The sequence below is a fragment of the Nuphar pumila genome, chromosome 5, assembly GCF_984573655.1.
Source record: "Nuphar pumila chromosome 5, dmNupPumi1.hap1.1, whole genome shotgun sequence".
NCBI lineage: Eukaryota > Viridiplantae > Streptophyta > Magnoliopsida > Nymphaeales > Nymphaeaceae > Nuphar > Nuphar pumila.
The window spans coordinates 124,248,086-124,360,173 of record NC_143253.1 but is presented as its reverse complement, the minus strand read 5'-3'; the positions used below and the strand labels follow the sequence as shown (position 1 = coordinate 124,360,173).

Genomic DNA, 112,088 nt, shown 5'->3' with positions numbered 1-112,088 from the left:
AGTTACGATCGCCGCTAAAGACCCCATACACGGGCACTTAGTGTGTGCGACATCCATCATGGACACTGCACACTCATGTAAGTATTAACCAGGTTTAGGTTCTATGGGGTCACGAAAATAGAATCCTATACTCGGACCCACATATTTTAAAATTTTATTTTAATTAAAAATACATATAAAATACTCGGGTCTGGTCAGATACCCAAAAAAAAAATCATGACCCAAACCTGCCTTCATATTTCTCAGGTAGGGTCGGCAGTTTCCTTGCCCATACCCGAGAAATAGGGTTCAAGTCCGGTCAAGTACCTGGTACAAAGTGCACCCATTGACAGTCCTCCAGCTACCCTCTCTCTCTCTCTCAATATATATATATATAGTGATTAGGACCTTAAAAAATGTGTGATTTTTTTATCATCAAATTTTAGTGCAATATCAACCATTGACATTTTATCTCTTTAAAATAAACACGAGCATAAAGATGTTTAATAAAAAACATGTTTTTATTGTATAAGTAATAGTAAACCCATCCAACTGTTTTAATTTAATATAAGCTAGCCAAAAAGGTGTCTAAATAATCCCCATGTGGCAGCTGCCTAACACTTTTTGAGCCTACTATCATCTTACCGAGATTTGGAAGGTTTTATTTTTTACTTTTTGTAAAATCTGACTATACAAGTGTGGTTTACATGTTTGATTTTATAGGAATCTACTCTTGGGTAGTTTTTTTTTCCAACATGTAGTTAGGTTTTTATAAGATTTAAAAATCAATGGTCTATAATTTTCAAAATTATTCAAGTAAAATCACAACAATCAAACGATGATCTACAATTTTTAATGTCCTTTAGCTTAGGTTAAATCACAAGTGGAATTATAATAGTAACCTTGATCATTAAGATTACAAGCTGTTTACTTTTTCTTTATGAGAATGAACGAGTATTTTCCAATTTTCAAGGGATATTACAAGACACCAAAAAAGAAACACGTTTTGCAAGATGATAGGTGTTGAGCTGAGGTCTCTATTTCATTGTTTTCACGAAAAGTTTGGGTAATAGCTAGAATTTTAAAAAGAGTGAGGCTCATATTTGAAATTAGAAGCAAAGGATTGCCCCATAAATGGAATTATCCTTCTTAAAACCAGGGGTGGACATTGGACTGGGCCAGACCCGCTGATAATGGACCCATAAAGGCTCAATTGGCCTTAACAGCTGCCAAAAGCCCAACCCAACACTATCCAGGTCCGGCTTTCTTTTTGATGTTTGTGACCCACCTATAAATCTGATATCCGATAAACCTGAAATTTGATCTGAAACCCAATAGGCCAGTATAATAACCAGATTGACCCCATGAGAGCCGAGTACCTCTTCCTTAAGCTTTCTTTTTCTATGAAAAAATGAAAAACAAAAAAATTAATAGAGAGAGAGAGAGAGCCGAACTATAAACATCAACATTACAAAAATGGTCAACAAACATTGAACCAAACGGCAACGCAAAACAGACCGAGAGAACAGAAACAAGACTAAGAACAATAAGAAACAAAAATCATGCTAAATCAGCCTGATTCAGAGGGGTCCACGGCGACAAAAAGCGCTAAAGATCGGGGATGGTAATGCGCAAAATAGCGTACACATCCGCCAAAATACAGTTCACTAATTTATTGAAAATTGCTGAAACTTACTAGAAAACAACATTGTTGTGAGTCATCCAAACAACCCACCAGGATGAGAAAAGCCACGTTCTTCAAATAATCCGCCAGTGCTTGCAACTGCAAACTGGCTGAGGGCCTCATAAAAGGTCTACAACGAACGACTCCTGGCACACAGTAACAATAGGCTTATTCCAGGTAACCTTAAAAAGGTTCAGAAAAACCGGGCACTCCCAGAAAAGGTGAAACACAGATTCTTTGGCCGCCTCACACAGAACACATTTACTGAAAAGATGGAAACCGATAGATTTGAGGAAGCTGTCAGTCTACACCCATTCGTGAAAGATTAGCTATGCCAGAAAACACGATCGAGGAGTAGGTCCCTTGTCCTAGATAAGGCGCGCAGGGAACCAATCCACCCCGAAGGCAGGAGAGACAGGTAGCAAGCTCTTGTGCGGAAAGAGCCATTAGGGGCAAGAGTTCGACGAAAGAATTGGGCCTGAGAGACATCGTTGCCCTCATTAGAAAAAGCAATCGACCAAGCTTGGATTCATGAGTGATGCAGTTGCGAAACGGTTGGCCGAATTGTGCGGTGGTCAACAAACAACAATTCAACCGATCCGTATTTAGCAAGAAGAAAGCTTGCACATGAGGACCCGGTTGGTGCGCAAGCTAGCTTTGCTTTACGATGAAAACAATATTTTTCAACCTGAAATCCGGAATCCCCAACCCTGCCCTATTCTGAGGAAGCATTAGAGATTCTCAACTCACCAGGTGGCACTTGTTGTTGGTACTTCACCCAGAACAAAGGAAATTTGCCAACAACCGAGAGAACTTCTTGCTGACCCCTATAGGCATCAGGAACATAGACATAAAGAATTCTGACATAGCATTTAAAACGTGCTTGATGAGAGTAAGTCTACCAATGACGAAAAGGTAAGATGCTTGTCAAGCCGATATTTTAGTCTGAACCTTTTGAAGAGTTGCATTCCAGGCTGCCGATGGGATACGCCAGATCTGTAGTAGCAGACCCAAGTAGGGAAAAAATTTTCTGAAATAGCGCATTCGAAAATTCGCTGACCAATAGCCAGCATAGAAGGAGGGACATTTATCATGGACAAACAACACTTATCATAATTCATAGATAAACTTGACATCGATAGAAAAAAAAGAAGGATAAGCTTGATTCTTAACATTTGTTGGATGGATGTACTGTCGAAAATTATCATGTCATCGGCATAAGTAAGGATATGACTAGGGAACTCCTGGATTATGAGAGAACCAATGAGACCACACTCCACGACCCTCTTAAACAGAACCATAGGGCCTTCAAAAATGACGTTAAAGAGCAAAGAAGACAGAGGGCATCCTTGTCGAAGACCGCAACCAAGTTTGAACTGCTGGCCACAGACCCCGTTGATCTGAATTTGTGACTGGGCATTTGTAACCAGCTCACACACCCAACTAGAGAAACACCGACCAAAACCAAAGTTCGCCAGCATGTAGAAAAGAAAAGGCCAATAAACCGAGTTGTAGGCTTTGTGGAAGTCAAGCTTCAAAGTGAAGAAAGGCCACCCACTGATCTGAGAGAGTGTAGCACTTCTGTGGCTAGAATGAAGGAATATTGCAGTCGTCTACGAGGGATGAAGGTGAACTGTGCATCCAAAAAAAATTAAGGAGCGACTGAACGCATCCTATTCGCCATGACCTTGGTGATAATTTGGTAAATTCTCCCCATAATGGATTTGGGGCAGAATCGTGAGATGTCCGATAAAGCTGCTTCCTTAGGAATAAGAGAAACAATGACCAGGTGATAGTGAATCGGCAAACGACAATGGAACTCAACGAATACACTAAGAATGTCACTCTTAACACAGGGCCAGAAAATGTGAAAGAAATCCACAAGATAACCATAAGAGCCCAGAGCTTTCCAACCTGACGAATCCTGCTCGACAAAATAGATTTTCTCTTCAGTGAAAGAAGCCTGCATAGACGAGGAAAGAGCACGGTCCATAGACCGAATGAAGGCAGGACCCATTGAACCACCGACCGAGTGGCCGCAGGAATACAGGTTAATGAAATAATTGGTAACTATTGGTAGGACTTGTTCGCTCGAGTAGGAGACACCCTCAATTGAAAGAGAGTGAATGGCTTGCCTTCTATGCCTATGAGATGCGAAGGAATGGAAAAACCTGGTGTTTTCGTCACCCGCTTTAAGCCATAGCACACGAGACCGCTGCTTTTAGTGGATCTCATCCTTCAGTCTCCAAGAATGCAATAACAGAGTCAGCTCAACAGATCTTTCATTGAGGCTTTCAATATCGGAGGTAGTCAGGGAGGTCGTAGCCGAGAGAGACTGATGGATAGAAGACAATTCACACTCCCATTCTCCTAGATTCTAGAATTTATTGATGTTACTAGAAATAAGCTAAGATTTGATGTCGCGAGACAAGCGGAGGAGCTTGACCAGGCAACGGGTTGCCGCCCTAACCGCAGAGCAAAGTCTACTCCAAGAATGGAAGACGATCGACTCAAAACCAAACTCCTTTAGCCACCATTGCTCAAATCTAAAGGTTCTGTAGCCGGAGAAGCCATGCCCCCATCGGATAACAACCTGACTATGATCCGAGATAGATTGGGGTAGGAGACAACACGAGATGTCATTGAGAGAGCCCAGCAAAACCGGAGAGACGAGCACGCGATAGCACGAGCGAGATCGCCAATTGGACCAAGAGAAAGCTTTACCGATATGGAGGATGTGATACATGTGGTGCATCTGAATAAAGTTTTGGAAGCCAATCATAGAATCTGAGTAGGAAACAAGAACCAAAACTCCTCTCGACGACTCTGGCGGTGGGGACCGTACACCATGGTGACTACGACCGACACAGGCTTGGCAGGAAGGGGCAGGGCGACGGAGATGAAGAACGCGCCTTCGTCCAGTTGGTAGATGTCTAGAGAAGGCTTTTCGAGGACAAAGACACCTCCCGCATAATAGAGCGCGGGCTTGAAGAAAAAATTCACACCTAGCCAGATTTCAGATACAATCGAGCGTGAGACCTCCACCATCTTTGTCTCACAAAGAGCGATGCGATCCGACTTCTCTTGACGGATCCAGCTCGCAAGGAACATACGCTTTGAGGGGCAATTCAAGCTCCTAATATTTCAACATATAATCTTCATAACTGAATATCAGGAAAACCCCGAGAAGTACGGTTCCGCGTTGAGCGCCTAGGAGTTACTCCATAATGGAAGGAGGGAGAATGCAAGGTCCAACGACGTCCCATGTGAGAGAAACCACCACGCCCCGGAGATGAAAAGCCCCCCAACTGAAGAAGGAGGAGGCGCGTTGACTGTTGGGATATGCAGATCAACAACGATCACAACAACAAATCATCTGCAATAGCATCGAAGGACTCAAGCATAAGGATGTAGATGTTTTGTATCTGTGACTGAGGGAGCAATATATCGAGACACCGAGCTGCTTCGACCACAGACAGACCCATAGAGGAAGAGAGAGGACTTTGCAGAGAAGGCAAAACGGCTATCGAAGGAGAGGGCGAGATGGGAGAGTCCCCTTGTCCATCGAACTCAGACTTCTTGGAGGTTGAGGTATCAACAGAGGAGGAAGGATTCTAGACATTCGCGATGAAAGGTGGGGGACAGACAAGACTGTTGAAAATCAGGCATAGAGGAGATACATTGCTTCGATCTTTGAGAGACGACACCATGACTGAGATGCCATCAACGTGCATGCAGAGGAATCGAGGCAAACACAAGTCTCCGATGAGAGGTTGATGATTGACCAACACAGAAAACAAAAGCATCCGAGAGATGAACCGTCGACTGCGGGAAAAGCACAGGAGCTAAACCACCATCGTGAAGAGGAGACAAAATGATGATGCAGCCTTGTACGGTGGGCTGAGAGAAGACTAAGGCTTCTAGATCACTACGAAAGGGCACTGAGGCCTATCAACCTCGGGCAAGTAGTCCACCATAGATGGCGGCTGCAACAAACAACGCTTATCGAGCATCCATTTAGCCCACCAAACACTGGAGGGGCAAGATCTTGGCAAAGATGGCTCAGAACACCTGCTAGCCTCCCCTTGAGCCGTCCGGATGCCTCAGTAATAAGAGGCAAGGAGGGAGGATGAGAAATGATGCGTGCAACATGAACCACCACTCATCCCAACCACAGACTCCAAAGCGCAAAGGGGCGAACCCCAGGACGGCTATCAACTCTGAATGAAGTGCCAAGATTAGAGATGACAACCTTAAAGGAAGGTGTCGAGGTCCCCTGCAGAGGCTGATGATTGCCGGATGTAGACCCATCGACAGATGAAAGGAGAAACAATAACTTTTGAGAACACACACGAGATGAGCTACCGTCTTGAAAAAGAGGGCAAACAGATGCTAAAACCTCGAGGGACGAGCTTAGAGCAGACTGAGTACCATAGAAAACCTCCATAGGGCTTTTTGACCCAACGACGTCAGGTAAGGGAACCACCAGAGCAGATGGCTGCAGCCGGACTTGATTACCAAAGAGCCAACACGGCCACCAAAGGATTGAATGACGGAATCACGACAGAGCTAAGTCGAAAAGATTGCATGCCATTTCTTTTGCCGCCGAAACCACAGAGTACTTGGACGACACCCAAAACTGCAATCATCGCTAAAAGAAGAATCCGCGAAATCGAGGGTAACACTAGAGGAAGGGAAACCGGCATTGAGGCGCAGGAACCAAGATGAGCACTGGGGGTGAGAGGTCCACCAGGAGGGACGCGACCGAGATGGGCTTGCTGGACATGTTTCCCCATGAACGACATAGGCATAGACTACGATGGGAGAGTCAACACCCAAGTAGAATCGATCTTTATAGCCATGAAAGAAGATGAAGGATCCTGCAGCTGACCGATCTTCACCCAAGGCGAGAACGCGGTTTTGTGTTGGGGGTGCTTAACACGCGAAGAAGCTCGACCGCAGGAATGAGATGAGAGGACAACACTAGAGCGCTTGCAGACCGGGTGTCACCTGGACCGAAAAGACGAGGCGCAAAGGTGGCCGACAAACGACACACCACCAGTCACCCGGCTTAGCTTGAGAAAGATTCGAGCAAGATAAATTCTGGGTAAATGATTGCTGCCAGAGTGACTTAACCTCCTGCCAGCCACGTAAGCCATTTGATCGAAAAGAAATACGGTAGAAAAAAGAAGCACGAAGTAGGGCGCCGATCAAGCAAGCATGAAGAAGCTCAACCTTGATGGCTCACATGAAATGCCTGATGTTACAAGGGAGCAGCGAGACAGAGGCCTGAGAGAGAAAAAAACATACAAAAAGAGAGGCAGAAAGGGAGGGCAACAGAAGTGCCTAGGTGACAGAGAGTGAAAGCTAGCCTCCAGTCACTCAAGGCCTCTTGGATGGAGAAGAGGGCCTGATTGATGAGCAGAGGATGGGTGGGCATAGGCCCCAAAAGAAGAAGGATGAGAGTGGCACGAGCAAGCAAACGAAAAAACCTTAAAGCAAGGCCATAAGGAGAGAGAGAGTCCCGAAAGAAAGAGGGGGCGTAGAGAGAGAGAGAGTCCCCGAAAAAAGAGGGGCATAGAGAGAGAGGCACCCCCTCACCGTTGGATTGTTATCCTTGACGCTTGATGTAATCCTGCTGGAACTTCGGAAAGAGAGATGATGAATAACGAGTTGCAGGTGCTCAGGTCAAGAGCGAACGAACTTCTGTTGAGAGAAGAGTGGAAAGACTACATTGATGCCTACACCCAGTTCCTCAAATCTCTGGGAACAACACCCTTCTGAAGAACTCGACGCAACGTTGAAGAAGCCTCTGTGCTTAGCCTTTGCTAACAGAGCGGAAGCTCTGTTCGAACTCAAGAACTTTGGTGCATCAATACAAGATTGCGACATAGCATTGCAGATCGACATTAACCATTTGAAATCGCTCGTATGCAGGGGGAAGACATTGCTATAACTTGATCAGTACTCAAAAGCCTCTGAATGCTTTCAAAAGGTAGTGGCTCTTCCACCCCACTGCGGTTGCGCCGCCGCCAACTCGATCCAGTGCCTTCTCAATCACAGCAGGAAGCTTGAGGTTCAGTCAAGGACAGGTAACTGTGATTCAACGGAATGGATACTGAATGGATTTCAAGGGCCACTCCCACCCTTGGCAGAAATGAATAGTCTGGTGTGGGTTGTTAACCATGAGAGAGAGAAGATGGCTCAGAGAGAGCAAGAGAATGATGGTAGGACCCGTGAGTTAGGGATATAGGAATAGGCCGAGATAGACGGGACATTCATCAGATCAAAATCTCCCTTTGTTACAATTTCGGGATCTTCATCCAAAAGTCTCATCATGATTTTCTCATTTCCTTTTATCCAATTATTTCATTCTAGCGGACTTTGTCTTTTTTCGAGCCATTCAGGATAAGGTGCTAAACCTGAGAATTATTTTCACAAAATAATTCTTTCCCACCCAGTTCAGGAGATTTTCTCACTAGGGCATTTTTATTTTTGATTTTTGATGTGTTTTTCTTTGCCAATAAGCTCAGCTTTCAATCGGCTTAACAACAAAGAGGGGCATCTGTAAACACCCCAAATTTTTTAAAGTTTCAAAATTTTCTTTTTTGCCCCTAGGACTCACCTTCTGAGTCGATCAGAAGGGCAATTAAGTCAATTTCTAATCATTTATCAGATTCACTTTCTGGTTAAAGTTCTGAAGCCCAATTTTATTTTCTATATTTGACCAAATCTCGAATCCAGATCAGATATCCAAATTTAATTTCGAGCCCAATTCTCCTGTTTTTAATTCAAAATCTAAAAATCCAAAATCAATTCTCTGTATGGTTCAAGTATTACGTCCAGATCCAATCTCCATTTGGATCTACTCTTCTCATTTTTTCATCAGTTCGAGATCCAAACTCAATATTTTACTCAAAAATCTTGGATCTAGATCCGTTTTGAAACTCAAACTTTAAAATTAATTCTGCTATTTTACAAAACTCTCCTTTTGTAAAATCCTCAAAATTTCAAATTCAATATTTTCTTAAATGTTTTAAAAACCTCATATGAATCCCATCTCTTAAGTCCCTTGTATTTTCCTTGCATTTTAGGTTTTTCTTTCAGAAATCACATAAATGGGGCGAAATTTCAGAAAAAGTAAACTTTAGGGTTTTGAAAATCTTCATAACTAGAACCCTCTCTTTAAATTTTTTTAAAAGTTTAAGGGACTGCTTTTGAAAAATATTGTAACGGCCTCCCCCTTTATAACCACCATCGAAGGGGAGGGGAAGGCCATTGATCATTACAACGAGCTCTCTCGATCTCTTTTCTTTCTCTTTCCTTTTTCTCTTCCTCTCTTTTTCTCCTTCTTCCTTTTTTCCTCTCTCTCTCCTTTTCCCTCTGTTTTTTCTCTTCTTGATTGACTGAAGGAGATCAGTCTAGCAGGAGTGCATACAGAGGAATCACCTCTCTTCTTTCAAGCTCTGCCAAGCCACAGTGAGAATCATCCCTTCTCCCTCTTTGTTTTTCTGTGAATTTGCCTCTTTCTTCTTCTTTCTTTTTTATTTTTCCTAGTATTGGCTTTTGTTTCATTTTCCACTATCCATCGGAAGCACCAGATGCAACATCGATCTGCCTATAGTAACATCGATCTGCACACTGCAACAAGTCATTGATTTCATTCTATTAATTGTTATCTTCATGTGGCTTATGCTTCAACACTTTTTATTTTCTCTTTTTTTTTTTGCAATTCATTGTAACATTTTCGTTGTTTATTCACGCATTTGATTTGCTACATCTAACTACAAACCTGCATCATTCTCTCATTCATCGCATTTCCATCATATTCACCATTGCTCCATTTCGTTTTTTAATCATGGCATCGATCATTCCTTCATTACAGTTAGATCTGCATCAACTTGCAAACCTGCTCTACATTCATTTTGATCATCCTGCATTACATTTAGACTTGCATCAATACATATTTGCATATTCATCATCTTCATTTGCATCTTAGATTTTATATTCTACGACATACATGAATCTCTCAATCGAATCTTGATTTCGTGCATCTTCGATAACCCCTGCTTGTCTTGCATTTCATTTTATGGTATTTGTTCATCTCATATTTTCCTCCAGCAGGCTTCTGGTATGCAATTTATTGTATCATTCATTCCTTGCGCTTCTCACAGCATAGCATTTTGACTTCCCGTTTTATCTTTGCATCAGTTGTTGTGTTCTTCATTCTGCATTGCACCATTAAAGTTTGATGCACAACATATTCTGTGCATTACATTCAGCACCCCACCATTTTCATCACCTATTGTAATTTCATCGCCAAGTAATGTTGTGTCTTCACTTTCCTGCATTCTACATATTAGTCCCCTGCATTGTATGACTTGCATCGCATCTGCATATGCATTTCTTCATTGCATCCTATATCCTGTTCAGCATCCCTGTATTCTAAATGTTGTTTGCTGCAATTTGCTTGATTTAAATGCATCCATTGCTGCATCACTTTTATCTTCACATGTACATCATCATCTCTATCGTGTCCCCATTTACATTCACTACATTTATGCTGTAGCATCATCATACTCATCATTTCACCTTCTGTTCTTAGCTGCATCCAACTTGCATTGCATTCACTGCAGTGATTTTGTCATTCCTGCATATATCAACATCTGATTCAGCCTCATATCATCTATCATTTAGTTATTTCTGCAACACCTGTTCTTTCTTTCATTCATTGCATGATATCACCTATGTATCGTCATTTTGTTTATCGCATAGCAGAAGCATCTTCATTAAGTATCATACATTACCCGTTTTTCCTTCTAGCAATCATCCACCCGATTACTAATTTGACGTTTATTAACAAGCAAGTCACCCAACATCTTCAGAGTTATCTAAATCATACTTGTACATCCCTGAAAGAACTATAGGGACAATGAGTGGAAACTTTAAATGCCTGTACTCAGCCAATTTTGCTGTAGGAAAGTCCCATATAATCAATCCCATTGAGCTAGTGACCATGAAATCCAAGAACAACCATCTCAGCCCGAGAAAAGAATTGATACCTGTGAGATTCCCAAATCTTTTTCTAGGGTAAAGAACAATATTGTTATCCAGCATCTTTGTAATAGCCTTTGAGTCAGGCCTCTTAGAATGATGCTTCGGTTCAACATGATTCATACTTCCATTTTTTCTCAAATTTAATGACTTTGCAGGAACCTTCTTATCATTCCCCTTCATGCTTGTCTTATGTTTTTTCCCTTAGATATAAAAGAAATAGTCTGCTTAATGCCAGCAAAACCATATGTTTTAATTGTTGCAAATATGAGGCATATGTTTTCTGTTTTGAGTCAGTATAAGAGTGTCAGATCTGAAATACTAAATTTTAGTGAATTGGATGAGGATATTGTGCACCGTACAAAGCTGGAACTTGTACCAGCAGTTGTTGATGTTGCTCTTCAAATTGTTGTTTGTGTTTCTGTTCAATCTGAATTGCAAAATGCTTTGGTATATATTACCCCTGCAACTTCAGTATATCTCCACTGCTGAAGAAGCTGATATAAGAGAAGCATACAATGTTGGTACTAATATGTAAATCGCCAAGAATATGCTTCCTGTCTGTACAGTTCAAGCCTTGTCGAGTTTGAGTACATGTTACATCAGTCATATGGGGTTCCCTCAATGGTTTTTAATTATGGAATTTCCGTATATACATGCATTTAATATATGGAATTCCCTCAATTGCATTCATTTCATTTCTTGCAATTTACACAATCACATGTATTTTCATGTTTAATATACTATATCCATTTCTCATTTCAGCATATAATATGCATTTTCAGTTTAGTATATCACATGCATTTTTATTTAGCATAGGCATTGCACTTAGGCAAATGCATATGCATTTCTTCATAAGCATAGGCATTGCACTTAGGCAAATGCTGATGCATCTCTCCATAAGCATAGGCATTGCACTTAGGCATATGCATATGCATCTCTTCATAAGCATAGGCATTGCACTTAGGTAAATGCATATGCATCTCTTCATAAGCATAGGCATTACACTTAGGCATATGCATATGCATTTTTTCATAAGCATAGGCATTGCACTTAGGCATATGCATATGCATTTTTTCATAAGCATAGGCATTGCACTTAGGCAAATGCATATGCATCTCATTCATGCATAGACATTACATCTTCACATATGCATATCATATCTCATAGGCATATCAAAATTCATATGCATATCATATCTCATATGCATATCATATTACATATGCATATTATATTACATATGCATTTCACATTTCATATGCATAACATATTACATATGCGTATTCACATTTCATATGCAGATTATATTTCGTATGCATATTACATTTCATATACATATCATATTACATATGCATATTCATATTTCATAGTATTACATTTCATATGCATATTACATTTTAGTTTTAGCATAGCATTTGCCATTTTTTTTGTATTTCGTATCTTTGTTGCTTTGTACTATTTTCTGTTTTGCAGGGAAACGCGGAAGACTTTGGTCTCGCTCTCAGATTATAGAATTTTAATGTTCATTTTAAATTTGAAGATTATAATAATTTTATTTAATGAGAATTTTTATCTTCTATCTAGATTAAAATGGATGGGCATGTAGTTGCATTTTAAATTCTTGTAATTGATTTGATATTTCATTTTTATTTTATTTTTCTCAAAAAGCACTATGGTATAACACGAATGACACGTGCACTATTCTAATAAGAGGTAATTAATCTTAAGTAGATGATTCACATTTTTGGCCATAGTCAGAATGCGAACAATACTTAAGATTTTTATCTTTTATTGAATAAAACTTGACCTACACTTTAGGTCATTTTTGAAAATTATCATACTTTCAAAAATCAATTTCCTTTCTTCATTTGTTAGAATTTAAAATGAAAATTATTTTGAGATATATTTGTGGCCATAGTCATGAATATATTAAAAATTAATTTTGTTTTAAATTCTATAAAACTCAAAATCTTGTTTTAAAATAAAATCTTTTAAATTTCTTTGTTAAATGCATTCATCATAAAATTACATCATTTCATTATTTTCATTTTCAAATTATTTCAATGTCAAAATACTCAAAGTGATTTTTGAAATTCATTTTCAAAATTACTTTTCAAAACAAATTAACATTTATTTCTCAAAAGTCAATTCCCATTTCAAAGTATTTTCAAAGCCAAAATTCAAATTCAAAAATCCAAAGTACTCTTAAATTCCAAATATTTTCAAAACATTTTCAAGATGTTTTTTAAGTTGACTTCAATTATTTTTTGTCTTGAAATTTATTTTCAAAATCCTGAAATTTAAATCCTAACTTTAATTTCAATTCAATTTCAAATTTCAAATTCTAAATTCCAATTTCAAACTTCATTATATCTCCAATTTCTAATTCCAATTTCACCAAGTCTAATTTCAAAATCCCAATTTTAAATTCCAATTTCAGTTCAATTTCAATTGCAAATTCTAACTTTAAATTCAAATTTTAAATTCTAAATTCAATTTCAAATCTCAATTTCAATATCAAATTCAAATCTCAAATTCAACATCAATTCCAATTTCAAATTCAAATTCAACTTTTATTTTCAATTTCCATTTTCAAAATTCAAATTTCAATTTCCATTTTCATAATAAAATTTCATTATCTATTTTCAAAATAATTTTGAATTCAAATAGTTTTCTAAGTGATTTCAAAACATTTTTAGCAAAGTTTCAAAGTATATTCTCAACTCAATTTCGAAATTCATTTGGAATTATGATTTTGGCATATTTTCAAAATTCAAAAGCATACATCATATTTCAAACCATCATTTTAAAGTTCATAGCACAAGCATGATTCAATGTGCTTTTAGGATTTTAGAATAATCTCTTAATCAAATTTAGGCAAATCAAAAGGCATTGATTTGATCCTTGGTTCGATTACCCCTGGTAAAGGCGCCAGGAACGGTCGAACCTCGTACCGACGAGTGAGTCCCTATTTCCCATCTTTTTAAAAAATGGAGGCGAGTTAATTTTCATTTTCAAAAATAAAGAAAATGTTTGAAATGCGAAAGGATCCCGCTCAAGGGAAAATTTTGGAGGGATGACAGGAGGATGTTGGGTTTATTATAATTTGTCTTTTCAAACCAAAAAATGATCAAAGCACTTTAGCCCATCCATAAGTTTCTTATTGCAATTCAATATTGTGCAGATAAAACAAGCTTACCTATAGCTGGTCAGTGCCACCCCACTGATTTTAGGTTAATTGCCCCCTAAAATGGTGCCAGTCAAAAGGATGAGATTTGTTTGGTCAAGTTGAGACTAAAATCAATCTATGTGGCACCAAAGATATTTTCACAGAAGGGCACCCTGCCATTGCTTTTCAGCTGCAAAAGGCTAGATATTGGTAATATGTCACCCTTTGAAATGGTGTCAGTCCCATCAATTTCGGCATCATCATGACCGAAAACTGATAGTGTCTGTGTGTGTGCGTGAGAGAGAGGAAGAGAGAGATTGATTTCAGTTTTTCCTTTAATAGTTTGGTTCAGAAAAAGAAAAAAATGGGTTTTCTGCACTTATATGGATCTCAGGTTATAGAATTATAACGATTTTTTTGTCTGCAGGTTATGTATCGTTGCAGGGAACATTTCCCCTATAGATGTTATCACACATGTTCCAATTTTATGTGAAGAAGCTGATATACCATATTTGTATGTGCCGTCAAAAGAGGTGATATGGATTGTCCTATTTTTTGTTGATTATAGTGACAGGCATGTATTTCTGACATGATATTATGCCTTCTTATGTGGAATTGGCAATTCTTTTATTCAAAGTTTTTGAAGTTGGTTTTCCCTTTCCCAGATGTGCTGGCTCAGCCTGAGCCTAGTTCATGTTGTAAATTTCTCATAAAATTGCAACTCGGTATGTGTACTGTATATTAAGGATGAGTGGGTAATTAGAGACTATTAGTGATTGTATCTCAATCATTAGACATTACTGAGTTGCCCAAATTGGTTGAATTAGTCTTGATATTGCTTATGAATAACTGACTCAGACTCAACAAGAGTAGCCTGGAATTGGGTGCCTAGTTTTAGATATTGGCATGTGGTAATTGTGGTTCATGTTGCTTATGAATCACTTGGGAGACCTGTTGAGTGGCCTGGAATCAGGTCTCTAGTTTGTGGCAGCAGGGGAAAAGAAAAGTGCTCTCTCTCTCTCTCTCAATCCAAACAAATTGGCAGGTTCATATTTGAAAAGGAATAACAAACTTAACTATCACGCTAAGTGTGTTAAATGTACTCTTCTGAATATTTTCTTATATAAATCATTCTGGAAAAGGACTGATATTTGAGAAATGCTGAAACTTACTGTACAAGAAGAACTAGATGGTCTAGCCTTGCCAATCTGGAAAATTTCTTGCCTTTTTGTCTATTGATACTGCATTCAGTTAGGCCACTCTGGCATGGATTTGAACTAACTTCTTCCCTGAATACAACTATGTGATAACTTTATAACTTTTCTCATACAGCTCCAACTGCTGATAATTCCAATCTCTGGGGTTACTGGGATTACACCAGTGCTCCTGCCTAAGCATTGGATAGATATGTAGTTTCCCGCTTTGGGGCCCAAGTCAGGGCCTATTGATGTGTGTGTGGCTGTGAATTTGGATTTCATATATTCATCATCTTGACTCAACTGGGGTATTAGTTTCTAATACACCTAAACCATTATCAATTTTTCATAACTGAGAGCATATTGGTGTTTGTTTGCTTCTACTTTTTAGGATCTTGCCAATGCAGGAGCAACTAGGAGACCCACATGTTGTGTTCTGGTGTCAACCAAGCCAACTAAAGGGGAGTTGAGCAAGGAAGAGCATGAAAAACTTCAGGCAGATTATACGCAAGTTGTGACCGAGGTGAAAGAACTTAGATGCTCTCATCTTTAAGTTCCAACTTCCATCATCCAATCTAGATCAGCATACTGCTTTGCATCTTAGCATGTAGGTTGTAGTGAGTGACATGAGACCTAATTTTGTTGTAATAGTTACTTTTTTGTTTATGGTAGCGGAAATATCATGCTTTTCTGAAGACAGAGGGGGGTACTTTCACTCTTTTTTCTTTTCATCCTCGCACGTGTGTGTGTGTGTGTGTGTGTGTGTGTGAGAGAGAGAGAGAGAGAGATTTGCAACCTTTACCCCACTATACATCATCAATCTATCTCCAATAGGATGAGTGATCTTGAATGAGGATTCATCGGCCGTTCCACATCATAGTTTGGAGGAAATAGAACTAGTATTCTTATCATGAGAATATTTTTCTTTTAATTACACATATAAACCACACTCAGGATCTAGGACCTGGCTGCAGGGGCTGTACGTTGGATAAGGGATATGCATGGCTTGAATCTAGTTTTCAAGAAATAGGTTCAAACAGGGATGCAAACGGTCAATTGTGGGCAGAGTTGGATGGAAAGAGGGTTCCAACTAGCCAATTAGATTAATCATGTATGTATTTGAATTCGGATGTAATAGTGCATACGGAATCAAAATCTAACTATTAATCCATGTCATGCTCTACTGAATCTGACCAAGTGGATATGGATTCAGTTAGACGCCTAACCCAAATTTGGGCCGTTTACATCCCTGAAGACATGGCAAACCAGTCCAAGTTTCACCTTGTTTTTTATTATCAAGAGCCAAAACTAACCCAAAAGTTTGACTTTTTTATTCAAAAATAAAAAACACATTTTTTTGGGAGCTCAACGCCAATTACTTGAAATGCCAAAACCATTTAAAACCAAAGAGAGCTCCCAAACAGTATGTGGATTTGGGAATCTATAAAACCATAAAATCATGCTTTGTCAACATATGGAAACTGTGTTTACGTCTCAATGCAAGGCTACCAAACATAGCCTTAGAGTAATACATACAAGACTTCAACCATGTAAGGCACATTGCTCAACCTATTTGGGATCCTTATTTTTATCAGGAACTCTCAGCCCGAGAGTAGAGTGGAGGGAAGAGCTGTCTGATGGAAAACAAGTTCAGTTGAGAGCACTTTTCTAGTAGAAAATGAAGCTTCCTTTTCGTCCCAGCAAACAAATTAACCACCTTTGGGGCCTTATCTAACTGGATCGAGCTTTAGGAAATGGTTCAGGTGGCTCTTTTTTGCACCCAATATCTTCCAGGGCACAGGCCCAAAGACACCAGAAGTGGTAAGAATGCTAGGAGAGTCTAGAACAAAAATGCAAAAAGACAGGGCACCTAAATGTGAAGCATATGAATTCTCCTTAGAGTCGGAACTCGGCAATGATTCATCTTTACTTGTGCAAGCAGTCGAGCTTTCTGGTCTAAGGTGAACTTCACCCATAAAACAAGAAAGAAAACCATGGTCTTCATCAAATCTTGGCCAAAGTTCAAGAATTTCTGGTTCTGAATGCTTCAAGACCCAATTTCAGTAGATCTGTCTGATATGTTAGGCAAGGATAAAGGGAATTGTGGTCTTTGTTTTGTATTGTGATCTATATAAGATAGGTCCTGAATTTTCAAATGTAAGATTTTGTTCCCTCTCCCGACAGAAAACCTTCATTTGGGGCTAATGAAATGGATGTAAGGTATAGTTTAGCATTTGAGATGTGCACCGGCTATGAGGCTGTAAATATACACAAAATTTGTTGAAAATATATGATGTAACCAAATAATTGCAATAATCTTCACCAAACTTTTCCATGTGGATAGGTAAGCCCTTGACAAACACCATCTAAATCAATAATAGACTCAACATTGTGAAAAACTTGGACGATGAATCCCCACCCCGACCTCTCTCTCTCTCTCTCATTATATATATATATATATATAAAATCTTTCAAAAGAGAACATACTGCGAATGAAGAAGAGCCCTTTATTTAGCAATTCAGAATTATTCAAGATAAAATATACAAAATCCTTCTCATGGATCAAGGAACTCCCTTCATTACCTTCCCATTCTACTGTTTATAGCTTACGCACAAGTCTGATCAGCTTCCTCGTTATAAATTAAATGAATGAATTCCACAGAAAAGGGAAAAAGAAAACAAAATTGGGATCTGCTTAATGTTTAAAAGGAGAGAAAAAAGAATGGGACAGCTAAAGATTCACCGTCTGTGATAGTCTCTGAAAAGCATTGCACTGATGCCACCAACAACAAACAAAATGACTAATGGACCCCCAACAAGACCAACATCAATTCTTCCATGGCTACTGTCTACTCGTCTTTGATGAGTTCGGCGTCCCACATTTTCGTGAAGGAAGCCACTGAGGTTATCTAACTGATGCATGATTTGACGCTGACCACGACTGATCACCGTAATCTGATGTTAACATTAAATCACTCTAAGAACATGTTGGTGAGAAGATAAGGAGAAATGAGAGAATAAAAATACTACCTCTTCCATAAGAGGAGATTCCTTTAAAATTTGAGAAACTGATGTACTATGTAAGCCGCCATTTCCATAGCTGGATGAGTAATGAGAAGTTGGAAGAGACCCATTGCAGGATTCTGTGTGCAAACTGAGGCTCTGTTGGTTGTCTGGGTCTTTTTTGGTGGTTAATTTGGCATTCAGTTCCTCTATTTTTGATGTGAATTCATCCATTCTCTCATTGAGGGTTGATATCTGTTCTGAAAGTTGAGAAATAACTCCCTACAAATGAGATTTTAGACAGTATGCATGAATTAGGATCATATGGCATGTGCAATGTCCACAGACGGAATCCAGCAGGACACCTACAAAAGTTGTTTCAACCTAAACTTACAACTGCAACTCTGCTTGTCAACGGTGACCAAACCCTGTTGAGGCCAGTGGCATATGTGGCTTCTCTTGGACGGAAGCTATGTCACAGGGATACTCAAACTTACCCCCATGTCATGTCCCCTTATATATTATTTTTAATAGGAAATTGCATAAATGGCATGTCCAGTGTCCCTTTAGCCGTCATTGTGACATGGGACCGAAGATGCCTCTCTCTCTCTCTCTCTCTCTCTCTCTCTCTCTCTCTCTCTCTCTCTCTCTGTGTGTGTGTGTGTGTGTGTGTGTGTGTGCGTGTACGCGCGCACGTGCATCTAGCAGCCGGGTCTGATATCAGTTGGACATCCTAGTCTAAAGATAACCTTCTATTTACTTTCAACATGCTACAAATCTACCAAACTGGACATGCAACACCATGCAAACTTTAGTATCCCATAGGAAGAAAATGTTGCAGCAAAGAAAATAAGCACATCCTTTATAATGGAAGGAAACAAAAGTAGATGAAATGAGATACTAATTTCGTAACTTCAGTAATCAAATTCCCTTCTTGCAACAACTAACCTGGTTGGCAAGCACGGGTGCAGGTGAGTCAGGGGCCCTCCCCTCAAACCGTTCGGTGCCAACTGTAAGTCTTGCTAAGTTTGCAAGATTTTTGTCTCTGTGTGTTGAAAAAGAATGGGGCATAATGCTGCTACAATAAACATAAAATAATAAGAAAAGATGCTATTTGTAACATAAATTGCATGACATATTCAAGTTAAAAGGGTCAAATTCTATTTTGCTAATCATACAGATATAACAATGCCAGGCTGAACTAAATCTCAGGCAATTTTGGAATGAGTGCATGTAGAACAAACAAAACAGCTCATGCTCGGAAGTTGGCAAGTGCAATTCAGATAGAGGACCTCTTGAGATTTTTCCTCATAGCCACCCTATCAGCAGAAGCTCTTGATAGTGCTTCTCTTGGACTTAAAATTACATCATCACCAATGCTAAGCTTTGTCTTCAAGTCATCTGGCAAAGCCTGGGTCAAGTTGATTATTTAAGTCGATTATGTATTGCTTAATTGTTGAAAATGATTTAATTAGAGAAAAGCTTTTCATACCATAGCTTCATCCACAAGCTTTTCCAGCTGAATCTGCTCAATATAAGTACGTGGAACATAAGAACCTTCTAAATCCAGTTGCTTTGCAACATCTCTTACAACTGAACGATCTCTTCCTTGAACCTTTCCAAGTTTCCATTTTAGAAGTAAAGTCAGTGGAAGCCTTGATAACTAAGATTGTTTTCCACATTAATAAATGCATTATAAGATCATGAAACAAAGCCTAAAATTAATGATAATAATCTGAACTTGCAACCTGACTCAGGCAGGATCTGCAATGGTAGGATATCGAGTATTAATTGACTTGGAACCAAGTTGCTTGGATCTTAGGACAGCCATCAGAAAAAGTGACCAAATCCTATGGACTTTGTTAATCAGTTGATTACTTGCAAACCAACTTCTTTTGAAAGATAGTCTGAAACCTTCCTAAAACCCTTAATTTTGGGCAAGACACTGGTGTCTGATTCATCAAGATGCTAGCATCACCAGCTCCATATCCATGTGACTATTTTGTGTTTGTGTGTCTGTGCAAGAGCATGTGCACATGTGATAATCAATGTTAACAATAGAACAATTTCAAATCAGAAAACATAAGGACACTGGCAATTTTATCGATCACACACAGTGTATGTCACTTAAAGGGTAGATGCACTAGATGCCTAAAGTACATTCATTTAATTTGTCTGCAAAACAACAATCAGCGGAAATGATATTAATAGGCAAGGCTATTAAATATGATATTTGTCCTAAAAGTTTGTGCTAAGAATATAACTCCAGTAAACAAGCCCTACACGTTTGCAGTGTAATCCAGTTTTAAGTAATTGGAGAATTCAACACTGTGCTCATTCCAACCTTCCAGACACTCACAATCAGATATACAATATTTTTCTGTGCTTCCTAAATGTCGACATATCAATCCATCATATCAGGATCATAGGAAACTTTAATATAACAATGCTGTTGGACATTAAAAACTGTAAGCTTTATTGTTAAATGAGAGGTCAGAGAAAATGTTACCATTAGCTTAGTTTCATGAAACTCTTAAAAAGGCTTGAAATAGATAAGACTACAAAAGTGGAAACCTTCGATGATTATTAAGGCAACCATGAAGGGAAGCACTTGCAACAGATTTAGTTGAAAAGATAGCAACTAAATACAAAACCGTGCAAGGCATCCCTTGCAATGCGTGTGTGTGTGCATGTCTGTGTTACTGTGTATTACTTGGTGTGTGTGTGTGTGTAAAGCTTATGCATGTACCATGTAGAAGGAATAACAGAACAGGAAAAACTAAAACCCAGAAAGATAATGGGATAAAAAGACAAGCTTACAGACATGTAACATACCTGAACATAGTGGCGGTTTAGTTGTTCAAGCCAATCAATTTTTACAGAGACCCGATCATCAGAAAAGACATGGCTGCTTCTTTTCAGAATAGCAGCAATTGTATACCCCAAAGCCATCAGCCCACCAAGAAGGCGCACACTTCCTCCAAAAGTGATTCTGGGAGATATGATGAATGGACTATCAGTCACCCATTCCTGAAATCAAGTGAAAAATATAGCCACAAAAGGAAAAGAACATATTCAGTGGCAACAGTATGATCCAGTAGATTCTCTGAGGAATAACATTAGGCTATGAAGATAAAAGTTAAGACCAAGCAAAATATTGGTTCATTCTTCAAAGCAATGAGAAATTTATCTTGGAATCATCATAGCTTCTCTTTTCCTCTAAAGCATGTTCATGTTTATTATTTTTCACTTTAATTTTACCCAATATAGTAAAATATTGAATGGATGGTGGGTGAAGAAAAGCTACAGCATAAAACATCATGAAGAACATTTTGATTTTGTCAGACGACAATCCTTCAAGCTTATGAAACCATATGGCCATCATTCTGGTTTGCTAACAGGTCCACAACCATTTCAACTGGAGAGAAAATTCTGAGATACATGCAAACTGTACTTGTGGAGTGCAATATAAAAGGTAAACTCACCCTTTACACATCAATATGCATGAAGAGTACACATAAGTAGAAAAGTCTGACATACATGCAAACTGTCTTGTAAAACATAATATAAAAGGTGAATACACCCTTTATACATCAATATGCATCAATACACTTGTAACTAACATATACAAAAATAACATTGGAATACAGAGCATCATATATTGAATGACTTTCCAGCATCATATATTGAATGACTTTCCAAAAGAAAATACAAGCTAATACAGTTCAAAATTCATAAATTGCTGGCATTCAAAACACAGAGCAGAACAGGTTACAGAATAAAAACAAGTCACTTGATGCATTAGTAGAGAGACAACTTTAAGGTACAAAGAACGTGTACATGGATGAAAGATGGTGCTAGCAAAATCACGGTAAACATAATGGTGATTCACTTAAATATACTCGGTCCACTCATGAAATCGATGACTCCTTGCAGTGGATGTGACTTGTGATCATTAGTTAGGTGCATTAAGTTAAATTGTTAAAGAGAGAAATGATAAATTTCAGTTGATAACCAGAAAAAAGGGAATATGAACCGTCATTAGGGTAGAGAGTGTTAATATATATATATATTCATGTAAACCGAAATACCCATCAGGGGTATTTTGGTCTTTTCACTGTAATAGGCGTCAGCCCATTAGGGGCTGACCACCTTTTTATTTTAGCCTTTTTTATTTCCTATTTATTTTTGCACTTTTCCTTTTTTTGGAATTGATGGGACAGCTCCAACTAGCTGTTGGAGCTGCTCCCAACGGTCACAACAGCCCAACAGCTTCTTGGAGCTGCTCCCTTGTGTCTCTTCATATTATAAATAGGCCTTCAAGGCCTTTGTATTCTTCACTCTTTCAAGAGCTTTCCTATGCAATAATGAGTATATTTTGACCCTTGTGAGGGTGGTGTGGCTTATTCAATCAAGTGTTATACTTGATTGAAGTGCGTTCTTGCAAGTCCATAAGTGATGTATTTTGGATTTAATCTATTTCATCACAGAGAGGCTCTAAACTATGCTTCATTAATGGATTCTGGAAGATGCTGCTGCTCCCACTATACCACACAGGAAGGAGAAATGCCCTATTAAAAGGGGGTATTTTAGACTTTTTGCATTTTCTGTTTGTTGTACACTTGAGGGGTCAACCCTTTTTATGTGAGGACCCCCTCACACGATATTGCATTATGAAGGAAACATTATTTCTTCTCTCCATTTGAGCTCTTTGTAAACCCCAGCTCTTTTCCCTCTCTAGTCTTATAAACTTCAACATGGTATCAGAGCTAGAGGGTGCAAGGAAGAGGAGCAGTTGATTCTGGAAGGAGAAGATTGAAGTTGCAGTACAGGGCTGACATCAGCAAGGGAGAAACGACTGGTTTGTTCAGACCATTTTTGGTTAATTTGAATCCACAACTTGTTAGGGATTGATTTTAGAAGATCTACAAATCAAACCCCATTGGATTTGGAGTTGATTTGGATTTGTGGTGATTTTTTCAAGATTTTCTGAGTTTCTTGAAAAGTTCAATCCAGATTTGAGAAAAACAGTGATTCTGCTTCAGTTTTTGGTTTTTGAAGGCTCAATAGAAGGTTGGAGAAACTGATTGGGTCAGCTATTTTGGGGTTTTGGAGGAGATTTGATGTCTATAGCTTGCAGTAAGCTATTTTGGGGATTTTTAATGTGCCCCCTATTTGCTGAGTTTGGGTTGTGTATGTGTTAGTTTAGTAGCATCTCTTGTATGTAGAGAGTGCTTTGTGATTTTCATTTGTATTGTGATTTTCATTTGATTTTTGGTGTGTTTTGTTGGGATTTTGGTGAGCTTATTTCCTTCTATTTTTGGTAACATTGATTGTTTGTGTTATTATGGAGAAAGAAGGGATTCAAATTATCCCAGTTGAGTTGAATGAGACTAATTATGCATATTGGGTTTATTGGGAAAGGTTTGGGAGGTTACATGAATGGTTCAAAGGCAAAACCTAAGGTCCTTGATGAAGGTTTTGATAAGTCTATAGAGGAATGGGTCATGAACAATGCGAGAGTCAAGGCATAGATTTTTGGGTCTGTGGAACTGAGAATTGCCATGAATATTTCAAGATTTCATGAGGCAAAAGAAGTTTGGGTGTACCTTAGACAAGTCTATAGACAAGAGAATTGGGCAAGGCATTATCAACCAGAGTTACCGGAAGCGCCTAGCTAAAAGGGGAAGCGCGCTTCGGAAGCGCGAAACGTCGCGCTTCCGAAGCGTGGGGGGAAGCGTCCCCCTTTTTTGGGAAGCACGCTTCCCTTTAATGGGGGACGCGTTTCCCTTTAATGGGAGACGCGCTTCCCTTTAATGGGAAGCGCGCTTCCCCCACGCTTCCCCATCGCTTCCCCAACGCTTCCCCCACGCTTCCCCCTCGCTTCCCCTGTTTTTTCAATTTTTTTGTATTTTTTATTTTTTATTTTTGTTTTTTTTTTGCTTCCCCCTCGCTTCCGAGACGCTTCCTAGGTCGCTTCCGAGACGCTTCCTAGGTCGCTTCCGAGACGCTTCCCGAATCGCTCCTAAGTGGTCCCACGCTTCCCCGCTTCCTAAAATTTTGAAAGTGCCTCGCTTCCCGCTCCCGCTTCCCGTATCGCTTCCCGCTCCCGCTTCCTCAACTGGCAACCATGTTATCAACTCATTCAAGAGTTGAGAAGTATGCACCAAGGAAATAAATCCATTAAAGAATTTTATTTAGATATGCAGAGAATCTGGGATACTCTTGCACTTATGCAGGGCCAGAAGAAATGTGAGAAATATACAGTGTGTCTTGTACATCATGTCAGACCTGTTTGGGGATTCTTGACCAGCACAAGGAGACTGACAGAGTTATTGAGTTCTTTATGGCTCTTAGACCATAATTTGATGGAACGAGAAGTGCCATTTTGCATTTCTCTCACTTACCATTTGTAACTCAAGTCATTGCACAGTTAATTGCAAATGAGACTAAGATAAAGTCTCTTGGATCATATTCATCTTAGGATAATGTCATGGCTATGTCTAGGCAGATAGGTGGAAGAGGTGGTGGTAGGACTAGAGGACGAGGAGAGTTGAGATTTGGTGGGAGAGGTGAACTTAGTTTTGCTCAGTGTCACTATTGCAAAAGCTTTGGCCATATGAAAAATTATTGTCTCATTTTCAAGAAAAAAAAAGGTGGTGCATATGCAACTTTTTCTAAGAGTGAGGGTGTAATGCCCAAGGATAAGCAGTCAGTTGATCTATTGTCTGCTAGTAGCGAAGTGATAAGTAGTGGGCAGTTTCAGAGGTTAGAGCATGTTCAACATCAGATTCATCAACTGCAGCTTCTTGCTTAGTCAGCCATCAGTCATTCTTCCTCTGTCACCTCTACCTCTTCCTCAGGTACTACTTTCTCAGGTATCTCAGGTTATTCATCTGGTTGGCAAATAGACTCTGGGGCTTTATGTCATATGACACCTCATGAGTTTGTCCTAGCTAATTGTCGACCTGCAGCGGTATCTTTCGCATTGCAAATGGTTTTTCTATATTTGTCTCCAAACTAAGTTCAATTACTTGTGATTCATATCATGGTAGTAAATTCAATCTCTCACAAGTTTATCATGTTCCAACCCTTGCTATGAATGTTATCTTCTTTCCTGTTAGTTGTGTTGTGCAAGATCAGTTGTCAGGGAAGAATATTGAGATTGACATAGAAAAGAAGATTTATACTACCTGGACTGGATTGATATGATGAAGCATAAGGAAGTTGAAACTGGATATGGAGCTTTAGTTGTAGATAAGTATCTTTTGTGACACCAGAGACCGGGGCATATTTTCAGCTCTAGGTTGCAAAATTTAGTGTCCTCGGGAAGTTTGGAAAAATTCAAGTTAGTTGTGTCAAATCATGTTAAAGATTGTGTGAGTTGTAGATTGACTAAGAGTCATGCCTTGTCCTTCAATTCTAGTGATAGAAAATCAAAGAGTTCTTTTGATTGGTACATTCAGGTGTATGGGATCCTTCTCCTGTTGTGTCAAAAGGAGGATCATCCTATTTTATGACTTTCATAGATTATTGTATAAAATTTACATTGATATATTTTATGAAAATAGAAGTGACCATTTTGAAAGCTTTAAGAGCTTTTGTGTGATGATTGAGAATCAATGTGCAGCTAAGATTAAAACTCTTTAAAGTGACTCTAGTGGTGAATATATTAGCTATATGTTTGAAAGGTTCTTGCAAGAGAAATGTGTAGTTCATCAAAAATCATGTTCCGCAAAATGGTGTAGTTGAGAAGAAAAACAGACATATCTTGGAGATAGCAAAGAGATCTCTTCTTTTTTGAGGAGAAGTACCCAAAGTGTTTATCAGATAAATCGTACGCCTTTTGGGGTACTTAAAGGCATATCCTCCATTCAAAATTTGTATGAAAAAGCTTCAAACTATGACATGTTGAAGGTGTTTGGTTGTGTATATTTTGTCTTGTTAGCTGACAAATGCAGAGAGAAGTTATCTCTTAAGGCTATCAAGTGTTGATTTTTTTATTTCACCGATGGTAAAAAAAAGAAGAAAAGCGTGGATATCTCGACATGGTGTTTTTCATGAGAAAATGAGACAGACTTGTCTTTTTTTATTCCCTTTGAAGAAAATAAAGGTGGGAGACAGGGGATGGAGAGTCAAGGGAAGAAAGGAGAGCAAGTCCTGGTTAGAGAAAATAGGTTTGGTCAAACCTATTCAAGGCGACATGAAGATGTGATTGAAATTTCATTTCTAGATCAAGTGGAAGAGCAGGTAAGTAAAGAGGCCAATCCTAATCATATTCATGCATCAGTTGATCCAAGACAACCACAAAACTTAGAGTTGTTATCTTCTTCTTCCACTTCGTTCTAGGTACGTAAAAGTTCTAAACATCTGTCTGTTTTGTATCTTATGAGTCTTTTGTTCCTCATCATCGTGCATTTTTAGCCTTAATTCATTCTTATGTTGAGCCTGAATCCTACAAAGAGGCAACATGATAGGAAGAGCAACAAATAGCCATGGTTGATGAAATGAATGCACTTGAAAGAATGCAGACATGAGAACTAGTAAAGCCTCCTCCAAAGAAAAATATTATTGGTAGCAAATGGGTTGGTAGAGAGGTATAAAGCCAGGTTGGTAACTAAGGCATATAGTCAATGTTTTGGAATTAATTTTGCTGAAACTTTTGCTCATGTAGCTCATATGACCACAATTCGTACACTACTAGCAGTAGTGGCCATACAACGGTGGGATCTTTAGCAATTGTCAAGAATGCATTCTTGAATGAAGATTTGTAAGAAGAAGTGTATATGGAACTACCACAAGGATACTTAGATCAAGAAGGTAGATATTGCAAACTTTGCAAAGCACTATATGTCTTCCTCTGCTCTTGGAAAATGTATATTTCTTCTTTATGTATACGATATGATTCTCATTGGAGATGACATAAAGAAGATTGAAGATACCAAAAAGAAACTTGCCAACATGTTCGAGATGAAAAATTTGGGGCATTTAAAGTATTTTCTCGAGCTTAAGATAGCTTACGCTCCAAGGGGACTGGACTTGTCCCAACATGAGTATGCTACATATTTGACTGTGAAAGCAAGATGAGTTGATGACTCAAAAGAAGTAAATTTCCCCATGGAAGCAAAATTGAAGATAAGAGCTACTGACTTGTATTATACAAGCAATTAGTTGGGAGCCTTATATATTTGACTAAATCCAGACCAGATATAACTCATACAGTTCATGTAGTCAATTAATTTATGAGTGCCTCCAGCTCAGTTCACTTGGCAACTATATTCAGAATCATCAGGTATGTCAGAGATTCTATGCACTATGGTATGTTTTTCTCATCTTCATCAGGCACAAAGTTGAAAGCTTTCTGTGATGTTGATTTTGAAAGTTCCAGTAGAGATAGACTTTCCACTACAGGGTTTTATGTTTTCCTTGGAAGCTCTTTGATTTCGTGAAAGAGCAAGAAGTAGCAGATGGTTGCTTTGTCTACTACAGAAGCATAATACAGAGCTATGGCTCAAGTTGTGGCTGAGATTATTTGGAAATGATGGCTATTAAATGAATTAGGAATTTCATGTGAAAAGAAAAACTCAATTATATTATGACAATGTGTGCTATTCATATTGCCAAGAATCCAGAGTTTCATCAGCGCACCAAGAACATTGAAATAGATTGTCATTATATAAGAAGGGCTTATGAAGATGGGATTATAGCTTTGGAGCATGTCAGCTCAAAGAATCAGATTTTAGATGTGTTTATGAAAAGTTTTGTTTATGAAAAGTCCTTATCCCTTGCACTTTAGTTCTTTCCTTTCCAAACTTAGAATGATTCTTTTACATCCTTCCAAGTTTGAAGAGTATTGAAAGTCTATGTATCTATGTAATATAATGTTTTACATTTTTGTGTAACATCTCTTTATTAGGTCTTATTGTACATACCCTATTAAAAGGGGGTATTTTATACTTTTTGTATTTTTCCTTTGTTGTACACTTAAGGGGTCGACCATTTTTATGTAAGTAAAGACCCCCTCTCGTTACATTACATTGTGAAGGAAACATTGTTTCTTCTCTCCATTTGAGCTCTTTGTAAACCCTGGCTCCTTTTCCTCTCTATTCTCATAAACTTCAACAATTATCATTTCTTAAAAACCTATGGATGTAATTTGTTATTCTCACATTGATGCTTCTTTGAAAAATAAATTTGATAAGAAAGCGTATCTTTGCAAATTTGTTGGATATGTTGATGATTATAAGGGATACAAATGTTATGATGTTGTGAACAAGTGCATGGTACAAATGTTATGATGTTGATAGCAGGTGCATTTGAATTTCAAGGAATGTTGTCTTTAATGAAATGAATTTTGAGCATAAGGGAAACAAATGTGAAGAATCTCGACCTCGGTCACATGAATTTTATCAACCATGGATGAGTGAGAGTTTATTTCCAAGGGAATTCAATGGATCCAGCAAAGAACACACGGAAGAAACTAACTGTGAAGGTGAGATTCAAGACAACATGATACAGGGCAGCAAGACTGAGATATGGGTAGAGCTCATTTGCAAACAACAAGTGTTCATGATTCAGCACCAGATATTGGCAGGTTCAAAGGGTTTGTATCAGAGTTACCAGTCGAGGAAGCGGGAGCGGGAAGCGGGAGCGGGAAGCGGGAAGCGGGAGCGGGAAGCGAGGCACTTTCAAAAATTTAGGAAGCGGGGAAGTGTGGGACCACTTAGAAGAAAATTCCGAACCGTCTCGGAAGCGACCTAGGAAGCGAAGGGGAAGCAAAAAAAATGAAAAAAATGGGGAAGCGTGGGGGAAACACGGTTCCCATAAAAGGGAAGCATGCTTCCCAAAAAGGGGATGCTTCCCCTCACGCTTCGGAAGTGCGACGTTTCGCGCTTCCGAAGCGCGCTTCCCCTTTTACCTAGGCGCTTTTGGTAACTCTGGTTTGTATATAGTCGCAGATATAAAACAACACCTGACACCCTTTTACAACAGCAAAATGCAGCCCCTTGGGATGATCAAATACCTCTAACAATGAGAAAATCCTGCTGAATTCGACATCCTATTGGGAGATGGGTCAATTACGAGAGATTCATAACAAAACATCAAGCATTCCTAATTACAGTCTCAAGGCAAGAAGAGCCCAAAACCTATAGTCAAGCATCCAAGTCCAACCGGTGGATTGAGGCCATGAACAAAGAGATGAAGGCTTTGTACGAATGTCAAACAATGTTGTCTCATTTAGTCTTAGGAAGTTGAGTCCTTTTGTCCTTTTGACCTTGTTCATTTTGATGTTTGGGAACCTTCTCCTATAGTGTCAAAAGGAAGATCTATGTACTTTATGACTTTCATTGATGATTTTACTGGATATACATGGATATATTTTATAAAAAGTCAAAGTGAATAAGAAATTTTGTGTGTATGTTGAGACAATTTGCAACTAAAGTGAAGATACTTCGTTCAGATTCAAGAGGAGAATATGTGAGCCATAATTTGCAAGGTTTCTTGCTTGAAAAGGGAATAGTGAATCAAAGATCATGTCCTTACAATCTAGAACACAATGGGGTAGCAATAAGAAAGAACAAACATGGGATTGAAACCACTAGAGCTTTATTGTTCAATAGTGAAATGCTAAAGAATTTTGGATCGAGGTTGTGGATGCATCAATATATCTGATAAATTAGATGCCATTAGGGGTGGCAATTGGGTCGGGTAGGCGGGTCAGAATACCTCAACACGAACACGACCCGCTCATTAAACGGGTCGGATGTGGCAAACACGAACACAACCCATTTATTAAACGGGTAACCTGACACGACACGGTTAACCCGTTTAATAAATGGGTCGGGTTGACACTACACGATTACACGACACGGCGATTTGGATTGAAATTTGAATATGAACATTTTTAATGAAATTTGAGTCCATTAAAACCCATCAAATTTCAATCCAAATCCGATATTTAAGCTTAATCGAATATGAACATAATATATAACTGACGCTTAATCGGATTGTAAAGTTAGGAGTTAGGGTTAGATAAGTTAATATATATATAAACGGGTTGTGGGTTGACGGGTTCGTGTAAACGGGTTGACCCGCCCGCCTAACCCGTTTATTAAACTGGTCAAACGGGTTGGCGGGTTGGCATACCCCTAACACGAACACGACCCGTTTAATAAATGGGTTAGGCAGGTTGACCCGTTTACGACATGAACCCGTTTAAGCCAAACCCTAACCTGGCTAAGAAGTGGGTTGGCGGGTCAGGTCAGATTTTGCCACCCCTAGATGCCATCACAAGTTATCGAAAAAGTGTCTCCATACAAGAAACCATTTGGAAGAGAGCCTGATTATGATTTGTTAAGAGTGTTTGGGAGTATCTATTTTGTCATTGACCCTTCCCAATTTAGAGACAAAGTGTCCCCTAGAATCGTCAAGTATTGCTTTATTGGTTATCTAGAAGGACAAAAGGGTTATGGATGCTTTGATCCCGTGGGAAAGAAAGTTTGGACCTCCAAACATGTAGAGTTCTTGGATCACATACCGTTTTGTAAGAGTGAATGTCGAAATGAAAATCTTGAGACTACCTTCTCCTTATTTTTCTTTACAAAAAACTCAACAAAAGTAAGGAGTGGATTACATATAATAGAAGACTCGTAGGAGTGCCTACTTAGTCCTTCTTAGGGCAGCATGATCAGGGAATTGAAGGTGAATCCATGTCCATTCCAAGTCCCAACATTCCTCAGACTGATTTAACGATTAAGCCCATGTTCCTGCTACTTTTATTCCTCGGGTGTGTAGGAGTACTCGCCCTTTTGTTCCTCCTACTCGATTTTTTTCTTATGAATCTTGTTCTGCCACTCACCAAGCATTCTGATATGATTCAGTCCTATTATGAGCCCAAATCTTATGATGAAGTTGTGGTGGAACTTGAATAGCATAAGGCTATGTGTAAGGAGCTATGTCACAGGGATTCGGCTAGGAGGGTGCCGCACCTGCGTCGACGCGACTCGACGCGGGTGCGGGTGCCGCACCGGGTGCGGTCAACTCGATCCTGGGTGTGTTGACAGCACCCAGGATCATTAATGTCCATTTTTTAAAAAAAAAATTGCCCAAATGGGCTTCAAAATTTTTTTAAAAAAACTTTATGCTAGTCTGTCAGCTGCTGACATACTAGCATAAAGTAAGTTTTTCACGCACAGCTGCTGACAGCTGCAGCAGCTGTCTGTCAGCTGCTGACAGCTGCAAAGTTTAAAAAAAAAACCCCCGCCTATTCCCCAGCCCCCTTTATATATATATATATATATATATATATATATATATATATATATATATATATATATATATATATATATATATATATATATATATATATATATATTACTTATTACATTTTTGCCCCTGCCGCACCCCCGCACCCGGGTTTTTTGGAAGTGTCGAATCCCCGCACCCGCACCCGCACCCATGTGACATAGGTAAGGAGTTAGAGGCTTTGGAGAGGATGAATATATGGGAGTTAGTAAAGTTGCTTGATGGGAAGAATATAGTCGGGTGTAAATGGGTGTACAAGATTAAGACAAAAGCATATGGATCAATTGAAAGGTATAAGTAGGGGTGTCAATCGGTCAGGTTTACATGGACCCGACCTAGACCAAACCCTATAGGGTCCGAGTATGGTGAGAAATAAGAAGACCCGATTAAGACCTGGGTCCAGACCCAAAGGTTCGATTAATACATGCACCAAGGTATGGATTACGAAATTTGATACCAGACCTAGGCCCAACCTGAGTTCCGATTAAGACCCGCAAATTTTCAATGTAAAAATGATAGAAAATATTATTTTACCAGGTATGGTCCAGGTCTGATTCATGTAGTTCTTATCGAGGCCAGGTATGGTTTCTCTTATAGTAGACCCAATTAGACCCGAGTTCGGACCTGATACCATACCCAAAAATTTGGTCCAAGTCTGGTTTCACCTAGGTCCAAACCAAACCCGACCCGTTGACACCCCTAGGTATAAGGCTCGGTTTGTAGCAAAAGGGTACAATCAGCAGTTCGAGATTGACTTTGCTCGGACTTTTTCTCTTGTTGCCCACATGACTACGATCAGGACATTGGTGGCAGTTAGAAGGTGGGATTTATGACAGAAGAATATAAAGAATGCTTTTCTAGGGATTTGTGACAAATAGATATAAAGAATGCTTTGGGGATTTAGAAGAGGATGTGTACATGGAGTTACCTCAAGGAGTTTATGATAAAGAGGGTAGAGTGTGCAAACTAAAGAGAGCCTTGTATGGTTTGAAGCAGGCTCCAGGAGCTTGGTTTGATAAGTTTAACTTTGTAGTGGTGAAATTGGGCTTTAGACAAAGCTACCACAATCCTGTATTGTTTGTAGCATCATCCACACGTAGACAGTGTATTTTTTTGTTATATGTTGATGATATGATAATTGTGGGGGATGACAAGGATATGATCAAGAATGCAAAGGCTCGACCGATGAAAAACTTTGAGATGAAGGACTTGGGCAAGATGAAGATCTAATTAGTAAAGCTAGATTAGTAGATGATAAGAAACAAGTATATACTCCCATGGAAGCAAATTACAAGTTAAAACATATTAGAATATGGATCGGATATGGATCCAGTAGAGAATCCATATCATCCACAGCTTCTTATACGTGTATGTGTAATATGTATTACTTATACAGGACAGTTTTGTCCATGTCAAAATATTTGTAACCCTATTAATCTTAATGAAGGATTAGTGCAGCTATTAAGAAAAGATAGTGGCTGCCGATTCCCAGCAAAGATCGAGTTCTCCTCTCTCCCCACTCCTCGGTTTTCTCAACAAAGCCTGCCAATCAACTGACAGTTTTATCATGGTATCAGAGCAGCACAACTTATGGGTGTGAAGAGTTGTCAGGGCTTTGCTCTGTCAACGTGAAAAGTCGGCTTCCTCTCATCGTCAACAGGTCACGTTATTTTCCATCTTTTCTGTCTTCTTTATTCTATTTCTTTCCGACGTCATTATCTGTCTCTTGTTACCTTCTTCTTCTACTTCTTCTATTTTCGCCTACTGTGTACTCCTATCGCAGATCTGAAACGTATTCAGATCTGCTGTCGTCCCTTCTGTTTTCTTTTGCCTTCTTTTTCTTCTACTATCTTCACCTACTGTGCATTCCCATTGCAAATCTGAAACATATTCAGATCTGCTGTTTATTTTAACAGATTAGAAATTACGTTCAGATCCGCAGTCGTCCCCTTACCTTCAGATATAATCTTATCGCAGATCTGAAATGCATTCAAATCTGCCGTGTATTTTCAACAGATCTGAAATTATATTCATATCTGCTGCCGTTAAAATCTATAGGGACATCTCTATTCTCCTTATTCATAGAGCCCTAAAATCAGCAACTACATTCCTCCTCCACAAGCCGACTGTCTTAATTCTTCTTATCTCAGCCGACTGTCTTCATTATTCTTATCTCAACCGATTGTCCCCACTCTTCTTATTTCGCATCTTCTTCCTTATTCTGGACCTATACTCGATCTGAAGTCAGTCACGTCTAACCTACTTCACTGATTTGATTTCAGTTTTTTTTAGTCATTGTTCTTGTTCTTAATTCCTCTTAGCTTCAAATATTAATTTCCAAGGTTTGCAAATGGATACTCCAGCCTACTCTGGTCTTTCTTCTAATTTTTTGGGGCAGCTAGTTTCTGAAAAACTAAACACAAACAACTATTTGACCTGGAAAAGGCAGATTACGTCTTTAATTTGCAGTCAAGACCTTTAAGGTCACTTGGATGACTCCACTCCAACACCTCCAGAATTCATCACACAAGAAGCAAAAGATGACGAAGGATTGCCAAACATCATTCGCAGCCCTACATTTGTTGCTTGGATGAAGCGTGATCAGGCTCTCGTCGCGTACATCACTTCCACATTGTCACAAGAAGTATTGGTTTCTATTCCTGATGATTGCACAACAAAGGTATTGTAGGAGACTTTAGCTCAGACCTACTCTCAAATATCAGAGGCTAAGGTGTTATTTCTCAAGCGTGAATTTCAGCTTTTAAGAAAGCGGACAATGACCATTATTGAATTCTTAAATCAAGTCAAAAGCATCACAGATCAATTAGCCATTGTTGGATATCTAGTGTCAGATAAAGAAAAAGTGTAGCAGACACTGAATGCCCTAGGATCAGAGTATCATGTTCTTGTGACTTCTTTATTGTGCTTGCCTACGTTACCTAGTTTTAAAGATTTACGTGTTAAACTGTTCCAGTATGAGATGTCCTTGAAAAGCATTTCTGATGCCCCAGCAGGGCAATCATTTATGCATGATGTTCTTGCTACATGAATGACTACTGATCGTGCACGAGGAGGGCGTGGCAGAGGCAGGGGAGCACAAATCCAGAGTGGACGTGGGTTGCTACCTACACCAAATGTCACTCCCAGCCTGTCAAATAATGTTCCCACATGCTACCAGTGCAACAAACGTGGCCACATCAAAGCCAATCGTTGGTTCAATCCTCAAAACCCTCAAAATCGAATAGAATACAAAACAATAGAAATGTTGCTACATCAGGATCTGCGTGTACCTTTCAGGTCAGTGATGATGCTAAGGACCTTCTCTTGTCTGCTATGGCTAACTTGAACCTGAAACAGAATGATGATGGAATATGTATGTAGACTATGGGGCAACAGCTCATGTCACTGGCAATGCAGGTAAGTTCTCTACTTTGATCCCCTATTTTGGTAAATCTAATATTGTAACTGGAGATGATACTCACCACCCTATTTCAAACGTAAGCAACGTCCTCATCCCTTTGTCTGAATCTTCATCCATTCATTTATCTAATGTTGTTCATGCACCAAATATAAAGAAAAACATTGTCTCTGTTTCTAAGCTTGTTGATTCTACCAATTCATCTGTTGAATTCACTCATACTTCTGTCTTTGTCAAGGATCTTCAAACGAAGAAGATGTTCGCTAAAGGAGAGCGACGTGGAAACATGTATATCTTCAATGAAGATCCAGTCTCCAGTGTTCTGAAGCCCCCCAAGTCTGATCACGCCTCTAGAAGTGTTCTAAGTATATCTCAATGTAATAAGCCAGAACTTTGGCATTCCCGTCTTGGTCATTGTAGTTAAGTCTTTATTGAAAAACTAGTGTCCAATGGATTTCTTCCAGAGTTTATTTCACCTTCGTTGAAGAATAAAATGTGTTCCAGTTGTCAGGTCTGCAAAAGTCATGTACTTCCTTTTCATCAAATAAATAAAAGAGCCTCCATGCCTTTTGAGATAATATGTTCTGATGTTTGGGGCCCAACTTCCAATCCTTCCTCGTCTGAAAGTAAATATTATGTATCCTTTATTGACAGCTTTTCTCGCTTTACCTGAATATTCTTTATGAAACACAAATCAGAAGTTTTTCTTATTTTTCGTCACTTTCATGCCTACGTTAAAACCCAATTCTCTCAAAATATTCAGATTCTCCAATGTGATGGAGATGGTGAGTATTCCTCCAAAGAATTTTTAGATTTTCCCTATGATAATGAGATACATCGTAGAGTTTCTTGCCCGTACACTCCACAGCAAAATGGAATTGTTGAACATAAACACAGACACATTGTGGAAAGTGCAATGAGCATGATGCATGGTTCTGACGTGCCTATTAGTCTTTGGACAGAAGCTTTTCATATTGCCACTCATGTGATAAATCGTCTTCCTATGCCTATTCTTGAAAATCAGTCTCCCTATTATGTTCTCTTTGGTGTACATCCTGATTATGATGAGTTACGAGTTTTTGGATGCACATGTTATGTACATATTGATAAATCCATGAGAACTAAATTTCAGGACGAAGCCTCTATATGCCAATTTGTAGGTTATGCAGATGAACACAAGGGTTACAGGTGCTATGATCCTGCCAATAAAAAGATCAGAATTTTCAAAAATGTTGTTTTTGATGAAAATAGTTTTTTGGGGAATAAAACAGATCACAATCACAAACATATTGACAACACTGATAATTGGTATGATCCATGGCTCAGTGTTGAACTTATTTCACATGCTGCAGAACACACTACTTTGGCTTCAAAAAGCATATATGATGAGACGGTTTCAGATGAGGCATCGAAAACAGAATGTTTGAGATACAAAGGAAATGTCTATACTAGGAGATTCAAAGAGCAAACAGATGTGCTTGCTGGAGAACACGTGGCATTGTCCAATAACAGAGAGACACCAAGAAGATTAGGCAGGATAAGGCATCCTATTGAAAAGTGGGTGAGTTATAATAATTTTTCAATGAATTTTCAAGTTTTTCTATCCAAGATTGAAAAACATGAAGAACCACTTGGTTTTTGTCAAGCTATTCATTCTAACAAATGGATTGAAGCGATGAATAAGGAAATCGAGGCACTTTATGAGTGTCAAACATGGGAGATAGTTGGTCGTCCCCCAGATAAAAATGTTGTTGGCTCAAAATGGGTTTATAAGATTAAATATAAACCGGATGGTAGCATTGAACGATACAAAGCACGTTATGTTGCCAAAGGTTTTACTCAAGAATACGGTCAAGATTATGAGGAGACATTCAGCCCAGTGGTGAAAATGGAAACTATTCGTATTATTCTTGGCCTGACAATTGAACATGGGTGGACCCTTAGTCAGCTTGATGTTAAAAATGCATTCATTCATGGGGATTTAAAAGAAGAGGTCTACATGGAGCAGCCTCAAGGTTATGCAGAGGGAGACCCAAAGGAATATGTATGCAAATTAACCAGAGCATTGTATGGCTTAAAGCAAGCCTCCAGATCATGGTTTGAAAGCTTCTCCTTAGAAATTCAGAACCACGGTTTCATCCGTTCCCAACTAGATCATTCTCAATTCATATACAAGGATGGTAACACTGTGGTTTTCTTACTTATATATGTTGATGATATCGTGATCACTGGTAATGCTCCAGACCAGATTCAATGAATTAAAGTGCTACTAAGCATGCGGTTCAAGATGAAAGACCTTGGGGAACTGAGATATTTTCATGGTGTAGAGGTGGACAGACATGATAGAAAAATGTCATTAACCCAACACAAATACACTCTTGATCTTCTAGCCAAAGCAGGAATGACAGGTTGCAAACCTCTGCCTACACCCAGTGTTGTCAATCAAAAGCTCAGCATTTGTGATGGTGAGTTGTATCCTGATGCAAGCAAGTATCGCAGTTTAGTGGGCATGTAACAGTACCTCACTTTTACTAGACTAGACATCGTATATTCTGTAAATCAAGTATCTCAGTTCATGCATGAACCAAAAACTAGTCACATGGATGTTGTCAAACGTATTCTTCGTTATCTAAAAGGCACGGTGGGTGATGGACTCACATATGTACAGTCTTCATGGGGGACACCAAAACATGATATATGGGCATACACAGATGCAGACTGGGCAGGGGACCTAAATGAAAGGAAATCTGTTTCAGGATACTGTGTTTTTATTGGAAGAAATCTTGTCTTATGGAGTAGCAGAAAACAGAAGGTTGTGGCAAGATCTAGCACAAAGGCAAAGTATAGATCTATGGCAGCTGCCACAGCTGAAGTGACCTGGATTAGGCATCTACTTACAGAAATGGGAGAGAATGTCTCAAGTTCAACTCTTATGTGTGATAATAGAAATGCCATACAAATTGCGCTCAACCCTGTTCATCACAGTCGGACTAAGCATATTGAGATTGACCAACATTTCATCAGACAAAAGATAGCAGACAAAGAGATTGAACCAGTTTATGTGCCTTCAGAAGACCAAGTCGTTGATGCGTTCATAAAAGGTCTCACAAGTAATCGTTTCTGGTATCTGAAGAACAAGTTGCACATGGTTTACTCCCATGCACAACTTGAGGGGGGTATTAGAATATGGATCGGATATGGATCCAATAGAGAATCCATATCATCAACAACTTCTTATATGTGTATGTGTATGTGTAATATATATTACTTATACAGGACAGTTCTGTCCATGTCAAAATATTTGTAACCCTATTAATCTTAATGAAGGATTAGTGCAGCTATCAAGAAAAGATAGTGGTTGCTGATTCCCAGCAAAGATCGAGTTCTCCTCTCTCCTCTCTCCCCACTCCTTCTCGGTTTTCTAAACAAAGCCTGTCAATCAACTGGCAGTTTTATCAAAACAGTCATATGGTGAGCTTTTGGATGACCCTGCAGTGTACAGACAATTGATAGAGAGCTTGATCTACTTGACCATTTTGAGGCCTAACATCACATTTGTAGCATACGTGGTTAGCCAGTTTATGAGTGCTCCTAGATCCTCTCACTTGGCAATAGTATTGAGGATCATTAAATACATCAGACCAATGTTGTAAGTAGGGGTGGCAATCGGGTCGGGTTGGCGGGTCAGCATACCTCAACACAAACCCGACCCGTTTATTAAACGGGTCGGTTGTGGCAAACACGAAGTCGACCCATTTATTAAGCGGGTAACCCGACACGACACGGTTAACCCGTTTAATAAACGAGTTGGCGGGTCGGGTAACCGGGTTGACCCGCCCGCCTAACTTTTCCCCCCAACCAAAACTCTAACTCCTAGGGAGAGCGAAAATGGGGTGGTGTCGGTGGTTCTCCATAAGGAAGGGCGATGCGACGCAGTCCAAGGACGGCAAGGGGAAGGAAAGGTGGAAAACGGAGAAGCCAGCGACGGACGCGGCGGTCGGAGAGCAGGAGGTCTCGGGGATGAATGGCGCCATGGAGGTGCCGAGGCCCGACGTCGTTATTGTCTTCGAGTTCGGCTCCGTCGCCGCCTCCGACGACAAGATCACGCTCGCTGGCTACTGCCCTGTCTCCGACGAGCTCGAGGCGTGACGGTGGGAGATCCTGTCTTCTGCGGGGTCAAACGCTCCGCAGTTTCGGGTGGTCTTCTGAACGATCGGTGTCGCTTCGGGGTGGGTTATTGGTTTTGTACTCTTTTGTATGATGGAGATTTTGGGGGTTTCAAGGGTTTTCCGATAAGGATTTTGGCTGGAGAGGAGGATGTCCCGGGGATGAATGGCGCCATGGAGGTGCCAAGGCCCGACGTCGTTACCGTCTTCGAGTTCGGCTCTGTCGCCGCCTTCGACGACAAGATCACGCTCGCCGGCTACTGCCCCATCTCCGACGAGCTCGAGGCGTGCCGGTGGGAGAACGAGAGAAGGACGATGAGGAGGGGCTACTTCTGACAGGGTTGATGTCGATTGCCGATGGAGAACGCCAACCCGTGACTAAAATATTGCGATAAACCAGTCGGGTTGGCAGGTCGGGTTCGGGTAAACGGGTTGACCCGCCCGCCTAACCCATTTATTAAACGGGTCAGACGGGTTGGCATACCCCTAACACAAACCCGACCCGTTTAATAAACGGGTTAAGTGGGTCGACCCGTTTACGACACGAACCCGTTTAAGCCAAACCCAAACTCGGCTAAGAAGCGGGTTGGCAGGTCGTGTCAGATTTTGCCACCCCTAGTTGTAAGTATCATATTGTATCGTACGATACGTATCGTAACTATGCCTAACTCGATACGAGTGTATATCATATCTATATTGGTTTTATCGTACGATACAATACTGTATCGTATGATACATTATGTTACATATCATAACTATGGCCTAACTCGATACGATACACACTCGTATCACGATACGAGAATGTATTGTACGATACGTGTCTGACGCACTTTAAAAGGGCTGAAACTCGACTTTTTTAATTTTGGGTTTTAAAGACCTCTCTATGGCCGATTCTCTCATTTGTGTAAAGGCCTTTAGAGGAGAACCCACGCACCCTAAGAGTCGTGAGAGCGATTTGGGAGTCGATTTGTGCGCAAGGGAGAGGGCTTTTGCAAATTTCTCATGTAAGAGTTGAATGAAAAGGACATTCAGTGGAGCAACGTGGAAAGAGCACATGAGGTAGATGATGAAGAATCCATGTATATTAGAGACGATACAGATGTCGAAGGAGGAGAAGAAGATGATGATGATGATTGAGGTTATATTTTCAAAAAACTTGGTTATTTAACACTTAAGTGTTCATTAACTTGGTTATTTTGTTTTTGTTCATGTAATATGAAAGTATGAGTCTTGTGGCATGTTTTTAATTGCAAGATAATTAATATTTTTCATTGTTCGTGTGAGATATGCATGCAATATTATCTATATTAGTTGATGTTTGATTATGTCTTATGCAACTCATAGACATAAATGCTTCATATGTGATTTTATGGATGTATTTTGTGCAATTCTCATTGTTTCATGTGTCATGATTTTTTTAGTTTTTTTACTAATTTTTTGTGATTTTTTTGAAATTTTTTAAAAAATATTAAAAATTTACGATTTTTTACCAAAAGAAAAATATCATGCTATGTCCCAAGTCACAACTGAAGTTATGTGGTTGCGATGGTTACTAGACATGGGAGTTGTTGAAAAGCAACACCCTTGTAATGACAATCAAAGCGCTATTCACATAGCTAAGAATCTAGAATTTCATGAGAACTACACATTGAGATAGATTGTCACCTTACTCGGAGAGCTTATTTGGAAGGGATCATTTCTTTGTCATATATTGGGACAGCAAGTCATATTGTGGATTATTTTACCAAAAACTTGCCATTAAAGACATTTCAACCATTCCTTTTCAAACTTGGAATGATTAGGTTTTCATCATCCCAAGTTTGAGGGGGTGTTGTGAGATGTGCTTCATTGTACCATATTACTTGTGTGCTACCCTCCCTTATGTACATATGTTGATTATTGAGGGGCACTTTTGTATTTTGATCCATAGAGCCATAATCAACTATTATTGTCCTCTAGTGAATCCAAGACGGGATGTCTTTATGTTGTATCTTGTATTCATTTTAGGGCTAATAAAACTTCTAGCTTTTCCCTTTTCTCTTTTCTTCAATGGCTGTTGAATGTAAATAGTATCAACAACTATGAAATCAAGTACTCATGAACTAACATGACCAAGGTAAGCAATGATAGGATAAAAATCCAAGTGAATCATTCCTATGAGTGGCTACTGTAGCTAGCAATGTCATGAGATCCCTCCAGGAATGCAAAAAAAACAATCCGCTAAGGGCCAAACACGTACACCACTAAGGCACTCACAAAGGAACAAAGTTCACACAATCACAAGCCATAAAGGGCACAAGAGAGTAACAAACATATTATCTTATTAATGATAAAATGCTCAAGTGAAGCATACCAAAGAGGGGAATGAGATTCCATATATATGCACAATGGGAATGCTAAAAGAGAGAACTCAACTGTTCGATGAGTCTAATGCTAGAATACAAAAGAAAAAATGCCCTTAATGGGCATTACTAAATACACAACAAAAATAAAATAAAGAAAATGAAAAATACAAATAAGACCTAAAAAACACATTCTAAGAAATAAATAAATAAATAAATAATATATAATATATACACATAAAACAAGCAAGACCTCTTCACTAGAGAAAAACATAATCTTAAATACATCAGTGAGTTTTGACTCTTAGCATCAAGCCAAGCAAGAGACAAAAAGAACAATGGCAAACTTGACTCGTGAGAGAACAAAAGAAAGAAGTAAACAGCTCCATCCCCAGATACTACAATAAAGATCCCTAAAAAGTAATGTGGTCGTCTATTCAACCATGTTCATAATTAGTGTGTACTATCACCCACAACCAACCAGTGTTTAAGAGGTACACATCACTTTGCCTCGAGTCATACATTTTGAGTAGGGATGTGAAGGGTTGGATTTGGATGGAAGTTTAGCCATTACTGAATCCAACATAATCACATATGGCTTAATCAGATTTGGGTTCAAACAAGAAAATGTAATACTGAATACAGATCCAGCTAGTTATTTAGGCTAATTGCATATGCCCTTACGTGTTTTTGTATTCGGGTGTTATGAAGATCCAGATTCAGATGACCTTCTTGGTCCAACCACACTCAGATACAGTACAGTAAAAGATGGACCATTTGAGGTGCTGGCTGTGTTAAGATATATAACTATATATGTGTGTATATATATATATATATATTGTTAGAAAATAACATATATATGTATATACTTGAATATATATATATATATATACATACTCTTCGTAATACAAGAGTATGTATATGTATATGTATATATATATGTATATAACTATATATTTAAAGTATGTATGTATATTCTTGTAATACTTTTTTATTTATTTATTTCTGTAATTTTATTTTTTTCTTATTTTTTTATGTCTTTTTGTCAACAGTCATAATTGACTGGAACTGTTGGGCTGTCAAAACAGTCAAACAGTCTTTTTGTCAGGTTCTGTCAGACAATCAAAATGTTGACTGTTTGACTAGAGCTGATGGGCTACTCCCAACGGCTCTAATTAGAGTTGTTGGGAGTAGCCCAAAAGCTATCCCAATAGCTATTCCAATAGCTCTTATCATGTAATCTCTTTATAAATAAGGGCATGCTGCCCATTGTAATGTAATTTAAGGGTAGAGGGTTTTACCTCTCACATATTCAGATTCGAGCGCATTTATGCACTATTCTTATGTTTGTGCCGTGGAGAATTTTGTATGCTATTTTGGTTTACCATATTGGGTGAATGTATGTTTTGTCAAGTTGTTTGCAAACTTGATTGTGTGTAAGACTCTTTACATGGTATCAGAGCTTGGTGTATGATCAACCGTGCATTGGTGAGTTGCTTCGTAAAGTGTGCCTTCTCTCTTTCATGATTGGTGGTACTTTTTTCTATTTGGATTCATCATGGGTGAATTTTTTCCGCACAATACAAGCAACTTCAACTTCATTCCGTCATTCAAACTTGAAGGAAGCAACTATAACATTTGGGCGGGACACTTGGAGACATTCATCAAGGGTCAAGGTTTGTGGGGATTCGTAAGAGGTATTATTCTTGAACCCACTTCCAAAATTACATTAGGTGAAAATGATATTGAGACTAGTCTTGAAGAAATAAACAAAGCTATGGAAGAATACTACAAAAAAATAGATGAATGAAAAATAAAAAACGCCAAAATTCTTTCATGGATGCTTAGTGGAGTTGAGACAAAAATTGTCTCAAACCTTTTGTGTTACAAAAAGGCAAATGAAGCATGAGAATATCTTAGAGGTATGTTTACAGAAAAAAATATGGCTCACAAGTATTATCTCCAAGAAAAAGTTAGAAACATTAAACAAGGAGATAAGAATGTAAGAGATTATTTTATAGAATTATCTTCCATTTGGACCCAACTTGCCCAATTTGAATCCAAATGGGAAGAAAAGTGTATAGAAATGCGAAGAGTTCAAGTTGAAGAAGATAGACTTTTCGCTTTTCTCTATGGTTTGAGACCCGAGTTTGAACAAACAAGGGCCTCATTGCTATCATCTTCGTCACCTCCTCCTATTCATGAGATTCTCACTAAACTTAGTGGAGAAGAGACTAGGCTAAACATGAGTAAAAATGTTAGTGTGCTTGCTACTTCTAGCAATGGTCAAGAAGAGGATTGCGCATTTGCCGCATCAAATCCAGGATACTATATCAAGCCATATAAACGTCCTCATTTTAATAAGAACCGGGGAGAATAAAAAATCATTTGCCATAATTATAATGAGCCCGGTCATATTAGGCCTCAATGTCCTAAATACAAATATAGGCTTCAAGAAAAATGTGTTGCCACTGCACCATCAAAACAAGATGAAGATACTTTGAATCTCAAAGACCTCACGAAATCATTATCTCAACTGATGGAGGCATTGCAACCACTGCTTAAAGGATCTACCTCAAGAGCAGCCATTGCAACCTCTTCTACTCCTGGTATGTACTATTGGCTTCTTGATTCATGAGCTTCTTTTTATATGACCCCACATAGATCTATACTATCCGAATGTCAACCTAATTCAAATGCATCATTTGTTTTCACTACCGATGGTACTGCCATGGAAATAAAGGGTGTTGAAATTTTTAAAAATGATTTGTCAAAACATAACTTTTATATTCCAAAAATAAGACTTATATCAAAACTTCATCTTAATCTACTTTCTGTTTCTCAAATCTCGGATCATGGATGTGATGTCATTTTCTCATTAAGTAAATGTTGGGTGCAGGATCGCCAGTTCGAAAAATTGACTGGGGAAGGTTCTAGGCAAGGAGATCTCTATTATATGGATTTCCTTTGTATTCCAAAGGAATCATTTTGTAACACTGCCCAAACAAAAAACATACGGACTTGGCATCATCCAAATATAAGGAAATTACATTTTGTACCTATTATCAAGAATCTTTGTAAAGATAATTTTGAATACAAAGAATGTTTACTTGGTAAAATAACAGTCTTGCCTTATGGTCAAAGAACTTTTTACTCCTCAATGCCTTTTAAATTAGTTCATTCAGATATATGGGGTCCTGCTCCTGTAGCCTCTAAAAAAGGATTCTCCTACTATGTTGTGTTTATTGATGACTTCACTAGATATTGTTGGATTTACTTTATTAAATTTAAATCAGATGTATTTGCAACCTTCAAAACATTTCATAACATGATTAAAAATCAATTTGAAAGTAAACTCAAAATTCTCAGAACTGACTCTGGAGGAGAATACTTGTCAAATGAGTTTGAACAATTTTTAGAAAATGAAGGAATTTTACATCAAAGATCATGTCCTAGAACCCCACAACAAAACGAAATTTCAGAAAGAAAACACGGACATATTATGAAAACTGCAAGAACTTTTCTTATTGCTAAAAATGTTCCAAAAAATCTTTGGGCTGAAGCTGCATTAACCTTGTTAAAATGTAAAACTGTACATATATGTATATATAATAATATTATATTATTATATATATAAATACATTTTTCATTTCTTTCTTTTCTGTAATTTTTTTCCTTTATTTTTATTTTTTGTCTTTATGTCATCTAGTTCAGTTTGAACTAGAATGACGGTTCCTAGTCAAGTCCTGTCCAGACTTGACTAGCAATACAGCTGTTGGACTGACACATTCCAACAGCTCTAAATAGAGCTGTTGGACTGTGCCCAACAGCTCTATTGAGTCCTCTTTCAGCTGTGTATATAAAGGGGTGCAGCCCCTCTTGTATTTGACTCCAATGCTTCTTAAGCAATTGGTTTTTCATATCAATAAAGAATACATTTTTATTTTTATTTTGTTTTCAGTTATACCCTTTTTAAGGGTTATGCTTTAGTGTCATTCTTGACACTTGCCCTTATTAATCTAAGCTCGTGTTTCGAAGATCCCCATTTCATTTCATGGTATCAGAGCTGCGGAAGTACTAAATCTTGAGGAAAAGCTGCCTCAGCTTCCGTGCCCGTTTGCAAAAGTGTTCGCCACTTGAAGAGAAGTGTTTTATCACTTCATTGGAGAAGATTTCACATCTTGTTGTATTGTTTTTTTTTCTTTCTTTTTCATTTTCCTTCTTGTTTCTCTTCTATCCCTATTCTTTCTCTCCTTGTAATCGATGGATGATAATGATAAAGTCACCATCATGCCTATGAAACTAAGCGATACGAACTATGTAACATGGGCTTCAATCATGAAGCACCATATATGGGGAAAAGGCTTATGGGGGATTGTGGATGGTTCCGATTCGGAACCTAAGCTATCTCTTACTAAAAAGGAGGGAGATAAAGAAGTCCCTCTATCGGAAGAAGAGAAAATCAAGGCTATTGCCTCATACGAGAAGAAATGGAAAGAATGGAGAATATCTCATGCGAAGATAATGTCATGGCTTATCAATAGCGTTGACATTAAAAAATGCTTAAGTCTTGCCAAATTTGATCATGCTGATAAGGCATGGGAATACCTTAAGAATATGTATTCCCTTAAAGATATTGCACACGTGTGCAACCTCCAAGAAAAAGTTTGAATGATGACACAAGGAGACAAAACTATTCGTGAATATTGCAATGGGTTGTTCGAACTTTGGGAAGAACTTTCCCTTTTAGAACCAAAGTGGCATTGTGCCGAAGACATCGAGCTTCGTCAGAAACAACTCGATGCTGAACATTTTTACCAGTTTATCACTGGATTAAGGTCGAAATTTGAAACCACTAAATCGGCCCTACTTCACCGGGGGAAAATTTCTTCTATTGTTGAAACTATTGAAGAGTTAACAATGGAAGAAAATCGTCTCCGGAAAGGTTCTTTAAAAATTGAAGATGATTCCGTTTTAGCCGTGTCTAGACCAGGGAATCATGTTCGATCATATAGGCCTCCTCACTTTAACCAACAAAATGGTGACTATGATAAGAAGAAAGTTATTTGTCATCACTGTCATGAACCGGGACACTACAGGCCACAATGTCCCAAACTCAAGGAGCTGAGAGAAAAAAGAGTTGCAATTGCTGGATCGGAGCCTAAATATCAGGATGCACCAGTTTCCCTGGCCCAACTAATGGAGATTCTTCAGCCTCTCATCAAAGGTGTCTCTTCCTCATCTGAAGCTTCAACCGGCGCAGCAGCCTCATCTTTTTCTGATCTAGGTAAAATTTCTTGGCTTCTTGACTCTGGTGCATCTTTTCATATGACCCCAAATAATCAAAGTCTATCCAAATGTGTTAAAAATAAAACAAGTGTGTCAAAGGTCTTTACTGCTGATAGGACTTCTCTTGAAATAGAAGGAATAGGAAATTTTGAAAAAATTTATAAAACAAAAATTTTTTTTATTCCAGAAATTAGACATGTTCCCAAATTAAATTTAAATCTTTTATCTGTATCTCAAATTTCTGATTATGGGTGTAATATTTCTTTTTTTCTCATGGTTGTTGGGTACAGGATTGTCAGTCAGGCAAGCTGATTGGAGAAGGCCATAGAGAAGGAGGACTCTATTACATGGATTTTTTGGAAATGCCGAAGAAAGTTTTTTGTTATAATATTCAAAAAATAGAGTTGGAATTGTGGCATAAGAGACTTGGTCACCCACATATAGCCAAAATCCAACATTTTCCAAATCTAGGAAAATTTTGTAACTATGAATCATTTGATTGTAAAGATTGTATTCTCGGCAAAATGAAAAGATTACCATTTCAGAACAGAACCTTTTTCTCTTCAAGACCACTTGAATTAATACACTCGGATGTTTGGGGTCCTGCACCAGTAATTTCTAAAGGAGGATTTGTTTACTATGTTATTTTTGTCGATGATTTCTCCCGACATACGTGGATGTACTTTCTCAAACATAAGTCTGAAGTATTTTCATACTTTCAAACTTTTCATAATATGGATAAAAACAAGTTTCAAAATGATATTACTATTTTTCGCACAGATTCAGGGAGAGAGTTTTTATCCACAGATTTTCAAAATTATCTTAAATTGCATGGCATCACACATCAAAGATCTTGTCCTTATACACATCAACAAAATGGACTGGCAGAACGAAAACATCGCCATATTATATAAACCACTAGGACTTTATTAATAGCAAATCAAGTCCCGAAAGATTTTTGGGCAGAAGTTGCCTTAACTGCCACCTATCTCATTAATAGGATGCCATCTTCTTCGTTACAAAATATCACTCCCATTGAAAAACTTATGAACATTTCTCCAGACTACTCTAGACTAAGAATATTTGGGTGCAAATGTTTCATATTTACTGACAAAAATGATAAACATTCCTCTCGTGTGATTCCCTGTGCCTTTTTAGGATATGCTGAAAACCAGAAAGGTTATAGATGTTTTGACTTCAAAAATAATAAACTATATTGTCTAGAAATGTTTCCTTTCTTGAAAAGGAGAGCTTCTTTGATTTTAGAAAATTAAAAGACGTCACTGAGTACTCCTTTTTGCTAGATCTAACATCAACATCTGATGAATATGACCTTGACTGTAACTTTGATGATGATCAAAGAATTATTGATCTTAATGTTGAAAATGAAGAAGTTCATAAAGATACTAGTATTCAATATTCCAGGCGACAAGAGTCTAATCCTCCATGTGCACTTGAGAAATATTCTAACATTCCAACTAGACAATCATCCCGAATCTCGAGGCCTCCAGGAAAGTTTGTATCATACGAGTCTTTCTCACCCACATATAGGGCAGTTATTGCATTAATTCACTCATATGAAGAACCATCCACATATTTTCAAGCAAAAAATAATATCAAATGGATAGAAGCCATGAAAGCTGAATTAGATGCACTTGAAAAGGCTTCTACATGGAATATTCAAGATCTTCCTCCAGGGAAGAAAACTATAGGATGTCGATGGGTTTATAAAATTAAAACCAAGAGTGATGGTACTCTTGAAAGATATAAAGCCCGTTTAGTAGCCAAAGGTTATGCCCAAGAATATGGGATTGATTATGAAGAAACCTTTGCTCTGGTGGCTCGTATGACTATTGTCCGAACCTTAATTGCCTTAGCTTCTATCAAAAAATGGTCTATTATTTAAATGGATGTCAAAAATGTTTTTTTAAATGGAAAGCTAGTTGAAGAAGTATATATGGAACCCCCTCCTGGTCTAAGTATTCCTAAGGGTAAAGTCCTTCGCTTAGAAAAATCTCTTTATAGACTTAAACAAGCACCAAAAGCTTGGTATGATAGGTTTAGTCGTGTTATGATTGATATTGGTTTTCAATTCTGTTTAACTGACACTGCTTTGTTTATTAAGAATTCTGATGCAGGGATCATTGTGCTTCTTCTCTATGTAGATGATATGATTATCACCGGAAGCGATAAACAGGGAGTTGAAACAATCAAAACACTTCTTAAATCTCATTTTGAAATGACTGATTTGGGCTTGTTGAGATATTTTTTAGGCATTGAAGTTGCTTATTCTCCTAGAGGATATTTATTATCTCAGACTAAATTTGTTTTTGATATTGTTTTCAGGTCTGGTATTACTGATGATAAGAAAGTTGACACTCCAGAAGTTGTTAATGTTAAAATGAAGATTGATGATGGAGAACTTCTTGCAGACCCTACTCCTTACAGACAGCTTGTCGGGGCACTTTCCTATCTATCCATTACCAGACCAGATATAGCACATGTTGTTCATACAGCAAGTCAATTTCAACATGCTCCTACTTCTATTCATATGGGAGCAGTCATGCGTATTATCAGATACATCAAGTCCTCTATTTCACGAGGACTTTTCTTATCTTCCTCCTCTTCTCTTGATTTAATTGCATATACTGATGCTGATTGGGGAGGTGATCCCAATAACAGACACTCAACCACTGGCTTTTGTGTCTTTTTAGGGGAATCATTAATCTCGTGGAGGTGTAAAAAGCAGCAGAAGGTATATCTCTCATCCACCGAAGCTGAATACAGAGCCATGGCAACCACGACCATGGAAGTAGTTTGGCTCCGACGACTGCTTGCTGACATGGGAGCTGAAGCAACAAAGGCTTCACAAATGTGTTGTGACAACAAAAGTGCGATCTACATTGCCAGAAACAAAACATTCCACGAACGCACCAAACACATCGAAATTGATTGTCACTACGTCAGAGAGGAATATCTACACGGGATAATTGATCTGCCATATGTCACTTCAGAATATCAGTTAGCAGACTTCTTTACAAAGCCTCTCGTTGCTCCCCGATTTCACTTTCTCTTAGACAAACTTTCGCTCATTGTACCGTAAGTTTGAGGGGGAGTGTTAAAATGTAAAAATGTACATATATGTATATATAATAATATTATATTATTATATATATAAATACATTTTTCATTTCTTTCTTTTCTGTAATTTTTTTCCTTTATTTTTATTTTTTGTCTTTATGTCATCTAGTTCAGTTTAAACTAGAATGACTGTTGCTAGTCAAGTCCTGTCCAGACTTGACTATCAATAGAGCTGTTGGACTGACACAGTCCAAGAGCTGTTGGACTGACACATTCCAACAGCTCTAAATAGAGCTGTTGGACTGTGCCCAACAGCTCTATTGAGTACTCTTTCAGTTGTGTATATAAAGGGGTGCAACCCCTCTTGTATTTGACTTCAATGCTTCTTAAGCAATTGATTTTTCATATCAATAAAGAATACATTTTTATTTTTATTTTGTTTCCAGTTATACCCTTTTTAAGGGTTATGCTTTAGTGTCATTCTTGACACTTGCCCTTGTTAATCTAAGCTCGTGTTTCGAAGATCCCCATTTCATTTCAAACCTTAGTATATCTTATAAATAGGATGCCTTCCAAAACTTTATCTAATGAAATTCCTTTTGAAAAATTATTCAAATATCAACCTGACTATCAAAGGCTGAGAATCTTTGGTTGTAAATGTTATGTTTTGAATGATAAAGGAGATAAACTATCTTCTAAAGCTATCCCCTGTGCGTTCATTAGTTATTCAGAAACACAAAAATGATTTAAATGTTATAATACCAAAAATGATAAACTTCTCATTTCAAGGAATGTTAATTTTGTTTAAAATGAAAGTGGATTTGAAGAAAACATGTCGGAAGACATAAACTCTGATTATTCTTTCTTGTTCAAACTATTGTCTAATGATGAAAATATTTATGTAGAACCTCCTATTGAAAATAGAACAACAGTTGAACCAATAGTATACACTAGAAGAAATCGAAATGCATCCAATGAAAGTGTAAATCAAAGTAATCATGAAGCATCAGAAATTCCTTAAGAACAAACCACTATTCGTACATCTGAACGAACCTCAAGAATCCCAAATAAGTTTGTGTCCTATGATTCATTCTCTCCTAAACATAGAGCATGTCTTATAGCTATCCATTCATATTTTGAACCCGCATGTTACAATGAAACAAAAAATTTACCCGAATGGATAAAAGCTATGCGCATAGAATTAGAAGCTCTTAAAGATGTTAATACTTGAGAAATTCTGGATTTACCCATAGGAAAGAAGACAATAGGTTGCATATGAGTTTTTAAAGTAAAAAACAAATGTGATGGATCTTTGGAAAGGCATAAAGCCAGGCTAATTGCCAAATGATATTATCAAGAATACGGAGTAGATTATGAAGAAACTTTTGCTCATGTTGCCAGAATGACCACTGTTCGAATGCTTGTAGCTATTTCAGTTATTAAAAATTGGAATATATTTCAAATGAATGTTAAAAATGCATTTTTAAATAGGAATCTCAATGAGGAAGTATATATAGATATTTCACCTGGATTAATAATTTCTTCAGGTAAAGTGCTTAAATTAAAAAAGGCATTGTATGGCCTCAAACAAGCACCTAAAGCTTGGTTTGATACTTTTAATAATGTTATTACAAGGTATGGTTTTAAACCATGCTATAATGATACAGCTTTGTTTATCAAGAACTCTTTTGCAGGTATTATAATTTTACTTTTATATGTTGATGATATGTTGATTACAGGTAGTGACAAAGAGGGAATCAAGAAAGTAAAACAGTTTTTGAAAAAATCTTTGAAATGACAGATCTTGGATTTCTAACATACCTTCTTGGTATAAAAGTTTCATACTCTAACAGAGGATACATATTGTCACAAACAAAGTTTGCTTCAGATATTATTGACAGGTCAGGACTTTCAGATGATAAAGTTGTTGATACTCCAGAGATTGTCGGAATGAAAATGTGAGCCGATGATGGAGTTCCTTTGGACAATCTAACTCCCTTCAGACAGTTAGTGGGATCTCTTATGTATTTAAGTATTACAAGACCAGACATAGCGCATGTTGTACATTATAACCAGTCAATTTCAACATGTTCTAACATCAGCTCATATGAGTGCAGTCATAAGAATTATTAAATACATCAGAGGCATTATAAATAAGGGAGTTTTTCTATCCTCATCTTCCTCATTAGACCTTATTACATATTCTGATGTTGATTGAGGAGGGGATCCAAATAACAGACGCTCAACAACTGGTTTTTGTGTATTTCTAGGTGAATCCTTGATTTCATGGAGGTGTAAGAAACAACAAAATGTGTCATTATCATCTACAGAAGATGAATATAGAGCAATGACAACTACTACTATGGAAGTCGTGTGGCTCAAACAACTGACTTCAGATACGGGGATTCACCTTCAGAATCCTCCAAGATTGTGTTGTGACAATAAGAGTTCGATATACATTGCTCGAAATCATATGTTTCATGAAAGAACTAAGCATATAGAGATGGATTGTCATTTTGTTCGTGAAGAATATTTGAAGAAGACTATTGATCTTCCCTATGTGACATCAGAATATCAACTTGCTGACTTCTTTACCAAAGCAATGTGCTCACCAAGATTCAACTTTTTACTTGACAAACTTTCAGTGATTTCACCATAAGTTTGAGGGAGACTGTTAGAAAATAACATATATATGTATATACTTGAATATATATATATATATATACATACTCTTCGTAATACAAGAGTATGTATATGTATTTAACTATATATTTAAAGTATGTACATATATTCTTGTAATACTTTTTTATTTATTTATTTTTGTAATTTTATTTATTTCTTATTTTTTTATGTTTTTTTGTCTTTTTGTCAACAGTCATAATTGACTAGAGCTGTTGGGCTGTCAAAACAGTCAAACAGTCTTTTTGTCAGGTTCTGTCAAACAGTCAAAATGTTGACTGTTTGACTAGAGCTGTTGGGCCACTCCCAACAGCTCTAATTAGAGCTGTTGGGAGTAGCCCAACAGCTATTCCAATAGCTCTTCTCATGTAATCTCTCTATAAATAAGGGCATGCTGCCCATTGTAATGTAATTTAAGGGTAGAGGGTTTTACCCCTCACATATTCAGATTCGAGTGCATTTATGCACTATTCTTATGTTTGTGCGGTGGAGCATTTTGTATGCTATTTTGGTTTACCATATTGGGTGAATGTATGTTTTGTCAAGTTGTTTGCAAACTTGATTGTGTGTAAGACTCTTTACATATATATATACATATTCTGTTATTTATGTAAACTGAAATATCCATCAGGGATATTTCAGTTTTTTCACATTGTAATAGGTGTCAGCTTAGTAGGGGCTGACTTTGCATTTTTTTTATTTTCTTTTTCTTTATTTTTGTTTTTTTATAATATTTGTAATATGGCTGTTGGGACAGCCCAACTAGTTGTTGGGCTGCTCCCAATGGTCATAAATATAACCATTGGGGGCTAGCCCAACGACTAGTTGGGCTGCCCCCATTTCTTCTTCTTCTTTCATGTATTATAAATAGGGGCTAGTCCCCTTTGTATGATTAATGCGCTTCTAAGCATTCTAACTCCTTTGTAAGTTTATTATGAATACAATGTTATTAACTTATTATTTTTATTGTTGTTCTTGCTCTTGTGCCTTAGTGCATTGTATTGCTCATATTGGCTGTTTGTATTGCCTATGTTGGCTCTTTGTATTGCCCCGTTAGTGGACTTGTGCATGTACACTTTGTGTTTATATTCTTGTAAGCCCTTAGAGACTATTGTTTTGTATTTCCACATACTTCATTACAAGTTGTTGGTAACTTGGCAGCCCATTTGGAATGAGATAAATAACCATACTCTCAAGGAGCTTCAGATGGATCTAGCTCACATGCATATATGCATAAACTAATCATGGATAATGTGTCTATGCATGTCAAGGCAAGGTGGGAGGGGACAAACTTGCCGTGGCTAAAAAAAGAAAAAACTGGCGGGATATTTATTTAGCTTCATTGCTTGTTGATATTGGAGGATATCTCGACTTCCAACTTCCACTATATGTGACCGTTATTAATAAAAATATGGTTTTTCTTGTTTCTTTCTTTGCTTCCAAGAGACACTCAATTGAATCTATATCCAATTATCGATCAGAAGTGATTTTCTTTACCAAATCCAACCAAATAGATTCCAACTTGGTCAGACATCTAATCATAACCTGAGCCTGACATCACTAATTTGAAGGCATTTTAGGACAAAACATTTCTTTGGCTGAAGCAGATTAAGTCGTTGGATGCAATCATCATGGTCAATTTAGTATCAGACATGGTTTTTAATTTTCTCTTCCAGATTATTATTTGGCCTGAAATGGACTACAGTAATTGTCATTCTCCAAAGGAGAAACTTTAGATGCAAAGTGCTCAACCCAAGCAAGTGGTGTAATAAGTGGAACATGAAGTAGAATCTTACAGTTCCAATATATAAAAATTTCAAATTGATGGCATTTGGTATTGCTTATCAAAACTTTGGTACGACAGTTATCAAACTTTCAAAAATACATGCACATGTACATCCATTAAAACACAAAAAACTACGCACATCTACACGTGCGCACAGGGAAAATCAGATAAACACAATCACCATGAATTTTTCAAAATGCAGAGCAGCCTTGAATAAAACTACTCCAGAAATGAAAACTTGGTACCAGGACAGACTCATGCAGTATTATCTGTAATTGTAAGGTCAGTATTGCTCTTGTTTATTAAAACAAGGATGGGCTAAAAAAATATAGAAATGAGTTGTGGATGTAGACATGATCTGGCATATAAATCAAATTAAAGCATCACTGCCTGTGGGTCGACCTGCATAGTGAGTGCATAAGTATGCTATAACCCAGTGATCTAAAGCAAAAATAGAGTTCACCACAAGAACAGACCTCAAACATGAGATTGTATTTTCCATCCCTATTCCGCATCCTCAAGTATGACTGGCAAGCTTCTGGATCTTCACCTGGAGGAAGAAGATATATGTCATAGGTCTCCTCCATGGTTTCTGTATGTTGATGTAGCATGATAGCCTTGATTTCCTCCACAGTCAAAGCTTTTAGTGACTACAATAACACAAAGCGGTATCATTTAGACTTCCATGTACTAGTAAAATCTCACCTGATAATGAAACTTCTAAGATTCAGCAGAAGGTGAAGTTAACTAATAAAGTCTAAGAGAAAATATTTGACCTTTAGTATATAGGTAGGGTTCTGGAATCCTGTGAAAGGGTTGAACTTATTGACTATTTTTATATGTGCCGTTTGCAGATCTGGCTCAATAAAAGCTTTATACATTGGATACACCTAGGATACATAATGAGAAAAAATCAAGACCTGGAAACCCCAGGACTAGTCACTAACTAATTTCAAATACTATGTAATTCATAGGAAGCATAAGCACAAGGACAATAAACATGGGAAGGGTGAAGAAAACCGTTTCAGATATCTGGTGGATTATCTCTTCTGGCTCTTGGCCAGCACGTTCTATGTCTCGCAGAACCCTCTTTACAAGATCAAAGTGCACACCACCAGTAATTGATACTCGAAGGTCAAGGAAAGGGCAGACTTTTTCACTTAAAGCATAGATGCCTTCAATAATCACAACTCGGGACGTGGGAACTTCAATGGTCCTAACAGATATATCCCAACATTAAAAACACCAATTACAATCAATTAATTTGTACCGTTGTAATTTTTCTCTATGACATAAAATGCACAGAAAGTAAGAGTGGGTTCTAACCTGTACCCTGTTCGACAGCTCAGTTGATAATCATAAATCGGTACCTGAACAGACTTGCCTTCTTTCAAGCCATGAATATTATTAAGCAAAGTATCATAATCTGTCAACCGTGGATCTGTTCCAATATTGCAGATACAAAATGACCAAAAAACCTTAGCCAGAAGAAACAATGCAAGACAACTTTGTCTAACATAAAAGGAAAAGGAGAATATCAGGTTGAATAATATGTTAAATGAGAAAAGGACAGGAAAGAGATAAACCAAAAAAGAAAAACGAAAGCAGGCTTGTTTCAATCAAGAGCATCTAAAGGTTCCAGTAACAAAGGTCAGAGTACTGGGATAAATAAAAATATCTATGTACATATTCAGATTTGTCATGTTAGCACTGGTAATGCTCAAGAGCAGCAAGCAACCCCAGCAAAAAAAAATGCAAAGTTGTTGCTTCATCTACAGCCATGACATTCAGGTGATAACTCTGGTCACCTAGTCTAACAAAATGGCTTTGAAATTTGTTAGTCTTAGGATAGATTAGAGGTTAGGCCAACCCTGGTGGGGTGCTGTGCTGCATTTAATATATACTCGCAAAAAGACCATACCTGACATTGCCAGATGGCCCAAATGCCTGTAGCCTGGCCCTTTTGGCCAGGCTTGGACCTGGTTCTTGTAATGAAATGAGGAATCACAAGGGATATCCCTAAACACGCAATAACAAGCCACTAATGGGCAAGATACATAAAGTCACAAGGTGTCTATGCACAATAGCACAAGAAGCACAAAAGAACATAACAAAAATAATATAGTTTATCGAGAAAAAACTCTAAAGAACCATAGATACAAGAGAGGACAAGGTCCCTTATTTATACACAAAGGGGAGCTCAATAGAGCTGTTGGGAGCTCCCCAACGGTCACAAATGTGACCGTTGGGGAGAGTCCCAACAGTCCTAAAAGGTGGACAGTTTAGTCCATGGTCAAAAGTCAAAAAAGTGAAAAATATAAAAAGTAAAAAAATAAAAAGGAGAAAAGTCCCTACTGGACTGTGCTAAGTACATATGATAAAAAAGACAAAAATACCCCTGAGGGTTATGTTAATATATATATATATGTATATGTATATATATATATATAATACCATACAGGAATGCCTAAATGCATACATTTTAACAGTTTTTACTATATACTTAGACAAATAAAAAGGAATTCAAATACATCTAGACTTATATCCAATTGCCATGAATGTGAATGTAGATTAAATGCTTGTAGGAAAAGGCACATAATGAGAGTAAGCATCTATTAATTAATTCATTTATATTTCTCAATTCCATGCTATTCGCTTCTAGTTTCCTTTTACATATTTTTCTGAACGATATTATAACCACCAGGTCTGATTTGCTCACTAGTCAATGAGGCCCTATGGACTTATCAAATCCAACAATGCTAGGGCAAAAAGGACTTTTGGTCACTTCTGCTCCAATTTAAGCTTCAGAGCTTCAGATAAAGTAAATAGAAATTTTAGCAGATCTAGTGTTCAAAGGTGGCCTTATCCATAGGAACATGTACAGATCAATTTTCTATTTGTACCGACCTAATCATCATTGTGTGATGCACAAAGGGAAAGAAACCCATGTTTTTCCCTATGAATGTTCATGCTTGGTTGGTTACTTTCATCTACATAGTGCAGGATTGATTAGGTAAAAGTTTCCTGAACATTTATATCCAAATCTATAAGCATGTGATAGGAACAGTTAGGTGACCATATCCAGTGAATGGAATTTGTGAGTATTCCCCAAAGCCCAATAAGAGATTATAGCCTTTACATTAAAATTTTCAGTTATTGAGATCGCAGGACAAGGCACCTTTGATATATTAAATCAAAAGAATGGAGGAGACCTTGAAAAATAAAAACAAATAGCAAATATGTGTTTAATAACAGGACCCTTAAAAGGATGAATGAACTGTCACAAAATATATGCTAATTATACTGAGCAATATAATATTGAATCATCGCCTGAATGATAATATGTTATATTAAATGTATTCAAAATTTTCAAGATCATTTGTCTTCTCATCTTCTTAATTCAGCATTCATATATATGTCACTGTCTAAGATGAACTGATCTAAATCCTTTAGCATATTTTTTGTTTATGTAAAATTTTACATATTAAACCTTGCCTTGTCATAAAGTTTTGGCATACAAACATAAAGAATGTGCCCATTAAAGGACAAGCTATTTAAAAAACCATTTAGGCTACCAATCAATAGCATCAGATCAGAACAAGTTGCCATTACAAGTTTTTTTAAATCTTTGACCACAAATAAAGAATACATCACTTAATCAAGCCGGAAGCAAGTTTAAACCAAATGTGAATGCAAATACAAGAGATTTATGCTGAAGGTAGAGATTACCATCAAAGTTTCCATCAATAATACGACTTGCATCGTTGTAATTATCCATTGATATAACAACAATGCTGGGCATAAAATTGAGCATTTTTTCAGTGAAAGCAGTTTTCCCAGACCCCGATGATCCAGCAACTCCTACTAGTATGATACCGTCATTCTTTTGAGCCAATAACTGGCATGCACGGATCACTATGAAGAAGCCTTTCTCAAATGACAGTTGATCTGGTATGGGAGCTATTTCACAACGATCGTTATCTTTCCTCTTTACTAACTGCACCTGATCTCTTAACAGACCTGACCTTCGCTGAGGTTCGTCTTCTGCCATTGGCAAAGGCTCAATATAAGCTGACAGTGTTTACCTTTTATTTATGAAGTGAAGATACCTGAAATTAGACAAATTTTGAACTGAATAAAGAGAAATGTTTAAGTTAACAAAAACACAAGTGAGATAACAATCATGTCAGGTAAATGTCAGAAGAAAATGAAATCCAGCACATTATTTTTTAACAGATTAAATAAGAACAATAATAACAAAAACAAAATAACCAAAAAAACAGAAACAACAATAATAATGGAGAGTAACTGTTGTCTCTTTTGTTGGAAAGCAAGAAAGTCTTTCTTGTTCTCCATTTTTCTCTTTTCTTTCTTCACTCCAACTTAAGCATGCATGAAGGAGGGGGGGGGGGGGGGGGGGGAGGGGAGGGGAACCTGTTCTGCCATTGTGTGTCTCTAAGGAGTCAAGCCATTCCATTCTCTAACTCCTCTGCCAAGGATGGATCATAATCTAGTAAGATTGAGAATGTTGTCCAGAATTAAACACCTTGGACTTTTTAAGAAAATAAAAGATCTCCAATGAAACTCATGTCAGTTGTACTTCACACATAACAGCCATGATTCTTTCCCAATATCACATATGGAATATATAATGCAAAAGGCGGTTATCCAATTCAAACTCTACCTTGCATAAAATGTGTTTGCAGATGCAATGGACCTTTTCATGATCATTATACATAAAAGCGGTCTAAACATGAGCAGCAGAAGTCATTGCCCATGATGATGTGCCTGTCAAATAATGTAACATAATTTAATATGTAATCTCATAGTTTTAGTTTACTTTTATAGTTTAGTCAGGATTAGGTTAGTTTATTTAACTAAGTTAGGTTTCTTTTACTTTTTTAACTTTTTAAGTTTCTTTTTGGACATATTAGGCTTTATGCTTTTTTGACCAAAGTCAAAAGAATAAAGCAAGAGAGAGTCGTTGGACCCCCTACGGCTCTATTTATAGCCGTTGGGAGCCCAACGACTCCCTCATTCCCTCTCCCTTGTATTATAAATATGGGGTGTTACCCCATTGTAACTTATGCTTTTTGTAAAGCCCCTCTTGGGAGCCGATATATTAAAGCTTGATATTTTTTATATTCTTGTGCATTTGTATCCGTGCCTTTGTGCACTTGTGAGAGTTCTCCCTTGTGCCTTTGTGCACTTTGTACTTCTAGCAATGTGTTTATACACAATCTTTTTTTGTAGAGACTTTCACATGGTATCAGAGCAAGGTTGCTTGGGGAAAGAAAATCTTACGGTTCTTCACAATATCAAGTGCCTCGAAAAGTGTGCCTTCAACTTTCTTGTGATTGGCGCAAAGACTTCTCTTCATCCAATATTTTAGAAGATTACTACAAGTAAGATTTAAAATCTCATTGCAGTACGTATTTTTTTCTCTCATCTTATCTCTCTAATGAGTAAAAACATGAGTGAAAAATGAAGAACTTCAAGATTTTGTCGTGGATCTTCTCCTCCGTTGAGACCAGAATCAATGCCAATATTATAAAGTTTAAAAAGGCTTCTTAAGCGTGGGAGTATCTTGAGAAGATGTACACTTCTAGAGACTTGTCCCATAAGTATTACCTCCAAAAGAGGGCGCTAAGCCTTCTTCAAGGGGAGATGACTATAAGAGAATATTTTGTCAAACTCTCTTCCATTTGGGATGAGTTTGTTATGCTCGAACCTAAGTGGAGTGGAAAAGCCATAAAGCTTCGTTATAAACAACTAGAAGAAGATCGATTTTTCAACTTTTTGAATGGGCTAAGGCTCGAGTTTGAGCAAATTAGATTGTCTCTCCTATCCTCCTTCACCTCTCCCTCTCTTGAAGACGTCATTACCAAATTAAGTGAAGAGGAAACTCGTATGTGGATTAGCAAGCAAAATCCAAGTATTCTTGCAATGCCCACAAATCAAGATGAGTGTGATAGAGCAAATGTCGTTTCTAGGCCCGAAAACAACTTGAGGACATATAAACCTCATCATTTTAAAGTCCAAAATCAAGGTGGTCAAGGCGGAATGAGAGACTATAGCAAAATTGTGTGTTACTTTTGCAAAGAGCCGAGTCATATCAAACTGGTTTGTCTTAAATGGAAGAAATTACTAGCAATGACCACCACATCTCAACCACAAAAAGAGGAATCTACAAATGGAGCTATATCTCTAAATCAAATTGTGGAAGCTCTTCAACCCCTTCTTAAGGAAGCTATTTCCGGTGGCGCCATGTCTACTTCTCCTCCAGGTAAAACTTCTTGGCTTTTAGATTCCGGTGCTTCGTTTAATATGTTTCCAAACATTTTCTCTCTTTCTGAATATTTTGAAAGTTCGTCTCCATCTTTTGTTTTAACCACGGATGGCATTTCTCTTGAAATTAAGGGAATTGGAAATTTTAAAACCCAAAACTTCTTTATTCCTAAAATTAGTTTTATACCAAAATTGAATTTGAACTTACTTTCCGTCTCTCAACTCTCGGACCTTGGGTATGACATTTAATTCCCATCTAATAAATGTTTAATACAGGATCACCGGTCCGAGAGGTTGATTGGGGAAGGCTCTAGAAAGAGAGACTTATACTACGTGGACTCTCTTCAAATTCCTAAAAACCCCTTTTGTAATGTGGCCCAACATAAAGACATAAATGTTTGGCACAAAAGACTTGGTCATCCCAATATTACCAAGTTGTCCTATTTGGACTTTGCTAAAAATCTTTGTAAAAGTATTTTCTCTTGTAATGATTGCATTCTTGGAAAAATGAGAAGTATGCCTTTTGAACAAAGATCTATGTTTACTACTAAACCTTTTGAAATTGTTTATTCGGATGTTTGGGGACCGGCACCCATTATATCCAAGGGAGGTTTTTCCTATTGTGTGATTTTTGTGGATGACTTTTCACAATTTTGTTGGATATATTTTCTCAAACATAAGCATGAAGTCTTTATATGTTTTAAATCATATCATATGTTGATCAAAAATTAATTTAATAGTAATTTAAAGATATTTAGGACCGATTCCGAAGGTGAATATCTATCTAATGAATTTAAGAAATACCTTGAAGACTATGGTACTGTCCATCAAAGGTCGTGTCCTAAGATCCCACAACAAAATGGTTTGGCCGAAAGGAAGCATAGGCATATCATTGAAACCACTAGAACCCTTCTTATTTTCCAAAGTATTCCAAAAAAAATTTGGGCCGAGGCCGCTCTTGCTTCCGTTTATCTTATTAATCATCTTCCATCCAAAAATTTAGATAAAATCTCTTCTTTTGAAACTCTATATGAAAAAGAACCCGATTATAATAGATTGAGAGTTTTTTGTTATAAGTGCTTTGTCCTTACAGATAAAAATGATAAACTCTCACCAAAAGCATACCGTGTGCTTTTCTTGGTTATTCTGAAACCCAAAAAGGGTTTCGATGTTATGATACTAAAAATGATAAGTTATATGTCTCAAGGAATGTAACATTTTTGAAAAATGATAGTGGTTTTGAAAAGAATGAATCGCATTTAGAAAATGCTGACTATTCCTTTCTTTTTTATCTTTTATCTAAAGATGATGATATCTCTAGCGATGATGAATCAACATGTAACAGTGACAATGAAGTGGTTGAAATCAACAATAACTCTAACCCTACTACCTCTCAAGAAGAACACATAACTAGAGACCCTATCACCTATACTCATAGAGATAGACGCACCTTTAAAAGTGCTATTGAGCAATATAATGAACCTAGTGAATCTATTTTCACACATGATTCAAACCCTAGAAGAACCGAGAGAACTAGAAGAACTCCCTCTAGATTTGTATCCTTTGATTTTTTTTCTCCTAAATATCGAGCTTGCTTAAGTACCATTCACTCATATTTTGAACCGAAAAAATTTGAAGATATCAAACGGTGTATTGAATGGAGAGAAGTCATGTTGAGTGAACTCAAAGTGCTTAGGAAAGCCAACACTTGGAAATTTCAAACGCTTCCCAGTGGAAAGAAAACTATAAGATGCTGATGGGTGTTCAAAGTCAAAACCAAGAGCGATGGATCTCTTGAGAGGTATAAAGCTCGTCTAGTAGCTAAAGGGTATAGTCAAGAATACGAGATTGACTATGAAGAGACATTTGCTCCAGTAGCTCGTATGGTTACTGTCAGATGTCTCATCAACATTGCTTTTATTAGAAAATAGAATATTTACCAAATGGATGTCAAAAATGCATTTTTAAATGGTGATCTTAATGAAGTCTACATGGATGCTCCACCTAGTATGAAAACTCCTAAAACTAAAAATTTTCAGCTTTATAAAGCTTTTTATGGCTTGAAACAAGCTCCCAAAGCTTGGCACGATAGGTTTAACAATGTAATGACTGAAAATGGTTTCTCTTCATGCTATACTGACACTGCATTGCTTGTTAAAAAATCTGATGCAGCGATTGTTATATTACTATTATATGTTGATAATATGTTAATAAGAGGTGATGATACAAAAGGAATCAAGAGTATTAAATCTATCTTGACTTCAAAATTTGAAACGTCAGACTTGAATTTCTGATATATTTTTTGGGAATTGAGGTTGCCTATTCTCACAGAGGCTACTTTCAGTCTCAAACTAAACTTGCTTGTGAGATCCTTGATAAATCAGGAATCACATATGACAAGGTCTGTGAAACTCCTGAAATAGTGGGTTCGAAGATGAAGATTGACGATGGGATTCTTCTAAAAGATCCCACACCTTATAGGCAATTAGTTGGATCCCTAACGTATCTCAGCATTACTAGGCTTGATATTTCTCATGCAGTACATGTTGTTAGTCAATTTCAACATGCACCTACTATAGTTCATATGAGCGCCATTCTTCGTATCATCAGATACATGAAGGGTACAATAAACAAGGGAGTATTTTTATCTTCCACTTCTGAATTAAGTTTAATTTTTTATACTGACTCTGATTGGGGAGGTGACCCGAATAACCGTCACTCCACCACTGGTTTTTGCATTTTTTAGGGGAATCTTTAATTCTCTTGGAGATGCAAGAAACAACAGAAGGTCTCACTCTTATCCACAAAAGCCGAATATAGAGTCATGACATCTACTACCATAGAGATTGTTTGGATTCACAGCTTGCTGGAAGATATGAATATTCAAGTTCAAGGGCCCACAAAACTATGTTGTGATAATAAAAGTGCAATTTACATTGCCAAAAATCACACATTTCATGAGTGTACTAAGCACATTGAGATGGATTGCCACTATGTTCGTGAAGAATACTTAAGAAAAACCATAAACCTTCCATATGTTACATCAGAATACCAACTGACAGACTTCTTCACCAAAGCGTTGTGTTCTCCAAGATTTAACTTCCTTCTTGGCAAACTTTCGGTTATGTCACTCTAAGTTTGAGGGGGTGTTAAATAATGTAACATAATTTAATATGTAATCTCATAGTTTTAGTTTATTTTTATAGTTTAGTTAGTTGAATTATATCTCGTTTTATTGTACACATATTTATATATATATATATATATATAAAGAGAGATACCTATACATATATGTATATGTATCTATCGTTATATATATATATATATTATTTTTCCATCATATAAACCCCCCAGGGGTATTTCTATCTTTTCCTCTTTTTATGCATATCCACATTAGTGTATATGTTTGTAACTTTCTTTTTTCTTTTTCTTTCTTTTCCTTTTCTTTTTCTTTTCCTTTTTCTTTCTTTCTTTCTTTTCTTTGTTGACTAAGTCAACTTGGAGGGGGGTCCAAACTAGACGTTGGACCCCTCCAACGGTTAGATTTCTAACCGTTGGAGGGGCTCCAACGTCTAGTGGGAGCCCCTCCAAGGTTCTCTCTTCTTATAAATAGGGTTGAACCCCCTTCTTAAATATTATTCAATGCTTGGAGCATTGTTCTCCATTGTTCAATAAAATTCTTTATATTTTTGCATTTGTGTTCTTGTGCCTTTGTGCACATTTCCCTTTGCAGTGGTTGTGCTTTCTATACACATTATCCCTTTTGAGATATTTTCACATGGTATCAGAACAAGGTTAAAGCTTGAAGATCGTGTTATTCATTTGCAAGTGCCTCAAAAAGTGTGCCTTTGGTGTCTTGGTGAAAGACGTGGGGGCTTCTCTTCCTTCAATATTTTGGAAGTTTTTTATGTCAAGATTTGAAGATCCTTAGTGATACATATTTTTTTCTCCACTCTTCTCTCTCTAATGGGTGAAAAAGAATCTCATTTTTCACTTGGTTTTAAAAATGGCTCCAACTACCATGTTTGGGTCGGGAATATGGAGGCTCACATTAAGGGGAAAGGTCTTTGGGGATACGTCAAAGGAACCATTCTCAAACCCGAACCTAAGATCACCATTATTGAGAGGGGTGAAATCAAAGTTCTTGATGGTGAAGAGAGAGAAAAAGCCTTTGAAGAATACAACAAAAAGCATGAAGAATGGGAGATGAAGAACTACAAAATTTTTTCATAGTTCTTTTCTTCCGTTGAAACGAAAATAAATGCCAATATTTTGAAGTTCAAAAAAGCCTTTTAAGTATGGGAGTATCTTGAAAGAATGTATACTTCAAGAGACTTGTCCCATAAATACTATCTCCAAAAGAAGGCTTTAACTCTTCAACAAGGAGAAATGTCCGTTAGAGAATATTTTGCTGAGCTATCCACTATTTGGGATGAACTTGCTCTCCAAGAACCTAAATGGAGTAGAGAGGCTATTGAATTGAGGGCCAAACAATTAGAAGAGGATCATTTCTTCAACTTTTTAAATGGGCTTAGACCCAAGTTTGAACAAACTAGATCCTCCCTCTTGTCTTCTTTCTCTTCTCCTCTGTTGGAAGATGTACTTACCAAACTAAGTGGAGAAGAAACTAGATTGAGGATGAATAAAACCAATCTAAGTGTGTTGGTCGTTCCCTCTAAGGATGAGGATGAGGGTGCTTATGCCGTCTCAAGATCGGGCAATAATGTTAAAACTTATAAACCCCCTCATTTCAACAAAAATCAAGGAGGAAGAGAAAATGGTGGGCATTATGGAAGAAGAGATCATAGTAAAATCATATGTCACTTTTGCAAAGAACCGGGACACATTAAACCAGTATGCCCTAAATGAAAAAAGATAGTGGCTATGTCTACAACTTTCCAACCAACCAAGGAGGAAGGACCATCAACTTCCAACAATGCTACTTTGTCTCTAAATCAAATCATGGAAGCTCTTTAACCTCTCCTCAAGGGATCCGTTTCCGGAGCCGCCATGACCACCTTCTCTCCTCCCGGTAAGACTCTTTGGCTCTTAGACTCGGGTGCATCCTTTCATATGACTCCAAATGTTTTTGGACTTTCTAAATACTCAAAAAAATTGTCACCTTCTTTTGTCTCTACCGCGGATGGGGCTTCTCTTGAAATAAAAGGAATTGGTGATTTTGAAAGACAAGGTTTTTTTATTCCTAAAGTTAGATTTAGCCCAAAACTAAATTTAAATTTGTTTTTCATCTCTCAACTATCGGATCATGGGTGTGATATCAAATTCTCATCAAATAAATGTTGGATACATGATCGTCGGTCCGAGAAGTTGATTGGGGAAGGCTCTAGGAAGGGAGATCATCTTATGAAATTTCTTTAAATTTCAAAACCCTCTTTTTGTAATGTTGCCCCACATAAAGATATAAATGTTTGGCACAAACGCTTTGGACATCCAAATATTGTCAAGCTTTCTTATTTACATTTTGCTAAAACTTTATGTAAAGACAACTTCAATTGTGATGATTTAATTCTTGGTAAAATGAGAAGCTTACCTTTTGGACAAAGAATTATGTTTTCAACTAAGCCTTTTGAAATTGTGCATTCGGATGTTTGGGGACCGACACCCGTAGTGTCTAAGGGAGGGTTTTTGTATTATGTTATTTATATTGATGATTTTTCAAGATATAGTTGGATATACTTCCTCAAACATAAACATGACATTTTCTCTACTTTTAAGGTCTTTCATATACAACAACAACTACACCTTCATCCCAAAACAATTGAGGTCAGCGATTTGAACCAAAAAAGAAAATCATTCTGGGTCTTCCACATGAATCCTTCTCCTCCAATCATTTCTATCTAATGGCATGTCCTCGGTGAGGTTCAAAGCATTCATATCCTTTCCTATCACCTCCATCCATGTCTTCCTAGGCCTACCCCAACCTCTTTTAACTAATATATTTTCCCATTTCTCCATCCTTCTAACTGGTGCATCATTAGGCCTTCGCCGAATATGTCCAAACCACCCTAAACGATTCTCTCTCATCTTATTTTCAATGGGTACAAAGCCTACCTTCTTACGTATCTCCTCATTCTGAATCTTATCTTTTATTGTATTTCAACACATCCATCTCAGCATACGCATCTCAGCTACACTCATTTTTTGAATATGATGTCTCTTGGCAACCCAACATTCCGTACCATATAGTAAAGCGGGCCTAATAGTCGTCCTATAAAACTTTCCCTTCAACCACAATGGCATTCTACGATCGCACAACACTCCAGTTGCACTTTTCCATTTCATCCACCCAACCTTTATCCTATGATTTACATCTCCATCAATTTCTCCATACTTTTGAATGATAGATCCCAAATATTTGAAACAATCATCCACCGGTATTTCTTGCTCACCAAGCTTCACTACACTCCCATCACTACTTTGTTGCTTACTAAACCGACATTCCATGTATTCTGTCTTACTCTTACTCAACTTAAAACCTCTTGCTTCCAATGTCTGTCTCCATAATTCTAACTTAGCATTAACCCCAGCTCTAGACTCATCAATCAAAACAATATCATCAGCAAACAACATACACCACGGCACATTTTCTTGAATTGATCTCGTAAGCTCGTCCATCAATATAGCAAATAGGAAAGGGCTTAATGCAGATCCTTGATGTAACCCAACCGTTATAAGAAAATTGGTTGTCACCCCTCCACAAGTGCGAACATTGGTTACTACTCCTTCATACATATCTTTAATTATACTAATGTACTTGAGAGAAACACCTTTCTTCATCATTGTCCACCAGAGAACGTCCCTAGGCACTCTATCGTATACCTTTTCCAAATCAATAAAAACCATATGCAAATCTTTGTTCCTCTCTCTATTTCTCTCAATAAGTTGTCTAAGAAGATGTATAGCTTCCATAGTTGATCTTCCAGGCATAAAACCAAATTGATTCTCCGATATCATGACAACCTTCCTCAACCAAGACTCGATCACCCTCTCCCAAAGTTTCATAGTATGACTCATGAGTTTTATACCACGATAGTTTGTGCAATCTTGTATATCACCCTTATTCTTATATAGAGGCACCAAAGTACTCTTTCTCCACTCATTAGGTATCTTATTTGTCCGTCAAATCTTGTTAAAAAGATTTGTCAACCATTTTAAACCTTTCTCTCACAAGCATTTCCAAGCCTTGATAGGTATACCATTTGGGCCAACTGCCCTTCTTAATTTCATTTTCTTCAAAGCCTCTGCAATTTCTTTCTGTTGAATCTTGCGCATGAAGTCACGATTCATCTCATGAAAAGGAATGGAGAAGTCTCCAAGATCCTGAGCATGACTTTCATTAAATAGCTTATCAAAATAATATTTCCATCTCTCCTTAATCACCTCATCTTTGACTAAAACTCGTTGTGTTTCATCTTTGATACATCTAACCATACCCAGATCCCTTGATTTCCTATCTCTCATCTTTGCAAGCCTATAAATATCCTTCTCGCCCTCTTTGGTATCCAACTTGTCATAAACCTCCTTATATACCTTATCCCTCGCGTTCTGAACTACTTTTTTAGCTTCCTTCTTTGCTATCATATACTTCTTCAAATTCTCATTATCATGACTCTTACTTAGATTTCTATAATACTCTCTTTTAACCTTAATAGCTAATTTGACATCCTCGTTCCACCACGATGTATCCTTACCTAGCGATGCACCGCCTTTAGACTCACCCAATACCTCCTTAGCCACCTTTCTCATGCCACCCGCTATTTTATTCCACATTGATTCTGAATCCTCCTCGAGACACCAATCAGCTTCTTTAACTACCTGCTCTACAAACATTCCTTTTAAGGTCTTTCATATGATGATATAAAATCAATTCAATAGTAAATTACAAATTCTTAGAACCGATTCCAAGAGAGAATATCTCTCAAATGATTTCAAAAGTTATATTGAAAATAATGGGATTGTTCATCAAAGGTCTTGCCCCAAAACACCTCAACAAAATGGGTTAGCCAAACAAAAACATAGGCATATAATAGAAACTACAAGGACTTTGCTCATTTCTCAAAAAATTCCAAAAAGATTTTGGGCCGAAGCGGCTCTTGCATCGGTTTACCTCATAAACCAACTTTCATCCAAAAATTTGAATCAAATATCTCCATATGAAACCTTGTATAAAAAAGAACCCGATTACAATAGGTTAAGAATTTTTTGTTGTAAATGTTTTGTCCTCACCGACAAAAATGATAAACTATCTCCTAAAGCTATTCCTTGTGCGTTTTTAGGATTTTCGAAAATACAAAAAGGTTTTAGGTGTTATGATATTAAAAATGTTAAACTATATGTCTCAAGAAACGTAACCTTTTTAGAAAACATGAGTGGTTTTGAAGAACACAAAACTCATGAAGATAATGCTTATTACTCTTTCTTGTTTGAACTATTATATAGAAATGATGACCTTTTTAGCGATGATGAATCAAATGAGAATGAGGATATAAGTGAAAGTATTCCTCAACCCATCCAACATGAAGAAGAAATGATTGTTAAACCAATTACCTAAAAACATAGAGATAAAAGTACTTTTAAAAGTGCGATGGAGAAATATAGTGACCCTAGTGAACTTGCCAACCACTCTCAAAGAACTGAAAGATTTAGGAAAAATCCTTCTAGATTTATATCCTACGAGTCTTTTTCTCCAAAACATAGGGTATGTCTTAGTGCCATTCACTCATATCAAGAACCTAGAAATTTTGAAGAAGCTAAGGAAATGATAGAGTGGAGGGATGCCATGGACAATGAACTTAGAGCCCTCGTCAAAGCCAAAACTTGGGTCTTCTAATATCTTCCAAAAAAAAGAAAACAATAGGATGTAGATGGGTTTTAAAAGTCAAAACCAAGAGTGATGGCACTCTTGAAAGATATAAAGCCCGCCTTATCGCAAAAGGATAAAGTCAAGAATACGGTATTGATTACGAATAAACCTTTGCCCCTGTTGCACGAATGGTTACTGTAAGATGTTTGATCACCATTGCATCTATTAAAAAATGAAACATTTACCAAATGGATGTTAAAAATGCTTTTTTAAATGGGGACGGCATGGTCGTGCCAAAGGAAAAAGTTCTTCGCTTGCAAAAAGCGCTTTATGGTTTAAAACAAGCTCCTAAGGCTTGGTATGATCGATTTAATGAAGTAATGGTTTAAGATGGTTTTACATCATGCTATACTGACACTGCTCTGTTTGTTAAAAAGTTTGATGCAGGTATTGTGATTTTACTGTTGTATGTTGATGATATGTTGATAACAGGTAGTGTCATAAAGAGCATCAAAAGTATTAAAAACACTTTAAAAGAAAGGTTTGAAATGTCAGACTTGGGATATCTGACATACTTTCTTGGTATCGAGGTAGCCTACTCTCATAGAGGCTATTTTTTGTCTCAAACTAAACTTGCATGTGAGATTCTTGACAGATCAGGTATTACTGATGAAAAAAACTGTGAGACCCCTGAATTGTGGGATAAAAAATGAAGATCGATGATGGGATACTTTTGGAGGATCCCACTCCCTACCGGCAACTTGTGGGGTACCTAATGTACCTTAGCATCATAAGGACAGACATCTCACACGCCGTGCACACTGCAAGCCAATTCCAGCATGCTCTTGCATCCGTCCATATGAGCGTCGTTCTACGCATTGTCAGATACATAAAGGAAACTTTAAATAAGGGAGTTTTTTTTTCTCATCTTCTGAGTTAAATTTAATTGTCTATACTCACTTTGATTATGGAGGTGATCCAAATAATCATCACTCCACTACAGGTTTGTATATATTTTTAGGTGAATCTCTGATCTCATGGAGATGCAAGAAACAACAGAAGGTGTCTCTATCATCCACAGAAGCAGAATATCGAGCCATGGCCTCAACAACCATGGAAATTGTGTGGATTCATCAACTGCTACAAGACATGGGGATTCAAGTCCAAGGACCCACAAAGTTATGTTGTGATAGTAAGAGCGCAATCTACATTGCTAAAAATCACACATTTCATGAACGCACAAAGCATATTGAGATGGACTGCCACTATGTTAGAGAAGCATATTTGCAAAAAGTTATAGATCTTCCTTACGTTACCTCAGAATATCAGTTGACAGACTTCTTCACCAAAGCGCTTTGCTCACCAATATTCAACTTTCTTCTCGACAAACTCTCGGTCATTGCGCCCTAAATTTGAGGGAGGGTGTTAAATTGTATCTTGTTTTATTGTACACATATATTTTTATATATATAAAGAAAGATACATATACATATATCATACATATATGTATATGTATCTATCATTATATATATATATATTATTTTTCCATCATGTAAACCCCCCAGGGGTATTTCTGTCTTTTCCTCTTTTTACACATATCCACATTAGTGTATATGTTTGTAACTTTCTTTTTTTCTTTTTTCTTTTTCCTTTTTCTTTCTTTTCTTTTTCTTTTTCTTTCTTTCTTTCTTTTCTTTGTTGACTAAGTCAACTTGGAGGGGGTCCAAACTAGACGTTGGAGGGGCTCCAACGTCTAGTGGGAGCCCCTCCAAGGTTCTCTCTTATTATAAATAGGGGTGAACCCCCTTCTTAAATGTTATTCAATGCTTGGAGCATTGTTCTCCATTGTTCATTAAAATTCTTTATATTTTTGCATTTGTGTTCTCTTTTTGTACCTTGAGTACATCTTGTTCTAAGTGTTCTTGTGCCTTTGTGCACATTTCCCTTTGTGGTGGTTGTGCTTTCTATGCACATTATCCCTTTTGGGATATTTTCACAAGGATTAGGTTAGTTTATTTAACTAAGTTAGGTTTCTTTTACTTTTTTACTTTTTAAGTTTCTTTTTGGACATATTAGGCTTTATGCTTTTTTGACCAAAGTCAAAAAGCATAAAGCAAGAGAGAGTCGTTGGACCCCCAACGACTCTATTTAGAGCCGTTGGGAGCCTAACGACTCCCTCATTCCCCCTCTCCCTTGTATTATAAATATGGGGTGTTACCCCCTTGTAACTTATGCTTTTTGTAAAGCCCCTCTTGGGACCCAATATATTGAAGCTTGATATTTGTTATGTTCTTGTGCATTTGTATTCGTGCACTTGTGAGAGTTCTCCCTTGTGCCTTTGTGCACTTCGTACTTCTAGCATTGTGTTTATACACAAAATCTCTTTTTGTAGAGATTTTCACAGTGCCCAAGGCATAACTATTTTCCACAAAAACAAACACATACACCCACACAACTCTTTGCACCTAAACTAACCTTAATGCTGTTCATCAATCGTAATGAAAAAATAACAAATGTGCAGCTTGCCCATATATTTTACAGTCCAAGATATCTTTGTTACCTCAAAGAATAGTGCACATGTGAATATACATCTTATGCAAGACTAATGTGAAAGCGGTGTGCTTGCTAGAAACCTGAAGGTGTTATGTGTGGAAGGCATCAAATGCTAGATTACAGATTACATTAATGAATACAAAAAGCAAATTGTTTGGAGGCATTCAGGAAGAGAGAGAGAGAGAGAGTTCTCCAAAAAATCTTGAAATAACAGTAGTGGGTATTTTGGGAAAAGTGACATTTCTAAACATAAAATAGTTCAAGATTTAGGATATCTTCAGATCTTTTTATTAACAAAGTAAGGTGTAGTTGTTTAATTGTGGAAATGTTGGCGTCTATATGCAAGGGATAAGGAGAAGTTGATATAAATTCTCTAGAAAAATCTCAAAACAATAGAACTGTTAAAGATTTTGAGAAATATGAAATTTCTAAATCTCCAAAAAGTTCAAGACTTAAGGTATCTTGAGTTTCCCTTTCATTGACAAAGTAAGCCATGTGTGTTTAATTGTGGAAATTATTGCCCCTAGATGGAAAGGATAGGTTCATACATCAATATTGGCAATTCTCAATAGACTTTCAAGTACTCATTTTTTCTTGAGAAATTTTGGGAATATCTCAGAAATAGTGAAATAAGGAAACTTGAACAGAAAAGAGAGATAAATGAAAAGTAGCAGTATTTTTTTATATTTGATATAATAAGTGAAAAGAAATTTTAAGGCATAAAAAACATAAATAAATAGGAAGTCATTTAAATGGGAAACACGGATTCACTGAAAATCGCTAATATATTTATTTTACAAAATTATGATGCAACACCTTTAATACCACTTTATGAAAATCTCATGAAACTAGAATGGGATATATATATACATGGGATAAATCTTCTGCACTGCCAAACCTATGCTTGCTCAAAAATGCGGTATACCCACGTTTCCACTTTTGTTAGCTTTCAATCCCAAATGCCATTAAGGTGCTTAGATGTTGGGCTAGTTTAAAACCAAAATTACTTTTTAATTAAAAAAAAGAAGGCACAGCCACTGCTTCTATGAGCACGTTTATAGGAACCTAGCTTCAGTGGAGGGTGCCCAGTCTCATTAAAACAAACCCTTGCTGTCACAAAATGTCATTCTCATAAGATTAGTTATTTCAAGATCCCACGTAGAAATCAGATAAAAAAATAAGCATTCAGTGGATCTGGAAGAGTATATATTGAAAGTGAACGAACATCTAACAATGGATAAAAGAAGAAACTTATGCAGTTGTTTTCTATGGCAACAACCATCCAATGAGTTCATGGAGAACTCCTCCACAGCCAATGCTCAAAACAACTGCGTAAAGTCCTCAACCTAGAAGATTCACGCACTCGGAAAATATCACATTCACAGCCTCCAATTCAGTCTTTTCCCTTAAAACCTCACAATCAACGGCGAGGGAAACACCAAACGACATCAAAAAACTGTTCCTTCCCCAAAACTCCAAAGTCCAATGCCGCGAATGCTTCCAAAGCCAAAATTGAAGAGCCCACCCATGAGTAAGATCCACAACCCAAGCTTCCAATCCGTCCAATTTCATCGATTCTCTTCACCATTCACACAATTCAGCGTCAAACAACAACACAGCCAATCAAACAACCAAACCAACATCAAAACACGATCCAAACAACTCATTTTGAAGCTTACCCGCATCACCAATCTCCACACCTCCCAACTGATAACCCAAACAAAACCAACGCATCAAAAGAAAGAACAAGCCATGATTCCAAGCGCAACGAACAAACCAACCAAAGACATACTCATCTTCAAAAGAACCAAAGAAAGAAAAATAGCGAAGGAATGTTTAATCAAATTCCAAGGTACAACAAAAAGAGAACAATAAAAACAGAGGGTCGAAGAGCAAAACCTTCCTTCTTTGTTGGTGGAGAAAGCGGCAACGAAGGGCTCGATTCCCTGGAGTTGGTAAACATAAGGGGTCATCAAGAAACCCTAGAAAGAGGCAGAGGGATGAACGGGGAACTCAAGAAGAAGAAGAAGAAATGGACAGGGATCTCTCCCAAAGCAACAGATTGCAATATTCGTTAGAGCGCGAGCGTTATGGCGCGTAAGGTGATCACTCAATAAAGACACGCCCCATGTTATATTGTTTCGCATCCTGTGGGAGATTTACGAAAAAGCACCCAAGTTATCAGCTGTTTATTAAAAGCAGATAACGGATTTATAATTTAGCAGCCTCTGCTTTATAAGTTATTATTTCAAAGCGACATTTGGTTAAGGATGGCAGAGGACACGGGGAGAACGGGCTCCGCCCCGCCTCGTCCCTTTTGGACCGGGGATGGAAGACATGAAATGGAATGGAGGTCAAAACCTATGCGGAGATGACTTAATCTTGCCCCCACCCTGCCTCGCCCCTCTCCTCTCTTGATTTTTTTTTAAGAAAATTACTATTATATATATATATATATATATATATATATATATATATATATATATATATATATATATATATATATAACTCTAACATAAAATCCTTTATCGAATCTCTTTTCTTTTCTTTCTCTAACGAGCCATGCGAGCTTCCATTTGTCTCGTCTCCTTCCTCTAATGGCTTGAAGACGGCAATCGTGAAAGAATTGAAGAAACGGGGCTGGATCCACCTTGCCCCGTTTGGATTTGGGGATGAAGGAGATGAATCAGAGAATAAATAAACTCGGGATGAAGGTTAAAATCAAAAACTCGTGTGGGAATGAAGGCGGGGATGAAGGGCAAATTTTTGGGATGAGGAAGGGGTGGAGACCTTGTCCCTCACCCCGGCGCCAGCCCCGATCTACTGTCATCCCTAATGCTTAGTCCTAAAATCAGCCGAGTAACCTTTCATTAGTAAATAATAATAATAACAATAATAACCGAAAAGTTTACTCTTGATTGCTTAAAAATATAACGTATGATGAGATAATATGAGTCTTTTGATAAAACACAAAAGGTTGATAAAACACAAAAGGGTCATTTTATGCATGAGGCCAGTATTGCATGCAATCAGATAAAGTATTCGATTAAATGTAATAGTTCAAATATTGGGTTTTATTATCATTATATACATATTTATTTATTTATATACAAGGAAAGAGGACTTTCCAACCAAAGAAATGTTCAAAATCTACAACCAATTGTTCTCCTCCAATCCTTGACCATCCCATATATTTGTTCTTTATAATTTATTAGTAAGAAATATGTTTTACACAAAGACTTTATGATTTATGTGCTTGTTTTCCGACGAAAAATCAACGATTCAAGTGCATTTAAAACTTTACAATACAAAGTATTGTGGGTTGTTGATTTTTATTGCATTCAAAAAAATCTACACATTGAAAATTCATAATTCAAAACATGCCACTCACTAAATGTGATAAAAATACAATATGTAAAATCTGATGAATGAAAAACTTGATTGTTAGATAAGGAACTTAGTGGATCACCGGTTGTCCATTTTGAACCTTCTTTTGATTCGACAGTGCCCCTACTACTGGCATATATTAACTAAAAATATGTGAACTAAAGTATGAATGGAGATTTCCATGGTTTTTTTGTTTTTAGATTTAATCACATGAATGTGATCTAGATGCTTAGTTTTTTAGAAAGAGACTCTTGGGTCATCCAATTACAAAATACATAAAAAGGATAATTTAAAGCTTGAAAATCAACAACTCATGAGTTTTATAAATATTTAAGCATAAAAAATGCATTTTTCATCTAAAATACATCATTCAACAATAGATTACTATGCAGAGTTGGATTTTCAAAAAAAAAAAAAAAACTAATTCGCACTCTGATTCATATATATATAAAGAGAGAGTAGGTTGTAGCTGCCTATTACTTTTCTGGCCTACCATCTGCCTACTAGACTTTTGAAGTTTTTTTTTATGGTTTTCTTAATTCTGATTGTGTAGATGTATTATATGTATTTGATTCTATAGTAATCAACTCTTGGATTGTTAGGTTTTTATAAGGTTTAAAAATTAACGGTTTAAGATTTACATAATATTGAAGATCTAAGATTTACATAAATCAACAGTTTAAAAATCAACATTATCCTCCAAATATGGACATGTTCTTTGAAAAGCCCAAGAACAAAAGCATGATCATAACCACTTGTTAAGTAGGATTGTCCAACCCAGAACTTCTAGATAGCAAAGGAAAGTGAAAAACACATTGTACTTTTGGCTTTTGCTCCATAATTGAAAAAGAGTTAGCCCTAACAATTTATGCTTATCCAATCTGTGCAAGCAACGTGCAAAAGAAAATTAGGAACATAAGCAAACCCTTCAGGAATTAGGACTCATCTCTTTCACCGGAAAAAAATGATATCTCGCACGAAAGTCACTGCTTTTCCGTGGGACGTAAAACAAATAGGATATCGGGAAAAACGCACGGTCTGCTTGAAAGTGCAACAAGCCCCACGTTTTCCCAAAGGTCTCAGTCAATAATTCATACGAAATGACTTCCTCACTTGAGGGTGTGGAAGCTCTTGCAGGAAAGGAAACACAAAGTTCCTTTTAGAACTGTGTGCTATTCTTTAACAAAAGATCATTTCTTTTCCTCATCATGCGTAATGATTTGGCCTTAGTTTTTTTTTTAACTATATATAAGCCATTAGAGGTAGAATTTCGTCTAAGAGCTTTTAGTGGTTGCAAATTCATTAAATGTTTGCAGAATTCTTGAAAAGGTTTGTGAAAATTGTGTAGTTTTGCATGAGGTGACGTAACTTTTTTTTTTGGATTTGCCAATTTTCATACGAGCATTGTGTAAAAGTAAAACTCGGGTTTCACAAAAAACTAGGTTTTTTTTGTGGTCTCTAACCAATGATAAATTATGATCATTTTTCTAGGGTCAAGAATCAGCGGTGAGAAGATCGATAACACTTTATCAATGAAAAATCATCGACAATGAGTTTTTTCGGTAAGCACATCTTATGGTAAAGGTGGGATATGAAGCCAAAAGTTTGCAAGTTGTTCAGTTGATCATTTGAAAACTTGTTTTCATCATAAACAACAATGATGTAAAATCGATGAGAGAGGGTCTCCACTTGAACGAACTATTATAGCTTCCATCAACACAAAATCGATTTATCGCACAGTCAGCGTTGATCACATGGCATGAGTGGTATAAGAAAAATAAAGACAACAAAACAGAGTGTAGAATCAATGGTGATATACTATGCTTTCTTCTCATCAAAGATGAAGGTATCTCAACATATACTCTATTTTTTCTTCATCAAAGAAGTACTAAAAAACAATATTCTTGTTAAATAATAGAATGAATGTAATGTACCAGTGACTTTATTTTGTAAAAGAATAAAATCAATGCAATGTATTACCATTTATTCATTTTGCGAAAGAATATTATGAATGTAATGTATGAATGACTTTATTTTGTGAAAGAATGAAATGAATGCAATGTATGAGCGAGTTCATTTTGTGAAATAATGGAATGAATGTAATGTATGAGCATCTTCATTTTGTGAAAAAATGAAATGAAGGTAATGTATGAGCATCTTCATTTTGTAAAAGAATTAAATGAATGCAATGTATGTACAATTTCATTTTGTGAAAAAATGAAATGGAATTTCATTTTATGAAACCTTCTTCTTATGTGCAAGCTTTCACAAAAGATGACAATTTTATTTTTAATGAGATTTAGCAAGATCGAGAGAGCATTGAAATATAACAAGCGAAAATCAATGTGTTCAATGAGTGCTAAGGGTAAAAGAGTCCTAAAAAGTTATGAAGCTATTAAATTTATGAGGTTTTTAGAAAACACATTAAATTTATCATACAAAACAATCATTTTTTGATATTTAAAACATATATACTAAAACTTAAAGAACCTATATGTAGACCTTATTTTACTAGTTTGAACAAGCTCTTTAATAGCCGAGCCACAAGTCATTTTCCAATTCTGTTTGCGCAACCCATATTGACCAGGCCCAGTTCATCAATGGGTTTGGCTTCGCCCATCCAAATGGATGAGCTGAGATATGGCTCAAAAACCAAGTTTGGGGTTTGCCTATACACGCTAGGCCATCACAGGCCAAGTAGGTTTTGGAAATGAGATGAGCCACTTGTGGGCGCTCAGCTCATGTTTGGCTCATAAAGAGCTCGTTAAAACTCATGAAATATGCTCGACAAGCTTGAACATGAACAACCAATGTTCATAGATTGGCTCACATAGGCTTATATATTTATTAATAATATTTATTTTACATATATTCTATGTTATAAGTTGAAGGTGATTGAAGTGTTTAGCGCAAGCATAAGTTTAGAGTTTAAATTTTATTGCTTGCAAATTTGAAACAAATATTTATTTTGTAAATGAGTTAGTTTGAGCTTGACTTAGTAGGTTTAGGGTTCAAGTTCTATTGTTTTTAATTATTTTTAAATATATATTTTTTGTAAATGAACATGCTTGTACTGGCTTGTTTAGCGCAGGCTTTTCATGAGCTCAAGCTTGAATCGATGCAAGAAACAAGCCAAGCTTGAACACCCTCCATTCGGTTTACCAGCCCTACCTGCAAGCTGTCCGCTGCAAATGAAATGGACACGGGCTGAATCGTGCAAGAATCAAATCCAAACTCAAAACACAAGCAGTAAATCGGATTCTGAAATGCAAGCAGTCGAATCAAATCCAATGAGGTTGGATTGAACTTAGATCCGAAACATATGTAGCATTACTGGCCACTGTGGCCCACAGGCAGCTCGGCCTGGTGCCCAATCTTAATACTTGAGTCAAGTTAAGGTGGGATATTGCACCAGAGGTTCATGCTTGACCATATTGCATTGGTTCACTAATGCCTCCAAGCCTAAGCTCACTATGGTCATGACTGCCCTCTTATCCACACCTATTGGGAAAATTGAAAAACATAAAAGAGGAGAGGGTGGGCCTTATTCCAAATCTAGATCCGACTTGGTCTCACAGAAAAATCTTAGATTCAATTATAAAATATACTGGAAATGAATACAAATATATTGATCTTCATGTGAAAAGGTAAAAAAATGAGGTAAACCTTGTATATTAACGTTAGTAGCATTGAAGTGGTGCAAATTACCAAAACACCATAAAAAATGTGGCATTTTTAAAATATATATTTTATTTTAGAGGTAAATTAAGTTTTTTTATTTATGTTGTATTTCATAATGATAAAGTAGTTAATACTATAGGCAAACAAAAATTTGCAAACATAGTGAAGCTCTTTTCCAGGATATTGTTAATCAAATAATATATTTTATAGTAAAGTCATGATATGTTCTTTTTGAATCACATAGAATCATGATATTTTCAACATATTGCCATCATATTATATTTTCACTGTGATGATAATTATTGTTATGTAGTTTACTTCTGGTATTTGGGTTGGATATCCAATTGAATATGGTAACCGGCTTGCATCTTGTAATGGACTTTAAATGTAAATTCTGAAAAAAAAGACACAAGACCATTCAGGTCCAACAAATATGAAATTTTAAGTGAGCTACTTAATTGTGTACTAGGATCCATATAAAGGGTGTAGACCTACGCCTGAGGTAGGGTTGCAAACGGATCGGATATGGTCAGATATCTGATCCGAGTCCATCATGTTTTTCTGGATATGGATCTTTTAAGTAATATCCAAATGTACACTCAGATCCATTCGGATCTCTTCAATCTGTTTACTTTTGGATTTGGGTCAGATTTGGATCGTCATTTTAAGTCGGAACTACTGATTCAAAATCCAACTTGAATACATTTTTTTTACATGTAAATAATAGTTTTTGTTCTATTTTTTATGGAGTCAATATTACAACATGTATTTTGGATTCGGATTCAACCTTACCTCCTCAGATCTGATTTGAATATACTGTAAATTTTTTAATCAGATCCGGGTCTGGCAAGATCCGGTCCGTTTTCATCCATAGCCTGAGGAGTCATAGACTCATAGGTGTCATGAGCCACCCGGGACATGGACTGAGCCAAACATGACCCGACCCATATTGCTAGATGTGGACAGTATATATTTGAATCTAGGTTGTTTGCTACACAAATAGTCAGGTCGATTCAGATCAAGATCACAATCTAATAACTATATATTACTGGTCCGGAAATGAATTAGATCTAAGCCGACCCACATATGAAAATCAAACATTTTACTACGTGTTTTCATCATATCCAGTTCCACAGAACCTTACATCCTTTCCGAATCAAGAACAGGATCCAGTGCTCATCCAAATCGGATCCATTTTCGGGTCAAGCATGACCGATCCATATCCGAACCGTTTTTCATGACCACGTTCCCACCAAATTTCAAATCTTGGACCCAATCATAATTCTCCACGTATTATTCCGCGCCTATTTCAACCTCCCCATCCCCTGAGAAACAGAAAAAACAATGCGAGAACGAGAGAGAAAGGCAAGAAAGAAGAAGAAAATCTCAGAAGCTGCATCAATGACGAACTCCTCTTCCTTATCCTCTCTGTTCCTCCTCTTCCTCATCCTCTCCCTCCTCCTATGCGCTTCCTCCCTCTCCGATCTCCGCCTCTCTCCCCTCCTCGAATCCCTCACCGTCTCGGGCTACTCCTCGATGTCCCTCACCCTCCAGCTCGCCCCCGAAACCCTAATCCCAAATTCCTCCGCCACCATCTTTTCCCCCTCCGACTCCGCATTCTTCTTCTCCGGCCAACCCTCCCTCGACCTCCTCCGCTACCACGTCTCCCCTCAGAAGCTCTCCCCGGCGGAGCTCTTCGCTCTCCCCTACGGCTCCCTCATCCCCACCCTCCTTCCCAACCGTTTCCTCGTCGTCACCGAGAATTCCACCATCAACGGCTTCCCAATCGCCTCCTCCTCGCTGATCTACAGCAGCTCGGACTTCTTCATTTACGGCATCGAGCGATTCTTCAACCCGTCATTCCCGACATGCCCGCCGTTGCCGTCCCACCGCCATAGCGTCTTCCGGCGTCCTGTGGAGGTCCTGGCCTCACGGGGGTTTTCGATCTTCGCCTCTCTTTTGGATCTGCAGATCCTAGGGTTCCGCGATCGAGAGTTGGGGTTAGGGCTTACGGTGTTCGCGGCACCGGACGGGGATGTGGCAGGATCTGCGGAGAACCTGACGGAGGTTGCTGGCGTGCTGAGGAGGCACGTCGTGCCGTGCAAGGTGTCGTGGAGGGACATCGAGGGCTTCGGAGGCGTCTTCCCTACGCTCGACGAGCGGTTTCCTGTGAACCTGACGAGGTCCGGCGTCGATCTGGCTGTGAACGGCGTCCCGATCGTCTTTCCCGATATGTACTCCGGCGAGTCAGTCGTCATTCACGGACTCAGGGACGGCTTTCCTACGGGGCTTCCGGCGGCCCAGGATCTCAAATTGGACGGTCCAGATCTGTAGGTTCTTTCTCTTTTTCCTTTGTGTTTCTTGAATCTTTACCTTTACTGTGAATTTGGACGGTCCAGATCTGTAGATTGTTGTTTTCTGTCGTAAGAACTTACAGAATTTTCCGCTTCTAATTGAAAATTGAGATTTACCCCAGCCAGCCCGACCCAAAGCTTATTGGGTCGGGTTCATTAGGTCCGGAAATAGTTTGTCCCGAAATGGCATTCTATTGCACATCAAATTTTAGGTGATTAATTAACTAAATAATGATAATTTAGTTAATTCTATAGGCAAACATGAAAAGTGGAGCTCTATAGGATCCATTTTTAGCCTTTTCATATTAAAATTAACTATTTTACGGCTTGTTTCCATCAGACCCCAGTTCCACAGTACCGTACATCCTTTCGGAATCAAGAACAGGATCCGGTACTCGTCCAAATCGGGTCCATTTCCAGGTCAAGCATGGCCGAACCGTTTTCAAGACCGCGTTCCCACCGAAATTCAAATCTTGGCACCCAATTATGATCCTCCACGTAACACCGAGTCTGTGTCTGATCGGTTTTCAAGTCCATGTTCTCACTAAATTTCAAATCTTGGCACCCAATCATAATCATCCACGTATCATCCCTTGAGAACTATATAGAAACAAGCGAGAACGGCAGAGATGAAGGGGCAAGAAAGAAGAAGAAGAAGAAAAACGATCAGATCTCCATTGTTAAGGAGAACTTGGATCCGGATAGAGACACGATGGATCAGACCCCAAACCCAACAAGCTCATGCAGATCATATCCAAGCAAAGCCAGGTGCATGGATGAGCACCCCAATTCAGGAAGGAGGATTATTACAAACAATCTACAGATCACACGCATGATATGGTTTCCACAAATTGTAGGTTCTGATCCTACGTTAGAAAAGGAAACAAATCTTACTGATTGTGAACTCCTTAATACTATAAAGGGAACCTCGCTTCTCAAGAAAATGTAGAGAGAGAGAGAGAAAAAATCTTCGCATCCATCGATGGCGGACTCCTCCTCCTCTCTGTTGCTCCTCTCCCTCCTCTCCCTCCTCCTCTGCGCCTCCTCCCAACCCGCTCCTCCAGTCTGCTCGCCGTTGCCGACTCACCGCCACAGCGTCTTCCGGCGCCCCGTGGAGGTCCTGTCCTCGCGAGGGTTCTCGATCTTCGCCTCTCTGCTGGATCTGCAGCTCGTAGGGTTTATTGGTCAGGATATAGAGGTAGGCTATACGGTGTTCGTGGCGCCCGACGGGGATATGACCGGGAACGTGACGGAGATCGCCGGCGTGCTGAGGAGGCACGTCTTGCCGTGCAAGTTACCGTGGACGTACATCATCGGCACCGAAGGTTTCTACCCGACGCTCGACGAGCGGCTTCAGGTGAACATGACGAGGTCCGGCACCGATTTGCTTGTGAACGGCGTGCCCCTCGTCTTTCCCGATATGTACTTTGGCGACTCGATCGTCGTTCACGGACTCAAGGGCCTTTTACCGGCAGCCTAGGAGACGAAGGATCTCAAATTGTAAGGTCCAGATCCGTAGCTTGTTTCCCTTTTTCCCTTCACGCTTCCCCTTTTGGCCGGATTTGCAGCCTGATGACATTTGGACACATTTTGGTGGAGTTGGATTTGAAATATCTGGATTTCGTCTATCAATTAAATGGACTTGGGTCTTTTGGCATCCCTAGAAATGGATCAGTTTGGTGTCAGCCTCGCATCCAAATTCATATAAAAGTGAGTTGGTAGACATGGATGCTTACAATTGTAGATCACATACATCTGGGTCTACCTGTATCCGCTTCCATGTCCTATTGGGTGTATCCATAGTTGATGCAAGGGTAGTATGGTGAAAATTTAATTTTCTTTATAAATACTTTTAACAAAGTTTTGTCGTAGCCGCATTTGATAGGACACATAGACCAACGGGGGCTCCGCTTGTCTGGTAAGAGCAGCTATTGCACGTCACCTTCTGTTGGGACGTTGCAGGTTCAAAACCCAACGGTTGTATAACTGGTAGGGCTCTGCCTAACCCCAGCTTGCCCTTCGAAAAAAAAAAAGATATAGGTATCATTATAAGAAAACATAGTAAACTACGCAATATTTACCCCTCCTACTGCGCACACACAAGACACAGAGGCTCTATTTTAGCACCAAAGTTGCCATTGTTCACATTGTTCATAGCTAATACTGAAAAGAGAAAAATAAAGTATTGGTCATCACAACTAGGGGCCAGCAATAACAATATACCCATGGCCTTCTTTAGCCTTATACTCATGAGAGAACCGCTATTAACCTCTAAGCCTCACTCAATAAACCACAGCACCACTCAGTCAACTAGTAAAAGTAACGTAGACGCTGTGTCTAGGCTTATGAACCAACACCGTCTCTCAAGGGTTAACAACCCTGCAATTCTTCCTCACTTCGCCTGTGGCATAGCTCACTGGATCTGTGATGTTACCCATCTTCACCATTGAATCAGAGAAATGCTTGAAGAATAATAGCAGGTCTAATGAGTACACGATGACCAGTGGCTTCGTCTCTGCGGACAAGAGGCTTGAGTACATCTGTTGGTCTGAGTTCAAGAGCCCCTCCCCCCTCAGTAGGATCTGGTAGAATGAATTATCAAAGAAAGTGGGAGTGAGATAATCCATGGGAGAGGTGTTGTCGTCGCCCCCAACCTCAGGACACACTGATTTCAGATTGTAGAGGTAAGCATGGCCTAGTGGATTCAGCCCAACTGTGTCTATGAAGTCACCATAGATCCTTTCCCTGAAGCTGGCACATCTAGCCAATCCAATTGTATGGCCACCTGATATTGTTTCAGATTATCAGCTTGACACCAAATACCAGAATCACACACACACACACACACATATATATATATATATATATATATATATAATGGGTCTGTGCTAAATGAGTTTTTTTCAGGTTTTTTTTATTTTATTTTTAAATTTTGACCGTACATATGTGATCTATGAAATTGATTTTATAGGGATCAGCTCTTGAAGTGTTCGATTCCGACACATGGGTGAGTTTTTATAATGTTCGAAAAATCAACCGTCCAAGAAATGTGTAAATTTTAGAGGCTCCAAATATCATTTTTTTTATGCCTGACACATTTATGGAATCGGAACTGAAAAAAAAAGTAATGAAATAGCAGAAAACCCCATTTAACATGTTTCATTTAACACTGACCAATTTCTCTCTCTCTCTCTCTCTCTCTATATATATATATATATATATATATATAATGGGTAGGTGCTAAATGATACATGTTAAATGAGTTTTTCAGGTTTTTGTTTGTTTTATTTCTAAAGTCTGACCGTACATATGTGATCTATGTACTTTATTTTATAAGGATCAGCTCTTGAAGTGTCCGATTTCAACACATTGGTGGGTTTTCATAAGGTTCAAAAAATCAAAGGTTCAAAATCTTTGTAAATTTTTGAGGCTCCAAATATCATTTTTTTCATCGCAAACACATGATCCTGTGGATTCCTGGTAAATCGACCATGCCCAACACATTTATGCGGTCGAAACTGCAAAACAACACATATAAAGAGCAGAAAAATCCATTTAACACGTATCATTTAGCACCAACTCATTACTCTTTCTCTCTCGCTTTCTCTTTATATATATATATATATATATATATATATATATATATATATATATATAGAGAGAGAGAGAGAGAGAGAGAGAGAGAGAGAGAGAGAGCATATTGAACTCTTGGCAGCTCCTCAGAGCATCCGGGCCTGTTGGGCCTTTACGGGTTATCGGTCTGGCCTAGCTCGGCTCGATGTCAATCAAGTTCATGAACTTGGTGGTTAAGGTTATGCTCATACTTAATTATATTTGTCTAATAGCATTTGAGAGCATAAGGGTGCATACGAATACCTCAGATAACAGATCCATGTATTAAATCTGGCATGGGGCCATCCCTATCAATGGGTCGGGTATCCAAAGCCGCCCAAATATTTAGTTGCTGCATCATGCACGGGTTCAGGTTTTTTCTGGGTTAAAAAGATGAAATCTCAAACCCAGATACGTATAATTTAGATAGATTGTATTCACGGAAAAACATATTAAATACTGGCGTCAAGCTGGATTGGATCGGGTATATATTCAAAATCATAGTATCTATTCAAAACCATAACCAAAGCCAGACCTGCATATTACACATGTTGGGTTCGGGTCGATCTGCATAATAAGTGGTTCAGCATTTTTTGTGCCCATAACCAGGTATTCGTGTTGCGGTGTAGGGTCGGGTACCCGATACAAACCTGACACATTTACATTCCTAATGGGGCCCATGCAAGATCCAAGGTGAACAGATGCTGAATTGATCCACGCCAAAGGCTCTGAGATTCTTCGGCCTAATTGAGGGGAAGCTGGGATGTGAGGGTGCCCTGGAAAGATACATGCCTCTTTAAACCTCAGTTCTCAAATTCAAAATGGGGAATTTCCGTATTTTCATAATTTTCCTTTTTTTGGGGGGGTTTTGGAACTTTCTTTAAAAAAGAAAAAATCTGAAAAGGCTGCTGGTCGCCCGCATGGCCAGTGGGGTGGTTGTGAAGGTGTTGAGTTGAAAACCGCAGATCGAACCCTGCTAGCGTGCAGGGTGGTCGTGATGCCCCACCCTGGGTTTTTCCTTGCTTCGGCAAGGGTTCCGTCATCATAAAAAGACTGTTCAGTTTGATTCTGAATCAGCCGAACCTCTGAATTGTTTTGAAAAATGATCTGGTCCAGAAGCAGAGTCTGATAACATTGACTGGGAGCTTAGGGCCTCATGAAACACAAGCACTCCAATGTGTCAAGTTTGAACCAGTCATTTGATTGGTGCAATCAATACTGAGTTTATTTGAGTATAGGTTGCTTGAATCCACTCGACTCCAGACTCATCTAAATTGATGGTCTTATTTATTGTGGACCAGTGAAAGAAGGCAATTACCAACTAGAGCAATCATGTCTTGCGCAGAGAGACCTTGATAGAGAAACTTGGAGTGTTAACGTTTGCCCCAGCTTGGCCCTCCACTCTGTGCAACCACGCTGCGTGCGCTCGCACACACACACACACAGGCACGCATGCATGCATGTGCTTATGTGAGATTGCAACTTTAGCGGATTGGTTATCACTAAGTTTGGTTAACACGGGATTCCTATGTCTATTTTTATTTACCGTGAACTCTGTAATTAAATGTTTGTGATTGTGAATATATAAAAACGATTGGTTTGTTTTCTCAAAAAGAGATGCATAATATATCAGGTTCCCTCAATCAATTGTTGTTGGCTGTGCTGAGACCATATGGGCAACCCCTTGGGATCATATTTATGTAATCGAGTCTAATTTATTAGAACTCTACACATGCATGAATGTAATGTTGTGTTTGCTTTAGAGATAAAGATCTTACTATAGAACAACACCATCTCTAGCTGCAATTGCAAGTATATCAGCACACGAGATGACTCCGGGGCACTCCGCTTCCACCGCGGCTTTGATTCTATCCATCACCTTACAACCTCTTATAGAATCCTTGTTTGGAATTGCTGTTTTTTCACCTATGAATGTGTCAGTGTCATCTAGTAGCACTGATCCATCACAGCCCTGTAAAGAAACATGAAGGAGAACATATCAAGTTATGTGCACATCTTTGTGTATATACTACCTGAACAAAGTGTTAGTCTAACCTTGTGAAAAATAGATTTCAGAAAAGAGATCTCAAGCCTAGAGGCACGTTCTTAAGATCACTATCTTTAGAACTTCAATCGCCCCACTTCGAGAATTTTGAAGATGCGAAAAAAGGGTTTTGTTACGACTGAGTTCCCAGGATATAACTAGGTTTAAACCTCAAGAGAGTCACTGCTTCGCAAGAACAGAAGACCTCTCCCATACATGAACTTTGCAAGCCAAACCGAGAAGAAAGAAATGAGAAAACTGGAGAGTTAGAAATTCCGATAATTCAAAAGACGGAAAAGGGAGAGATTTATAGACTTGTGAGAAAGGCCAAAACGTAAGTGCAAAGTGCGCCATTAAAACGCCACATTGCGTCTCAAGCGCCCTTGCGCGCAACGGCGCGTTCGTTGCTGCACGATGCGCAACAACGTTCGCAATCCACCTAAAGACTCAAGGCTTACCAAAGTAAAGAATAAATAACAAACTCTCTATTTAAACCTCTTAAAAAAAATCTCTCTTAGATATACGACTAAACTTTTTCAAAACACTTTTTGTAGTAAACAAAATCATCAAGATTTAATATTTTAAAACTTTTCTAACAATCCTCCACTAGTTTTAAAATATATTTGGCTTGCATAGAAACTTATGCATCAGTGAGAGTGTCTGCAAGACTTGAACCCCCACTTTTTGAAAGAAAACCTAAATTAACCAAGGTGCTAAGTGGACTTACCTTGAACTTTGCTCATTATATTGTTAACGGAGTTTTTCAATCATACATAGGTTTTCAAAAGTTCAATTGTGTGGATTTCATGTTGGCACATTTAGAGCTTTGTGCTTCCCTAGATTTATAAGTACTTTAGAGAATTGTCAATTCTCATAAGAAACGACTCACACTTCTACATTCATATAGGTGAATTTGTCTAGGTGTACTGTAATACACACCCTAGCCTTAAGGCCTACAAACTCATTAAGAGCTATTAGCTCAACCCTCACATTAGTTACAGTTCATGAGCACACATCAGTAATGAGCTTACATAAATATGCTTAATATCTGTCATTCACCAATTTGCTTCCCATTGAACCTATGCATGTGAGATCTTCAGCACTCTAGGTTGGGTATCCTTAGGTGATGACTTAATTGACTTAATTTTCATTTTTCTCGATGTTTTACTAATGACATCTCTTGAAAAGCCTTTCGTAAATGGGTCTACCAAATTTTGACATGACTTTACATATTTCAATGATATAATATTATCATCAATCATTTGTCTTATAAAATTATGTCTTAAACTAATATGTCTAAACTTTCCATTGTATTTCATATTACCGATTTTATGTAAGATTGACTATCACAAAACATTGATATATCTCAAATATCCACATCTGTGCTTTTATAATTTTTCTGTCCACGGCAGTTAGCCGCTCTCGCGATCCCGTCGACGAGGGCAACTTTATATTTTGGTTCTATCCTTGGGTGGTGCACACAAACGCGCACCTCTCTCTCTGTTTGTGGGGGAAGTCGAGAAGAAAGGATGGAGGCGAGCGGGAGCCCTGTCTCACATGGATACCGAATGCCTGCAGAGTGGGAGCTTCACTCCCGGTGTTGGATGGGATGGCCGGTTTGTTCTTTCTTTCATTTTTTGATGGTTTGAAGGATGTGTCCTATGTGGGGGTTTGTGGTGGCTGGTGTTTTTCTCTTGCTCTCTCATGGGTTTGATGCAGATGATGTTCTTTGTTGGTTTTTGGGGTTTTTGTGTGACATTCAATTTGGGTTGTTTATTTTGTTATGATGGATCTGTTGGGGAGTGAGGATTTGGGTTTAACCACTGTGAATCTTCATTGATGTGTTTGTATGGTTTTTCTTTTCTGTACCATGATGATGGTTTTTATTGTTTGTCATGGGTTGGATGAGGACTGCAAATTTTGTCATTTTAGACATGCTCTGTGGCCATGCATATAAGATGTAAATCTTGAGCAAATAAAATGATGGTACCTGCTTCGCTCTCCTTTCACCTATTTATTTGGTGATTGTTATTTTGCTCAACGATGGATGAGTTGTGATGCTACATCGCAATGTTCTGAACCAAGTCTTTTGGCCAATAATGAAGAATTTGCTTTTGGTTTCAGTATTCCAGATTGCTTATCTAACGCACTGTTGCTTTCACAACCTGGGGTTGGTTATTTTTTCAAAGTTGTGTTTGAGGAATTTTCTGAAATTTCAATCATTTTGTTTGATTGCCTGAAACATTTGTCAACTTTGGGAAGTCATCACATGCAAGGTTGGAAAACTAGTCACTTTATGACTTCACTCATCTGTGCTTGACTGTTGACTAGGCTGGGTCATGTTAAATTTTTATTTTACATAAAAAGTAATATAAGTATATGGTTATGTACATTTTTTTATTCTTGTATAAAAAGATCAGAATTATGCATGTCAATGTATTTTACAGTCTATAAGGGGAGTAGCGTCGGACGCCCAAATAGTGGATGGAAGGGTCGGAGGAATCCCCACCGCTGATCCCGCGGGCAATCAGTGGTGGATTTTTTTTCAGCTGAAATGGCCTTTGGAGGCGGTCGTGATTGCTGCTAAAGGCCTCACAGTTATTTTGCGACATAACTGTGAGCCCTTTAGCAGGGGTAAAGACCACTGCTAAGGGCCCTTTATATATATATATATATATCAGACCATCTAATCAAAGGAAGGTCCAAAATCTACAACCAGTAATGACAGGATCAGACTCTACATATTGGACTTTTATCATTTATTTATTTAGAAACATGTTTTAAATTATGAATTTTCGATATTTAGATGTGGGTTTTAAAGCGCTAAAATTCAATGGCCCTCAAGGCTTCGTATTGTGCAATTTTAAATGCATTATGAGCTGTCGATTTTTCACATTTTGAAAAACATGTCTAGATGCTGTAAAATCTTCATGTAAAGCATATTTCTTACTAAATAAATTATAAAAAACAAACATATAAGGTCTGGTTGATGAAACACTCAAACATTAGAGGAGGAGAATCGTCTGATCATCATTGGTTCTAGATTTCAGACCTTTGGTTGGACGGTCATATATATATATATATATATATATATATATATATTGTCCAACCTAGTTCAAGCTTGCTTCTCTATCAACGAATGAGGAGCTCCTGGTAAGCTATAGTGGCGTTAGAAACTTAGAACAAAACAATCAATCCACTTGAAGACTGCTTCAGTTGTCCTTTATACCCACGTTTCCCTTATAGTCAATCATAGCAGATGGAACTAATGAAGCCTGTCAAGTGGTCTACACTTGACTCCATAGGGTCTATAGCAAACCATGACCGACTGACTGAACCAAACATCACAGCGGAACCCTAGAGGCATTATCTCTCTCGTTGTTTAGTCCTCTTATATATAAAGGGTTAATATTTGGTGCTGTTGAAGGCACCAAATTATATGGAATTATTGAGCTGAAAATCCTAGGTTTTTGATTTTTTTTGTAAATTAAATCTTATGAATGTAATCTACATTGTTTGTTTTGTGAGGAATGAGTTTTGAATCATACGATTGTGACACATAAGCAGGTGTTTTTAGGGCTTCAAAAGATTAATGGACCATAATGCACTAAAATTTCATGACTCAAAAAACCATATCTTTGGATTGAAATAACATGATCCAAGGTTTGATCCTTAGCAAACAAACCTTCCTTAACACATCTATGTGGTCAGATTGAGTTGATAAAGCTTGAACCTATGATTTCCAGCTCAATAATTCCACATAATTTGGTGCCTTCAATAGCACCAAATATTAACACACACACATAAATATATATGTCTAAATGGGTTCCTCCTAGCTGTCCATATGGTGTGGACAAAGTTGATTTTTGTTGTTTGAAGCCATGTTTAGCAAATCTGACCCTACAGATGTGTTCAACGTGATCCATTTGCTGAGATTTGTCTGGTAGATCAAGTTGTTTTGATGAAAAATAATATGATTTTATGAGTTTAAATTTATAAAAATTCTGAGATTGATTTTTTGAAGCCTTATAAAAACCTGCTCACATGCTGTAATTGGATTATCCAAAAGCCTGTTCTTACTAAACAGATCATGTAGATCACATCTGTAAGGTCAGATTCCAAAAAAAAAGTACTAAAAAATGAAAAAATAAGACTGTCTGCAGACTCTGCACCCTCCTACCATTTGGAGGAAGCAATCACTCATATATATATATATATAGATAGATAGATAGATTGATAGATAGACATACACACACGCGCGCGCGCTATGGTCAACCTACTTGGCTGAGTCAAGGAAGTCTTGGATGGCCCCTGGCAAAACCTGGTCAACCAGTGGTGATGTGTTCTTGTCTGGATTTGGGTCTACTCGCAAGTCATTGGGCAGTGTCCATCATTGGTGGTTCTGTCTTACCAGTTTCTGGCCAAACAGGTGCCTGCTGCCAAGTTCTAATTTTGAACCTTATTTTGAATGGTCTTCATCTTTCTGATCATGCTGTGAATATATATAAACTAGAAAGTGTAGCAAGTCAAAACAATTTCAAGAGGATAAAATGTCAAACTTCAGCAAGGTTTTCCAAGAACAGGTTTTGCATTTATGTGGTGGATTAGGTTGAGGAAATCTGATGAGAATGAGACTGGCATGGCTTAACAACATTACTACTTCAAAATTCAAATCCACGTTATGCAGAGGCAGATAATTAGGTAACTGTACACTGTAGCTGACTTACATGACTAGGAAAAATGAAGTTGATATATGTGAATGTTAATTCTTATCTATTCTTTCATGCAACTATCTTCTGATTCTTTATTGTCATATTTATTTTTATTCCTGCTCTCCTCTTGTATTGTTTGTCTGAATCTGTGCCTCTTCTATAAAGATATTCTGCACACACTGACAGTCTTTCTTATATGAAAAGGGCTGATATCATGTACTGCTGGCTGCGCCTATTTTGTGTCAGAGTTCCTGTGACATCTGCAGTCCAATACTGATTGATGAGTGTCTTACTCATTTATCCCTATATGACTCCTATTTATTTCTCATTTAATCTAATTTTTGGCCCTTCTTTTTTCATTCATGTTTATTGTTCAGGTTATTTAGATTATTGGTTTGTAGCTTTGTCCTCTGAATGGCTCTTGATTGCCTACTTGGCTCTTAACTGCTTGCCATGTCATGTGTTTATAACTTTATAGTTTCCCTTGTGTTGAAATGGTGGTTTGTTCTTGTCAGCGGATGAAATTTAGTTCTAGTTTGCAGGGTAGTTTGCTTGCATTTCATTCATAATTTTTCGCTATGGAGGAAAAATTTAATATTTTCATTCTAGTAAATTGTTTCCATCGTTACAAAGTAATTTTACTATGAGTTATTAGAAACCTACATTCTGAATGCTGTTCATCTTCTGGATTTGGAGAAATCTATTCCAGCAGATGTTTTCTGACACTTGTTCTCCTTGAACTTGTAGGAGCGCCCCGATAACTGGCGTGATGATGCTGTGCATGCTCAGAGAGTATTTGCAAGAGTAGCATCTGCAATTTCAAAGTTTGAGCCTGTAACTGTGTGTGCTATTGGTGAACAGGTTGTTTGATTTGCTGTCACTATGTCCATCTACTGTGGCTTTTTAACTCTTTTTACTTGATTTTTGGCTTGCTGTATAAAGTCCGCTTAAGAACACATCTAACATCTATCTTTTACCTCTCTTCTTCTTCTTGTTCTTGATCCTTACTTTCTTAAGTGGGAAATTGCACGAAGCAAACTACCAAAACACATCAGGGTGGTGGAAATGAGTATGGATGATGCTTGGTTCCGAGATGTTGGACCTACTGTATGCACCATTTCAGTTTCTCTCCCATTTCTTTTGAACGCATGTAGAGATTACATTTTAGCTGCATAAACTGACATTATTTTTTCAAGTTCATTGTATGTGACAAATCGTCAAAATCAGGATGCAAAGACCAAAGGATTGCAGGCATTGACTGGAATTTTAATTGCTGGGGAGGTGTAGTGCCTGTTTTGGACTATTTCTTGCTTTATTTTATTTTCTACATAGTACTTCCATGGCAAACAGATGAATGCATTTCATTGATTCATTCGTTCATCTTTTTTACCATGAATCATACAAAAGAATGACAATATATATATATATATATATATATATATATTAGCTCTATTTAATTATTAGTGTATTGCTTTTATTATCATTGTTAATTGATCACGTGCAGCATCACCTCTTAAACCTGAGGTTTGCAACAAATAAATGTAATAGCCTTTCCATTGCAAGCTGGATAATCCTTGATCTGCGTATTTTCAATAGGATGATGGTGTGTGTGTGTACTTGGCAAGTTTTTTCAATTATCTTGTGCTCAATTTTTCCTAGGCACTAGTTAGATGTGTGCATGATTATTTTACAAGTAAAATGTAAATGTGTGTACACATTTTTGTAAATAAAAACATAAACAAAATTTGATGTTTGGGAAATGATTTTTTTAAAAAATGTGTTTTGGGGCCCATAGATAGACAGGTTGCATTGCAGGTGATGATTTGAGGGGACAATGGTAGAAAAGTAAGGGCGGTAGGTGGTGGTTAGAGGATACAGATGCTGGATAGAGGATAGAGATGATGGGTTTAGGTTACTTGTGGTGGATGGACAATGGATAGGGTGGGCTTGATGGTAGTGGTGGAAATAGTGGAGAGGAAAAATAAGGTGAAAATAATAGTGGGTGGAGGATATTGGTGTCAGATGGATATTGGATATGGTGGTTTTTAGCTATTGGTGTGGGACAGATAAGGGAGATGGTGGCCATAATGGGAAGAAGAAAGGGAGTGGAGTGGTGGGTAGACACGAGTTCCTGATGGACAAGGGATTGGTGGGGTGTTGCCTATCAGTGTAGGATATGTAGTGGAGAGGGTGGGTGTTGTTCAAGGTGGATGGTGGTGACAGTGGTTGCAGTCTGTTGGTGCCAGATAGATTGTGAAATCAAGAGGCATGATGGTGAATGGAAAATGGTAGATTGGGTGAAGGACAGACAAAGGGAGGTGTAAAAAGTGTCTGGTACAAAATATAGATAGGTACCAAAAGCAAAATAGAAGCAACACTGCCCTCCTCCCCAAATAACTAAAGGTCATTTCTGTTTATTTTTTTGTTTATATGCTTTGAACCTCTCCGAGGACATGGCGTTGGATAGAAATGATTGGAGGAAAAGGATTCATGTGGAAGACCCAAAATGAATTTCTTTTTTGGTTCATATCGCTGACCCCAATTGTTTTGGGATGAAGGCGTAGTTGTTGTTGTTGTTGTTTATATTTGTGGAAATATGCTGTAGAAATATGCACCGAACCCGAGAGAGAGAGAGAGAGAGAGAGAGAGAGAGAGAGAGAGAGAGAGAGAGAGAGAGAGAGAGAGAGAGAGAGAGAGAGAGAGAGAGAGACGGCTGCACAGGGTGAGAAAACTCGTTAACTTCTTATTAGGGCCTCTCTCTATGTTAAATAGAGAGAGGCTTAAAAGAATAATTACAACTAAGCCCATTGTGAAAACATAATTTCAAAATAACATCTAATATGAAAAACTTCACTTAAAACCACCTATTCTCAACACTCCCTCTCAAGCTGGAGCATAGATATCAATCATGCTCAGCTTGTCACAACATTTTGAGAAATTTGGTCTAGCAAGGGGTTTTGTAAACATATCTGCAACTTGGTCTTCCGACTTTAGATATTTGGTAGTGATATGACCAGCTTGAACCATATCCCTTACATAGTGGCAATCAACCTCAATGTGCTTTGTTCTCTCATGAAAAACAGAATTGTTCGCTATATATGTTGCAGCTTTGTTATCGCACATCATGGTCATGGGAGAGAAAACCTTCACCTGAAGATCATGAAGAACAGTACAAACCCACATCAATTCAGCAACTGTTTGGGCCATAGCCCGATATTTTGATTCTGCACTCGACCTAGAAACCACATTTTGTTTCTTACTTCTCCAAGAAATCAAGTTGTCTCCCAGAAACACACAAAATCCTGTGGTAGATTTTCTATCCACTATAGATCCTGCATAGTCAGCATCAGAATAGGCCACTATCTCCAGAGTTCCACCTTTCCTGAACAATAACCCCTTTCCAGGAGAAGATTTTAGATATCTGAGAATCATAATAGCTGCATTCCAGTGTACCTCAGTTGGTTTGTCCATAAACTGGTTAACTTTGCTTACTGCTAAAGCAATATCCGGCCTGGTCACAGTTACATACAATAGCTTCCCTACTAGGGAGCGATAACTTTTGCTATCAATCGGTTTTGACCCTTCTTCAAACAACTGAACTTTATGGTCCATGGGAATATTTGCTGGTTTAGCTCCCAACATTCCCGTTTCCTTTAATAAGTCAAGAACATACTTCCGTTGAGACAAAACCATCCCTTCATGGCTCCTGGCAACTTCTATACCCAGAAAATACCTGAGTGAACCAAGGTCTTTTGTAACAAAGTGTTTTTGAAGATGAGCTTTTGTGGCTTCAATAACTTTCACATCATCTCCTGTAAGAATGATGTCATCCACATATACCACCATAACAACTATGTCAGAGCTAGTTTTCTTTATAAATAGTGTATGATCAACTGCTGACCTATTAAAGCCAAAGCGTGACATCACTTCAAACAACTTTTGAAACCATTCACGAGGACTTTGTTTCAAGCCATAAATCACCTTTCTCAATCTACACACCTTCTGTCACTCCCCCTTAACCTCGAATCCTGGAGGTTGTTGCATGTAAACGGTCTCAGATAAATCCCCATATAGAAATGCATTTTTCACATCTAATTGGTACAAGCTCCAACCATGCTGAACAGCTACTGAGAGAACAAGACGAATGATACCCATCCGTGCAACAGGAGAAAAGGTTTCAAAGAGATCAATACCATATGTCTGAGTATACCCTTTTGCTACTAATCTGGCCTTGTACCTTTCAATAAAACCATCAAATTTGTACTTTATTTTATATACCCATTTACACCCAACAATGTCAGCATCTGCTGGGGAATCAACTAGATCCCATTTATGCTGAGATATTAAAGCATCCATTTCTTCTTGCATAGCCAACTTCCAGCGATTATCAAGCTCTGCCTGCTGATAGTTCAGAAGAATAGTTTCAGCAGATAAGGCTGAAATAAAAGACTTCATCTGATTTCCAATTAAGGCATCAGAGACAAAATGAGATATGTGATATAAGGTACATTGTCGTGTCCCCTTTCGTAGAGCAATGGGCCTGTTATCATCATCATGAAGATCACTATTGTCAGTAGAACTTACCTCAGGAGAAGAAGAAGATGAAGGCTCTTGCGGAGGTGGAGCTCTACGCACATATACCAATGGAGGATTATTAAATCTGGAAGAGGATGAATTTTGGTTCGGGAATGAGGGCACAAATTCCAAAGGAAAAGGAGGTATAGGTAATGAAAAAGACTCAGCTGGATCAACCTGCAGCGGGGAACCAGAAATAGAGTAATATGGAGTGGATTCCAAGAAAGATACATCCGCACTGGCATACTCTCGGCGAGAAATAGGATCATAACATCGATATCCCTTTTGATTTTTGGGATAACCTATAAATATGCATTTTGTAGCTTGAACAACTAATTTATCACGGTCAGGGTCAAGTTTGTGTACAAAACAAACACATCCAAATATTTTTGGTGAGAAAGAAAAAAGTGAGGCATTAGGTTTTAGGATATGTAATGGAATTTGATCACCCACAGAAGACGAAGGCATGCAGTTGATCAGATAGCAAGCAGTGGTAATCGCATCACCCCAGTATAACGCATGAACATTGGATTGAATCATAATGGTCCTGGCAACATCAAGCAGGTGCCGATGTTTTCGCTCAGCCACCCCATTTTGTTGAGATGAATATGCACAGGAAGTTTGGGGTTGGATGCCATGATCTTGGTAAAATTGTAACAGACCTTTTGATTTAAACTCGAGAGCATTATCAGTGCGAACAATCTTGACAATAGATTCAAACTGAGTTTTTATTTCAAGAATTAAGGATTTGATAATACTTGGAACTTCAGATCGTTCCTTTATTAAAAACACCCATGACAACTTAGAGAAATCATCCACAATAACTAGATAGTATCGATACTGAGTCCTAGTAGGAATCTTACTAGGACCCCATACATCTGCATGAAGAAGTTCAAAGACTTTATTACTAGACTGACTCTGACTCGAAGGGAACGAACTTCGATGATGCTTGCCCAGCTGACATGCTTCACACTGAAAGGATGTGGTGGAAGGAATCTGAGGAAAGACCGAACGAAGCTTTGACAATAAAGGATGACCAAGACGATGATGCCACTGAACAAGACTGAATGAATGTTCCACTGCAGCATGAACAATACCCATTGGATGATGTAGGTAGTAAACTCCCTTTTCTTCATAGCCTCCACCAATCTTCTTCCCCGTCAGCAAATCCTGAAAATGACAACCCATCGGATCAAATATTACTCTACAGTTTTGTTCTTTTATAAGAAAACTAACAGAGAGTAAACTTTGAGGAAATTTTGGAGCATGAAGAACATTTTGCAACTGTAACGAGGAAGATATAGAAATATTTCCTTGACCAACAACCGGAGAGGAGCTCCCATCGGCTAGTGAGACTCCAAGTTGAGCATTAGTATCCTTTAGATCTGAAAAAACAAGTGAATTTCCACACAAATGTCTGGATGCACCAGAGTCAATAATCCACTTACTGTCAGTCGGATGAAGATGATTTTCGGTTGAATAGGCAACCCCAACTACAGGAGGGGTGAAACTTAAAGGACGAAGAGCTATCGGCTCATCATATTCAGCACGACTGAGGGTGATACTACTGTCACTTGCAGAGATATTTTCCTGTGCCTTTGTTGCCTCGAGAGTAGTAACATTTGCTTTAGGGGCATATGACTTTGAGGAAGAAGAGGTTGGCCGGCCATGCTTATCCCAACAACGATCTTCTAAATGTCCAGATTTTCCACAAAATATACATTGAAGCTTTCCTCTGCCTCCATACCTCGTCCACGACCTCGTCCTCTGATGTTCTGAAGATTTCCACGCCCATAACCAGATGAGACAACTAGAGCATATGACTGAGTTACAGGTTGAGATTGTGGAAGAGATATCGCAAGTCTACTTAGACGATTATATGCCTCTGCAAGAGTAGGTACATCTGAACCTGTAATAATAAAAAAAAAATTATGTTTGGATCCGGGCCGGATCCGGACCCGACCCGGGTAAACAAGTCGGCTGCGTGCTTTTAAAAGCACGCAGCGACGAAGGGGGGGAGGTTCTGGAAACCTCCTTCCCCCTCTCGTCTCTCGGTCTCTCTCGTCTCCTTCCTCTGCGTTGCCGACCCGCCGCCACCTGCAACCCCCCGCCGATGCCGACGCCGTCGCTGCTGCCGCCGGCGACCTTCAGGTACGCTCTCCCTTTTTCGTCTCTTCCTCGATTCCCTCTTGTTCTCCCTCATTTTTCTGTTGCGCAGAGAGGGGTTTCGAGCCGCCTCCCTGCTGCCCTCAATCACAGGGGAGGGGCAAAGCCCCCTCCCTGCGACTCGTTTCAACGAGGGAGGGGCCGAGCCCCTCCCTGCACTGTGTTTGGTAAGGGAGGGGCCGAGCTCCCCTCCCTGTGCCACTATTAGGAGGGGAGGGGTCGAGCCCCTCCTCTGCCGATATAGGGAGCAGGGAGGGGCTCGGCCCCCTCCCCTGCTAAGAGTGGGCACAGGGAGGGGGTTTGACCCCTCCCGTGACCCCACAAGGAGTAAGGAGTAGGGAGGGGGCCCCCCTCCCTGTGCCCACTCTTAGCAGGGGAGGGGGCCGAGCCCCTCCCTGCTCCCTATATCGGCAGAGGAGGGGCTCGACCCCCCTCCTCTCTGCTCCCTCTGTCACGGCAGGGGAGGGGCCGAGCTCCTCCTCCCTGCCTCCTGTTACGGCAGAGGAGGGGCTCGGCCCCCTCCTCTCTGTCATGGCAGGGGAGGGGCCGAGCCCCTCCTCTCTGCTCCCTTTTAGGCAGGGGAGGGGCTGAGCCCCCTCCTCTCTGCTCCCTTTTAGGCAGGGGAGGGGCTGAGCCCCCTTCTTGCTCTCTGTTATGGCAGGGGAGGGGCTGAGCCCCCTCTCTGCCCTTTCGTTCGGCAGGGGAGGGGTTGAGCCCCCTCCCTGCTTCGTGATATCGGTAGGTTAGGGGCTGAGCCCCCTCTGTGCTTTTTGTTTTGACAGGAGAGGGGGTTGAGCCCCTCCTTGCTCTTTGTTACGGCAAGGGAGGGGGCCGAGCCCTCCCTGTGCCTCTTTTCTCGTTAGGCAGGGGCATCACCCTTGCCTTCGCTGTTTTTCGGCAGGCCGGGGCAAGCCCCCTTGCCTCGCTTTTCATTGGCATCGGGCGGGCCTCCGTTCGTTGTTGAAAGGCAACGTGCGGCCTCCTGCTTCCCCCTTAGTGGCTCGCAGGTAAGGGCCTCGCTTCCTTGCTCTCTTGGCTGGCAGGGCGAAGCCTCCCTCGTTGTCTTCTTCGGGCAAGGGTGCGACCCCCTGCCTCCCCGTTGTTCGCTGACAGCATGTCAGCACGGGCTCGTGGCCCTGCCCCTGCTTCTTGCGCTTATAGCAGGTGCGCATGTGCACAATGCCCCTGCCTTTGCTTCCCTTACGTCAGGACGGTGATAGTGCCCCTGACTTTCTATTTTGGTATTAGCTTGCTAAGATCGTTACTTTTGCAGCTCGTACGACGGATCCTGCTCGCGCTCCGCGACTCGAGCCGCCAATCGCGTACACCCGCGGACGACAGCAAGCTTGCAACTCTCAAAGGTAGGGGAAGATTGCACATAAGACTTGGACAATTGAATTGAGCTCAATTAACTAAAAAGGACAATTAAATAAATATATATGCATATATATTTATATGAGTATGCATTTAACTCAAGGACGCGGTTTCACGATCCTTGTCCTTTACTTTGCCGCCGAGCATCACACAAAGGTTCTGCGTTGCACTCCTGCTTACAGTCTTTACTTGCCATCACGCGTTGTGCGAGGGTTTGCGTTGCACTTCTGCTTACCGCTTTTACTTTGCCGTTGCGCCTAGGCTCTTGCTTTTGCATATGTGTTGGTATTGCCTTGCTTTTGCAGATGACGTGCAAGTTCTTGCTCTTTGCGTATGCCTTAAAGGCATCCTCGTGGAGGATGCAAGAGACATCTATCACTCACTCTTGCGACAAGAGTTCAGTTGGGAGCTGGCGATACATCCTCGTTTAAGGAGAGGGATACCTCGCAAGGATCCTGGCTCTTCGTGCGTGCAGTCCTGCAGAGTCGACTTGAGGTTTCAGGGAGCTGCGCAAAAGCATCAAAGACTGCTCCAAATCGAAGCATTTGGAAGGATGTGACTGGCTGGTTCGGCTCGCCTTTTTGGCATATCTCGGGTGATCCCGAATTGGAGGTTCAAGCGAACTTCTTAGCGGGTGTTCTGTTGAGAGACCCGTATCCCGTCTATCGAGGCCGATATCGAGTCATGCGAGACATGTAGATACCCCGATAGCGGATGTGATTCGAGATAATCACATGCATCATGTTGGCACAAGGTACTGCTGTTTCAAAAGATGGAGTAAAGTTGATAAACTTTACATCTTTGTGAAACACTCCTGTTGAGGCTTCTATTGATGAGCTATACCCCCTTCATCCTAGAGTACTTGTAGTCGTGCACGACACGTCTAGTACTGCGATGATCGGATGAGACGGTAGTGCGACCTCGAACAACGCTAAATGCAAAATGCTGTAATCACATAAATGGCCTCACATTCGCCTTCACAGGCAAGATGCTCGAGTGGTTTAAATACCACAACATAGAATGGGTCGTTAGTTAAGCAACCCCTAACGCACCCGTTCGCTTCTGGTTGTCTGTCAAGGGAGATGACAGATCGGTACAAAAATTTCAATGGACAGGTTGTTAACAACCACCCCACGGGCAAAGATCCGGCCTCCCCAGTCATTGGAGTTAGGGGATAGGGGCTACACAAGTTAGCTCAACACTTCTGCAGAAGTTGGATGCATTCGTGGCACTGCTTTTCAGCCTCTGGGGAATCCTCTCTCGGCTAATGCCGTCCCCTTTGGAGCAGACTCAACTAGCTATTCGGGTTATCGAAAATACATAGAATAACAGACGCCTAAACTAGTCTCAGTTGTTTTTATGTTTTGCCTGCGCGTACCCACAGGCCAGTAATTATCAAAACATAAGGTCTGTTCACACTGGTCACGGGTCGTGAGATTCGCTTGCACTACTGATTCGCTTACACTACTGCTTCGCTTGCACTACTGCTTCGCTTGCACTACTAATTCGCTTGCTTGCTCGATAGTTCAGTATGCTACTCGTTGAACTGTGCACGTCTGTCAAGGCATTACTCTAGTTGGTTAAACTGCTTACGCGGTTCTTTACGGAGTAATAAGGAGTTTCTCATACTAGTTAAATGCTTATAATGATAACATTATACCAGTTGCTACATATTAGCATGTGACTTGCTTTATCCCTTGGTCGAACTGTTTGGTACTTATTGTAGCGTAACACTTGTTGACTTGCATCTCTTATGATTGATGTGATTGCATACAGCTCGTAATCTACGAACTGGTGGCAACTAGGATTGATGTGGCCGCTTGTCTCATAAGCTGCTTACATATTGTGATGTAATTGTTGCCGTATGATTGCTTATGAATGGCTTGTGATGTAAATTAATTTAATTACTTGTTCATGGACTGAGCCATTTTATGGTAATTATATGTTTTACGAGCATTGTTATGAGTGCTTGTCTTATTCAGTTGTTTTGTTTGGCTGACGGGTAGAGTTAGTTATCTTTCGCCCATAGAATCAACTGAATTGCAATATCTGCGCGTTCTCATGTGTCGGTTACACATGCTTTGAGGGCCTATTTGAGGATTGCAATATTCCTCGGGGCAATCATACGATGCGTAGGATTATATGCTTCTGCGCGGAGTGATACAATGCATATTGCTGATATACATGCTTGTGCCCATATTGCGGCTACTGACCTCGAGAGCAGTCAACTGTTCGGAGCAGTCGATTGTATAGATGCGTGTATCACCGAGTAGGGTGTCTGACGAGCACCTGATCTCCAAAGGATTATCTGCGAGGGCGTGTATGATCAAGACCAGGTACCCAGCTAGAGTGGTAGATTCTCTGTGAGGATGTACACTGTCCATGAACGGGTAGCCGCAAGGACGGTGAACTCCTGTGAGGAAGTGTATGGTCCAAGATCAGGTATACCATCTAAGGCGGAATTCCTTGTGAGGTTATACATTTCCCAGACCAGGTGATCCCGCGTTGATCTTGTTGTTTGTATTAGTAGTTATCGACCCCAAGAGCGGTCTTTTGTGTTGATGCGTGTATCGCAATGATTTTCATTGGATATGGCATATGTTGGGGATCGGTTTCCCAAAGGTTTCGCTGTGAGGTTATACATTTCCCAGATCGGGTGACCCGGCTAGAGTGGGAGATCTCTATGAGAATGTACACTGTCCACGAACGGGTAGCTGCAAAGACGGTGAACTCCTGTAAGGAAGTGTAGGGTCCAAGATCAAGTATACCCTCTAGGGCGGTAATTCCTTGTCTGGTCGTATATCTCTCGGACCGAACGATCCGACGTGGATCTTGTGTTTTCGCTTACCATAAAAAGTTATGGTGAGCTGTGACGATCTTCTGAGATTGTTTGTGATAGCCAACTATGAATTCATAGTTTCGGCTTTCTGTTTTAGCATGATTACATGCATGACTCAGATGTGAGAATCAGATCGTTAGTGATTTGAGTTAGTGATCATGGTTTGGACCTTCTACGGAAGGGCGAGCTTCTCTGAGAAGGTATGACGCCTTAGTGCGTCATAACCGGTGACGGTTAGCCGCGTAAGACTTTGAGAGATGAGGATAGATTAAGGTTGCTCAGGACAATGCGTTTGTTAGAAGTAGTGAGCGACAAACGATGTCCTGATGGTGATTAGACGCAGAGACCTCGTTCTAGGAACGAGGACAAGCTTGTTGCGTAGTAGTTCTCAACTTACGATCAAATGGATCGTATGCTGCGTTGGTCAGTTGCACTGCTTACTTGCGTTGAACTGCTTACTGTTTGCACTACTTACGCATTTGCACTGCTTACTCGCTTGCACTACTCAATCGCTCGCATACCTTTCGCTTGTACTGCTTACGTGTTTACACTATTCACCTGCTTGCATTGCTTACCTGTTTAACTGCATATCTGCTTTAAACTGCGTAACCTACTGAATTAAATGTACTTAATTCAGTTCCTTGTAGTCTCTCTTGTGCACCTACTAGTTTTTTGCGAAACTAACCCATTCTATGGGTACAGGTGATGATTAGGTACACTACAGGCGATGCCGCGATAGCAAGATGGCTTCAAGACTTCTTCTTCCTGCTCTTAGCTCGCGTCCTGGACGCTTGGGTTTGTATCGGATTTCCCTTAGGATATCCGAATCTTGTGAGTTTTGGTTCTTTTAGCTAACGTGCCCAAAGTTGTCAGCTTGCCTTATGATTTATCAAAAGCAAAATCTTCCGTTGATTTCATAAAACAACTCTGAAGGAAAGAGATATTTGTAGTCTCTTGCCTGTTTTTTCTGAAAAGGTTCGCAAGTTTGAAATTTGGGGCATTACAGAACCAGTCAACATTTGGACTTTTGCAACAGAGAATTCTGAAGATAAACCTGTAAGAAACCGAGCAACCATAGTTTGTTCTTGATGATCCTTTTGTTTCGAACAACAGAGGGGTCTGTGAGCATTAAGTCTTTCAAAAGCAGCTTTGACGGAGGCATAGTACTGGGCCAAGGTTTGATCTCCCTGCTGTAAATTATATATTTCTTGTTCAACTTGTAGGATACGACTCACATTAGTCTCTTGTGAGTACGTATCTCGAAGATTTTCCCACATTTGTTTGGCTGTATTATAGTAAATTAAACCATCTGCAATATGAGGTTCGATACTATTCATAATCCATGACATAACTATGTCATTATCTTCATCCCAAGTAACATATTTTCCCACTTTTTCAGTGGGTTCGTCCTCCAACAAGATATGTTTTCTGCGATGTCCAGATACCGACATCATAAAAGTTCTGGACCACCTGGCATAGTTAGTTTCATTCAACCTTACAGACGAGCCATACGAAAAGGGATTGGCAAATGCCTTATACTCTCCAATATTTTCCAATTTGGAATCACATATTGAAGTTTCAGCCATACTTCTGTTTCAGCAAAAAAAACCCGAACAGACTCCAATCAACACAGGAAAAAACGTGTGTTACACTCACACACCAACCAATATGACAATCAACAACTGTTCACACACACAAAAAAATCACGACAGTAAGGAATAGCAGCCCACAACACGAGAACTTTCCCAGCACAACAGGAAATCTAGCCTGCAGTTTCCACGACAGTAGTGAACAGCAGCCCACAAACATGAAAAATAGTTAAATTTTTTTTTTCAGCACATCCGCGAATCACGACCAACATAACTCTGCATACGCAGAACTTGTTTTTTTTTTCAGCACATCAGCGAATCACGACCAACAAAACTCTGCATACGGAGAACCTGTTTTTCAGCACATCAGCGAATCACAACCAACATACCTCTGCATACGCAGACCCTGGATCATAACAGAGGCTACTCCCCAGACATATACATCTTGACAGTCAGTCATTTTTCAATCACTAGCAACACCACTACGAGTGTGATTGCTGTTTCTCTCAAAAAGCCAGGAGGTCACAACATGAAATCACGAAACAAAAAAAAATCGTGGCCCAAACATCAGGGAATCATGGCTGAGATAGGACTCGGCAAACATTCGGCACCAGGGAATGAAATAAGGCTCAGAAACAGAGAATCACGGCAGGAACTCACAGCAAGAAAAAAACTCGGCAACAACAAGCATCCACGACCAGCAGCACGCCCAGATCTATCATCAGATCTTCCAAAAAAAAAGAAATTAATCGCTGACCTGATTTGAAAGATATTTTCGATGGATCGTAGTTTGATCACGATCGATCACGCTCCCACGATCGACTGTGCTTTGATCACAATCGATCACGCTCCCACGATCGACTGTAGCTCTGATACCATGTGGAAATATGCACCGAACCCTAGGTATATATATATATATATATATATATATATATATATATATAGAGAGAGAGAGAGAGAGAGAGAGAGAGAGAGAGAGAGAGAGAGAGAGAGAGAGAGAGAGACGGCTGCACAGGGTGAGAAAACTCGTTAACTTCTTATTAGGACCTCTCTTTATGTTAAATAGAGAGAGGCTTAAAAGAATAATTACAACTAAGCCCATTGTGAAAACACAATTTCAAAATAACATCTAATATGAAAAACTTCACTTAAAACCACCTATTCTCAACAATATTTAATAAACATAATCATGAAGAAGATAACCAAACACACCTTTTGTTATCCCAAATAAGCATAAACGAAAAAGTAGAGAAAAAAATGGAGCACCCACTTTAGTTTTCAGATCAGATATAATTGGGAACCTTTACACAGCTCATAAGTAATCATACCAAAGTAATGATTTTCTATTGACCCTAACAAAACTAAGCTTCAATCAGTGTAGGGTTCCATATATGAAAAGAGAACAAAAATCATTTGCACTCTTTTTGTTCAACTTTGGCTCAAAGAACACTTTGAACATTTTCAAGATTAGTCTGATTGAAGAAAAAAAGACTGGTAAGTGGTAGCAAATTTTATGAAGTTCTGGTTATGTTGATGTTACTGCTCTTTAACTGAACTATGTAGCTGCTGACTTTAGCTACTTTGGCCTCATGTTTTCATGAGCATTATTGTTCCTGCGTCTTCCGATTGTTTCTAATGTTAATGATTTGTCGCAGCTAGACTTATCTAGGTTCATACACAAACAAGCATGTAGAAAATAAATTTGGATGTCCAAAAGTTCCATTATCTACATGTCAAGCATGTGTGCAGCATTTATAAGGAAGCACTTGTTACATGTGTCTAAAAGTAGGAGCCTCTCAACAAACAAGTGACATAATATATCCATTACGTCTGGCCTAGTAACTAAGAAACCTCATCTATGTCACATGTATTTGAAATCCTCGGATCTCTGATTCACGTATGAAATCTGAGGTATTCAAAGGGCCCTTACTGTTCGGATTTGACTTTGAATCTTGACAAGAAAGATTTAAGCCTGACCTAAGTATGCAAATTGATCCTACTTTTTTATCTATACTTGTGCGTATAGGGTTTGAAGGGCCTTTGATTGTCAATGGTGATACTTGGATTTGTGATTGCTGCGTTGTGCTTTTCTCTTTTGAATCAAATAAAACTGAAATTGTGATCTTTTGAAAGTTTGGGTTGTTATTCTTCCTTTTCTATTCAATTGCAAAAACTTCTTATCTTATTGCTAGGCTTCTCGGATGGTTGCTACAGGGATTGGAGCAAGGATATCCTTGTTGCCAGGAAGGTAAATAAGCTTCTGTGGTTCCTCTTCTCTTTGGTGCCTTTGATTTGTTCTTACACTCATACGTGCATATTGATATTTAGCCTTGCCATTTCTCTAGATATTGGAAATTGAGAAGGTTCCTAGGTTCCCACAGGACATGATTCTTGAAGGTGGAAGCATCCATGTTGATGGAAAAGGTCTGAATCTATACCTGAAAATCATTTGTCCTTTTATTCTTGGCCAGAAGTGCTAAATCTCTGTTTAGTTTGGGCCTGTCTTTTCAATCTTCCTTTTTTTAGTGTCTTTTCCAGTTTCTATATCTTCATTGAAACATTGATGATGATTTTATTGAATAACTATTATACTATAAATGGCATGCATATCTCACAAAAAAAATGCAAACTATGAAATAATATGCAAATGAATCTAAGCTAATAACTCACAAGATTCATAATAATGCGTGTTTACATAAAAAAAATATCATAAAGTGTTTTTTCAATACTTAAAAATTTTACATAGCCAAATTTATTCAAAATTCAAACAAAAATGAATTAGATAACGTCAATCCTGAGTATCATCATTCTCTTTCTCTTTTGCAAAAATTCTTCCTTAATCACTCTTAAGCTCTTTAGGGATGAATATGAAATAGGCCCAAGGGGTCTTATATGTTTTTGAAAAAAAATGGAAGTGAGTGCACTTAAACTGCATTTATAGTGTATACACCCCCTTATCATAGTGTATTGTAAGATGCATGGACATATCGTAAGATACAAAGGTGTATCGTAAGACACACCCGTATTGAGATACGAGTGTGTATCGTATCCAAAAACCCTATAAGTATGATACATATCGTACGATACACTATGATATTTACAATGTTAATGAGGATTGTGAAAATTTATACCTTTATGAAGAAATTGGCCATTGAAGGCTTTGATTATGGGTTTTCTTTTCTGTGTTTATTTTTCTTCTTTGATGTCATATTTTTCTCATGATGGTTTTAATTGTCTTCCAACTTGTTGCTCCTTCTGGTGTACAATCGCTTGTGAGTGAGTGGTCTTTCATAAAAATAAGTTGGAGTTTAGACATCTGAGTGTGTCATAGGTAATTTTAGTTTGAAGATGGATGTCCTCTTATTCATGGCTCTTTTCACAGCATCTGGTTTGTGCATGTTTGCATCCTGATGGTATGTTTAGCTTTGCAAAGCTCATATTTTACCCATCTTTATGATGTAAGTGTGATCAGTAAATAGATTAGCTAATTATGTCATACTTGGTCACATAGTTAATATCTGAATTATTTTGCATTGGCATTCAGTTTTATCTGTCACTTTTCACTGTTCACATGTTTATTAAAATGTTAGTATTTTTCTAATATAAATTGCTTGAAATTTCTAGTTGGAAAAAATCTGCATCCTTAAAGCAAAGGCTTAAAATATTCTCAATATGTTGTCTCATATTGTGTTTGTGTTTATCCTTAGGAACCTGCATTACAACTGAGGAGTGCCTCTTGAATCCAAACCGAAACCCAAATTTGACCAAGGAAGAAATTGAAAATAGGCTGATGAGCTATCTTGGAGTCAAAAAGTTAATTTGGTTGCCGCGGGGATTATATGGTATGAATCTGTCCTAACTATGACATTATCTACACATTCTTCCACTTGCATATTCTTTTTGAATTTATTTTAAGGTACTTACATGTGTAAGAAACAAAATGTACTTTGTTCTTGCCCATGAAGGCACACTTTCAGAACACTTTTTAGCTGTGCCATTTTTTTTCCCTCTTGGAAAAAAAAAGTGAAGTATTGCATGATGTGGATCTAGTCAATCATTGTTTAGTTCATTAAAGTATCCATTCTTCTTAAGCTGATATCTAGTGAGGGTAATTCTCACATACCTACCTTTGTTTTCTTCAAAAAAAATGCACAAACCAAAGTTTTGACACTTTCATTAGCCCACAAAACATTTACATTAGGCTAAGCAAAATGCACCCATAAACCAGATAGCATCAAACACATCATTAATTTAGTGTCGAGGTATATAATTAATCCAAGAAAAGTTTGCTAACTCCAAGTTTGATTCATGCCTTTTAATTAAACTATGTTTAGTTACTTTGTCATTTAATTCTAGTTTTAATCTGCCAAATACTAGTTGGGAGCTATTGTCATATGGGCACTTCACTTAGCATGTGTACCCCATGTCAACATAACATGACAGCAGACATGAAACTGAACATATCATGGATACAGTCAAATCTATATTGGATGTGGTCAACCCTGTCTCTGTAACTTTATCTATATCCTTTCTTGATTGTTCATTTTGTATTTAGTTGTGTGATTATCCTTTTACAATTTGTAGTTACATCAAATATCAATCTTCAAATTTGATTTACTATGAGTGTTTATAATCATAATGATTAAGAATTGCATGTATATATATGTATAAATCAAGTAATGTAGAATTATATGTAGTTGGATCAAATGGCCGGAGTACATTAAAAACATTTGGGGGAGTTTCTTACTTAAATTGGCCCTCACCAGCCAAAGATTTAAATTGTGATTTATTTCCATCAGGAATTATTGGGAAAGCCTCAACAGAATTCTACATGATTTTGAAAGTTTAGACAAAATAAACAGGGTGAACTTTTGTTATAATATTATGTTAAGTTTGGATAGGTGAGGGCTTATTTTTCAGGTCTATAAAACTATGAAAATATCATAAAAATTAGTACAAGAAATTCAATTTCTTACCAATAATGATTACATAAAAGTTCCTGCATGCATGTACTTGTCAACAACATGGCTCAAAAACCCTGGGAGTTGTATCCTCTTGTGTGGTATTGACTGATTGAAGTGGATCCCTTTACAGGATTGAAATGTAATAACTATTGGCAATTTATCAATAACTGCAATTTCAGCATAATTAAAACATGTGGGTTGAACAGATAAAAGGACCTACGTCATGAACCAAAATGCAATTATATATGAAATTAATGGGGAAGGGCACAATTTTCTAAATGGGAAGTTCTAAAGATTAGGTAACGTTCTCATCTATGATGGATTCTTACAAATTTCCTTTCCTCCTTTCCTAAAAATTGGTATATTACGGCATTTTTGTAGGTGATGATGATACCAACGGCCACATTGACAACATGTGCTGTTTTGCAAGGCCGGGTGTGGTTATTTTATCGTGGACTGATGACCAGTCAGATCCTCAGTATGAAAGATCTGTTGAGGCTTTTTCTGTTCTCTCGAATTCTACAGATGCTTGTGGCAGGAGTTTAGAGATAATCAAACTCCATATACCAGGGCCTCTGTATTGCACAGAAGAGGAAGCAGCGGGGGTTAAGGTTTGACACACATTGACTTACTGTTTCTGTTAGCACCTTCAAAGATTGTTTCATATCAAGGCCAAGATTTTTACTGTGTTAGTGAAACAAGTCTTATGCGATGAGGACAGAAAGCTTTATGATAAGAATGTTGGTGGTGTACATCTGCTGCACTCTCCACTTGTTTTTGGCTCTCTCCCTATGTTTATCAACAGAACTATTGTGCATGTTTAGATCACATTCTTGCAGTATAATTTTTCCTGATTCATATGCTGCGTTCAGGTTCTATATGCAAAACACAGACTTGGCGGTACAAGGCTCGCTGCGTCCTATGTAAACTTTTATATTGCCAATGGTGGAATTATAGCGCCAGCTTTTGGTGATGAAAAGAGGGATAGTGAAGCGCATGGCATTCTCTGTTCAACATTTCCAGATCATGAGGTATATCTAAATCTTGCTTTTCTGTATAAGATACAGGGAGACTTTTTCTCTTTGTATATGTTATATACTTATGTTCACTAAAAGATCAAAATTTATTGAATTATGTTTGGCAGGTTGTAATGATAGAAGAGGCAAGGGAAATTTGCCTTGGTGGGGGGAACATTCACTGCATAACACAGCAACAGCCTGCTTAGACAGGCTAATAGAGTTTGAGTGTTGGCTATTTTCTTAAAGTACTCCGTGTTTTTTTTTTTGATGAATAATGCTTGGGGGAATCCCCCCAAGTAATTTTATTCATAAAAAAATTGATAGCTTGATGTCTTATATTACTCAAGTTCCTGTTCTTTTAATTATTTAGTATTCACTATATTTTCATGGTTATATAAATCTGAAATAATCAAGTTTGTACATTGTCTCTTTCCCCTCAATTTGCACATGAAAGTATGTTATCTTCCAATGGTCTCACAAATTATTCAGTGGCAAGGATCACATAAAATATTCTAAATTCGGTGGGGAGATACGGCTTCTAATAATTAATGGTTCATTGGTGATTGTTGGTGTTCTTTTCTCTCTTTTTAAAGCATATGTTGGGTATAATATGGAAGTCTTGGTATAATTACTTCGGTATACTAGTTTTTCTTCTCTTTTCCTTGAATATAAAGTTCACATCATGCAGTTATCGCGGTGATAGTTAAATGCTTATTGTCTTGAAGCTCCAGGAATTTCTAGTTAAAATAATTATTGTGCTATGTCAAGATGCAGTTTATCCTCCTGTTTGTGTTTAGCAACAATCATCTGTTATGGGCCCGTTTCAACTTAAGATGGTACCCTTTTCCAAATTCCACCAAAATGTATGCACGCAACTTTTTTTTCTCAAAATCGGGGGAAATTGATCTTTATATGACATTTTGTGAAATTGATCTTTATATGATAAGGATCACGCATGTATGGTAATAGTAGGTCACATAGTGAACCATCGAATATTCATTGCAAATCTGTATCTTATTTCTGTTTTTTTAATCCCTACAATCAAAGGGATTTTTGTGTCCAATGCATTGTAGTATACGTAACAGTCCACAATCTAATGACAATCATTGAATTTTCCTGGGCTATCATTTTTCATATGGTATCACAGTAAGCCTAAAACATCGGCCAACTCATCATCACCATTGCCGACAGCCCACCGTTGCATTAAATCAGCCTATTTTATGATCGATCATGACATCAGAGATTCTCAACAACACCAAGGAATCCAACAACTACTGAAATGCGTTGTGGCTCACCTCCCCCATATAATCTTCAATCACTCTGACAACCCCGATGCTGTTATCGTCTCAATGTTGCTCACAGGGCAAAAATTATTCTACTTGAAAACACACGATGAGGATGGCGTTGAATGCAAAGAACAAGTTGGCTTTTGTGGATGGCTCATTACCACAACCAGATGTTACCTCAAACGACTATCAGTTATGATACCATTGCAATGATACGGTGCTCTCTTAGATTTTTTACGCAGTCTCGAAGGACATCACAAGCACAAACATTATATACACGGGTCTTGCAAGTGAGGCGTGTAAAGATCTAGCAGAACACTTTTCTCAAGGTAACTCCACTCATATTTATCAATTAAAGAAATTGATATGTGATCTACGTCAAGATCAATCTCTCTTGGTCACGTATTTCAATACATTAAAGTCATATTGAAAGGAGTTGAGCTCGTACTCCACGACCCCAAATTGCACATATGGTGCATTCAAATAGTACAATGAATGCCAACAAAGGGAGAAAAAATTTGAATTTCTCATGGGTTTTAATGAATCACTCCCTGGGATTCGTAGCAATATTTTGGCCATGGATCTATTACCAAGTGTGAGTCCAGTCTACTCTTTGCCAAGAAGAGACCCAACACCTTTTTAATGTCATTTATGAATAACGCTTCTGACT

The 112,088-nt window shown here is 38.4% G+C and overlaps 4 protein-coding genes and 1 pseudogene across 7 annotated transcripts; 3 read left to right on the top strand and 2 right to left on the bottom strand.

The window, feature by feature from the left end:
- Window positions 1-17,612: 17,612 nt before the first annotated feature.
- LOC149838524 (inorganic pyrophosphatase TTM2-like) lies at window positions 17,613-73,886 on the bottom strand. 4 transcript variants are annotated; one of them, XM_090007715.1, is made up of 12 exons: window positions 73,716-73,886; window positions 57,881-58,195; window positions 55,478-55,592; window positions 55,172-55,367; window positions 54,928-55,041; window positions 54,628-54,801; window positions 20,921-21,115; window positions 19,578-19,700; window positions 19,378-19,496; window positions 19,034-19,163; window positions 18,113-18,367; window positions 17,613-18,037 (listed from the first exon to the last, which is right to left on the bottom strand). In XM_090007715.1, the coding sequence occupies exons 1-12, from the start codon at window positions 73,777-73,779 to the stop codon at window positions 17,822-17,824; spliced, it is 2,016 nt and encodes a 671-aa protein (XP_089863841.1). In that variant the 5' UTR covers window positions 73,780-73,886; the 3' UTR covers window positions 17,613-17,821. The 4 variants fall into 4 exon arrangements, with proteins under 4 accessions (XP_089863841.1, XP_089863842.1, XP_089863843.1 ...); XM_090007716.1 differs by having other exon boundaries at window positions 19,034-19,160; XM_090007717.1 differs by having other exon boundaries at window positions 57,881-58,260; window positions 73,716-73,819.
- Window positions 73,887-80,234: 6,348 nt separating this feature from the next.
- On the top strand, window positions 80,235-81,359 carry LOC149838523 (putative fasciclin-like arabinogalactan protein 20). Its single transcript, XM_090007714.1, has one exon. The coding sequence runs from the start codon at window positions 80,286-80,288 to the stop codon at window positions 81,216-81,218; it is 933 nt and encodes a 310-aa protein (XP_089863840.1). The 5' UTR covers window positions 80,235-80,285; the 3' UTR covers window positions 81,219-81,359.
- An 861-nt stretch (window positions 81,360-82,220) lies between these two features.
- Window positions 82,221-82,718, top strand: LOC149838522 (putative fasciclin-like arabinogalactan protein 20). The gene has a single exon (XM_090008262.1). The coding sequence runs from the start codon at window positions 82,221-82,223 to the stop codon at window positions 82,716-82,718; it is 498 nt and encodes a 165-aa protein (XP_089864388.1).
- Window positions 82,719-83,601: 883 nt separating this feature from the next.
- On the bottom strand, window positions 83,602-86,726 carry LOC149838521 (peroxidase 11 pseudogene; annotated as a pseudogene).
- A 1,549-nt stretch (window positions 86,727-88,275) lies between these two features.
- EMB1873 (porphyromonas-type peptidyl-arginine deiminase family protein) lies at window positions 88,276-110,552 on the top strand. Its single transcript, XM_090007712.1, has 10 exons — window positions 88,276-88,510; window positions 92,354-92,467; window positions 92,624-92,713; window positions 92,803-92,887; window positions 106,342-106,397; window positions 106,495-106,573; window positions 107,857-107,991; window positions 109,495-109,724; window positions 109,986-110,144; window positions 110,258-110,552. The coding sequence occupies exons 1-10, from the start codon at window positions 88,424-88,426 to the stop codon at window positions 110,336-110,338; spliced, it is 1,116 nt and encodes a 371-aa protein (XP_089863838.1). The 5' UTR covers window positions 88,276-88,423; the 3' UTR covers window positions 110,339-110,552.
- Window positions 110,553-112,088: the final 1,536 nt, after the last annotated feature.

Coding starts and splice junctions, on each gene's coding strand:
- LOC149838522 (XM_090008262.1), top strand. CDS start 82,221: ATGGCGGACTCCTCCTCCTCTCTGTTGCTCCTCTCCCTCCTCTCCCTC.
- EMB1873 (XM_090007712.1), top strand. CDS start 88,424: ATGGAGGCGAGCGGGAGCCCTGTCTCACATGGATACCGAATGCCTGCA. Junction 88,511..92,353: donor GGTGTTGGATGGGATGGCCG/GTTTGTTCTTTC, acceptor TTGAACTTGTAG/GAGCGCCCCGATAACTGGCG. Junction 92,468..92,623: donor TGTGTGCTATTGGTGAACAG/GTTGTTTGATTT, acceptor TACTTTCTTAAG/TGGGAAATTGCACGAAGCAA.
- LOC149838524 (XM_090007715.1), bottom strand. CDS start 73,779: ATGTTTACCAACTCCAGGGAATCGAGCCCTTCGTTGCCGCTTTCTCCA. Junction 58,196..73,715: donor TCCACCAACAAAGAAGGAAG/GTTTTGCTCTTC, acceptor TGCCAATGGCAG/AAGACGAACCTCAGCGAAGG. Junction 55,042..55,171: donor TCCACCAGATATCTGAAACG/GTTTTCTTCACC, acceptor TATGTATCCTAG/GTGTATCCAATGTATAAAGC.
- LOC149838523 (XM_090007714.1), top strand. CDS start 80,286: ATGACGAACTCCTCTTCCTTATCCTCTCTGTTCCTCCTCTTCCTCATC.